At 36.6% G+C, this 142,346-nt stretch overlaps 13 protein-coding genes and 1 non-coding gene across 18 annotated transcripts; 4 read left to right on the top strand and 10 right to left on the bottom strand.

Annotated features, from left to right (window-relative positions):
• The first annotated feature begins 2,172 nt into the window (after positions 1 to 2,172).
• Positions 2,173 to 5,263, top strand: LOC117917807. Its single transcript, XM_034834215.1, has 2 exons — positions 2,173 to 2,662; positions 3,644 to 5,263. The coding sequence occupies exons 1-2, from the start codon at positions 2,585 to 2,587 to the stop codon at positions 4,745 to 4,747; spliced, it is 1,182 nt and encodes a 393-aa protein (XP_034690106.1). The 5' UTR covers positions 2,173 to 2,584; the 3' UTR covers positions 4,748 to 5,263.
• Positions 5,264 to 6,960: 1,697 nt separating this feature from the next.
• LOC117917814 lies at positions 6,961 to 8,189 on the top strand. The gene is made up of 2 exons (XM_034834226.1): positions 6,961 to 7,439; positions 7,575 to 8,189. Exons 1-2 carry the CDS (start codon positions 7,214 to 7,216, stop codon positions 7,955 to 7,957), a joined length of 609 nt encoding a protein of 202 aa, XP_034690117.1. The 5' UTR covers positions 6,961 to 7,213; the 3' UTR covers positions 7,958 to 8,189.
• Positions 8,190 to 8,495: 306 nt separating this feature from the next.
• Positions 8,496 to 9,840, bottom strand: LOC117915103. The gene is made up of 2 exons (XM_034830673.1): positions 9,463 to 9,840; positions 8,496 to 9,068 (listed from the first exon to the last, which is right to left on the bottom strand). Exons 1-2 carry the CDS (start codon positions 9,838 to 9,840, stop codon positions 8,496 to 8,498), a joined length of 951 nt encoding a protein of 316 aa, XP_034686564.1.
• Positions 9,841 to 21,313: 11,473 nt separating this feature from the next.
• Positions 21,314 to 30,383, bottom strand: LOC117915224. 2 transcript variants are annotated; one of them, XM_034830788.1, is made up of 15 exons: positions 30,045 to 30,383; positions 28,659 to 28,746; positions 28,428 to 28,539; positions 28,141 to 28,290; positions 24,868 to 24,972; positions 23,461 to 23,544; positions 23,274 to 23,389; positions 23,055 to 23,156; positions 22,863 to 22,976; positions 22,705 to 22,761; positions 22,526 to 22,592; positions 22,377 to 22,430; positions 22,209 to 22,283; positions 22,065 to 22,100; positions 21,314 to 21,757 (listed from the first exon to the last, which is right to left on the bottom strand). In XM_034830788.1, the coding sequence occupies exons 2-15, from the start codon at positions 28,676 to 28,678 to the stop codon at positions 21,644 to 21,646; spliced, it is 1,206 nt and encodes a 401-aa protein (XP_034686679.1). In that variant the 5' UTR covers positions 28,679 to 28,746; positions 30,045 to 30,383; the 3' UTR covers positions 21,314 to 21,643. The 2 variants fall into 2 exon arrangements, with proteins under 2 accessions (XP_034686679.1, XP_034686683.1); XM_034830792.1 differs by lacking the exon at positions 30,045 to 30,383 and adding an exon at positions 29,968 to 30,012.
• A 1,592-nt stretch (positions 30,384 to 31,975) lies between these two features.
• On the bottom strand, positions 31,976 to 41,004 carry LOC117917664 (chloroplast sensor kinase, chloroplastic). The gene is made up of 9 exons (XM_034834014.1): positions 40,515 to 41,004; positions 40,169 to 40,330; positions 39,776 to 40,072; positions 38,600 to 38,665; positions 38,449 to 38,517; positions 38,231 to 38,323; positions 36,045 to 36,268; positions 33,500 to 33,773; positions 31,976 to 32,546 (listed from the first exon to the last, which is right to left on the bottom strand). The coding sequence occupies exons 1-9, from the start codon at positions 40,968 to 40,970 to the stop codon at positions 32,304 to 32,306; spliced, it is 1,884 nt and encodes a 627-aa protein (XP_034689905.1). The 5' UTR covers positions 40,971 to 41,004; the 3' UTR covers positions 31,976 to 32,303.
• Positions 41,005 to 45,283: 4,279 nt separating this feature from the next.
• LOC117917918 (probable protein phosphatase 2C 14) lies at positions 45,284 to 53,096 on the top strand. Its single transcript, XM_034834390.1, is given in 6 exon segments — positions 45,284 to 45,590; positions 45,693 to 45,863; positions 48,186 to 48,356; positions 48,441 to 48,620; positions 49,176 to 49,647; positions 51,719 to 53,096. Coding segments are annotated over 6 exon segments (2,157 nt in total). The 5' UTR covers positions 45,284 to 45,320; the 3' UTR covers positions 52,612 to 53,096.
• A 366-nt stretch (positions 53,097 to 53,462) lies between these two features.
• On the bottom strand, positions 53,463 to 55,752 carry LOC117917907 (GDSL esterase/lipase At3g26430-like). The gene is made up of 5 exons (XM_034834380.1): positions 55,226 to 55,752; positions 54,656 to 54,865; positions 54,408 to 54,577; positions 54,047 to 54,317; positions 53,463 to 53,965 (listed from the first exon to the last, which is right to left on the bottom strand). The coding sequence occupies exons 1-5, from the start codon at positions 55,473 to 55,475 to the stop codon at positions 53,700 to 53,702; spliced, it is 1,167 nt and encodes a 388-aa protein (XP_034690271.1). The 5' UTR covers positions 55,476 to 55,752; the 3' UTR covers positions 53,463 to 53,699.
• Positions 55,753 to 57,082: 1,330 nt separating this feature from the next.
• Positions 57,083 to 60,247, bottom strand: LOC117904344 (GDSL esterase/lipase At3g26430-like). Its single transcript, XM_034816948.1, has 5 exons — positions 59,944 to 60,247; positions 59,273 to 59,482; positions 59,013 to 59,182; positions 58,650 to 58,920; positions 57,083 to 57,604 (listed from the first exon to the last, which is right to left on the bottom strand). Exons 1-5 carry the CDS (start codon positions 60,176 to 60,178, stop codon positions 57,339 to 57,341), a joined length of 1,152 nt encoding a protein of 383 aa, XP_034672839.1. The 5' UTR covers positions 60,179 to 60,247; the 3' UTR covers positions 57,083 to 57,338.
• Positions 60,248 to 61,337: 1,090 nt separating this feature from the next.
• On the bottom strand, positions 61,338 to 63,570 carry LOC117934204 (GDSL esterase/lipase At3g26430-like). Its single transcript, XM_034855888.1, has 5 exons — positions 63,279 to 63,570; positions 62,462 to 62,671; positions 62,184 to 62,350; positions 61,826 to 62,096; positions 61,338 to 61,751 (listed from the first exon to the last, which is right to left on the bottom strand). Exons 1-5 carry the CDS (start codon positions 63,514 to 63,516, stop codon positions 61,495 to 61,497), a joined length of 1,143 nt encoding a protein of 380 aa, XP_034711779.1. The 5' UTR covers positions 63,517 to 63,570; the 3' UTR covers positions 61,338 to 61,494.
• A 952-nt stretch (positions 63,571 to 64,522) lies between these two features.
• TRNAR-ACG lies at positions 64,523 to 64,595 on the top strand. Its single transcript has one exon. It is a non-coding gene; the product is annotated as a tRNA-Arg (tRNA).
• A 65-nt stretch (positions 64,596 to 64,660) lies between these two features.
• LOC117914292 (GDSL esterase/lipase At3g27950-like) lies at positions 64,661 to 89,112 on the bottom strand. The gene is made up of 7 exons (XM_034829563.1): positions 88,889 to 89,112; positions 88,422 to 88,669; positions 87,688 to 87,897; positions 87,539 to 87,590; positions 65,788 to 65,908; positions 65,330 to 65,600; positions 64,661 to 65,096 (listed from the first exon to the last, which is right to left on the bottom strand). Exons 1-7 carry the CDS (start codon positions 88,936 to 88,938, stop codon positions 64,834 to 64,836), a joined length of 1,215 nt encoding a protein of 404 aa, XP_034685454.1. The 5' UTR covers positions 88,939 to 89,112; the 3' UTR covers positions 64,661 to 64,833.
• Positions 89,113 to 89,332: 220 nt separating this feature from the next.
• On the bottom strand, positions 89,333 to 115,784 carry LOC117914285 (eukaryotic translation initiation factor 4B2-like). Its single transcript, XM_034829550.1, has 3 exons — positions 114,418 to 115,784; positions 96,567 to 96,986; positions 89,333 to 89,665 (listed from the first exon to the last, which is right to left on the bottom strand). Exons 1-3 carry the CDS (start codon positions 115,539 to 115,541, stop codon positions 89,641 to 89,643), a joined length of 1,569 nt encoding a protein of 522 aa, XP_034685441.1. The 5' UTR covers positions 115,542 to 115,784; the 3' UTR covers positions 89,333 to 89,640.
• Positions 92,182 to 96,028, bottom strand: LOC117914301. The gene is made up of 2 exons (XM_034829575.1): positions 94,417 to 96,028; positions 92,182 to 94,341 (listed from the first exon to the last, which is right to left on the bottom strand). Exon 1 carries the CDS (start codon positions 96,009 to 96,011, stop codon positions 95,016 to 95,018), a length of 996 nt encoding a protein of 331 aa, XP_034685466.1. The 5' UTR covers positions 96,012 to 96,028; the 3' UTR covers positions 92,182 to 94,341; positions 94,417 to 95,015.
• A 12,534-nt stretch (positions 115,785 to 128,318) lies between the features above and the next one.
• On the bottom strand, positions 128,319 to 132,048 carry LOC117904642 (sufE-like protein 2, chloroplastic). Of its 4 annotated transcripts, none has more exons than XR_004649619.1 (4): positions 131,208 to 132,008; positions 129,178 to 129,486; positions 128,770 to 128,991; positions 128,319 to 128,637 (listed from the first exon to the last, which is right to left on the bottom strand). XR_004649619.1 is itself a non-coding variant. In XM_034817384.1 (2 exons), exon 2 carries the CDS (start codon positions 131,914 to 131,916, stop codon positions 131,278 to 131,280), a length of 639 nt encoding a protein of 212 aa, XP_034673275.1. In that variant the 5' UTR covers positions 131,917 to 131,922; positions 132,033 to 132,048; the 3' UTR covers positions 130,974 to 131,277. The 4 variants fall into 4 exon arrangements, 1 of the variants encoding a protein (XP_034673275.1); XR_004649625.1 differs by having other exon boundaries at positions 128,325 to 128,637; positions 129,392 to 129,486; XR_004649627.1 differs by lacking the exon at positions 129,178 to 129,486 and having other exon boundaries at positions 128,357 to 128,637.
• Positions 132,049 to 142,346: the final 10,298 nt, after the last annotated feature.

The raw sequence follows: 142,346 nt of genomic DNA, 5'->3' as shown, positions 1-142,346 counted from the left end.
GACCAACTCCATTTCAAGCCCTTGGAACTTTTCAACAAATCATCTTCATATTGTGCTCTGACAAATTCAATAGTATAAAAGCATCCACTTTTTCCAAATCAATAACATTCGCCATGTGTGGGCGTCTCCAAAATCCAATTCTTATATTCAAAATTCGACCCCCGTGTCACAAATGGCTACATCGTCCCTCTGCTTAAACAAATGAATGGCATGTGATGTTTTTCCAAGTTCACTCCTCCGGAAGCGCCCTTGTCAAATAACACCTCGACTGGTGCAACTCTCACCATGTTTCACTAACTAAATGATTAGGAATTAAGATGGCTTCCATAACCATCTAAGAGTTGACCCTCTCCTCCCCTCCCCTCCCCTCCATCCCCCTCCCCCTCCCACCAACCAACCATGCAATTAATTAAACCCTTATTTTACTTCATTTTTTGAAGATGACTGAGGAATTATTTGACATTTGCAAATAAGGAAGCGATAGTTTAGATAATAAAAATTAAAAAAAATAAAAATAAAAACAAGAAAAGCATTCCTTAGGCAATCCACCCGGCATATGAGTTACATGATTAGGTATCACACTGCCCTTTATTATTATTATTATCAAAAGAATATGTTGATGGTTCCAAACAAGATGCCAACCATAGACTTGTCCAACTCCAAATTTGTTTAAGGTCTTGTCACTGATTAGATTCCCCTCCTAGCCAAACTTGAGAGTCACGTAATATGTTGTAGTATGTATTATTAAATAATGAAACGTTTTCAGAAAGGCTATTTAGTCTATTTCTCATAAATCAATTAGTTTTTCCCATTTATATTTTATTGTACATATATTATACTTTTTTCTTAACATATTTTATAACAAAATTTATCTAAAAAAATTTAATAAAATTTATTTATATTTTTTCAAATTGTTAATAACCTAAATTGTCATCATTATTTAATTCAACGTCAAAACACTTTCAAAATTTTAAAAGAATTTAATAAATTCAATTAGAAAAAAATTAAAATTTTCTATAAAAAAAAAATCAATAATTCTTTCAACAAAATTTATTTGAATTTTTTTTATTGAAGCATTATTAATAATCTAAGTTATCATGATAAATTCATGATTATTTAATTCAATATCAAAGTCTAAAATGATTAAACATCTAAAAATAAACACCATCATTAAAAATTTATTCAATAAAACTCAAACACAAATTAAAAAACTTTCAATATATTAAAAATTATTTTTAAAAAATAAAAAATCATGTAAACAATTAAAAATTAAAAAAATAATTTAATTTCTTGAAGGAATAAAAAATATAATAAGATAAAAACAAAAAAAATTAATGATAAATATGAATATTAAATAGATTTTAGAAAAATATTTTATTTAAAATTTATGAAATAACTTGTGTTTTGTGGGTGTGATTCCTAGACGGGATGGAATTTCTTATAAATTACATGTGATAAAAATGAGTATTAAATAGGGAGGAGCAAATATCAAATGAAAATGTAAATGGGAATTTTTCGAAATTGTAATGATTAAGCATGTGTGGGGAATCTTGGGTGAGGGTGCGCCCCAAACACTGATTCACTGGACGAAGCATGGCGGGACCCACGATTCCCCTTATTCCACTTGACAGGTGTCAGAAGGCATAGGGTTCCCTTGCCTCCCACGCTCTTCCCAACACGGCGCTCCCCACGCGCTTCTCTTTTACCACTGCTTCAAAATCAAGACGTTATTTCGTCATTGACAGCCAATCCTAAACCGCCATGACTTGGTAGAAGTCGGCCAACACGTCAAGCATGTCCGCCACGTGTCCGAACCCAACTAAATCTCACTAAACTTAAAAAAATTTAAAAAAAAATAGAGAGAAGAGGGAGGAGAGAGGTTGCCCTGGCGATAGCAATTCCTGGATGCAAAATAATTGTTGACAAATCAACCAGGACACCACACCAGTTGTCTTGAGCCAGTCAATAGACGCGTGGGGACCCAGCCAAACCGTATTGTTCTTCGAATTACCAAAACACCCTATCTCCAGGCTATAATAAGCAGATGTGAGGAGGGCCAAATCGTAAAAGCGCGTAATTAGAAGAGAGGATATTTTTTAAATAAAAGGGGAGGTGGGGTAGAAGACAAGAGAAACGGCTCCCCTGTGAGTAGTCTTTACAACTGCCACCCATTAACAGAGAGGCACAGCACAGCCTTTTTCTATACTTAGGGTTTTTTGTTTTGTATTTTAAACCCTTCCTTTTTTTTGAAAAAAAAAATAAGATTTTTTTTTGGGTTTTCAAAAATCAGGATTTGTGGTTACCGATTTGGAGATTTCTCAGGTGTCTTTCTCTATCCCCCCTCCATTTCTCTCTCTATCTCCCTGCTGATGGATATTGAACCAGGGATGTTTTGATTTGGGAAAAATTGTGGAGAGAGAAAGAGGGAGTTTTTGGAGAGAGGGAGGTGCAAACGGCTAGAATTCCACTGCCCATTTCTGTCGAAATTAGAAGCTGATCTGTGTTTTGTTTGGAGCTGGATTTGCAAAACATAAAAAGAGGAGAGGACGAGGAAGTGTCGACGGTAGAAAAATTCTGTGACAAAATGTTCATGTTGGGGAGTGAAGGAGATCACTATTGTTCCAAGAAGACGGATGATATCTGTGGAGATGTTTGTGGTCAGGTATTTTCTTTGCCCCCTTTTTTTTTTTACCTAAAAAGTTATTTTTATATACTTCGACATAATTGATCTGTTTGTTCAAACCCCATTGGCGATTTTCTTTTCCCTCTTCAGAGTAGCTCTCTTTTCCCTTTCTGGATTTGTTTGATTTCGGATTTTTTTGTTCTTTGAGCTCCTGTTTGGTTGCTGGGAAGATGTGGGAAAATAAATAAAATCGAAAATTTCAATATTTTTGGGTATTTTGTTGTTTGGGACCATAGAAAACGAAATCCTTTACTCAACCATGCTTAATGCAATTATTTGGCCTTGTTAGGATGAGATTTTCATTTTTGGTCTTTAATCCGTGTGAGATTCAATTTATTTTATTTTATTTTCCTTTGTCATCCCGGCTGCCCAGCACCCAAACTTCCAAACAAAGGGTTAACTTATTCAATGGTTCTCAGAAGTTCACCTCTATTGTCTTCTTCCTAGATTTGTTGTTGCATTGTTGTCCTTTTGATTTGTGGGAATTTCTTGACTTTTTTATTCTTGATTTGTGCTTTTTTTACCCTGAAAAGTGTTGAATTTTCTGTTTGAAGATTTGGGCATTAGTTCTCAAACGGATTACAATTTTTTTTTTGATGATTTGAACATTAGGCCTTATTTTCTAATTTTGAGAATAATTTGCTGCAAAATGTCATCAATGCAATACCAAAATTTGCTTGACGATTCCTTTCTGTTTAATTTACCAAAACCTTGAATTGAATTAATTAGAACAGATCATGGTATACTGACAATCAGGGCCTTCTGATTTAAGGCATTTTAAGTGGAATTTCAAAATTACATTTAGCGTCATGTTTGGGTGCTTTGTCTACCAATGCCTTTAACTCCGTTTGGTTTGGTTTTTCTTGAAATTGTGTGATAAGAGAAGCTAGTTCTAGAAATTTTAGTTTTGTATACCATTCTTTCCAAGTAATTCTAAGTTTTTGAAAATGTCTTCTGCAGGAATCTAGCAGAGCTTTAAGCATGTCGAGACTCCGCTGCATCCTACGAGGCTTGGATTTTAAAACCTACATCTTTCTATTTGTCCTTGTCCCCACATGCTTCTTTGGTATCTACGTGCATGGGCAGAAGATATCCTACTTCCTGCGGCCACTATGGGAATCACCACCAAAACCCTTCCATGATATCACACATTATTATCAGGAGAATGTGACAATGGAGAACCTCTGCAAACTTCATGGTTGGGGGATCCGGGAATACCCAAGGCGTGTTTTTGATGCGGTGCTGTTTAGTAATGAACTGGATATTCTTACCCTGCGATGGAAAGAATTATATCCTTACATCACTGAATTTGTTCTCCTGGAGTCAAATTCAACATTCACTGGACTCCCAAAACCTCTTGTGTTTGCCAGTAATCGAGATAAGTTCAAATTTGTTGAGCCCCGGTTAACCTATGGGACTATTGGGGGAAGATTTAGGAGAGGGGAAAACCCTTTTGTTGAGGAAGCATATCAACGAGTAGCATTGGATCAACTTCTGAAAATAGCCGGTATTACAGATGATGACTTGTTGATTATGTCAGATGTTGATGAGATACCAAGCAAACACACTATCAATCTCTTGAGGTGGTGTGATGACATTCCGCCAATCCTACATCTTCGGCTGAAGAACTACCTATATTCTTTTGAGTTTTTCGTGGACAACAACAGCTGGAGGGCATCAGTTCACAGGTATCAGACTGGTAAGACTAGGTATGCACATTACCGCCAGACAGATGACATATTGGCAGATGCAGGATGGCATTGTAGCTTTTGTTTTCGCCATATCAGTGAATTCATATTCAAGATGAAAGCTTATAGCCATTTTGATCGAGTGAGGTTCTCCCATTATTTGAATCCTGAAAGAGTTCAGAAAGTAATCTGCAAGGGGGCTGACCTATTTGACATGCTTCCTGAGGAGTATACTTTCAAGGAGATCATTGGGAAATTGGGACCAATTCCTCATTCATACTCAGCTGTTCATCTTCCATCATATCTTCTGGAGAATGCTAAGAAGTATAAATTTCTCTTGCCTGGGAACTGCTTTAGAGAAAGAGAAAGTGGCTAATTCTCTCGGACTAGTTTTGACGTCGGGTTTTGTGAAGGTTGGAGGTGCAGCTTGTGTGACTCCTCATGAAGGGTTCTACTGAACAATTGATGACTGCGGTGTGTCACTGAGACAACTGTGCCTTATGTCCAACAAAATTTATATCATTCTTTGGGAAATGTTTGGAGAATTGGATGAATTCTGAGATTTCCTGGGTGAAATTATGTAAATAACTTTTCTGGATTAGGTTTCATTCAAGGTGGAGTATATCCATTCGCAGAGCAGGGAGCTTCCTGTGATTAGAATAGCTAAGTTGTGGGTCTGTGGCAGGGTGCTTGTGTATTACTTAGCCATGGTGTGGCATGCTCCCCTAAAGTACATACCAAAAGAGATTGACATTTCCTGGGCTTTTTCCCTTGGGAAGTTTTGTTTTGAGACTAATTTATCCATATATGTTGCAATTCAACTCCTTGATTTGTACCATTTCATTGCTTTTGGACCTCTTATTGATTATAATGTTGAATCTATTGTTACTTGCGGAGTCTGTTGCATTTCCTTACCATTAAGGAGGCTTTAGTCTGGTAACTCCGACCATCATTTGATTCCCCACCTTAAAAGACTTCTTGCAATTTGCTAATGTTGGTGGATTCTTGGGCAAAATATAACTTGTGATATTAGCATTGTCTACTAGTCTCCACATTCTGTTTCGCAGGCTGGAATCCATTCTTAAGGTCATGTTCAATCTAGATCATTAGAGTAACAGGTTTGAACCCATTCAATCTAGATCATTGGATGGTTAACAAAGTGAAGAAATGGAAAAGTTGCTGAGAACATGTTCTTAAGCCCTTTTAGGCATGTTATAAAAATTTTCCTATTCAATTTGCCTACTATCTTCTTGTCTTTTTTTTCTTTTTCCCCTTCGAAGACGAACCCCGCTGGTTTTATTATATACTCAAGGTTGGAAACGCCTCTCATTTTGAATAAAGGAATCTTGGACATCTCATTTGGAACCCTGAATCCCTTTTCTTTTTCTTTTTTTTTTCTTTTTTGTGGTACTTCTTGTGTATTAAGGTTGGCACGTCCTACTACCCTTTTCCTAAATGGAATCAATACCTGACTGCCATAGTTTACAAGGCTGAAATATAATGAGACAGGAGTGTATCAAGCCAAGAGATTGTTTCAGTGCGATATTTTGGGATAAAAGAAACAAGACATACTCAAGCCATTTCAGCACAACCGAGAGTTCAGGACCATGTAACATGCCAGAAACTGTAGTTGATAAGTGAATCATGCATAAAAATTGAAGGGTTGTTTTACTTGATGAGATAGCTGACTGTGATTGGGGCCTCGTGAGAAGAGGTGTGGTGTAGAAAGTTCCAACCATGTATTGATTAATTCTTAGTGTTTCAGTTGGCGCCCCTTGTGTAGAGTCTGCAACAGCATGTATTGATTTGACCTATTCCAAAATAAGCAACAATCCTCTTCTTCCGAGTTATCGCGTGTTGAGTCTAAACGCCTCTACCTCTTCTACCCAAGCTGTTACCCCCATTGACTTTGCCTTCACATGGCATTTGGATGCTGCGTCAACTTTTTTCAGCCTAGGGTGGTTCCAATTTTCCACTGTACCTCAAATTTTGCAATCTTCAAAATTGCAACTCCGTGGGGCTGATTCCCACGTATTGTGTTCTCAAACCCAAACCCCCGTGAACCATGGTGGACGACTGACAGATGCGAATTACACCTTTAATTTCCTGGAAATAATTTGTGACAGCTGAAACTTCAGGACTTAATTCCACATGGTTGCTATAAGTTTGGGTTGCAAGTAACCGACCAATGCAAGCTGTTAGGAACCTAGTCCCAAAGATCCATGTGAACCATCTTTGATGTGGGTCATCCCTATCCTATGCCGCGACTCTAGTTGATCATCCAAGGAAAATGCCCCATGCTTTTGTGACAGCGAAGCAGGGAATGGGATTCTAATTTATCCTTCCCCTGAGCTGCAGGATCAGATCTGGAGCATCTGGTCGTACCTTGGCCCCACCATCTTCTACCGACCAACAGGTTCCATAGCTTATCATATTTCTATTTGACACATTCTAGTATTCTACTGTAGTCTTTTTTGGATCTTTGTGTTTTTTATTTATACCTTCTAAATTGATCTCTTAGAACAGGGTTGTTATTTTCTCCAGATATATGGGTTCTCAGCATTCCAAATATCTAAGCCTTAATTACAAATTGCCTCTGGTGAGATATATTTTCCAATCCCATTGGACCTCCCAAACTTTCAGGTCCTCCAATATGGGGAATATACTATCCAACTGACACCAGTCAAAAAGCATATCATTGAACAAGATCGATAAAGGGTATGAGATGCATTCTTATCTTACTAGAGTTAATCGTTAAAGCCTATAAATTGCCTTTGGAATCACACAGAAATGCATCCCCATTAACCATCAAAGATTAGTTGTTAGGTATCAGAAGAACCGAATGCAACAGGGTGTCCGCTTCCAACAGCAGCGCTGTATCGTACACAGGAGGGAATGGCACTCAGCAAATGACTCCAACAATCATGTTTCAGGCACGCAACTGCTGGTGAAGCCATGTATTGATTCTCCTCAGCTGTTGGACGACCCCCATATCATGTTTAAGGAAGGCCACACTCTGCACCAGAGGGAATGGAACTCAGCAAATGACTCCAACAGTCATGTTTCAGGTACGCAACTGCTGCTAAAGCCACGTATTGATTTTCCTCAGCTGTTGGACGACCCCCATATCATGTTTAAGGAAGGCCATACTCTGCACCCGAGGGAATGGCACTCAGAAAATGACTCCATCAATTATGTTTCAGGTCCGCGACTGCTGCTAAAGCCACGTATCGAATTTCCACAGCTGTTGGACGACCCCCCTATCATGTTTAAGGAAGGCCACACTCTGCAATCAGGGGGATGGCATGTCAATAGCAGTCACCAAAACGGCTGGCACCACAGTGAAAAGTTGCCTATCAACTCTAACAATGATTTTGTGGTCATGCACCGTTTCCATGAAGTACATGTTCCTGTGAGAACCAGGGTGGTGCAGGTGGTGAAATATGAGCATCACACCTCTGCTAACAATTGTCACCACCGGCAGGTTTGCAATACCGAGAATAGGGGCTACCAGAAAGGTCCATGGCTGATGAAGGGCCTTGAGGAAGAGACATCTGATGTTATCAAAGTCTTCATAAAAAACTGAAGTGTGCGGCCTAGCTTAATGGCTTGGCTAGTATCTTAAGTACATGAATATGTAATGTTTTAATTTCTGTATCATATTCCTGGACTGTCTAGTGTGCCTTCTAGCTACTTCTACAGAGTTTGCATGTAAACCACAATAATAATCTCATTGGACATATATATTCTCAGCCATCACACCATCCAATGATTTTGGTATGAAACAGATTGGTGGTTGTGATGTTTGTTTTTGTGCCTTTAGTGTTGTAAAGGGAACCATCATCTGGTAGAAACAGGTCCTCGCTAATTAATTAATGCCTGCCATACAAGGATTCATTTAGCCATCCAAATTCCAAAACAGACAATAAAATAAACAAACATCAGAATATGGGGTTAAACCCCAAATCATAGGCTCCGAGAATAACAAAAGCAAAGCAATTTGATACTAAGATTTAGCCAAATAAAGCCAAGAACTGAAAATAAACAACACTAGAAGTACATAAGTCAGGCTACTCAGCCCAAAAATGTGTTCAAAATAAATATATAAAGAAAAGAGCATAACACTAAACCAAACCTAAGAGCAGCATTGATACCCACTCTGCCTTTTCATCATCAGGAAGGCTGAAAAAGAGGTCAACTTTTGCAGGATCACAGACAATCATGTATGCCGCTCGAAGTCGCGCTTGTAAATTAAGAGATAATTTCATCAACTCTCCATTCAGCTTTGCTCTTTTTTCAGCTGCTGCTGCCTTAGCCTTAAGCAGTGTAGTGAATACAGCAAGTAGCCCCTTATTTTGCTCAAGGAATGTCCCTAACATCTTGGTCAACTCCTCTGCTTCTGATGACAAGCAATTGCCACAGCGTTTCCGTTTTTTAGAGGGGGTAGATTTTGAACTATCTTGCACTGGCACTTGAAGTGATTGAACATCATGTATGAGAACATCAGTGTCACTGGATCCACCTGATCCTATCCCATTCTCTTCATCATTATTTGCAACCTTATGACCCAAGGCTTTGGCACCACCAGTTGCCATTTCAACACCTTTTCCATTTGTTTCATTCTTGCCAAATATGATACAGAGGTCATCATAGTAAGGAAATGGCTTGTTTCTTAACCCCTTGGCATATGGGTGACTCTGTAACAACATGAATTTGAGAGAACAATAGTAAGTGCATTGTAATTAAAGAAAATCACTAAACAAAACATTTGAATTGTAATTTATAGAGGCTATGTTTGGTTCCATAAAGATTTAAGAAAAAGGCAAGAGAAAAAAAATAGAGAGAAGAAGTAGAATGAAAATAGAAAATAAATTTAAAATTAATAAATTATTTTCATATCCTACTTTAAACTCATTTAACTTATATAACACTTTTATGCAAAGATTAAATAATTTAAAAATATATAAATTTCTTACCAATTTTAATTATACTTATTTTATTTTTCGTATTTTTTATCGTAAAACCAAATATAAGAAAATCATTTTCCTTAACCATTTTTTTTCTTTTTGTGAGCTAAAATACTAAATATACCTCAACCCATTGCTGCCATACATCATCATTGTCACACAGCACCATGTGGTCCTCATTGTCCCAATGTATACCAGCTGCACCTTTCATATCAGCTATAGCACAACAGTGCTTCTTAAATACTTTCAGCCTTGAATCGATATGAGGGCTGGCCTTGAGATTGCTACCAGGAACCTTACTTTCCATTGCTTTCTCCAAAGCAGCTGCATATCCAGTTCTAAAGACACCATTGTCTGTTTTCCATCCAGCTCTGCATAATTCGTGAAGAGCTTCAATCAACGCCCCCTCTTCTTTCTCAGACCATTGCCGCCTTTTGCTCCCAGACGGTATCATGTTCCATTTTGCTTCTCCTCCTTGTTGTCCATCTAGTGCATCATCCATTCTAACAAAGATCAGATGAAAAAAAAAATGCAATTTTGTCAACTATGCAATTCTAGTGAATGTTTCAAGTAACAAAAGATGCCTGCCCGTGGATATTAAAAGACCAATCCCAGAATGAAACCATAGCTCTATGATGGCATTGACCAGATGTCACAAAAGATATGCTTTTATCGAAAATAGAATTGTACTTATTATGCAAGTTCTAATTCTTAAATCACACCATATCAGCACCTCAAATTTAAATACACGCTAACTTAAAAAAACTTAAATATACATGGAAAGAATACAAACCCATGTTGCATCAAAAATTCTAGAATAATGTTCTACAAACATAAATAAATTTTATTTTTATTTTTTTGTTTTTTTAAACCGATAACCTTTTATGCCGGAGCCCTTAAGACTCTCTACAGGGACAAACCTCGAGTGCTGACTCCTACAACAGCTAACACCGATAAATTGAGGGTATCATCAATGGTAGGATTCGAACTCAATTCTACGAACCTAAATAAATAAATAATTTTTACATATAATACCAACAATTTTTTCAACAAACATGTAGCGTAAAGATTTTTAGTTTTATTATATGCTTTTGATTAAAATAGAGAAACCCTCCTTCACTCAAAGGTGAAGTGTAAAAACTTCCACCATATTGTAATATGTGATTTTCTCAGAATTGGCTTTGTCAAACATTCCTACCACGTGAGGATGGTCGCATAAAGTGGAGATGGAGGAATGAGAGCAGACCTGGCGAGTGTGGGGAATTGAGACCAGCAGAACCGTCGTCGCTGAGAAAGGGGCGCAGGAAATGGTAGGGTTAGCGTAGAGTTAGGATTTTATAAGGTTGGGTTTTTGGGTCATACTTGAATCCCATCATGCTTGTAATTTCTATCCCATCGGTTCTCCATATTCTCCGACCAAATCTTTTTATACTCCCTAACCTTAATGGAATTGCATTTTGGTTTCTTCAAACATCTTTGCATTGGGATTGGGATTAAGAAATTTATTTAATCCAATTATTGAAAGACACGTAACGATGCATGTATTACTACTACTATCAACTCCAAGTATAGCAAGTGATGTCCATTTATTAAATATAAAAGTTTATGGAAATTTAATTAAATCCACAACTAAATAAAGTCGTTATTATATAAAAGTGACACTATGGGGTACATTTTAATAAGTAGCATATTTTTTATTTAAGCTTTTAGACAAATAAAATATTAATTATATCTCATTTCAACTCATATCTTGTTTATTTAAAAAAAATATATATTTCGTAATCATATAAATTTTTACTTTTTAACTGGTTATCAATTATCTTATCGATATCTCTCAAGTTCCAAAATTGATAAAAAAATAAGTTTATATCCTAAAAACAATATATATATATATATATATAGTAATTTAATTAATCATTTATTTTATTTTAGCTATTATCCTTTTTATCAATATAAAAATAAGTTAGTAGTTTTTTTGGGTTAAGAACAATATAATATCTTTTTATCATAAATAATCTAATGAATATATAAACAATTTTTGTATTCCGTTAAAAGTAATTTTTTGAGGTTTAAAACCACTTCTTAATAATTATAATTGATTTCTTTACAAAAGTTGAGTATATCACAAAATTCTAAAAATTTAGAATATTATTTGAAATGATTTTTTAACTAACACTTAGGTTAGGTTAGGTTCCTAGAAAATACTAACTAAAGAAAAAAATATGAAGAAAATAAAATATAATTAGGATTAGTTAAATATATATTTTAAAATTATTTAATCTTTATATTGATGAATTAAAATAAGTAAAATGAGTTTAATGTAGCAAATAAAAATAATTTATTGACTTTTAATCTGTTTTTTTTTTTTTTCTTCACTTTTTTTTTCTTAGGAGAATTGTGTTTTGGGCCCTTTAACATTTGGTCCATATATCATGTATATTTAAGCCCAAAATCCAAACAAAGTATAAAAATTAAGATGAATATTGTCTTTCATTAATTCCTAAAATACCCTTAACCCTTACATAGATACAAGTGAGTGTGAATTTTAATTTTTTTTGTATTTTTTTTCCCTTTTCTATTCCTTATTAAGTATTACTCATTTCTAACTTTTTTCTTTTTCTTTTTCTTCCAATCTATATTTCTATTTTATCTCAAATAAAAAGCAATAATGTTTTTTTTTTTTTTCATTTTTAAAGATATTGAATCTTTTTGCTCTTATTATAAGTAATGATAAAAATTTTGTGATTTTTCATCCAAATATTTTTTATCTTTTTGTATATATCTTTTAGTTTAATTTTCATTTTTTATTTTAAATTTATATTACCTTTTCATTTATACTTTTCTCTTATTTTTAATTATTTTTTATATTTTCTACATTAACCATATTTAAAAAAATTTAAAAATTGACTATCATTTCACTTTATTATATATATATATGTATGTATCCTTTTAGCTTTTTAATTTTTAATGTTTTTATTTTAAAATTTTTACAAAGATAAATTTATTGAAAAAATTAACTAAGATATGAAGATCTAATATTATATTAATAATTTTTCTTATCTAGATAGATTAATGCAAAGTATTTTGACACAATAAGAAAATTGTTAATACTATTTTTTAGTTAAACTTTAGAAATTAAATTTCAAATAAAATATATTATATAAAATTTTATCTAAAAACTATTGAAAGTGGTATTTAATTTTTTTTATTGACTTTCAAACTTATCTAATTTTTTACTTGAAATGTAATAGAAGATGCTTACAAAAAAAAAAAATTAGTTTTTCATTTTTTAAATAAATGAATATAAATATATTAAAAGAATTAAAGATAATCTTAGTAAAAAAATTGATAAATATGATTATAATTTTAAATATGATAAAAAAATTTAAAAAAAAAAAAAAAAACTAGAAAAATGTTTTAAAACCAAACTCAAATATAATCTATATAATTTTTAGTTACTTGTTTTCAACTAAAATAAGTAAATATACCTTTTAACCCTTTTATATAAGAAAAATTCAATCTCTACTATGTATTAATATAATCCACTTCTAAAATTAGGTCATATGAAAATATTTTAATTAAGTACTTAAAATAAAAACTCTCCATCTATCCTCTTCATTTCTTTTTCTTTTTCTTATTTTAATAAATTTTCAATTAATTCAAATCATTAAAAAAAAATCCTTAATAAACAAATTTGTAACATTTCATATAACTTATTACTAAAAGTCATGTTCAAAAAGTTATTAAAATAACAAAGGAAGAAGATTAAAAAAAATTAAACTTTTTATTTTATAATAGTAAAAAAAAAAAAAAAAACTTTAAAATACTTTTTAGTATAAAAAAAATTAAAATAGTAAATATATTTATTTTAAATGGTATTTTAATCATTAAATGGTATTTTTATTTATTTAAATTAATATTTTTTTAGAAAGTATTTTCCAAAATAGTTTTTGAATCATTAATATAATTTTTGTTTATTTATAATTTAAAAATAAAAAATAATGTTAAATTTTCAATTATTTATAAAAGAGTTTAAAAAAATAATGAAAAAAAAATGGTTAAATAAGAAAAAATGGTAGCAAGTAGGAGAATAAAGACAAAAATAAGTCAAGTGAGTATTTTTGTCAATTACTATCTCATATCCTTATCAACAATTATGAGTGATTAGAGGACCTTATCTTAATTATGATACCTATATGGGTTGAAAACACAATTGTCTCTTTTTTCTTTTACTTTTCTTTTGTATTTTCTTTCCGTATGTTCTTTCAAATTGACACGGAACCAAACATAACCTTACAACTCATTTTGGAATAATTTTGAAAATGAAAGAATAACGAGAAACACGTAATTCTTTGAAAAATCCACTTTTAGTTAGATAACATATTACTAAGAATAATGTCAAAACTTTTTTTTTTTTTTTTTTTTATTTTCAGACATCAAAGATTTTTCTTTCATAATGGACTTTTGATAGGGTCTTATTTTAAAAGTCACTTCTTACTTTCAAAATATTTCTTTAATGGCAAACATTAACTCATTCTTTATAAAATTGTTTTTGAAAGAACTGTTATCCATAGAAATGTTATTGACTAATAAATCTAAGTGTTATAATATGCTCAAAATGCATTTCCCTTAAACTTATATAGAGGAGTAAGAAGTTTTTAGCCTAAAGACATCCACATATTTCTACACAAAAGGGGAAGTGTTAGAAAGTTTTAAAAAAACCTGAGATTTTAACACATCTCTACACTAGTATGGAAGACAAGTGTGCAGAGAAATTTAAAAAGAATTTTAGAAATGTAAGGAGCCTTTGAGAGTTCAGAAGAATTCATAAATAGAGGATGGTCGTGCCTATAAATAGAGGATGATCTAAGTTCATGACATAAGGTAATGGTGGTTCACTTGTTTGAAAGAATATGTCATCAATGAATTTCTACCTCTTATTATAGTATGTTCTTCCGAAGGGGCACACATGTAAGAAAGAAGTTTGAGTTTGATGCAAATGATTGAAACATCTTCTACTTTATGATTATCAATAAAGTAAAACGTTATTTTATGTATCAATCATTACATCTCCTACTACCGGTGGGGTGACAAAATAAGTCTTGGTATGTTAGGAAATATCTTATTGTCGAATTCAATTCCTACATTGCATTTGCGGGAAAAAGGGTAATTGAACAATCATTGAAAAAGACAATACCTAAAGGTTCACAAGCACTGAAAATTTATTCTATAAGAGTTTATTCTATCATATTGTATCACTTAGTACTTTAAAAGGTGTTCTTATCGACTTATTTCAATTTTATGTTTTCTTATTCTTACACTAGATCCAAATGTTTTTCAAAGATAGTAATATATTTTAAAAATAATGAAATGTTTAATAGAATATATGGAATTCAATATTAATCATATAATATATAACCAATACTTTTGCTCTACAAAGCTTGTATATTTTAAAATAATCATAAATGCATATATTAAATTGACTTAAATAATTGAACAATATTGTAAATTAGTGACTATTTCATTATTACTTTTCTACCGTTTGAAAAAAATATTTATCTTTTAAGTTTGAAATTACTTATCCAAGAATGAAGATTATTAAATGTACTATTTCTCAAGAAATATTATTTTTATTCGGTTATTTTTCAAGCCGATAAGTCCTAAGCGTCACTTCCCAAAATATGGTATGCCTTAGCTTCCAAAGTATGAAATAGTCATTAAATCAAAAAATATATATTAGTTGATAGTTTAATAGTTAGACTAGTTTAATAGTTGGTCGAGTCATGATTAAATCCCTGATGTTATAAATATATAATTAAAATTAAAAATAATTATAAGAAATTAAAAATATATATAAATAATTAAAAATATTTCATCATGTAGCTTAAATTATGATAAGAATAACAAAAAGATTTATTAAATTATTAGTAATTTTAATTTTATTAAATATGAAATTTGTAATTATTAAGATAAAATAAGATTTTATTATTTAAATTTATTTGGATTTCAATAGCTATATATTTTACTATCTACAAAATTACTAGTTTTTTTATTTATATTATTTTAATATTATTATAGTTAATTCATAAATATTTATATTCATTTTAAATTTTACAATAATGTATAGATAAATTGAAATGCTTTTTTCTTTTTTTTTTAAATGGCGCCCGCATAGCTAGCTGGTCTATTAGTTTTCCTTGCATGCAAAATATCCAGGTTCAAATCCCTTTATCAAGGCATTTTGCTTTGGAAAAACACTACTTACTTTCCCACATCGAAACTGGAGGCAGGCATGTAATGTGTCACCCATGACCTGGACCTTATGTCGGATAGACATCCATGTAAGGGATAACTTAATGTTATGGAGAGAGGTGGAGAAAAAACAACCACAAAGAAGGTTTGAAGTAAATGCAATCAAACTTAAAATAGAATTTAGAACTCAAATTTGGCAACAACACATCCTAATTTTGAAAATATTTTTGAAGCACATTTTGTGATAATTTTAGGACACGTCACATATGGTTTTGAAACTCAAGAAGTCAGGAATCCAGTTGAATGATTATTTTGAAATTACCTTAATTTTGAAATCACATGTCACATATGATTTTGAATTTTAAGAAGTCAATAATTCAACATGTGAGACAATTGAATGACAATTTCAAAAATTTAACTTATGATTTTGAAATTACCCTAATTTCAAAATCACACACTACCACATGGAGATTTTATTTCATTGACCTTGGGAGTTGCATCTTTGGTATTTCATCAACCCTAAATAGGCCCGATAAGACTAGAAATCAAAATTTTTAGTTATTTTTACATAATTATTTGGAAAATAAGGACCAATAATTGTTAGTTTTTTAGTTTTCCTATAAAAACTCTAATTATAGGTTTCAAAGAGGTGGGGGAAAGATTTCTTCAAATTTTGAACGAAGAAGAAGACTTTGAATATTGTCATAGTTTGTTTTATTTTTCTTTTTTTTATTTAATAAAACATTGTTTTAAAAGTGATTTAGGAGATGTCGTATATTCATATTAAAGAATTTTGGTAATTTTTTATTACTTATCTAATATTTTGTCATTATTATATTATTTGTTCAAAGTCAAATCGAGATTTCACATCCATTCACCAATTAGGTAATTCAAAATGAAATAAAATATTAAAAGTTAGGATAAGAATCAATAGTATAGAACTCAAATTAATCTCATTACATCATGCATTCTAAATATAAAAAAATATATATTCTTAATTCCTATAAAACTCCATACCTGATGTTGAATTGTGGAACCCTTGAATTAAAAATCAATAATTATTTTGAAATTTAAATGGATTTATTTTAAGAAATATTTATTTGTATTTTATTTTGATTTATTTACATAAGGTTTTTTTAGATTTAATAAATAATTAATCCTTCTAATCTAAAAACAATTAACACACAACCTTAAAATACTACAAATTTGATAAAATTGTGGCAACCTTATCTTCAAGTTTCGTGACTAGAATTATCACGTATTTAGACTTTAGATTTTTCTATTATAACAAAGGTTTGTAGTCAAGAAAATGACATCGTTGTTCCTCAACCTTGTTTAACTATTTTTAATTTAAAAAATTAATTATTTGTTATTAGGTTAGATAGGTTTTTATTTTATTTATTCATTTATTTTCTTTTGTTGGATTTCACCTATTTTATGTTGAGATTTTTGTTGAAGTCGGTAACGTAAGCTGAAAATTTGAATGCTCTTAAGTATAATTCTCCATATATGCTAAACCAAACATTGACAAATGTGGTTTTAAATAATATTCTAATTCCAACATTGCCAATATTGATTCTTTGTTTTGTTCAACTTGGCATTAAAACCAGCAATGTTAACTACAATTTCACCTTATCCAAAACCGTTAGTTTGACAACTTGTTTAGCCTCAATTCAATCCCAACATATTTTTGTCTTAATAAAAAAGTTGCTTCTTCCAAAATGCATTCATCTAGTTGTATCAACACGCATCCCAACTTGAATTCATGCAACATCAATTCAAATTGGGCACTCCACATTTGTTGAACATTTCAAACCCAATGACTCCACCTAACTCTAGAAAGATTAGGTTCTTGTTCACCCACAACAGGACTTGAAATCTTAGATATTTTAATGAGAAGAATGCTTCCCCTTTGAGTTGCAAGGGTCATATCCGACATCAGGTTCGGTGATTCCAACTTTGGAATAAAGTTTCAAGGGCTTTAAAGATTCATCAAGCCCCAGTTACACCGGCATTTCTCCCCCCACCGCCCCTCTCTCTTCTCCCTATCACCATCTTTCCGCCTCAAAATTTGACCTGTAACTCTGATATCTATCAAATGGAGAAGGCATCGGATTCATACTTATCAATTTGGAATAAAAACAATAGCCTATATAATGTAGTCGAAAATGTAAGCAACTCCATATAGAAAAACAGAGCGTCTGCTTTCAAACCCCCCAACTAGTAGAAAATGTCCTCTGAAATGTCCCACCACCATGGCAACCACAAGCGTGGTTGGTATACAACTGACAACCATCAGGTTTACGATACCACGGGGCACACTAAGCCAAGTAACTACGCTTCTGAGCGAGTTCCAGAGGTTTGGACCAGGGGTCAAATGATTGCGATCGAGCCTGCTACTGAACGTGGTAGGAATAGGATTTACAAAGCCAATGAAGAAGACGTGGATGCAGAGGCTAATCAGTTCATCAAACTAGAGCACACGAAGTTTATATGGGAGAACTAGTTGAGTGAGTCCACAGGACCACATCTATAGGCGTTATATGGGTTTCCCATCAATAAATTTGCACAGCTCGTAGATGATTTCTGTGCTAAGTGCCTATCTTGAAAGTTAGGTCATGGATTATGACTTCTTTCTCTGTACCCACACCAATAAACTATGTAATGAATGGGTACTATAGTGTCTTCAAGTACTGGCTCTTGTTGTTATAGATGTTGTATAATAGTGAATGCTTTACTTCAATACAACCTGTTCTGTTGCTAAGATTAATTTCAATACAGCCTCAGTTTAGTGGTAAGGAAAAAATGGTACCTAAGATTAATTTCAGCGCAATCCAATGCTAAATTGATATCTTATAGCCTCTTCTTGGAAGGTATTCAACTTGTGCCCTTGCACCCCAAGAAGTTGGTAACAGCTTAGCTTACAAGCCCATGTTTAGGGGAAGATCAAACCAGCTAGGAAAATCGCAATTGCTTGTAATTATGAAACATAAGATAGCCATCAAAGTATAGTTTTATTTTTAGAGTTGAATCCATCAGAAGAAGATACTGTACAACTCAAAGTTCTTCGGGTAAAATGTAACTTCAACATCTTCCAGATCTTTTGGTCTAGAAGGCCAGCCAAGTGGCCAAGGCTGATCCAGTAGAACAAAGCCCTAGAATTCAGTCTGAGAGGTCTACACCAAATGCTTTGCAATTAATTTTACGGTTTCCAGGTACAATAATTTACTGATAGTGACCTTTCCTGCCCTCTTGAAGCTCCCATCCGTGGGCCAAGTTGCGGGTATTGGCTTGGGAGTCAGAAAAGTCCCCTCCACGGTAGAAGCAGCAAAATTATGTATGGTGCAAGCCAACACACATCCTCGTCTCCTATACCTAGTTTCGGCAGATTTGGCACTGATTAGAGATCGAGGACAACATTGGATGTGGCCCCAACCAAATCAGACCCACATACTGGGATATCATGACCTGATCTGATTTGTCCACTTATGATTTGCAGCTCCAGTAAGTAATGATAACCCTCTTTCCCTAAAGTTGATATCAGGAAATCACAACAGGAATGAGATGGGATGGGATGGGATGGGGTCTCTAGCAAACCAGAAGAGGGGTCGAATCCATTGCTGAGAAAACACACTAAAAGGAACATGGGAAAAATAATTCTTTGCAAGCAGAGATCAGAAACCATACATAAGAGATGTTAAGATGCTAGCTTCAACCCCTCATTAGTTCTTTATTTGAAATCTTTTGATACTTTCATACACATACATTAAGCGGTCGCACTACATTCCCTGAGCATTTTCAAAACTAACATGAAGAGGAAAAAAGTACAAGACAAAACAAAAGTATTCCTCCAAAAACCCTACATGCCCACTTACCTTATCATTTAGAGGATAGACCTACATAGAGGGCAGCTACTATGCTTGTTATCAAACCACTTTTCCCAGCAACCCTTGTGGAAGAAATGCTTGCAAGACAACTCACTAACCTCCTCCTCGGCTTCAAACCTACACAGACACACACAACAATCCATTGAAGAACACCATCCACTGCCAGTGCCAGTGCCAGTGCCAGTGCCACTACTGCCTGCACTGCAGGCATTCTCACTCCTGCCGACACTAGACCTGCTGTGACACAAAGACTTGAACTGGGTTACTGATACTCTTCTCTCCTTGGCATTCTCTGACATTGGTGAGTACTCTTCATTTGATGGGCCTTCCTCTAAATTGGGAGAGCTCCCATTAGCACCCATCACTTGAAGCACAGATCTCACCATGTTCTTCAACAGAGCCACTGACATAACCGTGTTCATTACTAGCACAGGAAGCACACCTTCAGCTGGGCTGTGGAAATTAGAGAGCCCCATCTTCAGGAAAACCTTCTGCCCAATTTCCAAAAGAAACAGTGAATTGAGAATAGTGAGAGAAAAAGAGTATGAGAGAAGGTAGAGCTACAAGAAGCAAATTCAGTTTTCCCAACACAGCTTTAGACTTCACCAACTTGGGGGGCAGCTGATAAATATGGGTGGCTGAAGCCAACCCAAATGGGAGTTAACCGTGGTTGAGGAAGAGGTAACCAGGGGTGTGGACGGAGAAGATACGTGGCGACACGTGTAAGGTATCTGGAAGACATATTGATAAATAAGAGTAACTGATTGTGGTGGGCTTTTCACAGAAAGAAAGGGGGGTAATTTTGCGGAAGGCACGTGTCCAAGGAACTTTGGGACTACCAATTGGGAGGCGCCTGGTGGGGATTTCAGTTGGGTGGAAGTTTCTTGATTCCCGGAAACGCGTAACATCATGATTTGTGGAGCTTACTTATCATTTACACTAAATTCCCGCGTTTGCTTTTGGCGTCACTCTCCCATCAATACCATTATCATCACTCTCCCTCTTTTTGCATCTTCCACGCCTACCACATGACGCCTGTTGGGTACTAGGTTTCCTTCCACTTTCCTTGTCCATTCTTTTATAATCCCATCTTCTTTCATCGGTTGCTAATTGGCTTTATATTTTTTTTTTGGAAACTAAACATCTTCTCAAATTAATGCTGTTTTTTCTTCTGTAACTTTGAGCCAAATAGAAAAATCAGGGAGGTCAAATTTTTAGGAAGGGCGCACATTGATGAGAAAGCGTCAAGGTAGGCTCAAGATTTGAGAATAAGAATGGGTAATTTGGATGGAATCTCAGCTTTGAAGCATTCGCCCTCAAACGTTGACTGTCTAGTACACGCACATGGAACGGAACCGCCGATCACACGTACCAACATTAACCAGGAATGTGAAACACGTTGGGAAGCTAAAGTAATCTACTGCACAGGAATATACATGAATAATTGATGGCCGCAGAGTGTTTTTAGGGCAGAAAATGGCACACGTAGGCCACCTGATGAGCCACCTATACCATTTATCAGTCAATGGAATTTAGAGCAGACTTTCGAAGCGCATGGTCTTCGGTTGTTTGGAATTGTTAGGTTGCTTTCCATTGTAGTTGAAGAATCAAAAAATTCTTCTCCGAAATCAATTGTTTTATAAAGAGGATAAAATTCACTTACCTCTCACCTCTCACCTCTCACATCCCTTGAAATTTGAGTATTCAAATTAATGACTCAGACATGACCTTACAACATTAAATATCTTAATTTGAGTTTTCATGTTTTGTTGATTTGAAGATATATGTATGATCCATTTGGATAGTGATAGGAGATGAATTTGCATATTCCCAGGATTGCTAGCATTAACTTTCATTCATATTTCATCTATAATGGCCCATGAAGGAGGAACTTTCATGCCCATTTAATGTCTACATATCAATGTGTGAAAGAGAGAACAAAAATGAAAGACGATGATAGAAACGAATAATTGACCTTTTTTCTCTCTCACCTGCCACCCGGGTACCCATTCTTTTCCAGCAGCATGGAAGATCAAAGCACTCTCATCAGTAACCTCTGGGATACTAAAAAATGATCGCTATTATTAAATAAAAAATAAAAATAAAAACCCTAAGAACAGTGGTAATTATGATTGTATACAGGTCAGCTTCTGTGAGGGTCATCCTCTAGTCAGCTGTGGAATTGGTAGGATTAATTCCCATCTCCTTGTAATATGCTTTTTCGGCATTGGTCATGCGAACTCGAAACATGGTCCACTCTTTTTTACACCTCTCCCTCACCTGGAACCAATAAAGACAGAAATATCCCGTAAACAATTATTGGAATCACCAATTAATGCAATACAATAACAACTATAAACCCAATAAAAAATAAATTTTAAAATAAAAAAAAATAAAGAAATCATGTCTAGCATTTTTGTGAGATGCAGTATAAGGTTCTTGCATTTGAAAATTTGATGGCACTAAAGAAAATTGAAGGTACATGAGCACATGAAAGGAAAGCAGGAGACAAGAGTCTATATGCATAATGTTAACTTTGCTATAAAATGGAAACCGGGTATGTTGCGAAGAAAAAGGTGTAACTAACCCCTTGCCATGGTGCCTTTCCATTCTCTGCTTGCCCCTATAAAAACATAACGGTTACTCCAGTATTCTATTTCATAGATCTTTTCATTACAAAACGTTTATATAAATAAAAATGTAGTAGAAAATTTTTCTGAAGATGATTTACCTGGTTCCCAAGCGAGGGAACAGTTTGATGAACGATCCATTGAGAATCTACAACTCCAATTTTCTCATGGGCAGGCTGTTTCAAAGACGAAGAAGTTCCAATATGATCATGCATGCTAACAAACAAATAATATAAGAGAATTAGAAGTAGGCAGACATACGTCAGTACCTCTACACATCTTCTGAGAGCAAAGTCAAGACCCCAACCATGTACCAGGTCATTCTGCAATTCCCACAGAAAGGCACTTAAACTTGATAGTAACAGGTCAACTGGAGCAACCGAGAACTTACTAATTCTAAATTTGAGGATATATATACCTGAAGCATATGCCACACACACCGCCATGCATCTCTAGAAAATACAGGAGCCATGATCTCAACAAACCTGCATTTGGAAAAGGAAAACTAATAATTTTGTTTCTAATCCATTGTCAGACCATGCAGGAGTGGGAATGAACAGAAAAAATAACAACAGTACTGCTCAAAGCTTTTCATACGCTGCACAGGGAGGCAAATGTGGGTTAGGGCACCAGCCTGGTTTCTCCTCTGTTTCTCTGGTAGAAAAATTGGGGAAAAACAAGGAGAATAGGTCATTCCATTAATCTATAATAAGTAACAAATGAAAGGGAACTTTGGTGTTAATGTCTATTCTTACTTGTGGACTTCTCGATCACCTCTTCTTTTTGTCATCTGCCATGTTAACCCTTTATTAGGTTCTAAACCAGGTTGTGAAATCTCCAAGCCATATTTCCTCACTAGTCTTATATATCTGGAATTGGAAAATGACATAAGTTGGGTAGACTGAAACACAAATGCCATAAAAAAGATATTTATGTCTAACACTCACTCTTCTGCATTAAAATGCTCAACTCCTAGATCTTCATCCCAGATAAATATATAGTCATATGGTGCCACAATGTCAGGATGCAGAAACCTTTTGGCATACCACCTAGGACAAAATTGCAAAGAATGAATTTAAAAGAATAAAACAGACCATAGCTTATTGAAACCTACCAGAAAAAGTGAAACTTCTATTCAAAAATAATCCTTTGCAGAAGCACCTTACCATTTTGTTTGTCTCCGAACGCTCACATGAATGGCCTTCTTTGACCACTCAAATTCATCCCATTCAGTTGTTCGACCATCATAATGAAATAGAAGGATGGTAAAGTCCTCAGAGAACTGCACAACAGACATTTAGTAGCAGAAGAGAGACAAATTTAGTAGCAGAGAGGAGAGGGGGAGAAATCAACCTTTTTAACTGCTGCATCGACATTTTTTTTCTGATCACAACCAACAGTAAATGTTACAAGATACTTTGGTTTGGTAGTCAGGTCCTGCCAATGTAAACTAGATCAATACCACAAAGTTAAAATCAGAGATCACAATATTCTAGTATGTCAACATCAGAGATATCCAAGCATCCATCAATTAGAATTGAAGAGCAAATATCAAGCAGCAGCATCCAGACTAAGGAGAGATACAAGGTAAAAGTATCCTTTTCTCTTTCTGTTCCTCTCTCTTACTATTACTTGTAAACGATACAGACTTACACACCTGACAAAGAATTCCTGATTGTCTAGATTCGACATACATTTAATGTAAGGATGGTGCTACATACATCACTGCTTTTACTACATTTTCTACTACCTGCATATACTGTGATGATTGAATATGGAAAAAGTGATCAGGATGCATTGAATACAAAAGTTGTGCATCCTTCAATCACCACCTGACACCCAACAAGGTGTAAAAGTGATGGTGAATGAGATATTTTCCTTAATGTAGTACATCTTTCCACATTACAGAGATTGCTTTCTTTATCTCTTGTATCCACTTTCATTCCAATTTGCATCTATCACTTGAAATGCTCAGGGTGCATAGTGGAGATAAGTTTCTACATGTGCCATCTTTCTTGTTTTATGCAATTATTTATATTTCATAGCCTATATTCTAGCTCCCCTGTGACCTATATTGCATGGGTTTGGGTGCAATGCATGTCCAGGTGTCCCAAATTTTAGGATACAAGAACTCGGTTGAAAGGACCTCAATACAAGATTTGGGTACTTGGATACAACATAATGAAGGGAAAAAATCAATTAGAAATCAATCAGAAGCAAACATATCCCTGATAAGGACCTCTATCTTTCTCTCTTATTCCTAAATATTCTAACAAACCAAATTCTTGTCTTGTTTCAATGTGATAATCCCAAAGAAAAAAAAACACTGGGTAAAAAACAATTGAAAAACACGCATTCTCATATGAAGCAAAATAGGTCTATCTGACAAAGATCCCATACACATACACATGTCATATCTCCATACAAACACACATTGAGATGCTTTGGGACACCCTTTGGGTGCCTCTTTCTTTTTATATTCAGGAATGACAGTTTGCAAGGTCTTAGGTGTCATTAATATCACTGTCACACATCAGACAGCTATTTATCATCGCTCCCTGGTTCCAATGACGAAAATTAGCATCTGCCTTATAACAAGCAAACAGAAAACTATTATTCTACCTATCACAGCAGACCTCATGATAGATTTTATGAAGTTTAAATTATAGGACACTCAAAACACCAATGCAATAGAAGTTCTAGAAGAAAATCTGAAGTTCAACGGTATAGCACACAGCATTGATCATGGAAGATACATACCTCACTAGGTTTACCCCACAATCTACGGAGGTAGAAGTCTGACTCAGCTGCAACAATGCCTGGGGGTAGTCTTTCTGCACCCCGAGGATTTGAAGGGGCCCAAATCTGCATCAGAATCATAAATTAGGATGCTATTATTTAAGCTATGTTAATATGCATCATCTAATACACACACAAGGAAAAAAAAAGTGCTTATATATACTAGGATCATGTTTACACCTACCTTTCCTCTCTCAATGTGCACCTCATTGAAAAAATAAACAGACAAAGGTGGGTGTATTTAACACACACACACGCACATATAATATATATATATGGAGACAGAGAGATAAGGTTGAGGCAGCAGCTTGCTGACAAAGAAATAAAGTAATCCAACTTTAGATACCAGTATGCATGTATACATAGAAGATGGCCAACTTTTACCACCACACCAATATTAATCACACGAAGAGATGCAAAAAAATATATTATGAAAGCCTTCCGGTTAACAGAGTCATAAGCTTTTTATCCCAAGTGGCCTCATGCTTTTCACCCAAAATCATGTTGATGCAAACTGGTGAGAAACCAATAGAGAAATATTTTCATAGAATCCCCACTCGCTACCCCAGTTTCATCAATGCACCTGGCCATCTTTTATATCTTTTCAGTACTTGGATAATGAAAGAACTGATAAGCGGTTGTGTTTATCAGCATTTACACTCCATGCCTGCAAAGCATTATAAGGCTTCCACCAACATTTTGTTTCATAAATTTCCATATACAATGCCTTATGGGATGTGCTTGGTCTTGGAAAAGGAACAAAAGCAATGGTGCTCATAAAACAACAGAGGAAGGCATCCCACTTCTTCCTCGATCAAGAAAATGTTATTCAGTGATTTGCCAAAGCAGGGGAGGGGAAAATCAACCACAACCCAAAACAACAATAATGATAATAAGAACAACAATAATGAGCATGTTGATGACATCAAATGTAGGGCTGGCAACAGAAAACTAGCATGAGGAGAAAAGATGGAAGCAGAACATTTCAGAAGAAAAGGAAAACAAAAGAGGAAAAAAATAATAATACAAACAAACAAAAAGAGGCAAGGTGTCTACTTTGTTTCAATATCATCCACAATTCAACCATCTTTGCATCTTAGAACTGGATGTTCACAGGTAGGGCACTCATGCCAAAACATTCATAAGTTCCTGAATCCATCAGTATGGCATGCTGGATTATACAACTGAGGAAATCTTTTTTTCATAATCACAACATCCACCAACTGTTCCAGGCATAAACATAACTGTGGAATCACAAGCAGGAACTTACAACAGTAGGTACACACAGGGTAAAGTTAAACTTTAATGGATAGAGTGAAGGTAGGACTAGGTAGAAGATGAACAAAATGACCATGACAAAACCATCATCACATGGTTCAATCTCATGGCCATGCATAAAATGCAGCAAACCCCCATCCACCAGCCAATCATAATAAAATCACCACAAATGCAACTAGTGTGCAGTGCATCCCCGTCCACTGGACAATAATTATAGAGTCATCATAAATGCTACTACACTAGCAATATGGCAAGCTGAATTGCACAAAACCTGATATGTATTATGCTTCTGCACCAAAATACTAAATTTTCTCTTTTGTTTTATTTTTTCCATTTTTTCAAGGCAACACATAAACAATAATCAATTGAAGCCATCTAACAAAATAGACAGTTCTTGACCAAGGCAAAGGCACTTTGTTAGTTTATTCAATTGATCTAGGAATTTTCTAATGTATATGTCTCTCATCAGCATATTGGAATATGAAGAAATTTAGGCTGTGTTTGGTTCCTAGAAAGTTTGAAGGAAAATGTGAGGAAAAGAAAATAGAAAGGAAAGGAAAAGTAAAGAAAAATAGAAAATAGATTTAAAGTCAATAAATTATTTTTATATACCACTTCAAACTTTTTTCACTCATTTAACTTTTCTATATAAAGATTAAATAATTTAAAAATATACCAATTTCTTAGTAATTTTAATTATATTTGACTTTCTTTCATATTTTCCATAGTAAAACCAAACATAAGAAAATCATTTTCCTTGGCATTTTTTTTTCTTTCCTTAGTACTTTCCAAGAACCAAACATAACCTTAGGAAGGTTGCATTATAACTTAGTTAACTAGACCAATTAATTAGATTATGATTTGATACTAGAATATTTCAGAATCATTTTATAAAATCCATTGCCTTGTGGGATAGTTTCTAAAAGTGTACCTAGGCCCAAGGCACAGTAACTCGGCTGTAGCACCTTGTTGGAGAGGCGCACACCTTATCTATTCTTTTTCTTTTTTCTTTTTTTGCTCCTTTTTACATGTCAATTCTGAAATTTATGACTGAATATTAAAATTTTTACACAAGTGCATTATTCTTTTGTTTGATACTTCTTTGTAATGCTTGGGATCTTGATTTATTTATTGCCTAAATTGGAATTTTAGACAATATTTGATCATGGATAAATATATTGCATTCCCAAATTTACAATCTTTTATAAAATTGACATGCACCCTAGGGTTTGCCTCACTTCGTTCAGGTGTGCAGCTCAGATATCGCCTTGCACCTAAAACCTAGAAGACCTTTGAGCATTGGGTATTTAGATGAAATTCAAAAGATTCTAGTTTTATTTCTCATTTTCTTACTCGGCATCAGCATTTACCCCATCTGCATTTTTGTCAGTTGTCAATCTAACTCCCTATGTGTAGGTTGATGGCTACATCTAAAGGGGTTAGTCTGACATAAACTCGTTGAAACCATTCCTGGACAGCTTAAGCTACAAGGGTATGTGGTTATTTAACCTTCTACAATTCTGTTGAGGCTACATAGCAACTAAAACAGTAAATAACTTATACCACACCTTCATTGAGTTACCACTAAATGATATTTTCTTAAGAACATAAAAGGCTAGTTTGCTTCATGTAAAAGGAAAACAACATCCTCTTCTTCCTGTCAGCAGTAAGATTAGAAATTTCACTTAACCAATGGTACAAGTGTCTTATAGTGTTCTTTATTCATAAAACATTGAACCAGCTTTTCTATCTGCAGTAAAGATTACAAAAATCCCAAATGGATTTACGTGATAAATGAGAACCGCATGGTTTCAGAGTCGTAGCTTTGGCCCAGGTTAGAGTTCAAAAGTGATTAAATTCAAACTTAGTCTTTAACAGCAACAAATTTTCCAGCCATATAAAACTTGAAAGTCAGGACTCTTTACTTGTGACAGGTATAAATGAGAGGAGCCATACCTTTGAGGTGCCATTTAAATTTTGAGCTTGTGTCCTGTTGTACTTTGCAGAAGACAAAGCATCCAACAGTGCTTGGGTTGAAAAGCCTGAACTTTTGTCCCGAATGTAAGCGATATCAACATTGGGAAGAAGGCTGGATGGGAGATTCAGCTGCCAAAATTTGACATAGTGAAACAAGTTTAATAACTCAAGCAATATTACAAGAAGATAAAATAATTAGCAAAACCATGAACATAACAGAGAGGAGACAAAACAGAAACAAAAAACTAAGAACAATGCAATTGTACCTTAGTTATCGACAAAGTTGGAAAAGATATTCCTATTAGAAAGCCAAAAACAACTCCAACAGAAATTGTTACAATAAACCTCATAGTCTCATTTGGTTTTCTAACAATTACACTGCAACCAAGAAGAGGAAACCGTCATATAAAATTGATTTGATATCACATATATCTAAGCAAAATCCTAGGGAAAAAATGAGCTCTTTCTACTAAAAGAAGAAACAGGAAGTTCTCAACCTGCGTCCAAAATTTCTCATTGTATTTACAATCTTCTGTCTCTATCTTCAAAACAGGAGAAGCTGCAATATAGATAGAAAGACCTGCTCTGCATTGTTTAATAAATTGAGTGTCAGTATGTCAGAAAATAAAGAGAAACCCTCATGACTGGAAGATGGACCTAACATGACCCAAAGTTTTTGGGTATGCAACTTTTGAATCTAAATGAAAGTTTATGAGATGATGAAACAAAAGAAGAGTTAAATTGCAACTTCAACAAGGAAACATGCTCATAATTCTACAGAAGGTGCCCAAAATTACAGCCAATTTGGTATTAGAAAGTGGGTCTTTATGAAGCACATATAAACTGCAGAATTTAATCAAATACTTAGATAAAAAAATTAAATAAAAAAAAAAAAAAAAAACCACTCAGAGACACTGCTAGGTGCTAAAAGCTGACCTTTTCATCCCTACCAGAAAATATTTGCTCTCAAAGGATTAGCACACGTTCATGTGAGACCCTCAAAATAATATCTCAATCCCTCCCCATACTGAATTTATACTACAAGCCTAATAAGAGAGGTGTAACTCAAGTCCCAAATAAAAATAATAACATAATGAGTATAATGTTATTATACTCTGTAGACATAAAAGGCTCCTAGATTGGAAGAAAATCACTCATCAACACTACACTCAGACCTAGCTAGAAGCAATTCTTCAAACTCCATATGAATGATTAAAGGAGCAAGTGACCATGTCCTTATTCCTCCATATCCTCCATGAGAAAGCCACCATGTGCCCCCTTTTGACAGTAACAACTTTAATTAGCAGACACAAACCCCAGCACCACACAGGCAAGTAACGGCATGCCCTCTTAGAATAGCAATTGCAACTCAGATATAACAACCCGAATCCCAGTATCCTATCAGTATAGTCGGGGGAAAGACAACCCGCATTTGCTTACATTCAAAGATATTGAATTAAAATTCCAATAACTCAAGCATCAAGTCAGCTTAAAAACTGATAGACATTCCTGATTATTCAAATCAGTTTTGTGAATTAATGTAAATCAACTTCGATCTTCGATCCACAATACAAAATGATACGTACATCAGAATCTACCAGTTTAGAAAGGGGTCATATCGACCGAATGTTAGTTAAAAAGATTATAACTGGAGTCGATAGGAATCAAATTTTCCACCTCCTATCGACGTCAGTAAAAATTGAATGATAAAATATGATTGAAACCGGTTCGGTTTTTGAGAAAGACCAAGACAAGAAAGGAAGAATAAATGATGCTTCATATTGCTCTGGTTCCCAGAAAACGAACAATTCAAAAGGATTCATGATCTCTATTCCTTCCCTTTTCCTGCATTTTCCCAGCAACCAAATGAACTCAAAACATACCCAGCAGGAAAATCACGTTGAACAAAGGGCGAAGAAGACGACCAAGATCCAGCGAACTGAAAGCATAAAAAGCTCCGAATCACGAGAGTCCTACAGCTTCAACTCTTTTTAAAAACTTCGTGACGGGCTTTTCGAAATCTCCCCAAGACACCAAAAGACAAAAGGGAAAGCTGAAGAAATTAAACAAAAAAGAAAAAGATAAAAAGAAAACGAGGAATTTTCTGGAGAAAAGGGAATGAATAATTTTCTCGTGAACTTTGGGAAATCAAAGATTCAAGATTAGTATTATATACGGAAAAGAAAAAAGAGGGAAAAGGGACAGGGTTTGATTAATTTGCTTAAGAAACATCTTTAAATATACTGTTATTACACACTAAACCGCCGAACCGCCTTCAAGATTAGACTAATTACAGTCCTAATAAGTGAACTTTTAGGACTAATAAGTAATAACAGAAATCATTTTTGACTTTTCTCTCCTTTTTTTTTTTTTTCTTTTTTGGGGGGAGTGGGGTATTGACCGCCTCAATCCTACCACACTCATGCCCCCATTTCATTTATGGAATTTGACACCTTCCCCATTTGCATGATTTGTTTTATTTGGATTTTATAATATTTTAATTTTTTATTACTTGGGAGTCTAGTGGGAAAGGAATGAGAATGATACCTTGTTGGAAAACGGTTCTCTTTTTATAAGGGCATTAATGTTATTTTTAGAGAAAGTGGATACGAAACGAGATTTCATGGTGTCATTTATTATAGGCAAACACACAACTGTTTAGGTTATAGAAACTGCAATACGGGCAAGGGCAGAATCAGAATGGTAATGGAGAGGAATCAGAGGATGAGGTTGGGTTAGTAGATATGGTCGGACCTCATCTTTCACTCCACTTGGAATATATTTGTTGGTTAAATTACCACTTCAAGGTTCACAGTAGTGGAATGTGACTTGCTTCCAACTACCATTCACTGTACCCACCACTGCTGGTTCGGCAAGTGAAAGGAGGTTTTTTTTTTTTTACCCTATTTAATAGATATAAAACGGTTTCAAAAAATGGAAGGAGCATTGGGCCATTGGCCAGCTAAGTGAGTTGGCCCATGAAATGTAGATGGAATCATGGAAAGACCTCATTCCAGAGCTTATGTTTTTTTCTACCACCCTTTTTACTGTACATTTAACATCATTTACAGTGGAAGCATCACCAATTTTATTGTCTGGGTGTTTCCTTGAAAATTAAGGAGTAGACTGTGGTCAGTGGATTCTAATAATGTCCTAGTGTTAATAGATTTTGAATGAGGTGGTCAAAGTTAGGTTGGATTGACTTGTATGTGCTTCTCTTGTTCTCCAAGCCTTCAAAAGAATTGTTGCTATGGTTGGCTTCTAACTTGGAAAAAATATAATGTGGACTTCTTCAAAGCAATGGAGATGGCTTCAACGCGTTCAAGTGTTTGGCCGGTGAACACCATGCATTGTGGGTTGGGGTTGGGTGCACCACCTTGGACCCCTTGACAGCGATGCATTCACATCCTCATTATTTATTCATTTATTTGATTTATGTTTTATTATATGACGAAGTAAACAATTGGGGGAGCGTGACACGCTTCTCCCTTGCTGGCCAGCGAAGTGGGCCATGGCCCACTACATGGTGGTCGCCTGGTCGGTTGGGTGGGAATTGCTGGTTTGCAGTGGACTGGAAGGGCTGAAACAGACAAGGCCCATACCAGTCGAATACAACCACACGCTGGAAAGGCTTGGCTTCTCAAAAGAGTATGCGAGCCACCAAACATACCTAACAAGCAAAACTTCATCCTGAGCTCAACTACATGATCCAGTCAATCAGAATTTTACCCCCAAGCCAGTTTCAGAATCAGTCTACACGATTCTCACAAACAGCAAAAAGCACGTACATTCTTTTTCTTTCCCAGTCAACTAATTCATTCTTCAACGTTGTGTTCTGCTTGTTATAACATCATAAACAGAGTTTATAGTATCATTAAACAGTATCTATCAACTACTGTAATTTCCAGTAAACTCTAAAAGCTTGTTATTTACAACAATCTCTTTTGGCTGCATATGCAGCAATAAGAATAAAGCAAACTATACAAAATCCCCACAAATAACAGATAAAGAGGATGCATTGAACCGGCAAAAACTCACTGCATCTGCCAACAACTCATTCTTTGTCATTTCTCAAACTGGATGAAGAAATTCGTTTTATGTTTAACGGAATGGCCTGTACAGCAGACAGTCCCAGTTTTGTTCTAGGAGCTATTTAAATCAGAAGCAGCATCAAGAGAAGGTAACAAGATTTTTACACGAGTTCCACCAGCTCCAAGGGCAGCATCTGTAGAACGTGGTGATATGACATGGACAACACAGCCATAACTCTCGAGTATCTCACAAGCAACAGTCAGGCCAGCAACAAAGTTCCATGTCATGTTGTCTTCAAGCATATTGTCTGAGAAGAGATCTGCTCCAAATGGTGTGAGAGAATGCATCTGTGTCTGCAAGCAAACATGCCCCATAAAATAATTCACATGCCTAGCAACATAGGTCAAAATCAGAGTAGAAGCAGACACTGAAAGGCTGATGTTTAGGGTGTGAATTCTAGTCATTCCACATTTTTCACTAGCAGTATCTAACTCACATGGAAAGAATAATCAAGTTTCATATGCCACATTAGTCAACTCATGCCAAATCATCATTCACAGGTGCTAGAAATGTCAAAGAAGTTGCTCAAGCGTGCAAGAGTAAACTGGAGCATACATGACTCTCAATTTCAAATATAAATGACAGCATATCAGCTGCCACCTTGGTTCTCTATTTACAAAGGAGTTTTGGTGCAGCAAGAGACAATTTTCTTCTCAACACACTCCAATAAAACGGCTGTGACATCATTTGACAAGCCCTAAACCAAAGCTGGGAAGAACAGTAGTGGGTCATTTCATAACCATCAACAATAATTTGACAGTCCCCAACACACACACACACACACAGAGACAGAAAAAGACAAAAAGGGTGATGCCTAAGATCAGAATCAGGATAAATTCTTAGCCAATAAAACCCTCAATCCCCTATTAAGTTGTGGAGAATGTCTTCCTCTCCTTTCTATCCTAGTGCAATTCTATCTCCTATAAGAAACTATTCCTCAAACCACAGATATTTTTACATAGCATTATTATTTTCCCTTTTTTTTTTTTTTTTGGAGGGGAAAAGGGTGAGGAATGTTGAAAAAGTAGAACTTCATTGTCAAAGCAAGAACTAATGTACTGTGGAGCAACAGCAAGCTCAGAGCCCACACAAGTCAACATCCCCAAACGGCTGTATGAACAAGAGACTAACCACACCCAACAAGTACAAAGGTCATTAATAACACTGACAGCTATATTTGAAAGAGGAAAGCAAGACAGCAAAGCATACATACTCACACACACTTGGGTAAGTTTGCCATAATTACCATGTAGTGCATATCAGGCCCATCATCATCAATCACAACAAAAGCACCACCAGCTGGTGTTCCAGTAGACAATATCTCAACCTTTCCCCCAACACGTGTACGCAATAATGCACCTTCAATTAAATTGCTCAAAGCTTGTCTCAGAGCAGGTTCTTCAACAGCAACTTGCAATGTTTGTGAGCGTCCAATTAGCTCCACCTCACGTTGTTGCTTATGAGCAAGAGGTTTAATAGCCCCAACCAAATCTGCCAGTATATCATAAACATTGCATGGTCTTCCTGACATAAACAAAGACATAAGCAAAAGGGAACTTCCAAATTAACAGCAGAAGAATATAACAGAAATTATCATGCATACCAGCCAAAATAGGAGATTGATTGGGGGTTAGGGGTAGGTCTAAGTTATAAATAGTTCATAGCAGATTGGTTTTTTGTACTTTTTACTCATGACCATGCAGAAATAAGCTATAAATGAATTAAATGTCAGAGTTAACCACACATGTTCCAGACATCTTACATTGAATTCTACTGCCAGGAAAGCAGGATGCTATTGTCCAGAAAAAGTTCCCAAAAAAGACCGAATAATTGAGAAGCTCAATGCGGAAAATGAATACTACTTGTAAAATGACTCTTCATTTTGTAATAAGAATATAATCTGAATTTTTTCTCAAGATATGACCACACAAACTAAGAAACAACAAGGCTATGTGGTCTAAAGGACACAATCTTTTACACCCTGCTAGCGACTTGAATGTCAATGTTTGACATCAAGTGGCACCATTACCAACAGGAATGGAATACTGGTGTTTGAGAGTGAATGTGAAGTGGTCAGTGACTATGATATTGGTGTTTGAGATGGTGTGGCATCATTATTGTTAGGACAATGAATCTTCATTGTATGTTGGCAATTTTATTCCAATTTATTTTCTGGTTTAGATAATCTTTTTAGATAGTGACTTACTCTCCATTAAAGATTCAAGGTTACCGCTCGCTTAACCAAAAGGTCACAAGTAAGTTTAAAAAGGTTCGACTTATGACAAGTTAGGTATTCAAAGGGTTAAGTGGATCGGTTTCCTTTTATTGAATTAAAAAACTTAAATTAATTTATTTTGAAAAAAGGTTGGACCGCTTGAGTGGTGGAACAGCACTCAAGTGTTGGGACCGCTCAAGCGCCCAAGGTGCTAGAGCAGTGTCTAAGTGTGCTCAAGCACTCGTACAAAATATGGCAAAATATTTTTGGATATTTCACGCAAAAATGAGTTTGGAAACTTTGCAACATTGATCCCCTAGGGCTTTTATGCCTATATCCACCCTGTTATAACCCTTCTAGGGTCAAACACTTTTCATGGGAGTAAGTTTACCTTGCCATACTATTCCCAATCTCTCGTTGAAGGATTCAAAGCGTTGAATCTAGGGTTGTTCAAAGACCTACATCCCTTCAATGGGATTGAAGCGTATTGACTAGAGTGATTGGAGATTGCTATGTCGTGGACGTAGATCTAGTTGTAGGTACTGGTCAGTAAGTTTTAAGGTAAGCAGCCAGGTAAATCTATGTAACTTGAGCTCGAATAATAGATTAAGATAATAGGTCTTAGACCCCATGGTTTTTTATCTCCACAGTTAGTGTGAGGGTTTTCCACGTAAAAATTATTGAGTCTCATGTATACTTATTTGTTTGTTTGAGTATTTTGATTATTTTGATTAGCCATGATATCTCACATGTTTAATTGGGTTAAAAACTCAACCACCTATTGGAATACACCCATTCACCCCCCTCTAGGTGTTACCCTATGGGACTTAGGTTTTACAATTACCAACAGGAATAGAAGTATGCATGAACTGACACACATAAGTGATAAGACAATCAACCAAGCATATGCCTCATCGATGACGGTGTAAACTGCCCCTTCCTTATATGGCATTGAGTCCATCACTCAATCAGCTCTATTCACCAATTTCAACAGAAATTTCCCGAAAATATTAAAAACCATAGAGAAAACATTTTATACACATCCATGAAATGCTTGAGAACTAACATGTTTGCTATCAAAATATTTTGTGAAGGCTTGACAAGGAGATTTCTCACATTTTCTCAACTTATACAATTCTATGTGAGACCTATCACAATTTCGTTTTCTCATATAGTGTCCTATCACAATTTAGTTTTCTCATATAATGTCCTATCACTTGCTACACATTCCAATACAGTTCTTGTGTTGAACTTCTTGTATTTCTTCCCATTAAATTCTACATAATTTCTAAGAGTGAAACCTCCTACATTTTACAGGACACATTTTCCCTTTTCCTTCCTGTCATCATGTCCATCAATGATGAACCAAATGAGTAACACAGGCACATTAATCGGTAGAACATTTTTAAGGAAGGATTTCAAAAATAAGTTTGTTTGAAACTGAAAAGACATTGAATGTTATATCATCAATCAGCAATTTTCCTCTTGAATCATGATATAAAAAACTAAAAGGCGTTTTACAATCATGACTTATAAAGTAATTAAAAAAAAAAAAAAGACTTTGGGCGAAACTAACCTGATGCCATGCTGTGATACACGTGCAAGAGCAAGAGGAGGTGTAGGCATGTCTAAATCATTGGCTGCAGAAGCTAAAGAAAGTGGTTCACCAGATTCTTCTGCCTTACTACTGGAAGTTTCCCTCCAAAAGTTATCTGATAATTGATTAACTGAATCAGCATGGGCATAAGTTGATTTGTACATTTTCTTCAATGTTTCCTCATTGTATCGCACTATATTAGCCTGGAATATTTTCACAACCTAAAAAGTTAGTTTATTAATTCCTTTAATAAAACAACAAATTGGAAGCAACAAATAATAACATGGAGAGGAGAAAATAAAAAGGGCTTAAGAAATTCAAGTTGATCAATAATCTTAAAATAAGCTAGTGAGTTATGATTTAAACTGCAATTGGGATGAAGACTTGCAAGATGACTTGAGAAAGTGCATTCTGTCAAACGACAGTTTGGAAAGAAGGAAGCTCATTCTCAACCTTGGATGGAAAAAAAAAAAACCCACCAACTAAACAAGAATAACACATTCAAAAATACATATAAATGTAATTATTACATGGAAAATATGATTTTTAAGAGAGGTAATGCAAATTCAGACAACCAGATGTATATAAGTTATGAAACAACTATTTTGCACATCAGCCAGCTGCAAATCCTATTCAGCAAGGTGATTTTGTGAAACAAATTGTCGAATGGTTATAATGAAGTGCCCATTTAAGTAATTAAAAGTTAAATACCTGTTTTAATTTTGAATTTAAAAACAATAAATATTAAATAATAAATAATAATAATAAAAGATAAATAAATGTTCAAAATCTGTGATCTGTGATTAGAATGCTAATTTCTCTTTATGCATGCAGCAGGACCACTTTGGCATGAGGCAAATTAGGTGAACAGGTGAGTTTGAAGTCATAATCAAATATTGTGTGAGCTTTTCTTATTTTCCTGGAGGGAGGCATTCTTTTGTGCAGACACAGAACCCTTATGGCATAAGGTAAAGGGGTGAGTTTGAAGGAATAAACAAATACGATGTTAAGCTTTTCTTAAGTTACTGGAAGAAGGGAGAGGGAGGGACAGACACACAGAGCTAGTGTTTTTCGTCCATGTGGCAGGAACCCTTTGCCATAAGGTGCAAAGGTGACTTTGAAGGCATAATCAAATAAGGTGTGGGCTCTTCTTAAGTTCCTGGATGAAAGATAAATAGATAATTTATATTAGAACATAAAAAATAAGATAAATGGGTGTTTAAAACTTACACTATGTGATGAGAATGTTATTTTCCATTTTTTTTATTTTTTTTCATGCATGTGGCAGGACCCTTTTGCATAAGGTGAAAAGCCAAGTTGGAAGGCATGGTTAGAATCCTCTCCAATGCATAAAATGATAGGAGATCTCCTCTCAAATTAACGACAAGTCGCATATTCCCAAACTTAAGGCTTGAAAAAAAGACTAATTAATTCTTTCTTTAAAAAATCTATATATGTTTTATTATTAACAATTCAATTAAAAAAATTTAAAAACTGAATTTTAGAATAGAAATAATTATTATTTTTACAATAAATTGAATAAGAATTAAAAGAAAAAACTATATTTCTATTAAGTTTGAATTTTATCATAAAAAAACAATTCAAGAAATTCAATTTTTATATTGATTAATTTAAAAAGAAATTAACAACTTATTTCTATATTTCACCTTTTTTTTATTAGGAAAAGCTTGACAAATCAATTGATCAATAAAAAATATTAAATCTTAAGACAAAGAATAAATATTTTGTTTCTTTTATTTTATTTTTTTTAAATATTCAAAACATTCAATTTCTGTATTTATTGAATTTTTAAAAAACACTTTGCTTTTTTTATTTCAGTATTTTTTATTAATAAGACAAATAAAAATAAAATAAAGTAAATTAAAAATAATATTTTATTAAGGTTTTATGTTTATTTGATTATTTTAATAGTAAATAATCAAAGATAATGTATTTTTTTACGAAAAAATTGATGAGGCATCTTCTCAAACTATAGATTTGGGAATCTGCCACAAGTCATTTTGAAGAAGAGTAGCACATCTCTTATGATCCTATGCATTGGATAGGATCCTCACCCTAAAGGCATGATCAAATCAGGTGTGAGCTTCTCTTAACATCTCTGTGTGTGTGTGGGCGCACGCGTGTTAGAGAGGGAGAGATTGTGCCTTTGTCAGGTGAACAGCATCCTGCAGTTGTTGAAGGGCATCTCTCATGCGATCACCTTGCACCACTATGTCTTCAACAATATCATTAGCAATCTGCAAAGACATTGATGCTGTTAGCTTTCACATATAAACGCAACATCCAAACAGGGAAAAAAAGGGAGGGTGGGGTTGGTGGTGTTTGGTGGTAAAGCTTAAGAAGTACATCAATGCACACAAACCTCACTTCTCTTCATGTGAAGAGATAACATTTTACTTAAAGTTCGAATACTGGAAAGAGGACCACGGATCTGTGAGAAATTAAAACAGAAATGAGAGCAAGATTCTCCAAATTAAACCAAACCAAAATAAAAGATCAGTAAGACAACTTACTTGCTCAACCAAATCACTCATCCTGACATTATTTTGCCAGGATGATTGTTGGAGTAACATTGCTTTCTGTAGAAGAAATAAGCAAGTTAGCCAGAATTTTTTAAATGATCAAAGTCCATGAAAAATGCAGGGAGGAGGAAAACCTCAGCCAGCAGTACATGTAAGCTAGTCATCCAAATGAGAAACAAGCTATACGCATTTAAAGCCAGTAATAACAAAAATACTCCACTAGAGATCAGGGAAACCAAAATGATAAAAAAAGAAATTAGATGGACTAGTCAAGGGAGTTGCTTCTAGTGACTGTTAACCTGGACTTTGTTAATTGTAATGCAGGAATAGAATGAAAGAATATTATACATCAGCTGGCGGTGTAAAAGAGTTTAGAAGCTCAATATGATGGCTCAAGACACCACAACTTAGGAATTGAAGGTGGTGCCCATGTGATTAAAGATGAGCAAGGGTGTTGTATCACTGCAAGAGCTCACATGTCCAGCAAGGTATCTGTCATTGCGAAAGAGTGCAGTTCTTTGTGAAGATTTGTGCACAGCATTAAACTAGGGCTTCAGGGGCCAGGAGGAGGAAAACAACTCAAAGTTATCATTGAAGTTCTAAAAGGAAAAATTTACAGTTGTCATCGAACATCAGCATCTTGATCAGTGATATTAAATCCTCGATTATGCAGTTTTAAAATATGTCTTGATCATGCTCTAGTCAAGCAAACAGACCAGCAGATAGTTCAGTAAATATGGAGCAAAGATTGGAGACGACTCATGTTTGACATTGGAGAATTCCTGGGACTGTGGGTAGAAAGTTAAGGAGGTTATGAGATTATGAGGATTGTATGTGATATCTCATATTCAATAGGAGAATAAGTTTTTGCACTATATATGTGGTGAACTCATATTTGCACTATATATGTGGTGAACTACTATTTACTATTAATTATGTAAACACATTTTAAAGCCATGTGGCCCCTTGGCCAAGAGGAAACAATATCTAAGAGAGATAGAGGGAGAGAGCCGTTGCAAATGAAATTAGAGTCATTCATGACCCCCCAATATCTAGCCCATGGAACATAACAATTGTCTGCATGGAGTGTGTGTGGTGTGCTCATCTTAATGGTATTCAAGCTGTGAAAATTTTCATACATTACAGAAGAAGATATTTGGAATCTACCTGATCCATAACATAAGCCATTGCTAGAGAGCGAGAAATGTTGATCGCATTTAATCTCTGCTCCTCGGTAAACTTGTAAGATTTCAGTCCTTCTTCTTCTAGAGCCTGAATTTCCCCTAACTTCATATCTGATTGCGGAGGCAAAGCATAAGATTCATCGGGAGAGGTGCAATGTGTTAACGGGTGCCTTTCCCTTTCATCTTCCACCATTGGAAGCTCAGCAACCAAAAACCCCACAACAAATGGGTGTTTGACCATAGGAAAAACCACAGCTCTACACTCTGGTATAACTTCTGCCTACAATTGAAATTAAGACGCACTCTAAATCAAGTGAATCTTCAACTTCTACAAACAACACTCACCGAAAAGTCAATTAATATTCAAGAATCATACTTGTTGATTAGAGAGGGCAGCTTCAGCCACTCGAAAGCCTGTCGGGATACTAAAATTACCAACTAATATCACAATGTCAGCTCCATTAACTCCTGGATAAAAAGTAACTCTACGCAACTCGAGACGATCCATAACATAACTACCAGCTGGCCTTACATAGACCTGCATGGACATATCTTACCAATTACTCTATCATATCTTACAACCATTTAAGTCAAAACAAACCAAGTTTCCGAATCTGAACATTAGCCCGTTTGATTGCTGAGAAGACCTAGGAAACCAAAAGAAACTCGGAATTCCAGTTTCCTCATCAAGCAAACGGAGAGTTAAAGTATACACAACTGACCGAAAGCAGGGCATTGGGATCAACGATTCTGTGAAACAGGTCCAATTGCTCGAGACAGAGTCTCTGAAAGTCCGGGCTGGGTAGTACCAGGCCGTTCTTTTGATTCTTCTCGATCCTCTGGATGAAATCGACAGGAGATGTGGAAGCTCTGCGTATGGCCGATGCCACCGCGGAGGCCGAAGCAACCATGGCTCCCTCAGTTTCATCAGAATCAGTGAGGCTGTCATGACGAAGCGTCTTAGAGTTGGAGTTAGGGTTTTGGAGTTGGGAGGTGTTGTTGGCGATTGAATTGGAAGAGTTGGTGAGAATGAGTGGCTTCTGAGTAAAACCGTTCGGCCTGCAAAAGCCGTTGACTTTGTGGTTATTAGGGCAGACGAGGAGATTACAGTTGCTGGAAGTGGTGTTGGAGCCGGAGTTACCGACGAGGGTCTGGGGCGTAACTGCAGAGAGGAGCATTGTTTTCGATCAGACCCCAAATGGAGTGAAAGCAGTCTGGGCGAAGGCTTCGGAAATAACCAAGAGCTACCGACTTAAACGACACCGTTTCATGAAAGTACAAAACCCTGAGCCATCTCCACCCCACAAAATAAACGTCGTTGAAACTTGAACCCCACCCAAAACGCACCGTTTTGTTATTTGTAATTGGATAGAGTAACCTTCACCACAAAACGGTTGAGTTTAATAATGGAAATTATTTTCCAATTTTTCAAAATTGAAAAAAAAAATTATCTTATAAGTATTTTTTTAATTACTCCTTTATTATTTTAAATAAATTTTATTATTGTAATTTGGTAATTTGACAAATAAGATAAAAAGAAATAAATTAATTAAATGCATTTTATTTAATATTTATCAAAATTTAATCTGTAGAAAAATCCTCCTAATCCTCAAGCAGTTCATAATTGTTTCACAATTAGCATTCTAACAATCTAATATTTCTTATAAAAAAATTCATTTTTTTTCTATTATAAAATTTAATATAAACTCCATTAATTGCCTTGATTAAATAAAAAAATAAGTAAAAATACTATTAAAACTAAAAAAAATTAAAAACTAAAAACAAAAAAATAAAATATTGATTTCCTATTATAAATTTATCACTTTCTAAATATTTATCTTTTTTTATTTTTTTATACATATTTTCCTACATCTAATTCTTTCATTAATTTTTTTTTTCTATCCATAATTTTTAATGCAAGTTATGTAGTTTAGAAAATAGCACCTTTTCATATCTTCAATTTGTTTAATAAATCTCTTATCTTAATTCTATTTCTCAAATTATTTTTACGACTTAATCTTTACTTATTTTTTATTTTTCATGAATTCATTATCTTAATCTTTTAAGGTTTAACACATTATTTTATTATTTATTTTTAAGTTTAATTTTTTTAATGTTATCACTTTGTTAATTTTTTTTTTCTTAAGGTATTTTATTTTAACATATTTTAAAATTTTTATTTATGAAATTATGGTATGAATTTTATAAATTTTTTAGTTCACATTTTAACTACAACTCTACTAAATTTTACTTTATTTTATAACCTTAACAAATATCTAAATATAGAAAATGTAGAAGAATAAAAAAAAATTATAAAACATACACGTGAGTGAATAGGGTAACGATAGCAATTTGAATTCATTTTTTTTTAAACGAGAAATTAAATATCTGTTTGGTAATATTTTTTGAAATTTATTTTTTAAAATTATTTTTTATTCCTTAACTTTAAAAACATGGTAAAGCTTCTAATATAACTTGTAATGGTTGATAATAATGAAATTTGAAACTTTGTTAAGGATTCATTGGGATTGTTTGAAGATAAAAGGATGATAAAAAAATTTGCATGTTAATGAATTCGTTGTATTCTATTTACATGCCAACAAACTTTTTTTTTTTCTCCTATTCATTGGGTATATTAGAAAGTCAAATAATTAGACAAAGAAGAATTCGATTGTTTTAACATTTATAACATATGTTTTTTTTTATATAATATGATACTCAATAGATGTTATTTGTATTATTCAAATTTTATACAAACGTTTAACACAAGTTAAAATTTTGACTTTCTTATTGTAAATTTCAAATAAATATTTTTCCTGTTAAATATGAATTTATCTTCCTTTCCATATCTTCAAAATTTTTGACAAATCCATTATCTTTGCACTTAATTTTCACATACTTTTTGTTTTTTATGAATTCGTTATGTTAAGTTATGTTAACTTAAAACATGTAGAAGAAGAAAAAAATGATAAAACATATGTGAATAGGGTAATGGTAGCAATTCGAAATCATTTTATTTTTTTAGAGCAAGAAATTAAATGTCTATTTGGTAATATTTTTTAAAACTTATTTTTAAAAATTATTTTTTATTGTTTAACTTATAAACAGTTTTTAAAAACAAGTTACTTATGTTTTCCTTTTATTTTTAAAATTTGGTGAAAATAATTCGTATTTGTTCTCAAAAAAATATTTTTTTATTTCACTTTGTTTTTAAAAAACAACCGTGAAACAATATTAGAAATTTAAAAAAATAATTTTTTGTTTTTAAAAACAAAAAAAAATGTTTTTAAATTACACGGTCAAATAGACTCTAATATTTTATTTTTTCCATTTTTTATATTTAATAATGTTTTTAGTTGTTTTTATATTTTACTTAGTTATTAAGTGTAATTAATAAATTTTTTATTAAATTTTGTAATGAAAAAAAAAAAAAAAAAGTGATGTGTTTTTATAATAAAGGCTAGATGATGAGAATGTTAGATGTGACAATATTATCTACCATTTGTCAAATAAGATTGTTAGGTATCAAAATATCTATGCCCAATTCCACCTAAAGTGGTCCGCACCCAAATTCATCTTAAGTGAAAAAACCATGGCTAATTTTCAAGTGACACATAATTGTTTGACACCTGTCATTTTCATAAAAACACATGGTATTCTTGTTAAAAACATGTTGTCTTCTTATATTTTTCCATAATAAAAGTATCAATATTAAAAGTCTATTTTTAAACCCCAGGTATTATTAACATATCATAGATATATTACTATCATCCACTTAATATATTGAAATTACTTAATGATTTATATATATAAATCATAAGTTTTACGGATTTAAATTGATATTTTATTTGGTTTTCTAAGGTTGGTTTGTAACATAAGTCACGTTCATAACTTTCAATTTTGTAAAAAAGTTACAAATTCTTGAATTGGGTCATGTCATAATGCATCATATTGTTAGTATAATTATGTCATAAGTATAATGCACTTATGTTTTAACTTAATTTTATAATGAAAGTATTAGTGTTAGAAACATCTTTTTATTAATTATGTCATAAATATAATGCACTAATGTTTTAACTTAATTTTATAATGAAAGTATTAGTGTTAGAAACATCTTTTTATACCCTTTGACATCGATGATATTAACACGTTATATAAATTTATATTCTTTTCATATCAAATAATTAATAATCTTATAATCTAAGACAATATGTATCGATTATAATGTAGAAATACTTTCTTGCAATCTTCATGAGAAGATGATTAAATATATGATAAAGCTTCTAGCATAACTTCTAGTGGTAGATAATTATGAAATTTGGGATATTGTCTATTAATGCATGGAAAGCGCACGAATTCAAGAAACTTTGTTAACGATTCATTGGGATTGTTTGAAGATAAAGGATGATAAAAAAATTTGCATGTTAATGAATTCGTTGTATTTTATTTACATGCCAATAGACTTTTATTTTTTATTTTTTATTCTCCTATTCATTGGTGTAATATATGTATTTTTTGGATATAATATGATACTCAATAGATGTTATTTGTCTTATTTAAAAATTCCGTACAAGTGTTTAACACGAATTGAAATTTTTTGACTTTCTTATTGCAAATTTCTAATTATTTTTCCTATTAAATATGAACTTATCTTCCTTTCCACATCTTCAAATTTTTTTGACAAATCCATTATCTTTGCACTTAATTTTCACATACTTTTTGTTTTTCATGAATTCGTTATCTTAATTTTATTTCTTTAAATGAATTTTAAAGTTTAAATAATTTTTTATTATTTATTTCAAGCTTATTATTTTTAATATCAACATTTTTTGTTAATTTCTTTAGGGTATTTTTATTTTAATGTATCTTCGAAGTTTCTTTTTATAAAATTCTAACATCAACTATTTGAATAAAAGAATATTCAATATTTGATAGAAGATAAGATATAACAAATGATGGGATAAAATATTTTTCTAACCAACCAAACATGATATAATGTTATTCATCGTATTTTATTCTTTCCAAATATGTATATGGAAACTTTTTTTTTGTTTTTGTTTTTAAATTATATTCAAAACCTAAGAAAATTGCTTATTCTATAAATTCAAAATAATTCATCTTCACATCTTTTATCCTCACTTTATTCATTCATTTTAAACGCACTCTAATCCCCAAGTATCACATTATAGTTGCTTTCTTTCCTTCAATTTCGTGCAAAACAAACAGCAAAGACCAAAAAATTAAAAAAAAAGTTTATAAATTATCTGGAGAAATGATCAATATTTTGTTTTTAGCTATTTATACAAAATTTGGGCACGACTTGGTACTTACGGCCAACCGCACCTTCAAACAATTGACCACAGCCCTAACGGCTCGCTACGACATTTTCTTTGAACGAAGCATAACTGCTTTTGACTCCCCCATTTCGTACTCCTTAAATATTTACTTCCCATGATTTATAGCCGTTAGAGCCTCTGCCTCTATCTCTCTCTCTCTCTCTCACCCTCTGCCTCCTGCCTCATACAGCAATGCCCATCGATTCTTCGGTTGTAGCAGACATGGACACACCTTCAGTTTCTTCTCTCACTGTTTCCTCTACTTTGAAGCGTAAAAGGCCCCCCAGCATCCAGATCCCTAAGGTCCTGCAAGAAATTCAAATATCCAGGCCGTCTACTCCTCGAAACGACGCCGTTTCTTTCTGCGGTACTGGGGTTGGTGTTTCCTCCATCAGAGGCAAGAAAAAGTTCATGGAAGATGCCCACAAGATCGTTTCTTGCTCATCCGGTAGCTCCAATAAGGTACTACCACTACTCTACAGATCACTTCGCCTCTGGCCTGGCCATTGTCAATTCGTAACAAAAAGTGGTGGATTATTGTGAATTCTTGCTGCCAATGCGTAGGGTTTCTTCGGGGTCTATGACGGGCACGGAGGTAAAATGGCAGCTGACTTTGTCGTTGAGAACCTGCATACCAACATTTTCGAAAAGTTGGAAAATTGTGCAGAAGATGCGACCAAGGAGGAGGCTGTTAAAGCAGGGTATCTGAAGACAGATGAGGAGTTCTTGAAACAGGTTGGTTGGTTGTATGCATCTTGGGTTTTAGCCCGCATTCAGTGCCTCTAAATTTGAACTATTTGATCAAAGCATGATTACTGGTAAAGGTCACCGTTGGAATCTGTTCAAAGCTTCCTACTGGTTTCAAGGAATTCTACATAATTCCAATTCTTAGGTCTATCTTGTTATTCGTCCACAAAAACTGCGGTTAGTTGTAGCTCAGGAGAAATATATATGAATCACGGGTGTTGTTTGGTGTCACCATGTTGGGCATATGGGGCCAAAACATCTATTGATATAGGTTGAGTCTTAGTGAGTCTTGATCCAATTGTGAATTGTAAACTTGCATCTAGTATATTGAGACTTCTATGAAGTAAAATGGGGAGTCAAATTTTCTAATAAATTTCAGAATTAAACATCCAAACTTTCTTAACATCTCTTTATACAAAATCCAATCTCTATCTATTTTTGCTCTTCTTAGGACTTTGAATATCTTATGACTCATTTTTTTCACTCTCTCACCAAGTCCTATGTAAAGCCATATGTATTTGTAGTCTTATCAACTCACCCCATATTGAATTTCTCAATCCTAATCAAACTCAAAAATGGTAATTTACCAAAATCTAAACTCTATAAATATTAATTTTACAAAAATAAAAATAAATAATTTGAGTCAAAATAAATACTTTCTCACCCTTTTTCAACCTAAATAACTACTTTTTCAAATATTATCTATTTATTAAGAATTTTGACTTATAAATTTTCTCTAGCTTTTCCCACTAATCAAAAAGAAGTTTCTTAAGAAAATTTCTCAATCAAAACACTATATTTTATTTCATAAGATAGACTTAAATGTATAGCATTTATCGCTTTTGCTTCTAATTCTTTCTCATTTTCATCTTTCATACTTTTAGTTTTTTGTCTTATTATACTTTGAAAAGTCTTTGTTTCAACAAAATATCTTTAACAATACTTAGTTATATACTGAAATTAATTTTTTTTCCATCAAAATGCACGTCATCTTAAAAAAATTTCCTTCTATGTTCATACCAAACTTTGCTACCACTTGTTAGAAAAATTGTAACACTCAAAACACAACAAAAAAATAAAGTAAAAGATTTACTTGAATCCATGGGAAAGTGGGAAAGGGAAATCAAATTCACTAATAAACTTTAGAATTACATACCTTAACTCTCTGAATCTCTATCTACCCAAAATCCAGTACTCCCTTTGCCTCTTTCTTCCCTATTGTTACAACTCCGAAGCTTCTAATGGTTCACTTTTTTCAATCTCTCGTCAAATCCTATATAAAACCATATATTTATAGTCATATGGGTTAACCCTAAACAATGAGTTTCTCAATTCTAATCGAACCCAAAAACAGTAATTTATCGAAACCTAAACTTCACAAATATTAACCTTCCCAAGAATAAAAATAAAATATTTGAAGCAAAATTACCCATACATTCATTGTATACATTCATTGTATCAACTATCACACCATATTTGATTGCATGATGACCAAAGACTACTCTAAACCTACTGCAATCCTAGGCTGCCATACGGTAAAGTGCATTTCTCAGGTTCTGTACTGTAAGCTGCTGGTGTTATAGCAAACCCCTTGGGTGGACATATTTAAGACTTCAAGTTGGACTGATTTATATATTCAGAGAACAAAAATATGAGTAGAATTAAGTCAATGCCATTATGAATGGCTTCCTTTGGCACAAATTTGGGTTACACGCAGATCCAGGTTGGTCAATAGAATGTCTCTTGTTGCTGTTGCTCTACATTCCATGTTTTTGAATTTTAATGGGGTTTTTATGGTAATTTATCCTCTTCTCATAAACTGATCTTAATTTTCTTGTTTCAGGTTGATATGCTTTTTATGGTAGTATATAGTATGTTCTCTTCAAAATCAGTTTGACATGTTAACCAGTGTCAAGTGTCAGCTGTCTGCTAATTTGTTATTATCCTGGTGATTCAAGTAGAATTCTCAAATCTCTTATCATTCTATTATTGAATGTTTCAAGTTCTAGATTTTTTGGAATATCATTTGTGAATCTGGTTAGAATTAGCTTAGGAGATGATTTTCTGCCATAACCAGTGTTAAGTTGAAGATGTGGAGCTCAAATAGATCCACTCTTATTTGCTTTCAGATCTATTTAATGTTGAACATACTGTTCCTGTGAGTCCTTTCTTAAAAGAGGAGTAAACCCAAAGAAAGAGAGCACGGATGGTGTATTAATGCCTTTTGTTCTGCTCACTATCTGTCTAGTTTTTGTCCCTTTCTTCTATATACTGAAAAATGCTGAGTTGACTATTGTGTAATAATTGCAGGGTTTAAGCAGTGGTGCCTGCTGTGTCACGGCCTTGATTGAAGGAAAGGAGATTGTTATTTCAAACTTGGGGGATTGCAGAGCAGTTCTTTGTAGAGGGGGAGTGGCTGAAGCCCTTACAAAAGATCACAGAGCAGAACAGGAGGATGAACGGAAAAGAATAGAGGAAAAGGTATTTATTGCAGTATAATGAGATTTAGCAGTGTGAAGCAGACTGGAAAGGATTTTCTCACTTGTCTTTTATATTATCATGTAGGGAGGATATGTAGAGATCCACCGAGGAGCTTGGAGAATCCATGGGGTACTTTCTGTTTCTAGAAGTATTGGAGATGCTCATCTGAAGGCTTGGGTGTCTGCTGAACCCGACACAAAAATCCTACATTTGACTCCAGACATGCAATTTCTCGTCTTAGCCTCTGATGGACTGTGGGAAAAGGTAAGAAAGAAAAGGACATATTCATACCCCCAAGGAAATTTTAGCTTGAAATCCATGCTTAGATTCCAAAATTTTTTGGTCCTTGTATCTGTTCCTCGTTTGCTTTTTGATAGTTGTCTGTGCTAAGATGGGGAGCAAATTTTGGAAAGGGAAAACTAAGGTCATGTTGCTGCAAACATCAGTTGTAAATTCATTACCCCAAAGAAGCAGTAAGATGGTTATTATGGTACTAATTGCTGATACTATAGGCAGAGGGCCAATATAATCGATTAAACAACAGAAAGAACAAAGCAGCAATAGCCTTGACTCACAAAAAAATCAGCGAAGAAGATAGGAGATTTTTTCAATCTTCCCTCAGAAAGCAGTGATTGGACAAGATGGGCTGCCTTTTTTTAACTCTTTGTTTTGTTGCTATCTTTGATTATGCTATTCCCGCGGCATTGAGGTCCCCTACGCGCATATGACCAAGAACATATCTGAGACAAAATTCTCTGTTCAGAATAATTAAGATTATTTTACTTGGTTGTTAACTTTGAATTTTATCGTCTTGCCTAGGTTGGCAACCAAGAAGCTGTTGATACGGTGATGCGATCAGGGTCAATTGAAAGAAAACTAGGACCCAGTGGCGGTGGACACTTTCAAAAGGAAAACGATGGTGGATATTTTAGCGTGAACACGAGTCCGGCATCAAAGTTACGCAGGATTTCACTACTCAAGCAACCAAAGACAATGAGTCAGTCTCCAAGCTACAGGATCACTGTTGATAGCTGTAAAGAAATTGAAGAAGACTTTGCCTGTGAAAATGAAAGCCCACCGTCCAAGGCACGCAGGATTTCCCTAGTCAAGCGGCTAAACATGAAGACCCAGTCTCCAAGACAAGAGAAGAGCTACAAGAAGTCGTTTGCTTCTAGTAGACTTGTGGCTGCTTGTAAGGAGCTCATGAACCTTGCCCTAACAAGGGGTGGTTTGGACGACATCACAGTGATGATAATTGACCTATTCCACTTCACATGTGACAGCTGACCTTGTGGGCTAACCTGCATTATTCCTCCTAATTACACCCTTTAAGTATGTCTCTCTTTGTCTTCACATTCTAAAAAGGGTGTTGCACACACCAAACTCTAATTCCTAAACGCTGAAAATCCATAAGAGATAACTAGCTAAACGTTAGATTTTTGAACTGTAAATTTACCAGAAATTTCTTGTCCTATTTGCTTTTTGGTTCAGCAATGGTGCTTGTGACCCCTCACCCATAATTTCAGATTCTTTTACTTCAATGCATCTAGAAATTTCCTTTTCATTTCTGGTTTACTTTTGCCTCTCAGCTGACAGTAGTGCTTGTGAGCTGTGACCTCTCACCTGTAACTCGACTCTTTATGTTTCACCAGACCAGTCTTCTCTTTCCTACTAGTGTAGGGCTCCATGCTCTTCTTTTTAGATGAACCAGTCGATTATGAATATTCTTTGTCGGAATTTGTGACTGAGAATTCTAATCGTAAATGAAATCTCAGATAAAGTAATTTTGGCAATTGAATTGAAAAGACATCTATCTTAGGTTAATGAATCAGAAGAGTGCAACCATTTTCTTTTCCATGGGGAGGAAAAAGGAAATATCTCACTTGGATTATTAAATTACAGGAATGATTGGATCATTGACTTACAGATAGAAACCAACCATGGAGATTCCAGGAAAATATATTGAATTAGATTTGTACTCATGCCAGTTTGCATGTTAATCACATTGAGTTTAAAAATAATGGTCAAACTTTCAGATTGTTCATGTATCATGAAGCTCATATGAAGAAAGATGCACCTTCAAGCTCGAGTTCCAAACCCTTGACATTTGCATTTTCCTTTGCTAGTTTAGTTATCATCCAATCAGACAACTTCTTGTACTGCCCCTCAATGGAAGTGGTGAGGTTTGATATGATTTGCTAATACAACCCGAATCCGACATGAGTTTTATAGGTTTAAGTTAAATGTAATAATATTTGAATCAAATTTGTATCATTTGATCCGAATTGACTAATTCAATAATCAAATGATAAATATACGAGGTTAAAAGGTTAATCATATTAATTCAGATGAAACCGTGTCTTAACTTAATTTTTAAATTGAACCCAATTCTTAAGTTAGTTGGTTATTTAATGGCTAGTTGCTATTGAAGTTTATATTTTTAATCAATTTTAACTTATTTAATTTAAATATTATAGTTTTAATACAATATAAACATGACCCACCAACGACCAAATTTCGCACCATCTCTTGGGCTATTTGTTTTTTTTATTCACGTTTTTTCTCATCCTTCAACTCCAAACATGAAAAACTTTTAACTGCGGAGAAGACCGAGGGTTGGACCAGATCTACTATGGCAACAGAGATTTTCTCTGCAACTGACACCTTTAGATTCCTTGCCTACGCACTTTCCTGCAGCTTCTCCACAGAAAAGCTAAATAGTTAAAAGCTGAGAGACAAAACTCCACATGAAAAATTACAAAGCTGAAATACAGAAAATAATTAAAATTTTAAAATACACACTGAAAATACAAATTTTTTTTCCATGTTTTCTATTGACATGACACTAGTGTCGTAAGTGGCCTACCCCACCCCACATGCTCACATGGGCGGAACTCTCTCTCTCTCTCAGAGCAGAAAGGGGCTTGTTTCCTTTTTACCATGCATGAGAAAAGCAAAGTTAATGGAGATGAAACGAGTTATTAAAGCTAAAGGCACACTGGATAAGGAAAAGTGGGTTTGTTAAAGACAGAAGGGAAAGGGGAAAACCGTTTCAGAAGCTCACATATAATTGAATATTGTATGTGTTGCTCTTCCTTATTCTTTAATCTGCCTTCAAACTGCCAGTTTGGAAATTGGGTGTTTTGCTGTTGATGATGAAATGCTGCCAAGAAAACCTCTGGCAGCATCTGTGAACAGATCTTCTGGATAAGATTTTAAGCTCTCTACATGACCTTGATCCAATTTATTCACCCTATGTTCTCCAGTGCTTTATCTTCTGTTTAGTTAGGTTGAATTTTCCCTCTGTTTTCTATATAAACCTACTAATTCTCTTGCCCTTTAGCAGCAAATCATGCATGAAGCAATTGGAATTCCAGCCTGCTTTTCATCCGGTGAGAGGGCGGTTGATGATCAAGCCGCGGTTACCAGGTCAAGCCAGAGTGTGTTTATGTCAGTGTATCGGACAAAGATTGCCGGTCAGTGCCGTCTGATCACCATTACTTGGTGCAAAGATTTGTTGCTGCATGGGCTATCAGTCTCTGTTCAAGGGCCGGATGGAGACAGCCATTACCAGAGCAAGGTTGAGCTGAAGCCATGGTACTTCTGGAGAAAACAAGGCTCAAAACACTTCACAGTTGATGGCAAGACAGTTGATGTGGTTTGGGACCTCAAGGCAGCAAAATTCAATGGCGAGACCGAGCCACGATCAGATTACTATGTTGCAATCGTCTGCGAAGAAGAGGTTGTCTTGCTTCTTGGTGATCTGAAGAAGGATGCCTACAGAAAGACGGGCTGCAGGCCGGCTCTCATCGAACCCACCTTGGTTTCAAGGAAAGAACACTTGTTTGGCAAGAAGAAGTTCTCAACAAAAGTGAAATTTCATGAGAAGGGGAATTTTCATGAGATATCCATAGAGTGCAACAACAGCCTGAACAAGAACAGCTCTTCTGGGGAGTTTGATCATGAAATGGAGATAAGAATAGATGGGCGTTTGGCCAATCATGTGAAGCACCTCCAGTGGAAGTTCAGAGGTAATGAATCCGTCTATGTGAACAAAACCAGAGTGGAAGTGTATTGGGATGTCCATGACTGGCTCTTTAGTTCTGGTCCACGGCAAGGTCTGTTCATATTTAAGCCAATCTCATCATCAACTCTGTTGTCGACTCAGATTGCAGATTCTACAGCAGGGGAGGAGTGTAGTGAAGGAAGGTCATCCAAGTTCTGCTCATTTCTCTATGCCTGGAAGGTAGAATGAGCGGTGCTCTGAGTGCTTTGAATATACTATCTCATCATCAAGGTTATCATAGAGATCATTATAAGCAATTTGCCAAGAAATTTGAAGACGGAGATGGGTCTTCATTTGCATAATTACAATGGGGTTGTGATGATTTGCATTGGCCATTGAGCTATCTTGGAAACGAGAGAAAGGGGGCTTGGTGAGCAGCACATGTCTGCAAATGGGCCTGGGAGAATTGGGAGTCTGTTACAGCTGGAACTGACTAAAATGGGTGTGATTGGGATACTACAGAATAGATCGCATATGTTATTGCCATGTCCACTACTTCTCCAATACCCGTTTTCGATCCACATGTTTGGTAAGCAAGAATTTTGTCTCAGATATTATTCCTGTACAATGTGATTTTTATATTAATCATATTTTCCTGGTGTGTTAAATACTTCGACACTGAATCAACCAAGAAAAAGAAAAGGAAAAAAAGGAAAGCGTTTTTTTTTTTTTTCTTTCTTTTAATCTTTTGTAATGGATTGATGTAGATGTGTGTTGAAAGGATGTCTGTGCAGCCCAAATGAAAAATGGTGTTCTTTTTAAACAGAGAAGTCATTTCATTTTCCAATGGCATACAACGAGTATATTCCATAATCCATATCATCATGGATAAGATCACTTTCTGGGATTCAGAATTTGACACCACCCATTCATTACTTATAATTATGCTTGGCGAATGCCAATGCCTCCCTCTTTAACCTCATTTCCAAAAGCTCATCTGGGCCACCCTCTGCTCCAATTCACCTCCAATCCTCCTAATCCCTCTACTGTATCTGCCTCAAATCTGAGAGACTACCTAAAGCCTATCTAATCAGAAGAAGAGATCAAACATTGGGCTGGCCCACTTCCTAAATTAATCAACAATAGTTTAGTTGGGTTGGACCTGTGGTGGACCAGGCCCTTAAAAGGCTGATGAGTTCCACCACATACAGGCCCAACTTCGCTCCGACCATACTATGCTAACTGAAACTGTGTTCCATAGTCCCACTTTAAAAAAGTTGGCTACAAGATTAAAAGGAAAAAAAAAAAAAAGACAGATAGAAAAGGATTCAAATAATTCAGTGGTCCACCCTGTGACAAGCCATTCTCAATGGAATTGGTGGGTCCGAAAACGAGCCATCCACAATTCGATCGAAAATCCACTTGTTGGCTGCCTCCGTGAAATGGACCCCATCCCAGCTAATCCGAACCCTCGGATTCTCGCACGATTTCGATATCACAACTTCTTTGCCACCCACTTTAATCTTGGCCCCGCATTTGAAAGCCTGGTTGTAGTTGTACTTCCCACCATGCCCACAACAGACCTTAAAAGGGTCCATGAAGCCTGCAAAGCCCATTTAATAATTTGTAAGCCCACCACAAACGTTATCCAATTATTATTTTATATGGCACTCCAACCCCTTACCCTGCTTCCTCGCTTGGCTGATTAGGCGGTACTTCACTGAATACACATCCACGTAGGTGATTGCAGCCTCTGGAAGGTCCTTTCTGAGTTGGGCCACCGCTCCTTTTAACCTACTGTTGAAATATTGGGCTACCTCATTGTACGGGCTGGCGCAGCCATGCTTATCCACCTGGGCCGCAGTAATCGGAAAACGATCCATAACGTAAGGATAGCAGCCCACTGGGCCAGTGTTGTGTATCCAAAATGACCTTGCTCCTCGTGCGTGTACGTACTGCTAATATTAAGCAGACCAGAGAGTAAGTTTCTGGCGTTGGATTGTCTATGAAAGTCAAAATCAAATGGGCCCAGCAGAGTTAATCACCTTGATGATGTTGGATAAGCTATCCAGTAGATCAGGCACATATGCCTTAACCTGCTCCGTTGTCATATTGAGCTTGTATCCAGCCGTGAGATCATTCTGGCCTATATCAAATGTGTACAAAGCAGCCGCAAAGTCCTCTTCTTTTGGCAACAATTCTTGAAATACCCCTCCTATTATACATTAAAGTTCAATTCTTATCCCACTACGCAAAAATAAAGACTTAAAAGACTTATGACTTAAAAAACTACCTCGGTTGCGAAATATTTGTGATCTGTTTCGAAAATCACTGAACTCTACAAACTGCACGTTTAATGATATTGGGCTATATCCACTTTGGGCCATGGTGGTGTTCTGGGGCCTGATGGTGGATCCGGCGGTAGCGAAATTGGCCCCATGGCTGAAGTTTGAGCCCAACGCATCCAGGTACGCACTCAGATATGGTAATCCCAAGCTTTCCGCTGAAACCAAATCATCATCACTTCACAAATTAATTTTTGGCTCTGTTAGTAGAAATAACAATTCAAGACTTGAAATTGGATCGTGGTCGGTCACGCGCACCAGATGGTCCAGATCCCATCACTCCATTATTATAGATTCTCTAGGCCCTATCATGCACCTATATCATTGGCTGGATGCAATTTCAAGATTTGGACATTTCCAGAAGTTCAAAATTTTCAAAATTTTTGTTACTTCACGTGAAGGGCATCGAAATCTCGATGCCTTCGTTTCGATTCCGACAAGGGCATTCTGACGGGGCGATTTAGAGAATAAAATAAAACAAAATACCAAGAAATTAATATATATACATATACATATACCTATGAAATCGATAATGAGACGTCCGTCCGAGAACCGTCCAGCCGGAGCGCCGAAATAGGTCTCTCCGTTGGGGGAAGGGGCTTGGCCGAATGCCGCCGACAGACCTCCGGTGTCAGAATTAGAGTCACCGAAGTTGAAAACAGCCGGAAAACTACAAGGGCTTAAGGGTGATACAGGATTTGGTAGAAACGTGAATGAAAATACGAGCGCGAAGCTAAAGCAAAGAAGCTTGGGGTAGCGAGGCTCCATATGAATGAGGGAGAATACAGTGAAAAAGGGACAATTAGAGATCCAACCGAACCTGCTCTGATGGGAACCAGTATGTAGCGGCCCCTTTGCTTCTATCAGAGGATCACTCGTCCTCTACATTAACAAATTAGCAATGTTATTTTCTTTACATGGGAAGGAATGGATTTGTGCTGAAAAACCAATCTCTTTCCCTATCGAACCATATGATTTTGGATAAGACCAACTAAAATTTCTCCTACTCCTGTCATCATACCTTGAATTTGACTTTACCAATTTGGATAGAAAAAACTAAAAGTTTTGATTGCATTAAACCCATTTCCATAATTAAAAGAAAAGAAAAAAAAAAACCTCCTTGGATAACAAGATAAATAATAAAGAATTAAAAAGATAAATACTAAATAATAAAGGGATTTAATGTGTTAAAATTTTCACTTAGTTGAAATAAGTTATTTGGTTCTAACAATTTGGGGGGGAAAGGGAGCGAGAAAAACAAAACTAAAAAAAAAAAAAAAAACCATATCCTAAAATTTCTTGTTACATCGAGGCTATATAATTTAAAGATGATAATTTTATTCAAATTATTATGGTTTATGACTTTTCTAAATTGTGTAAGGTCCAGGAAAAGTTAATAGAATTTATAAGGTTAGTCATAAACATTTTTTTTTTTCTAAAATTGAGCAAAAATAATTTTCAAATACCTTTTCAAATATATATAAGGGCCCTTGATTTGTTCTTGATAGAATTCCAATTTTGCATAGTTGGATTGATTTTACCATTATAACTAAATTAATTTTATCATTATAATTGGATTTATTTTGAAAATCCTAATTTGAGTCCATGTTCATGAGGTATTTGTATAATATAAATATATTATCTAAAAAGATTTTTGTTTTTTTATGTGAATATTGAAAAAATAACTAATGAAAAGACATTCTTTAGGTTCAAAAGGTACTAAAGTTAGATAACTGAAAACACTATCCCCTAGGAGTATCTATAGTGCCATGCTCCCGATCTAAAATTTAAGTGACTATGTTTGATTTGTACTAAAGAAAAAAAAATATCAACAAAAATAAATTATTAAAAAAATGATTTTCATATATTTAATTTCACTATAAAAATTAAAATATAATTATAATTGATTAAAAATTTGTACATTTTAAAATTATTTAATCTCTATATAATAAAGAAAAATAAATCAATCATATAAAAATAATTTATTAACTTTAAATATATATTTTTATTCTCTTTTACTCTTTTTTTTCTTATATTTTTTCCCTATTTTATTTCTTCTAAGGGTGATTTTTCATATGAAAAATCTGTCTTTCTTGTGTTGATTGTTTTCGAGCTTCCTTAAATTAAAAAAAAAATGTTAAATAATTAAAAATATTTAATTTTGAGCTTAAAAGAGATTTAAACACTTGTTCACCCTTTTAGATGTTACTTAAATTAGATGTAATAAATTTTAGAATTATTTATTTATTTAATTTTGAATTTTCCCACATTTTCACCACTATTTATTCATATTTTTCTCCTTACTTTTTATGATATTCAAATGTTAAAAAAATATATATATTTTTTATAATGAATTTCTTCCTTCACACTTTGCAAGAGCCAATCACAGTCCTTTTATAATAGTCTTAAAATTAATTTTTACATGGTAAATTTAAATGATCAACCACAAATTCAAATCTGAAATTCATTTGAAGTTAGTACATTGAAATTTTGGTTGAATTTAAAAAAAAAAAAAACAATAATTTACCAACACGATAACTGAAATACCACATGGAAAGCACCTCCTCAAACATTAATGGGAGAAGAGAAGGTTAACATTCCATTAATTTAGACAGTAGAAACCGAAGGAAGTCATTGGGCAGGGTGCCTTTGGCAGGTCATATTCAACGGGATTGGTGGGTCCGAAAATTCACCCCCCACGATCTTATCAAAGATCCATTTATTTGCTGCCTCAGTGAAGTGGACCCCATCCCAGTTAATCTTAACCGATGGATCTTTGCACGATCCCACCACAACCTCTTTCCCGTCCACCTTCACCTTCCCTCCACATCCCACATGGATGTTGTAGTTGTACTTCCCTCCGTGCCCGCAACACGCTCTCAACGGTTGTACAAATCCTGCAATTGTGTCCCATGTCCATATCCGTCAATATGCCAGAAATCATGTCAAGTTAGGAATGGCAAAGGGTGGGTATGGGACGGGTCATTCCCATCCCATTCCCGCACCCGATAATATAGTTATTTTCCATGCCCAACACAAGCACAAACCCAGGCAAGTTGATTAGTTACCATCCCCAAGGATTAATAACCCCATCCTCATTAACAAAAGGATTATGAGGAAAATGGGTCAATATCACTCGCGGATTTGAATCCATTTTCAGGTCAATCTTTGAATCAATACTTTATCAAAAGCTTTCATATTCCTCTAGAGTTGTGCTCTCAGACAAAGATATTAAGGTGATGCTCTAAATGATTAAGTTGCACATATTTAGGATAAGGAGATCGAGGTCTATGACTAATTTGATGTTGGGAAGGAGGAGTTTTCGGCTTTGAGGCATTTTAGAGTATTTTAGTTGATGTGAGTGAGGAAGAAAAAGTGGTATTAATTTAGAGATAGGGTTTCAGGCATACATTAGAGAAAGAAGAAGAAGAAGCATCAAAATTGGGGCAAATGGAAAGAATGAAAAACAATGTATTAAAGGAAGAAGAAGAAAAGGAAGTGGTCTCGAAATTAGGGCAAATGAAAATAATGAAGTATATATATACAAGGAGTTTTTTTTTACATTTTACTAGTAGTTAAAAGATAATTTTATAAATATATATTCGAGGTAAGGCAAGTTGGAACAAAATCTATACTCATCCCAAACCCAATTCAGGTTTTTAAAATATTCTTATACCCGATTTATACACGTTTTTTATATTTCATACTCATCTCAATAGGGCCGGTTACTCGATTAGCCCATAAAATTGTTATCCCTAATTCAATTACATATTTCTAACCCAAATACTATAAGTAATAATATAATCATTAATTAATATGATTATTAAATAAGTTGAATTAAATTCGATGATAAAGATAATATATTTTGAGTGATCCACGTAAATTTGACCTTTACATTCGAATTGTATATTAAATAATAAATAGTATCGAAACATGACTTACCAAATTTCTTTGCTTTGGTAATGAGGGTGTACTTCACGCTATATACATCAACGTAGGTGATTGCAGCCTCCGGAAGCTCTTGCCTCAGTTTCTGTACCATTTCCTTTAACTTAAGGTTGAAGTATTTAGCCACCTCATTGAAAGGATCCGCACAACCGTATTTGTCCACTTGTCCGGCTGTGATTGGGACCCGGTCCATAACATAAGGTAGGCACCCAACCGGACCTGTGTTGTGGATCCAGAATGATCTACCTCCTTGGTCGTAAATATCCTGGTCAATTAAAGAATTGTCACGCATGATTTATTTACGATTTAAGGATAAACATTTAAAACAATGGGGTCAACGGATCAGACGGTGAATACCTTAATGACAGTCTTGAACTGACCCAGGACATCAGGGACGTAGGCTCTGACTTGATCGGTGGACATGTTACTGAAGTAACCGTACGTGAGATCATTCTGACCAATGTCAAAGGTGTACAAAGCACGGGAAAAGGATTCTTCCTTGGGCATCAGCTGACTGAAAACTCCTCCTGCACCGATCATCACAAAAGTAAGTACTAATAATGCCAAGTAAAAATAATTAATAAGAGTGGGAGAGAAATTAATCAAGTAATGGTTACCTCGGTTACGAATGATTTGGGACCTACGGTGAAAATCGTGGAACTCGTACCACTGAACGTTCAAGGAAATGGGACTGAAGCCACTTCGAGAAAGAGTGGCGTTGGGGGGTCTAATGGTGGAACCTGCCGTAGCGAAGTTGGCCCCGTGGGTGAAGTTTGACCCCAGCGCATCAAGGAAGGCGCTTAAGTATGGCAGCCCCACACTCTCCGCTGTAAGACAATAAATATCACATTCAAGCCATCACTCTTTTGTTTCAATTTTTGTATTTGTATCAGTAGAATTACGAAATCGTTATTAAATTATTCACAAATGCAATGGCATTGGAAGACAATCGCTTCTGTTCATTTCTATCTCGACACTCCAACTAATTATTAATTAATATACTACCAAATATCCATACGCAAGCTTTTGAATTTTTTGTTCACTTCATAAGACTTAAACATAAAATAGTAACTCAAGTTCAAAAGCAGAACCGATCATACTCCACAAAACAACAACAACGCCGTCCCACAGATCAACAAATCGTCATTACTGGCATTTAAGTTCTCCCCACCTTTGTTCTCCACTTTGAAAATGAAATTTCAAATCTCTACGTTTTTAAGAAAAAAAAAAAAAAAAATGAAAAACCGTGATGCAAGTGAGCGAAAATGAAAAAAATGGAAGTAGGTACCTATAAAATCGACGATGAGACGGCCGTCGGAGTAGCGTCCGGCAGGAGCGTGGAAGTAGGTCTCACCGGCGGGAGGCCCGGCCTGGCCAAATGCGGCCGACAAACCGCCTGTATCAGAGTTTGAATCTCCGAAATTAAATACTGCCGGAAACTCACATGTTGCTGAGACCTTCCATGGCTCTACGCTGAAAGCCACGGCGATGAAAGAGAGAAGTATTCTCAAGCGCAGCTCCATTGGAGATGGAAAACAATGTGCGGAGGTAAAGATGGGAAAGGGTGAATAAAGTAGATACTAGATAGAGGAGTAAATAAATGGATTGGATCTGGCGATTTGTGAGGCGCATCAACAGCTACCTTCCACGTGCTAATTTTATCCTAAGTCCACAACTCCACTGTGGCTTTCGGTTTGGGTAAATCAAACATTATTTGGTAATAAATATTAAATTAGAAAACAAAACTTTTTAAAATATAATAATTTATTATTTTTTTTTTCCTTCACATTTTCTTTCTTTTACTTTTCTTTTTTAGCTTTTCCCAATCCAACGTTGGCTAAAAATTTTGTTATAAGTGATTTTAATATAAAATATTTTTCTTATTGCTTAAAATATCTTAGTAGTATATAAATTTTTTATAAAAAAAATGTTTCAAGTGTCAATATATTACCACAAATGAAATTATACTATTTATTATAAAAATATTTAATAATAATTAATGATTTCCCATATGTACTAGTTTAATAATGAAAGTGATTTCCAAATTGATTGCCTTTTTTTTTTTTTGTATCTTAACTGACATAGAAAGAAAAAGAGAAAGGCATGGAAAGCAACTAAGTGAGGCTATCCATTTCTCTTTTATGGTATAAATGGGAAAGAATAGAGAAAGTTTAAATTTTGATGATTGAAGGACATGGAATAAAAGTGTTTTAGGATGAGTAATTAGAAATTCTATTATAAAAATTGCTATAAATATGCGCAAGTCATATTTGTCATATTTGTTATTGTAGAATATATGACTTAAAAAGATGATATATTAATGGTTAAAAATAATGAATTTTTAAATCGAAAATAGTTATAATAAAAAAAAGTTATAAAAATAATAATATTTGTGTTTATCTTATTATCTAAATATTTATGATTAATTTTATATTTATAGGGAAATAAATAGAAACAAATAGAATAATATCTTACTTAGTTAAAAAAACGTAAATGTAAACGATCAAATTTTTTTTAAATGTTAGAAAGTTTAGTTTCGAAAATTATTGTGATTTATCTTTTAAACATATTTGTGGGTATTCTATTTTGTTGTCTCTTTTTATAAAATAAAAAGAGGTAGAAGGAGAAGAAATAGACGGATATTATTGTTTGGATAATCTACTACCATAAAATCAGGGTCAATGAAGGTAACAATATATAAATTTTTTATTTGATACCGCTCTTTTCGTAATAAGAAGCCCTTAATGTGTTACCGACACTATTATTCTTGAAGAGTGTTGTGATATTCAAATTTTTCATAACGAGGGAGTGAGACGGTGCACGACACTTGAGTTATTGCCTATTGCCTATGACAGGCCATTGCTAGTGGAACAGGTGGGTCCGAGAATGCCCCGCCCACAATCTGATCAAAGACCCACTTGTTGGCAGCCTCCGTGTAGTGGATCCCGTCCCAGTTAATTTTGACCGTTGGATCTTTGCATGATGTCCCCTCAACTTCTCTGCCGTCTACCACTCCCTTCCACCCACAACCCACCTTCACGTTGTAGTTGTATTTGCCACCAGGCCCACAACAAGCTTTCAGTGGTTCCACAAATCCTGCAATTTCCCAACGTCAATCCATCTGAAATTCTTGAATTGTAATCATAAGTTACAGTCTCACAGTGATTTACCAAGTTCCTTTGCTTTGCTGATGAGGGTGTATTTTACTGAGTACACGTCAACGTAGGTGATTGCAGCCAGTGGGAACTGCTTTCTGAGTTCCACCACGGTTTCATTTAATTTAGTGTTGAAGTATTTGGCCACGTCATTGACTGGACCCACGCAACCGATGTGGTCCACTTGTCCAGCTGTGATTGGTAGGCGGTCCAGGATATACGGTAGACAGGCAACGGGACCTGTATTGTGTATCCAGAATGATCGACCTCCTTGATCGTACACGTACTGCATGAAGACGAGCACCGTCGATCAAGAACAAAGTCGAACAGGAATGAAAATAGTAAGCAAAGGGTCAAAGCATCGGACGGTCACCTGAATGATAGTTTTGAACTGGTTCATTAGATCAGGAACGTAGGCTCTAACTTGATCACCAGACATGTTGAGGAAGTAACCAGCCGTGAGATCATTCTGGCCAATATCAAAGGTGTACAAAGCACGGGAGAAAAACTCCTCCTTTGGCAAGAGTTTCTCGAAAACTCCTGCGCCATAGGATTCACGTGGGCCCACCCCACCCAAATGGTTAGATCTAGCTACGGTATAAAACAGAATTGGTAGGAAAAAGCCTAAAGAGATACAAGGAAATTAAGTACCTTGGTTCCGGTAAGTCTGTGACCTACGATGAAAGTCGTTGAACTCGTAGAATTGAATATTTAAGGAAATAGGGCTGTAGCCAGTTTGCTGAAAGGTTGTATTCTGGGGCCTAATGGTGGAGCCTGCGGTAGCAAAGTTGGCCCCATGGGTGAAGTTGGAGCCCACCGCATCAAGGTAGGCGCTCAAGTACGGTAGTCCCAATCTCTCCGCTGACAGACAACGTTCTCCACATCCTTAGTTTTCCATAGAATTATATTCTGATTCGTTCGAAATAAAATAAAGTCTGAAAGATTTATGTTGTCACACGGAATTTTTACTTAAGTTGTTCGAGAGCATTCCCTAGCTTTTATCTTTCGTCATATTCAATCTTGTTACGGTATTCATATGAATACGACTTCCTGATTATGTTCTTATGAACACGGACTTTTGATCGTGTTAGACGGGCCATTAATTTATTTTGGTAGACAAAGCACGTAACAGTGTGATTGGTTAGAAGTATATATGTTACCAATCATCCCTTTTAAAATCATAAATAAACAATAATTGCCACTGGAAGTTCACGGGTTCCTGGACAGAACGTGGGCCAAATTTGGTTTCGTACCACAGGAATCAATCAACCCACGAAACAACAAGAATGCAATGACAGTCTACCACTCACGGTTTATTTTATTTTATTTTATTTTCCAAATTATTCAAATGTCAGAAATCCATTGGTTTTAGAATTTTAGGCATTTCCAGATGATAATCAATTAAAAGCCATGACACACAGCGAGACATAGAGACTTACAAAAAGAGTAGATGAAGGTAGTTACTTACCCATGAAATCGATCACGAGACGGCCGTCAGAGTATCGTCCGGCGGGCTTGTGGAAAAATGTCTCCCCATTGGGCGGAGGGGCCTGGCCGTAGACTGCTGACAAGCCACCCGTGTCGGAATTTGAGTCTCCGAAGTTGAATATGGCCGGAAAATCACAGCTTGTGGCTGTGGCCAACACCAACCATGGGACTGAACTCACAGAAATTGTGAGTGTCAGAAAGAAAAGAGTAGAGTCCATAGGAGAGAGGATATGGTAAAGGTTGAGAAGGGAGTGAGGGACAACACTGCCATTATGTGTATTTATATCACTCCACAATCCTTATCATGGAAGCCCACTGTTTTGACCTAAATTAACCTTCATACCCTAATTATCATCTATCCGTTATGAAACATTCTACTCCTTATTGACCATCATTTTATGGGGATAAGGTTATAATGGGACAACTTATTCTATCTTGTTTCCATTGTTTATTAGCTTATATAGATGTCTTAAACTAAAAAAAAAGAAAATATTAAAAAAATTATTTTTTTTATAGTTGATTCTAATAGAAATTAATTAGAAATTCATGTATTTTAAAATTATTTAATAAAAAATGAAATAAATTTAAAATAATATATAAAAATAATTCATTAATTTTAAATTTAATTTTTATTTTCCTTCATATTTTACATTTTCCCTAACAAAGTTTCAAGAATCAAACATAACCTTAATTAAACCACCATATTTTGACAATGCTCTATTTTATTTGTATTTTCTTCACTCTACTTTAATTTAAGATTTATATATCTAATGAGAGTACCATCTCACAATGCATGTAAAATTAGTCGATAATGTTGTCAGAACAACCTCAAAGGAAGCTGAATCCATCTCTAAACCACCCATCGTCATTTTTACTATGATTTTCTATTTTATGTTATTGTGCTCAAAAGTTATCAACCAAAAAGATAGAAATAAAAATCCCCAAAAATTAGGTATTTAATTTGCTATGCTAAGTTGGATAGATAGATGATGAATATGAGTGGTTTTTCCTTGGACTAAACCGATTAGGGATTAAAAGTTGGTTGGTAGCTTAAATTTTCCACAAAGGACTGAAAGGTGTGAAGTCTGAAATGCATTATTGTTTATGCCGCTACATTAGTGACACAGAGCCTGTAGGGTCGAGGTTTTATTTAACCTCGAGTTGGTCTTCTCTAATTTTTTAATAAGAAATTTAATAAATAATTTGTAACCCACAAAGCAACAAGACTCCATGGCCCAATGGATAAGGCGCTGGTCTACGGAACCAGAGATTCTGGGTTCGATCCCCAGTGGAGTCGCACTTCAACAACTCGGCATACAAGGGGGGGTAATTTTTTGTTTTTACAAAGGGTTTTCACAACACTGAATTGAAAACGTAATAGAGTTTATACTATTAACAACCATAAAATTGGTTATCTCTCCCATCTTATACATCAATTATATTCCATGCAACTGCTTTATATTAAGATAAAGCAAAGTCTGACCACCCCTAGTATGCATATCCAAGTAATTGCCTCCTAATGTGGATGATTCCATTCAATATTTCAGCTCCAAGTGAAGAGGCTTGTGACATGCTTCAGAGATGGGAAGTGGAGGATCAGACAGTGAACCATTGAGAATGCGTCCGGCCACCCACTGGTTTGCAGCATCAGTATAATGTATGCCATCCCAGCTAATGTATTCTGAAGGATTAGTACAAGAGGCACCATCAACTTCAGTCCCATTCACCACGGCCTTCTTCCCACATTCTCGAAACTTCCCATTTTGCCCACAACATTGCCCAAAAGGATCAACAAAACCTGCAAAATCCAAATAATAGAACTATCAGTACTGAGCCTGAGCCCAATGTGTTTTGTTGGCATTTGAACAGACGAACACCCTTTAGACCCATTGAGCCCTCACGGCTTTAAAAAGTCTCCACAAAGTTACAAAGTCAAGAATAGTCAACTACATGTATAGTATTAGACTATTAGTCCTCAATCTTTCATTTATTTCTAGAGATTCAGAAAGGCCAAGGCAAATGAAATTTTACCATGTGTCTTGGCTTCACTGATTAGGGAATATTTAGCTGAGTAGATGTCGACGTAAGTGAGTAGAGCATCTCCAAGTTTGCTTCTTAGTTGGGACACCATGTCCTTAAGCTGCCTGTTGAACTCCTGAGCCACCTCATTGTAGGACTTAATGCAGCCAGTTTGGTCAACATTATCAGACTTTGGAGGATAATTTATAACAAAGAAGGGCAAGCAGCCAATGGGACCTGTATTGTGTATCCAAAATATTTTTGCTCCTTGTTGGTAGAGTTGCTGAAACAGCAGCAAAAACCGCAATTAAAATGTTAAGTAAAACCCATATATATCAAGCAAGGCACTTCCTCAACTTTTCCTGACCAATTCCAACAAGTGGATGGTTGGTCTTAGAAAGAACAGAATATGTAAGGGAATCATTAATTGCTGCTGCTAATGTTCATACGTGGGAAGGAAGTCTTAGTACCTCTATGGCCTGAGAAAATTGATTGATTATGTTTGGAATGGATTTCTGCACTTGCTCTACCGTCATTGAGGTAAACCCATCATGAAGATCGTTTTGTCCAGTATCCATAGTGTAAAGAGCCTTTGTGTGGACCCCGCATTTCGTGCTCAATGCGTTTCCCACTCGATGGCGAGCTCGATTTTTATTTAAAAAAATTGATTTTTTATTGATTATTCAAAAATGACTTGGAGTCGCCACTTATTTTTGTTTTATTTTTAAAGGGTAAACAAAATAAGAAAGAAAAACCCTAAGTGTGACTCCTTATTTTGGAAAAGGCGGTCTGTGAAAAACCGGGTCGGGTTCGGGGGTCAGGTTACTTATCGGGAAGGTACGGTAAAGACCGTAGCACCCCTCTAAGTCCCTAAAGACGGGTCTCTACTAATAAAATGAAGCTTACATGGCAGTCAATGTGGAAATCAATGAATACTCGAATCAATCATGCACGTATGAAAGTCGAAAAAATGCATATGAATTAACCAGAGTGAGAGTGAGCGCGTACCTGGGCAACGAATCATCATGCGCTATCAAGGAAAAAGGTTAGTGCACAATAAATAGCATAACATAGCTCACATGTCACTAAATTGAGTGCAAAAATCATCAAAGGCACGCATGACACTTCACTCAAATTCACTTTTATTTTAAAGAAAATTCATTTGATGTTGGGCCCCCACCAAAGCCCGTTTTATTTTTGAGTGAATTAATTTCGTAAATTCTATAATTAAGAATTACGAAAATTAATTCACACTTATTTTAAAACATTTAAAAATCATGAAGAATTCGAAAGTGGCTCGCCGAAAAGAAAATGGCGGCCAAATTTTATTAAAAAACGGATTTTTGGGATTTGAAAACTCTAAAGATGAAAATTTTAAGAAATAAAATTATTTGAAGAATTTAGAAATTGGAAAAAACATTTTTAAAATTTGAACTTGGAGGATTCTTTTAAGATCGAAGATGGTGAAAAAAAAATGATAAAATAAAATAAATAAATAAATATATAAAATAACATGAAATAAAATAAATAAATAAAAATAATTTAGTAAAATAAATAAATAAATAAGTAAAAAAAAAAAAAAAAGAAAGAGAGGACGTGTGGCTTAAAGGTGGCCATGCACCATGCAGAGTGGAGTCCTGAGCTTGGGGCACCTTGAACACTAATTGCATGTCATCTTTGAAACCCCGATGAAGCTGAGATGATGAATTCTGTAGAATGATGAGTATATTGAAACTGGAGATCAAGTGAAAGTCAGTCAAAAGTACCCCAAGGTGGTCATGCATAAGCCTTTTCTTCTGAGCTCTGGGCATAGGGAGACTGCACTATAGGGATCAGTGGTACTGTTGAGCTGGTCACAAATGAACACTGTATTCCTTCGCCATAGCTAACTTGTCCAGGCCACTGTTCACTGGTCCACATATTCTAAAATCCAAATTCAAATATAGCAAGACTGGATCCCATTTTTCTTAGAGCTTAAACATACAGTTCAACTCATGAGAGGAGAAAACGTGGCTTGGATGGGAGGAGAAGACTCTGCTTTCTCAGTGGAAATACAGACTTGGAGTTGATTCTTCATTTAATTCCATCTCAGAGCATTATGCTCGAGAGTAGCGAAGCCGTCTGGGTACACTGCCACAACTGTCAATTTCCGCGCCAAATTGTCACGCGGGTGATTGAGAATTTTTGTATTGGACTTTTGTAAGGGAAAGATTCCAGTCAACAATGCTGAGATCCTTCTCTTTCTGCTGAAAACAAAGACATACCATACTCAATATCCCGTGCTGAAACCTCAACCATGCGTGTTATTTCATCCCCTATTCCCTTCACTTTGACCGGAGTAGCATGTTCAACTCAATAGGCGTTCACCATGAATTCCTCGTCCCTGATTATGAAAATATCTCCATCGCTTCGTGTATTGTCTCCGCTTTTGCCAAGGAAAGCAATAATTAAGCATAGCCTGGGTGCCATAAACCATCACCACTACGTCGAGGAAAACTGCACCTTGAATCCAGTAGGGCAACAATCCACAAACTGGATAATGCGTCTTGTCTTGAAAAGCTTCTGGTTCAGCGTCATTGGGTTGGCATGAAGTGCCCAGGACAGCAGCCAAAGCTAGACAGCACCACACCCAGCCTCCAATGCACACTCCTACACTGCAATGTGCTTCAGCACTCGGACTCTTGGCTGGTGCTGGATGATGGATACCGGAGCCTATATGTGACTTGCTCGGCTCCAAAGGGACTGGCCTTTTGTGAACCATTGAAGGCTTCTTCCGCATCTGAGCTTCTTGAAAACACGACCCGAGCACAGAAAGAATCATACAGTATCTCTGTTTCTGACTCATTCAGAGTCCCAAACTTCGAAAATATTTTAATGAGGTCATCTTTTGAGGGTAAGGAGATCCCAGGTCCAAATGACAAGAGAAGTGTAGCGGATTCAACCTTTTTGTCCTTGTCTTTGTGTTTTGTCTTCGTATCTGACTTTCCAGCAGCAGCTTGCTTGAGTTCTGGGCCATCTGGCTCTGCTGTTTCATTCTTTCTACTCCTGCGGGCTTGCTTAGATGAGTTGTGGTCATTCTGTTTTAGGTCTTCTCTTGATGACCCAGGTTCAGATTCTTGACGTTTTCTCTTTCTACCAGGTCCATGTTTGTTGAACATTTTGTAGTTGGAACCATCATGATAGATTGAACTTCTGAATGCAGACAGAAATCCACTGATCTGATCAACAGATTTGTTTTCCCTCAGATAGAAGGGATTAAGGGCTGCAGATCGGATTCCAGATAGAACTTCTTGCAATGATATGCGGATTTCCTTCAGGTCAATAACCTTGTTCCGATTTTGTTTTGGTGTCTGAAGTTCTTTACTGTCTTTGTTCTGATAGGTCGTCTCACTACTACACTTTAAAATTGTAGGGGACCCAACAGATTGACCTGCAGCCCTGGAGCTCCGCTCTCCCTTACCAGCAACATTCGAAACTTCAAGGAATTCTGTCTTTGAGTCACCCATTGAGCCAGAATTTCTATGCATCCGTATCACATTTGTATATGGTGGGCACAAATATTTGCTCTTCTTCCTTTCCCGTGAAACAGAGGTCTGCTCACTTTCTTCAGGAAGCCTGCCACCATCATTTTCAACACTGAGGCCTTTCTTCTTCTTTTCCCTTGACACAGGACTGTTCTCACTCTCTCTTTTACCTTCACTGCCATCACTTTCAACACTTACAGCCCTATCCTCCTGGTTTTCTCTCTGAGCTCTCCTCAAGCTCTAAGAAAACTTCTTCTCCTGTCCGGCTTGCTTGTCAAGCAAGGCCCTCAAAAATATCTCTCTCTAAGCTCTCCAAAAACTCACCTCTCTGTAACCAGTAACCTCCCCCAAAGAATGCTCTCCAACTTGCTTTTTTCCTTCCACAAGTTCTGTCGCAAGACCAACATTGACCAAGAAAAGATTTCAAGTTTGGTAGGCACCTAATGAGTATGGGCATGGTGGAATTATGAATAGGGACGTGAAAGATTTAATGGGCATAAATGGTGATGGGAAATGGGTTAGATATGAGTATAGAGAGATGATCAGTGGGTATGAAAAGAATGGGTATAAAGGACGGGTATGGTGGGGTATGGAATGAGGGATTTGATATGAGTATAGAGAGATGGTCACTGGGTATGAAAAGAATGGGTATGAAGGATAAAAGGATGAAGGATGCGTTTAATGGGTATTTTGAAACCAAAAGTGAAGGCATGTAGGCGGGTGTGATGGAGCCATGATATATATGAAGAGAATAGATTGAGGATGGTGGCCAAATATGAGAAGGAAAAGTCATAAAGGACGGGGATCAAATGGGAAGGGGGCAGTAGCAGGCCACAAAAGAGGTTTGGAGGCAAATTGGGAGGACGTGGGCTGTTCTCATACAAGGTGGCCAGTCAAACTGTCGCACAGGGTCAGGAATATACTCATCAACAGCATCCATTAACCTCGAAATAGCCTGTTTTCCTATTTCTTCATTAGTCATCTGTAAAGCGTACAAAGCTGAACCCCGAATGATGGGAATTTCATCCCCAGGGAACTTGTAGAAGCTAAAAAGCTCACGGAGTTCCATTTCTGGCGTGCAAGTAGAATGTGTTCCTTTGTCTGTGGCATGGGCCCATCAGGAGCAAGAACAACTAGAACACCTCCAATCACTTGGGCAGCCCCAATAATAATATTCTTCACATGATCCGCATGTCCTGGACAATCCACATTGGCATAGTGCCGCTTTGCAGTCTCATATTCGACATAGGCCATTGCAATTGTAATTCTTCTCTTCTTCTCTTCAGGAACCTTGTCAATTTTATCCAAGGCAACTGTTTTCGCTTTCCCTTCCTCTGCAAGCACCTTTGTAATAGCAGCAGTCAATGTAGTCTTCCCATGAAGACTCATAAGTTGTTCCGCATCGAAGAGTGAAGTTTCATGGTCATCATTATCCTCTGAAGCCACTCCCATGCAACTAACAATAATTTCTGAAGAAATTGCCCCATGATACATCGGTACTATTTGGACTAGTTTCCCAAGTTCTTTGTAGCTTGCTGTTACAATTGTCAATCTCTTGTTTCGGTGCCTACGGGATGCTAAAACCAGTGAAACCAGAATAAATACCCACAATGCACGGGGCACCATTGAATATAAAAGCTTTGTTCATAAAAGATGCATTCATGCACACTGCGTTTCCTTCCCGGTCGTGACCAGAAAGTAATTTGTTGTGGCAAGCCACAGAATACTCCAACTTTTAACAGATGTGCAGTATCTCTTGGTACTCAGTCACTTATCCATTTTCACCATTATTGAACGACAACTATACACCTTCAGATTGATGAGGTTCAAAAATCCTCTGAGGATGTTCTCACATTCCCCTCATTGGGCCTTCATTTCCACAACGAAATCTCCAAAATTCCCACTACCAAATCTCCAACAGAGATAGCCGCCTCAACAGTAAAATTATTAAATCTGAGATATCTCGTGCCAGATCCTGAAGCAGCATCCTCACGTCTCTTGGTTGGGTTTAGGTAGTCCCTCAAGCAGAGAACACGTTCCTTAGTCTCTTAGGCAGAGGTGAGGAAACTGACATGCCTCATAGACGAAGTACCAGGAACAGAGGAAAGCAACCAAACAAAACACCAATAATCGGAGCAAAACAAAACCATACAATGTCTCATTTCATATGATAATAAATGAGCTCATACTAGGGTGGATGAAATCAAACAAGTATCAAATAAAAGATAGAACACTGTTACAGAAATATCTCATGAAGAAAACAAAACAGGAGCAAACCAAACTACAGAAAGACCATTAGCAAAATATCAACATGCTCACTCCCAGTCAATAAACATCATCTAAGAATCAGCGGAAACAGAACAGAAAAACATACCAGTAGAAACTAATAGGGAATCCATGATGAAGGTACCTGAGAATGCTTCCTTTTCTTCCCTCTGTTTTCTTTTAATTTCTGGTTCTCCTCCGTGCTCTGCCGTCTTCCTTAGCAGCCTGCTCACTGCAAAATCAGAACCCTCTCTCCGGCAGCTTCTTCCTTCTCTCAGCTTTCTGTTCTCAATGCTCTCCTCATTCTCTCTAGACACCTCCCTCTGTAACCAACCTGAGCTCCCGGAATCCCCCCAAGCAAAGGATCCCCTCAAAGCTCTCTCAACCTCCGCAAAAATTTTCTCTTCTCTCCCCTCAAAAGCAGCCTCTGAAAAGCAACACTCCCCCCCCTGCAACTGCCAGCCACCCCTTGAAAAAGCACCTCTTCACCTGCAGAAGACGCTCCCCCTCTAACAAACTCTCAACGTCCTCTGCATCTCCTCTTCCCGGTGTCGCTTCCTGATAGCTCTTCAAAAAGCAATATCTGATTCCACAATGACCAACCAGGAGGCAGCATTTGGCTCATAGAGAACTCTCCACTTGTCATCTTAAGAGCTTTACACCTGTCAAAAAGAGTAACCTGCAGAAATACAAAAGAAAAAGTCCCAAATGGGGGTCTACAAATATGCCCCTCTTCGGTAGAGATCACGAGTGCAAGGAACATGAACGCTGGAGTGAAAAGCAAGTGCGAATAGTGAGTGGAATGAAGTGAACTCTACTGAAGAACCAAGGAGACCCCCATAGGGATACTAATGAAACGCAAAGTAACTCAGGCTAGCAGACAAACACAAAGGCTCTAATCCTAAAAGAAAAACATATCTCAGAGAGCCTCGGAAGCCACACTAAGGATCCAGACCCCCTCTAAGACGTCTCCAAAAGTGACCCGAAGATCGATGTCAAAAATGAGTAACGGTCGAACCACCCTGGAGTACGATCAAGAATGTGCCCAAGGGAAACTGCCCTATGCGGACTATGAGATGAATAGGTGATAAGCACAGGGTAACGAGGTGAGGAGAGTGAGAATAAGTGCAAATCCATGAAAGTGAAACGTGCAATGCCAATGAATATGAAGGCTAGGAGCTGTGACTCTGAATGACGAGACTGACTCTAAACACAAAACCGAGAAAATAATAGCTCTGGAAGCCAAACCAAAAAAACTAACTCTAAATACTAAACTAGAAGGCCCATAGGTGAAGACCTACGGTGGTGATACAATAAAAATGCCCATAGATGCCAATCTATGGTGGTGAAATAACTGAAAGGCCCATAGATAGCTGATCCATGGTGGTGAAATCTGAAACAAATGCTCATAGATGAAAATCTATGATGGTGAAAAACTGATCAAAGCCCATGGATGTTCGATCTATGGTGGTGAATCTGAAATAAATGCTCATAGATGAAAATCTATGATGGTGAAAAACTGATCAAAGCCCATAGATGTCCGATCTATGGTGGTGAATCTGAAGCAAATGCTCATAGATGAAAATCTATGATGGTGAAAAACTGATCAAAGCCCATAGATGTCCGATCTATGGTGGTGAATCTGAAATAAATGCTCATAGATGAAAATCTATGATGGTGAAAAATTGATCAAAGCCCATAGATGTCCGATCTATGGTGGTGAATCTGAAGCAAATGCTCATAGATGAAAATCTATGATGGTGAAAAACTGATCAAAGCCCATAGATGTCCGATCTATGGTGGTGAAAAACCGAAACAAAGGGGGATGCCCTAAGCAAACTGACGGTAGGGGGATGCCCTAAACAAACTGACGGTAGGGGGATGCCCTGAATAAACTGATGAAAGGGGAATGCCCTAGGTGATAACTCGTAAAGATCGACAAATGGGTCTGACAACCATGAAATCAACGCGAGACATGGTAAACCCAAAGAGAGGGGGTATGCCCCAGTAGAAAAGTGCTAAAGGGGGTATGCCCCAATATGATGACTCACAAAGATCAAGAAGTGGATCAAAGGATGAGAAAAATCACAAAAGGTCTGGTGGACTCAAGGGTAGGGGTATGCCCCGGTATGACAACTCACAAAGGTCAAGAAATAGACTGAGCAGTGAGAAAGTCCGCAAAATATCTAATGAACTGAAGGATGGGGGTATGCCCCAGTGTGAGATAGTAACCAACATAAGACATAGAATGTCGCCAAACAAGACACTCTGGGATATGCTCAATGACGATGCAATGAAAAACATGTACAAAGCCTCAATGAACAAAAGCTAAAACAAGATCAAACATCACCAAAACTATGCTGACAAAGCAAAACCAAAATAATGGATCAAACAAATGCTGACCGAGACTCAAAGTCTGAAATGTAAGCAAATCAAGACACGACATGTCAACTATCGATAATGAGAACATCATCACAAATATATCAAGAATCTAACAGGCCTCACCATCATGGGAGATGTTGAGCATAATGTCCAAAGGCATGTGAAAACTCAACCAGAAGGCTCGAGACTAGTCCACATCTTCCTCGGATCAAGAGAAAGGGATAAAGTCAGGTAAGATGATGAAATATGTAAGCCCAAAAGATGTAAGGCTCTGATAAGACGGGAGCAAGTATAACGGTGTCCAAGGGAGGATGCATGAGTCTGTAACAAAGGAAAGTGGGTACCCAAGTCGGACCAAGTATGCTGAGAAGACTGAGCCCAGGGTGTCAATGACTCTACGATCCATCGAAAGCAGCAATCATAAACAGGAGGTGGAGTCTCAATGTCAAAATCAGCAAGGTGGCTATGCCCCAGTGTGAATGCATCATCTCAGAATGGGTAAGCTCTCAGTGCAGAATGATCTCTGGAAAGTAAGTGTCTGACATAAACTGTCATCTCACAAAATCATCATCGATGAGTGGGCTATGCCCCAGTGTAAGCATCTCCAAATCAAACATCAATGAGAGGAGTACAACCAATCATACCTCATCTGATCAAAATGAATCTCCGCTCCTCGAAGTCATCATGGTAATGTGAAGAGAGTATCTGACCTCCTCTAAAGAAAGAGCACGTCTCAATGTGAACTGGTGTCTCTAAGATCAACCTCCAATGAAAGGGTTATGCCCCAGTATAGGGCAAACCCTGAAATGACTAAACTCCGCTGCATGCTCTCATAAGTGTCCGTGTCCTGATCCAATCATCTCAAAAATACGTCAACAATGATGAGAAGGCTATGCTCATGTGATCACATCAAAGAAAACATTCGGTCATATCTCGTACTCCAATGTGAAATGAATCTAATCGCCTCCAAGGAACAGCTATGCCTAAAAACCATCATCGACCGAAAGGGGTATGCCCCTGTGTAAAATACACCAGATGAAATGCGCTAATCACGTCTCATGCTCCAATGTGAAAAATGACATCTGATATCCTCCAAGGAATGGACATGGCTCAAAAATCCGTCATCGACTGAGAAGAGTATGCCTCGACATAATGGTCATCCAATAGAAAAACTCTCTGAGATGGCTATGCCCCAGTGTAAGGTCATACCATAACTCCTGGTCCATCACAATCGGAATGCTCTCGAATCAATCCCAAGTATCGCTCACATAAGAGCTGTCAAACACAATGTGTGATGTCATGGTCTCAGGGTGGTCTTAAGACTCAGGACGTAACGAAGGCTAGGGTGATAAGGTGATAGAAATGAAGGGAAACTAGGCCCAAATACCCAATGATCAAAACCCATGCCCTCATGTATAAAATGCAACATGTATAGAAAATATCGTGAGCCATGGACCTGAAGATGCCTACGTGAACATGGTAACAATGATGATGCAATGAAGAAAAACCGAACTGATGACAAGATGTATAATGATGGTGCGAAAAGGGTATCAAACCTGAAAATGAGGTCACTGAAAGAACGAAATAAGAGGTGAGATAAAAATGATGAATCAGAAGTGAAAATGAGGATGATAATAATGAAGCAAATAATACCAAAAGGAGTAATGATCGACTCAGATCAGACATGGAGTGAAGTCACATCAACTACGAACACGATGATGGAATGGACAATGACCCAGAGCTCCTAAGAGAAAGTCACTCATCCCGCTCGCAAGATATACGACAAAATGAATACAAAGCCAGAGGGATCCCGGGAAGCTCACATACGAACTCCCGTCAACAAACATACTCGATCAAGTGACCCTCGAATATCAATACATACACTCAGTGATGGATAACAATACACACCTGGCTTGCTTTTTTTTTTTTTTTTTTTTTTTTTTTTTTTTTTTTTTTTTTTTTTTTTTTTTTTTTTTTTTTTTACATATATATAAACTGTACATGCTCTGAACGCATACAAAGAAGACCCAAATATGGGATCAAAACGAATAAACATACTCTCAAATGTCAATGTACCATAAACTCTCTCTGATGAGGTGACCCTCTCAAGCTAAGGATCCCTGGATCAGTGTCCGTGGGATAAATAGTGGAAATGACATGACTACCCCTCATGTAATGAACTGAAGATGATCACCCCTTGGGATGAAAGAAGATGATGTGAAATGAACAGTGGATAGAATGAGGAGGATGAAATGAATAACACGAACAGTAAGATGAGATGAAATCCAATGATGCAGTGATGAGAACAGATAATGAGAAGAATGCGCCCCTAGGTCCAAGGCTCATGAAACCCCTAAACAATGCATGCATACACTGAAGGGTCCCTATCCCGGTATAGAAGGTAAGCAAGGCTATAAGAAAGAAAAGGCTATGATGTTCATGTGAGGCTCAAAGGGCTAGCAATGGCTATATATCAATGAAGGTAATAGGGTGTGAGCTAACCGAAATGAAGGCCACCCATCTTGTGACCACGGTCTCAAACATCATGCTCTCAAGCCCTCAGATGATCGATACCTATGATCGATGTCCATATGATATAACCACGTCAACCCTCTAGAATCATGCATCAAACCGTACTCCGAATGCTCCATAACAATCTCAAAGATGATCCTCTCAAAGCAAAGTGAACGACGATCTCATCAGGCACGACTGCCCATCACAAGCCAACCCTCATCATACAATATCAATCTCTATACTCACGGCAAAATAAGTGACAGTCTCATCAAGCAATCGACCAATCCTCATATCGTAAGCCACCCAAATATCATAAGCCAAACCTCGCCATGTGAGATCAAACCCTAGGCTCAAACTCCTCACACACTACCTGGTCGAATCAGAGAGGGGATGTGAAGGGTTAGAAAAACCGAGGATGGAAAGGTCATATAATGGTCTCAAAGGTGATGCTGTGCAAAGCTCATAATGGATGGATGTAGGTCAAAGCAAAGTCAAGGTGTGGGAAGTGAGCAAGGTACTGCTCTGATCATAAGAAGATGGACCACAATCTCGAACTCTCTAGGTCAAATCTCTGATCCTAGGCTAATAGGCTCAATATCCTCCATGATAGGTCAAGCCTCAAGATCACAATGTGCAAGTGAAAAGACGTCTCAAGTCAAAAGAACAATACATCATATCACAAAACACAAAGATACGTCCATAAAAGAAAATGCATCAAATGGGATAATCCGATGAGTACATCATGCAAAAGAAGGATAACAAAGACAATACTCAAGAATCGAGTTATAGTCTCTAAAAGTCAAAAGCAAAACAAGACTAAACAAACAAAAACAAAAACGGTGACTGGTCTTGTCATCACATCTCTGGCCATAGAAGGAACAAAATCTGAGCACCACTGTATCAAGATAAGCCAATCATGAGTCAATCGCCCAAGTCAATAAGATCAGGGACTGATGGTGAAGGAGCGTCTGCATGCATAGCTTGAGCTGAGGTAGGAATAGGAAACATGTCAGACTGAGGATGCCCAAACGTCCCAGAATCAACAATGTCCTGTATGGCATGTCGCAGGGCAGTGCAACGATCAGTGTGATGTCCTACTGACTGATGGTACATACAATATAAATCAAGCCGAAACTGCGAAGGCACAGGATCCGGAAGTGCCCTAGGAGCCAAAGGAGCCAAAAATCCCATGGCCTGGAACGTCTCAAAAGCTCTACTCAAGGGTATACTCAGATCTGAAAAGTGTCTCCGACATCGTCGATGAGGGTGAGGTCGCCCCTGAGGAACTGTAACGACCAGAGGGCCGCGAACCCGGGATGGAGGTCGTGTCGACGTAGCCAATGAAATGGATGAGGAATGCTGCTGGAGCATTGAATGTGGGCGAGGTCGTGGATGTGAGGCACCCAAAGCAACAGGTGCTGATGAAGTCGAGTGTGGCAATGAAGGCGTCGCTACTCCTGGAACTCCTCTCGATGACGATGGATACTCTGACAGAGTAAGCTCAATCCTCTCAACTCTCCGTGTCAAATCCACCATCATCCCGTAAAGAGTAGTAAGAGTAATGGGTGCGATCTCGTCCGACATGGTGAACCTCAACTGAAGAAGTCTAATCTCAATGTACTCTGAAAATATCATAACCATCATGCCATCAATCTCTGCTCGGGGACCAGTCACGACACTAAAACTGTCCAAGACTCTAAAACAAACACATGCAAGAGACAAAACAAAACAACACACAGTGCTACTCAAAATAACAACACAAAATGCATGATACGAAACAATGATAATAATAAAAAGAAGACAGAAACACATACCCAAGAAAACAACAATATCACTAAGTGAAATGAGAGTACATCATGCAAAATAATAAGACAATAAGGTCTACTCTCGAAACACAAGGTACGACTCGAATCACTAACTATAAAACAAGACTCAAATACAAAGTAAAGGAGAACAAAAACTCAAACGACCAACTAAACAATGTAGTCCCAAAATACACCAACAAGGTATCAAAGTGTCCTGTGAATATCAGTGCCTTGGGTGTCCAAAATGTGATGGTATAAGCCCGAAGGAGGAGGAACTGCATGTGTGGACTAGGCTGGAAAGGAATCAGCAGTCATATCTGGACCAAGATCAGTATCTGTGGTCGATACAGGAAAGCTAACTGTACCACTGTCAATAAGATCTTGTATGGCATGACGTAGAGAAGCACAATAATCAGTACGGTGGCCTGCCATCTGGTGAAATGCACAGAACTCGTGAGCGCGAAAACGCGGAGGCAAGGTACTCGGGAGTGGTCTAAGGGCCAATGGTACTAAAAAACCAGTAGATCTGAGTCGCTCAAAAGCTCTATCCAAAGGCATCCCCAAATCAGAATAAGTCCTCTGACGTCGCCGATGGGGACGAGACTGCTCATGTCGTGGGATACTAGTCTGTGGACGCTGAAACTGGAATGAAGGTCGCATCGTGGCAGTATGAGGATGCACAGAAGGGTACTGCCGAACTGAATGAGGATGACGATGCTGTAAGGGTGGGAAATCACTCCTATGTATCTGCAATGATCCCGCACAGGGATGATAACCAGGTCGTCGATGCTGAAAGTCCACAGAACATACGCCTCCATAGCTCTCAAATGATCCACCAACTCCCTTCCCCTCAGTATCTGGGGAAAGAGTAATATCTGACCATAATCCTCTAGATATGCCATCATCTACATCGAACAAAGCCTGAACCAATGATCTGAAATCCTGGAATGGGACTCCTGTCAGATGCCGAGCAAACCTAGGATGCAAACTCCTCAAAAACATGCTCATCTGATCTCTCTCGGTAGGTCGCTCAATCATCTCCGCGGCCTTCTCCCTCCATCGGGAGATAAAAGAAAAAATAGGCTCATCTGATCCCTGTCTAAGAAACTCAAGCTCTCTACGTGTAACGCTCGTATCACCACTGAATGAATACTGTCTCAGAAACTCCTGTGCTAAGTCCTCCCAAGTCCTCCGACGAGATGACTCTAATGAAGCGTACCATCTCTGTGTCTTGCCGCTCAATGACAATGGGAACAAAGTGAGCAACTGTGCCTCATCTAGACCAAGGGCCCTCATAACTGTGCTATAAAGTCTGAGATGAATACGAGGACATCCAACACCCGTATATCTCTCTATATCAGGCATCCTGAACCCGATCGGCAAAGTGGCCACTGGCACATCGTCGGTGTCATCCCACGAAATCATCTCATCAGGATCTCTCATCTGTCCAATCTTCCGCTCGAGTCTGTCCATACGAGAACGAGGATCCTCAATAAAGGTAACTGGTGTGACAATGGGTGGAATGATAGTAGCCTGATCATGTGAAGTCTGTGTAGCTGGCATCTGAACAGGTATAACAGGTGGTGTCACTATATCAGATGGTGTGTCCTCGAGCACTATGTGTCTACTCTGCTGAGTATCCATCCTCTAACTCAAACTGGTCAATGCCCCCTGAATCGAAACCACAGAAGCGATAAGCTAACCAATCGAAACTAACTGTGAATCCGTCTATAGTAGCTCAGAGATACGAATCAACCTCTATCCCACTCAACCCAGGGCACTGAACCAAGACTGGGACTATAAATAGACTCCTACAAAAGAACTCAAACAAAAACGACTCAAACACGACTCATGCAACGACACGGGATGTAACGAACAATGACCAACACATGATACAATACAACCCAATACATGACAGGGTGCAATACACAATCATATGGTGACAATCAAAATTTGGATAGACGATAGAATCTTTAGAGTCACATGAGTGTCCAACATGAGATGACTACAAATATGACTAAAGAATTTCTATCGATGATCCAGAAAATGATCGAGGTGTGAAGAAAGTGAATGGGGGTGTGAAGAACAATACTATCACGAGATCGATACTTAATATATAACAAAATATCCTTAACTCAACCTTCAACTCGAGCTCCATATGAGAAAGAATGATAAGGTGATCAAGGCGAATCTCTCGAAAAATGTGTGAATATGAAAATGTGCCTTTCACCTTTCTATAATGAAAATGTGAGCATCGAGTGGAAAATCGAACCATGGATCAAACAAAGAATGAAGCACTAAGCCCATGATAGGTGTACAGTGTAAACAGATGATCAATGAACATATCCCAAAGTATCGAGTGAGTGACAACAAAGTGAAGAGATGTGCCGAGCCAAGAAAGAAAAACGAAAACCCTAGGGAGAAAACATGCTAAACTCCTCGAGTGAAAAGCATAATCCAAGATGACACGAAAAAGGTGATCCGATCGATACTCAAACTCATGCCGATCTCCGAGCACTCTCAACTGGAGACTAAAAAGAGGGAGTGTCGAATCCAAAGTGTAACCACAGAGGCTCTGAAGGCCCTCAGATGCACCCACGTGTAGGGAGGGAGTCCTGATCGAAGGATCTACGGCTCAAACTACGAGGTGAAGGTGGCTCTAAATGGATATGGGTGGACTTAAAAAGATCCCTAGCAGAAGCGATCATACCCTCCGACGGTACGCAACCCTCTGCACGCCTCCGAAGAGACGGGGCGCTTCCATGCAAGGTGGTCATCACCTCCACACATGCACTACCTCGACATCCCAGGGGGTTTCCTATGGTGAAATCTCTCAAACTCTCAACGCTCAATAGTCAACTAGAGTGCACAGTGAGCGGTGTGGGTGCATCCGAAAACCCTATGAATCTAGAGCAGAAAAGGAAACACACTGGTCGCACAACTATCCATGAAACCTAGCTCGGGGCTATACAGGTCTTCAATGATCGGACTCCAATCAGCATCGATATGTCGGTCTCCTCCAGAACGCTCCCGTACATCGATATAGCCCGTCGCTAGACCCTACTCCTAAACTCTGGCTCGGTCAGAGAACAATCACACAGAAGGCCTCACACTTGCAAAAGTGAGAACCAAAATGAAGGAAATGACCGAGACCAAGAGAGTTGGAGGTAAGGGGATAGAAGTGCGGCCCACATGGACAAGCAACATGCAATCAAGCAGAAGAAGGGTAGGTCATGCGACATACAGTCAAGCAAAGTATAGGATATATCACTCATGTACACATACAAGTCGTGCCAATCAAGATGAATAGTGATAAGAACACCATGCTCAAAGACGGTCAAGAGAATATATAATCCAGAGAATCGACATGTCAAATCAAACGATGCATAACAATGAATCCATATGTGCAAGGCGATCAGAATAATCATGGCAAATATCATAATCACTATGCTAAGCGAAATAAGATAGGCAATCAATACAATCAGCATGTCAATATCTCGAACGAATATGGCAATGAAGCACAGAGAAAAAAAGCTATCTCGAGATCCTCAATCAAGACGAATCAATCATCATAATCAGAATGTCAAATATCTCAAACAAATATATCAATGAAGCATGAAAAAAACTGGCTATATCAGAATCCCCAATCAAGATAATCGACCTATACGACCAACATGTCAATGTCCCAAGTGAAAACTCGGGAACCCTCAATGTGCAATCAAGAAGTGAGTACTCACTGATAAACTCATCAAACATCACATTTGCTTCACTTTAAGTTCAAGCTTGACCCTCTAAACGATCCCCAGTGGAGTCGCCATTTTGTGGACCCCGCATTTCGTGCTCAATGCGTTTCCCACTCGATGGCGAGCTCGATTTTTATTTAAAAAAATTGATTTTTTATTGATTATTCAAAAATGACTTGGAGTCGCCACTTATTTTTGTTTTATTTTTAAAGGGTAAACAAAATAAGAAAGAAAAACCCTAAGTGTGACTCCTTATTTGGAAAAGGCGGTCTGTGAAAAACCGGGTCGGGTTCGGGGGTCAGGTTACTTATCGGGAAGGTACGGTAAAGACCGTAGCACCCCTCTAAGTCCCTAAAGACGGGTCTCTACTAATAAAATGAAGCTTACATGGCAGTCAATGTGGAAATCAATGAATACTCGAATCAATCATGCACGTATGAAAGTCGAAAAAATGCATATGAATTAACCAGAGTGAGAGTGAGCGCGTACCTGGGCAACGAATCATCATGCGCTATCAAGGAAAAAGGTTAGTGCACAATAAATAGCATAACATAGCTCACATGTCACTAAATTGAGTGCAAAAATCATCAAAGGCACGCATGACACTTCACTCAAAATTCACTTTTATTTTAAAGAAAATTCATTTGATGTTGGGCCCCCACCAAAGCCCGTTTTATTTTTGAGTGAATTAATTTCGTAAATTCTATAATTAAGAATTACGAAAATTAATTCACACTTATTTTAAAACATTTAAAAATCATGAAGAATTCGAAAGTGGCTCGCCGAAAAGAAAATGGCGGCCAAATTTTATTAAAAAACGGATTTTTGGGATTTGAAAACTCTAAAGATGAAAATTTTAAGAAATAAAATTATTTGAAGAATTTAGAAATTGGAAAAAACATTTTTAAAATTTGAACTTGGAGGATTCTTTTAAGATCGAAGATGGTGAAAAAAAATGATAAAATAAAATAAATAAATAAATATATAAAATAACATGAAATAAAATAAATAAATAAAATAATTTAGTAAAATAAATAAATAAATAAGTAAAAAAAAAAAAAAGAAAGAGAGGACGTGTGGCTTAAAGGTGGCCATGCACCATGCAGAGTGGAGTCCTGAGCTTGGGGCACCTTGAACACTAATTGCATGTCATCTTTGAAACCCCGATGAAGCTGAGATGATGAATTCTGTAGAATGATGAGTATATTGAAACTGGAGATCAAGTGAAAGTCAGTCAAAAGTACCCCAAGGTGGTCATGCATAAGCCTTTTCTTCTGAGCTCTGGGCATAGGGAGACTGCACTATAGGGATCAGTGGTACTGTTGAGCTGGTCACAAATGAACACTGTATTCCTTCGCCATAGCTAACTTGTCCAGGCCACTGTTCACTGGTCCACATATTCTAAAATCCAAATTCAAATATAGCAAGACTGGATCCCATTTTTCTTAGAGCTTAAACATACAGTTCAACTCATGAGAGGAGAAAACGTGGCTTGGATGGGAGGAGAAGACTCTGCTTTCTCAGTGGAAATACAGACTTGGAGTTGATTCTTCATTTAATTCCATCTCAGAGCATTATGCTCGAGAGTAGCGAAGCCGTCTGGGTACACTGCCACAACTGTCAATTTCCGCGCCAAATTGTCACGCGGGTGATTGAGAATTTTTGTATTGGACTTTTGTAAGGGAAAGATTCCAGTCAACAATGCTGAGATCCTTCTCTTTCTGCTGAAAACAAAGACATACCATACTCAATATCCCGTGCTGAAAACCTCAACCATGCGTGTTATTTCATCCCCTATTCCCTTCACTTTGACCGGAATAGCATGTTCAACTCAATATGCATTCATCATGAATTCCTCGTCCCTGATTATGAAAATATCTCCATCGCTTCGTGTATTGTCTCCGCTTTTGCCAAGGAAAGCAATAATTAAGCGTAGCATGGGTGCCATAAACCATCACCACTACGTCGAGGAAAACTGCACCTTGAATCCAGTAGGGCACCAATCCACAAACTGGATAATGCGCCTTGTCTTGAAAAGCTTCTGGTTCAGCGTCATTGGGTTGGCATGAAGTGCCCAGGACAGCAGCCAAAGCTAGACAGCACCACACCCAGCCTCCAATGCACACTCCTACACTGCAATGTGCTTCAGCACTCGGACTCTTGGCTGGTGCTGGATGATGGATACCGGAGCCTATATGTGACTTGCTCGGCTCCAAAGGGACTGGCCTTTTGTGAACCATTGAAGGCTTCTTCCGCATCTGAGCTTCTTGAAAACACGACCCGAGCACAGAAAGAATCATACAGTATCTCTGTTTCTGACTCATTCAGAGTCCCAAACTTCGAAAATATTTTAATGAGGTCATCTTTTGAGGGTAAGGAGATCCCAGGTCCAAATGACAAGAGAAGTGTAGCGGATTCAACCTTTTTGTCCTTGTCTTTGTGTTTTGTCTTCGTATCTGACTTTCCAGCAGCAGCTTGCTTGAGTTCTGGGCCATCTGGCTCTGCTGTTTCATTCTTTCTACTCCTGCGGGCTTGCTTAGATGAGTTGTGGTCATTCTGTTTTAGGTCTTCTCTTGATGACCCAGGTTCAGATTCTTGACGTTTTCTCTTTCTACCAGGTCCATGTTTGTTGAACATTTTGTAGTTGGAACCATCATGATAGATTGAACTTCTGAATGCAGACAGAAATCCACTGATCTGATCAACAGATTTGTTTTCCCTCAGATAGAAGGGATTAAGGGCTGCAGATCGGATTCCAGATAGAACTTCTTGCAATGATATGCGGATTTCCTTCAGGTCAATAACCTTGTTCCGATTTTGTTTTGGTGTCTGAAGTTCTTTACTGTCTTTGTTCTGATAGGTCGTCTCACTACTACACTTTAAAATTGTAGGGGACCCAACAGATTGACCTGCAGCCCTGGAGCTCCGCTCTCCCTTACCAGCAACATTCGAAACTTCAAGGAATTCTGTCTTTGAGTCACCCATTGAGCCAGAATTTCTATGCATCCGTATCACATTTGTATATGGTGGGCACAAATATTTGCTCTTCTTCCTTTCCCGTGAAACAGAGGTCTGCTCACTTTCTTCAGGAAGCCTGCCACCATCATTTTCAACACTGAGGCCTTTCTTCTTCTTTTCCCTTGACACAGGACTGTTCTCACTCTCTCTTTTACCTTCACTGCCATCACTTTCAACACTTACAGCCCTATCCTCCTGGTTTTCTCTCTGAGCTCTCCTCAAGCTCTAAGAAAACTTCTTCTCCTGTCCGGCTTGCTTGTCAAGCAAGGCCCTCAAAAATATCTCTCTCTAAGCTCTCCAAAAACTCACCTCTCTGTAACCAGTAACCTCCCCCAAAGAATGCTCTCCAGCTTGCTTTTTTCCTTCCACAAGTTCTGTCGCAAGACCAACATTGACCAAGAAAAGATTTCAAGTTTGGTAGGCACCTAATGAGTATGGGCATGGTGGAATTATGAATAGGGACGTGAAAGATTTAATGGGCATAAATGGTGATGGGAAATGGGTTAGATATGAGTATAGAGAGATGATCAGTGGGTATGAAAAGAATGGGTATAAAGGACGGGTATGGTGGGGTATGGAATGAGGGATTTGATATGAGTATAGAGAGATGGTCACTAGGTATGAAAAGAATGGGTATGAAGGATAAAAGGATGAAGGATGCGTTTAATGGGTATTTTGAAAACCAAAAGTGAAGGCATGTAGGCGGGTGTGATGGAGCCATGATATATATGAAGAGAATAGATTGAGGATGGTGGCCAAATATGAGAAGGAAAAGTCATAAAGGACGGGGATCAAATGGGAAGGGGGCAGTAGCAGGCCACAAAAGAGGTTTGGAGGCAAATTGGGAGGACGTGGGCTGTTCTCATACAAGGTGGCCAGTCAAACTGTCGCACAGGGTCAGGAATATACTCATCAACAGCATCCATTAACCTCGAAATAGCCTGTTTTCCTATTTCTTCATTAGTCATCTGTAAAGCGTACAAAGCTGAACCCCGAATGATGGGAATTTCATCCCCAGGGAACTTGTAGAAGCTAAAAAGCTCACGGAGTTCCATTTCTGGCGTGCAAGTAGAATGTGTTCCTTTGTCTGTGGCATGGGCCCATCAGGAGCAAGAACAACCAGAACACCTCCAATCACTTGGGCAGCCCCAATAATAATATTCTTCACATGATCCGCATGTCCTGGACAATCCACATTGGCATAGTGCCGCTTTGCAGTCTCATATTCGACATAGGCCATTGCAATTGTAATTCTTCTCTTCTTCTCTTCAGGAACCTTGTCAATTTTATCCAAGGCAACTGTTTTCGCTTTCCCTTCCTCTGCAAGCACCTTTGTAATAGCAGCAGTCAATGTAGTCTTCCCATGAAGACTCATAAGTTGTTCCGCATCGAAGAGTGAAGTTTCATGGTCATCATTATCCTCTGAAGCCACTCCCATGCAACTAACAATAATTTCTGAAGAAATTGCCCCATGATACATCGGTACTATTTGGACTAGTTTCCCAAGTTCTTTGTAGCTTGCTGTTACAATTGTCAATCTCTTGTTTCGGTGCCTACGGGATGCTAAAACCAGTGAAACCAGAATAAATACCCACAATGCACGGGGCACCATTGAATATAAAAGCTTTGTTCATAAAAGATGCATTCATGCACACTGCGTTTCCTTCCCGGTCGTGACCAGAAAGTAATTTGTTGTGGCAAGCCACAGAATACTCCAACTTTTAACAGATGTGCAGTATCTCTTGGTACTCAGTCACTTATCCATTTTCACCATTATTGAACGACAACTATACACCTTCAGATTGATGAGGTTCAAAATCCTCTGAGGATGTTCTCACATTCCCCTCATTGGGCCTTCATTTCCACAACGAAATCTCCAAAATTCCCACTACCAAATCTCCAACAGAGATAGCCGCCTCAACAGTAAAATTATTAAATCTGAGATATCTCGTGCCAGATCCTGAAGCAGCATCCTCACGTCTCTTGGTTGGGTTTAGGTAGTCCCTCAAGCAGAGAACACGTTCCTTAGTCTCTTAGGCAGAGGTGAGGAAACTGACATGCCTCATAGACGAAGTACCAGGAACAGAGGAAAGCAACCAAACAAAACACCAATAATCGGAGCAAAACAAAACCATACAATGTCTCATTTCATATGATAATAAATGAGCTCATACTAGGGTGGATGAAATCAAACAAGTATCAAATAAAAGATAGAACACTGTTACAGAAATATCTCATGAAGAAAACAAAACAGGAGCAAACCAAACTACAGAAAGACCATTAGCAAAATATCAACATGCTCACTCCCAGTCAATAAACATCATCTAAGAATCAGCGGAAACAGAACAGAAAAACATACCAGTAGAAACTAATAGGGAATCCATGATGAAGGTACCTGAGAATGCTTCCTTTTCTTCCCTCTGTTTTCTTTTAATTTCTGGTTCTCCTCCGTGCTCTGCCGTCTTCCTTAGCAGCCTGCTCACTGCAAAATCAGAACCCTCTCTCCGGCAGCTTCTTCCTTCTCTCAGCTTTCTGTTCTCAATGCTCTCCTCATTCTCTCTAGACACCTCCCTCTGTAACCAACCTGAGCTCCCGGAATCCCCCCAAGCAAAGGATCCCCTCAAAGCTCTCTCAACCTCCGCAAAAATTTTCTCTTCTCTCCCCTCAAAAGCAGCCTCTGAAAAGCAACACTCCCCCCCCTGCAACTGCCAGCCACCCCTTGAAAAGCACCTCTTCACCTGCAGAAGACGCTCCCCCTCTAACAAACTCTCAACGTCCTCTGCATCTCCTCTTCCCGGTGTCGCTTCCTGATAGCTCTTCAAAAGCAATATCTGATTCCACAATGACCAACCAGGAGGCAGCATTTGGCTCATAGAGAACTCTCCACTTGTCATCTTAAGAGCTTTACACCTGTCAAAAAGAGTAACCTGCAGAAATACAAAAGAAAAAGTCCCAAATGGGGGTCTACACTTTGAGAAGTCCTCCGGTCTTGGGAGAGTGTTTTTAATGTCCGAGTTTTGAACTGGAAAGTCAGAAACCATTGATGTCACAACCAAACATAGAGGATAATGTATTGAGTTGCCTTCAGCAGAAGTATGGGAGAAAATATACGTAAGTACCTTGAGGGTATAGCTGAGTAGTGCGAGCTTTGAATTGTGCAAATTGCAGTAGCTGAATGTTGAGAGAAAGGGGGTAACAAACTTCCTCAAACATTCTGAGATGAGGTGGCTGAATTGTGGACCCAGTGGCAGCAAAATTTGCTCCATGTCTGAAACTCGTTCCAATAGAATCTAGATATGCATTCAAGTAAGGTAATCCCAAGTTTTCAGCTGCATTTCACGGGAAACCAAGTAAATATGGGAAGGGCTATACCATTTCGAATTTCTTCTTTCAGAAGTTCTTTGAAAATATTCCCAAGCGTGTAATCATACTGTTTTTTTTTTCAATCAGCATTTGAGATTACTTTTCCAAGAGAGAATTCTGAGATTAAAAAATAAAAAATCAAAGTAATATTTGTCTTAAAAAAAGGGGGGAGAAGTATGACAAGTGACAAATAAATAAAGGAAGGCTTTGTTGTGGCAATCCGAGACTGCACATTCCATAGGATGAAGCTATTTGTCACTGAACCATTTTATTGGGAATAGCAAGAGCATCTCTGAATACTCAAAGGTTTCGTATCCAAGGCAAGTTTTCAAGAAACTGCTCGAGTTTTAGCAAAAGCTGTTCTATGGGGTCATATCAATTGGTTGAAAGGCCTAAAAGAGAACTTCGTACTGGTGGATGAACCCGGTTGGTACTGAATTTAAAGGATTAATGAGGGGTGCAACTATGAAACTACCAACCAACATATTACCTATAAAATCAATGATCAAGCGCCCATCAGAATACCGTCCAGATGGTTTGCCAAAGTTCTGCCCGTTTGGAAAAGGGACCCGACGGAGTACAGCCGAAACACTGCCCGTGTCAGAATTTGAATCACCAAAGTTGTAAATAGCCGGAAAGTGGCAACCACTAGATCGGTCAAGTCTCCAATTCACATAGAAAACTGAGAGTAGAGCAACCAAAACAACTCCAATTACCGCAGCTGCTGCCATACTAATCCTGAAAGTGTAATAGAAATTTATGTAAACAAGAGCTTTAACTTGTAACTTCTTGGCTATATTTTTGGGCTAATTAGACAAGTGATGGATAGTGGTAAATGGGATTACAGAGGTTCCCAAGTTTGACGAGATTGATATGGGAACAAGTTGAAGGCCTAACCACTCTCAAGACCATATACCATTAAAAGAAAAAAAGAGCAGAAAGTCAAGGCTAATAAACCTTAAAATAATGAGACTTGGGAGGCAAGGTTGAATCACAGAGGAATACATCAAGGGAGCAACAGCTTGTCTCTCTCATTCGTGGATGGGTTACATTTTTCAACCTGAGGATGAGGCAACTCCCGATGGCTGATGGCTGAATCGTGTGGAAGGATATAATGGGCAAATAATCACAAGACTGAAACAAGTGGGAAACTTTGAATGGATTCATAGTGAAACGCATTCATTCTTGTAATCAATTCAGTAAAATCCGGCTGATTTTACATCACACTACACACATTCCACAATCAATAATCAACCCACAATTTGACAACATTAAAGTGTTCCAAAAACCATATTAACATCTGATGTCCGATTCCCCATGTCTGATGTCAGCACAATATCCAGGTAAAACTCCACAAAACAAGGGATACAGTCAAATCCTTTTTCCAGACTCCCAAATGAGTGTCAGAAAAATAGAACTACCGAGGCCCATAATGTTCATTGAAAATTGGGTCTTAAGAACAATACAGGCTCCCTGCCTCAACACAGGAAAAAGAAAAAAGAAAAAAGAAAAAATTGCAATTTTACAAAGTTTCAAGATATAACAATAGATAAATGCAAGAGTCCCCTGTACCAGTTCCCAATAATTCTAGCCCCGTTTTCTCAGAGGAAAATCAAGACAACAATCAAAAAGTAAGGAGAGAAAATTATTCTTTGCTGGCTGTTAAAAGAGATGAAGAGGAAACCCAATGAATCCACATCAACATAAGTTCACCATCTTTCCCGCGATCTAGACCTGTCAAATAACAAAAGATCACACAACAATATGGGTCAGAGCCAGAGGAATTGCCCATACTAAAGTACCATATGGAGAGGAGAAATAATAAAAAAAACACAGAATAAATATGGGTCAGATCCACAAGTATTGCTCGTACAAAAGTACCCTATGGGAAGGGGAGAGGCTGTGTAACAGTGCAATAATGTAATGCAGAATAACTACAGAAATATCAAGGAAAATACACAAAAGAAAAAACAAAGAAAGAATACTCTTTAACTTCAAATGAATTCAACTCTCAAACTATGTCTGCTACAAAAACCACTCCCATGTATGAAGTACCCTAACCTAAGAATCTTCTGAACAATTACAACATAAGAACATTTTCTTCTGCTTCAAAACATACCAACACAAAATTCTAGTAACCAAAACTCTAAAGACAATCTCCTCCAATCAGAGTTTCAAATATAAATTATATATATATATATTTTTGATAAGCAAGTACATATATTAAAGAAGGCTTAGAAGCCGCAAAGCATACAAGGAGTATACGAGGCTACTATGGCCACTTAAACAAAAAACAAAACAACCCAACCCCTAATTGGAGGCTAACCACTCCAAGAATCCTATTAGGGAATTCGACTCGATATCAATGTACACTTTAGCCCAACCCCAAATATTGTAAACAAACGAAGTTTTTAACTTCTGAAATGCTAACACTCCTCCCTTAAAAGCTAGTCTATTCCTCTCCTTCCATATTGTCCAAAAAATGCATAGTGGGATGGATTTCCACTTTTTTCCTTTTTCTCCCCACAAAAGAGCCCTTCCAACTACCAAGAACCTCCTTTACAGATTCTGGAAAGATCCACTGTACACCACACAACACAAGAATGATATCCCACAACCCTTTTGCCACTGTACAATGAATTAAAATATGATTGATCGTTTCCTCTTCACACCCACACAAAAAACATCGGTTAGGGAGTTGCCATCCTCTTCTCTGCAGCCTATCCAAAGTGAGGACTTTCCCCCAAGTAGCTTCCCAAGCAAAAAAAACAATTTTGATTGGAACTTTGTCCACCCAAACATTGCTATGAGGGAAGCTAACACACTATACGCTTTCTTGACTTTAAACAGCCCGTCCTCTCCTTCCTTCCAAAACACCGAGTCTTCCTCCAAAGTTACTCTATAATCCCTCAACTCAACTAACAGATTGCCCACCATACCCAACTCCCAATCATTAAAGTCCCTTAACAACCTTAAATTCCACCCTCCTTGACCCAAATTCTGATCCCAATATTCCTCCACTGTGACATTCCTTTGGGCAGCCATGGAAAAGAGGTCCGGGAAGCCTTGGGACAGCACATTGTTCCCGCACCAAGGATCTGTCCAAAACCTTATTTTATTGCCTTTTCCCACCTTGAACACCATATTTTCCCAACACCAAACGGACTCCTTCAATATCTCCTTCCATACTCCAACTCCAAACACCCCATTTGCCTTCCTTGTCCTCCACCCAAACTCCTCTTGCCCATACTTTGCCTCAATCACTTTTTTCCAAAGCTCCTCCTTAGCACACGCAAATCTCCAAATCCATTTGCCTAGAAGAGCTTTGTTCAAACAAACGAGCTTCCTTAACCCCAACCCTCCCTTTTCTTTATCCGCGCACACCACCTCCCATTTGACTAGGTGAGCCTTGTTCCCCCCCCCCCCCCCCCCCCCCCCCCCAATTGGCTCCTCCCCACAAAAAGTCTCTTTGAAACTTTTCAAGCCTTCTTGCCACTGATTTAGGCATACGGAATAACGACATTTGATACAAGGGAATGCTGGCCAACGTACTCTTTATAAGAGTAATTCTCCCTCCTTTGGACAAATATTGGCATTTCCATAGGGCAAGCCTCCTCCTCACTTTCTCCTCCATCCTATCCCATGCGGAAGAGGCCCTATTAGACGCCCCATGGGGCAGCCCCAAATAAACAGCAGGCAACTGTCCCACCCTACACCCTATTTCAACAGCCATCTCATGCACCCCTTCCACCTCCACTACCGGAATGACCATACTTTTGTCCAGATTAATCTTTAACCCTGAGGCTGCTTCAAACCAAAAGAGGATCCAACTCAAATACAACAAAAACTCTTTCTTTGCCTCGCAAAATACAATTGTATCGTCCGCAAACAGTAAATGAGAAATATTGACGGCCTGCCCTCTTCCTCTCCATATCCTACAGCCATAGATGAACCCCCCTTCAACGGCCCTCGTGATTAGCGCACTTAGAACTTCCATTCCCATGACAAACAAGTAGGGGGAAAGAGGGTCCCCTTGCCTTAGCCCTTTTGAACTTGAAAAGAACCCAACTGGTACCCCATTCACCAACATTGAGAACTTGGCAGTGGAGATATAGCTCCTCATCCATCCTATCCATTTTGGCCCAAAACCCATCTTTTGCATGACCTTTAGCAAAAATTGCCAATTGATGCTATCATACGCCTTCTCAATGTCCAATTTACAGATTAGACCTTTCTCTCCCCTTTTTTGCCAAGAGTCTATTACCTCATTTGCGCTTAGGGAGCCGTCAAGAATCTATCTCCCCTTGATAAAAGCATTCTGATAAGGAGAAATCACCTTTCCTATGACTTTTTTAAGCCTATTGGCCAGCACCTTAGCCAATAATTTATACAATCCCCCAAGCAAACTGATTGGCCTGTAGTCACCCAAGTCCTCCACCCCCCCTTTCTTCGGTAACAAGACCAAAAAGGTATGATTTAGACTCTTAATGAAGGAGTTCTGTTCATGGAACTCCTTGAACATATCCAAGACGTCCTCCTTGGCAATCTCCCAACATCTTTGCCAAAAGGCCACTGTGAATCCGTCCGGACCCGGGGCTTTGTCCCCATTCATCCCCATTAATGCTGCATAGATTTCTACCTCAGAAAATGGAAGCTCAAGGGCTTCCGCTTCTGATTGGCTGATCTGCTTCAACAAAAGACCCCCTATATCCGCCTTCCAACCCGAGTTTTCCGAGAGGAGCTGCTGGTATGCGTTTGCAATTCCTTCCCTCACTTCTTGTTCCTCTGTAATCCTCACCCCATTTATCTTAATTTTATCCAGGGCATTGGCCATGCGGTGGAAAAACCCCGTGTTCCTATCCCCTTCCTTTAGTCATAATTCCCTTGATAGCTGTCTCCAAAGCACTTCTTCCATCGACACCCACTTTGCATAATTCTCATTAGCTTCCTTTTTGTGACCTAATTCCTCCTCTGTTAAATTTCTCTCTTCTTCCACTAAATCCCAACACTCCACCTGTTGAAGAGCTTTAGCTTTGTTTCTCTCCAATCTTGCAAAAACCTCCTTGTTCCAAATTTTTAAGTTTTGTTTCAATCCCTTCAGTTTAGCCGCTAACCTGTAGCTCGGCCTGCCTCTAACCACTATCCCTTGCCACCACCCCTCTATCAGTTCTTTGAACCCCTCCACTTTGAGCCACATATTTTCAAATTTGAAAGGGGATGGACCTCTCCTTAGCCCTCCTCCCTCAAGCAGAACCGGGAAATGATCTGATGTTGGGCGGGGCAATCTTCTTTGATGAACCCTACTGTATTGGTCTAGCCAACTGGGAGTCGCTAGGAACCTATCCAACCTGGCCCACGATTGATTATTGAGTCCCCCACTCTAGGTGAAGGATCCCCCTTGCAATGGGACATCAACTAGCCCTAAGTCATCTATGATCTGGGCAAACCTTCTCATAGCTAAGGTAATCCTCCCATTTCTACTTCTTTCAGCTTGGTACAGAGTTGTATTAAAATCGCCTCCTAAGCACCATGGCTTCTCCCACAATCCTCTAATTGCCCCAAACTCCTCCCACAAGCACTCCCTTTCTTCTCTAGAGAAAGGACCATAGACCCCCGTGAACACCCAGATTCCTCCATCTCCCACATTCCTAAATCTACAGGAGATCGAAAATTGGCCCTCTTCCACCCCCAATATCTCCAGCGATCTTTTGTCCCAACAAATCAAGACACCCCCTGCCATCCCCATAGCATTCAACACCTTCCATTCAAGAAATCTCCCCGGCCCTATACTCCTCACCACCTCTTCAGACATAACTTGCATCTTTGTCTCTTGAATACAGAACAGGTCCACCTTTTGATTTCTGATAACTGACTTGATTACTTTCCTCTTGGATCTATCATTCACTCCCCTCATGTTCCAACTCAAAATTCTTAAATTTATTGGACAACTGCACTCTGGTTCCCTCTACCCTGGGTAGGGCCTTTCTTCTTAGTATCCCCCTCATAGTTAACAGAGCACTCCAGTCTCTTAAGCTCCCTTTCAAACCTTGAGGTCTCCAACAGGCCTTTACCTACTGTCTTCTCCCTCCTTTTCCTGATTTTGCCCAAGAAGCTCGGGATTTCCTTCTCCAGTCCTTCCGTTGAGAAACCCAGAAAGTGACTGAATTTAACCAGACTACTCTCCTCCCAATTAAGCTGATCTTCCTTCCTACCCTCTTGGAAATCCGTCTAGTCTACAGTCCATCCCGAATTTCTTTCCAAAGGGTCGACACTGTTGACCTCAACCAAGTCCCAACAGCCATCCCCTCTCCTTATATGTTTATTCTGCACTTGGTCTTCGTGACCCACTTCCATTCAGAATTCCCTCCCTTCGCACCCCAGAATGGTCGTAACACTCCCTCTCCGGAGTCCTACCAAAACAAAAGAAATTAGAAAAGGAAGACCCTTGTGCCCTAAAACCCCCCATATTCACAGTTAAACCATACCTCGCAGCTTCTTCCTCTAGCATCCTTTCTGCCCTTGGATGGTTTAGATCCGGCTGCTGCCTTCTCCCCATTTCTTCTTCTCTGCATCTGACGAAATCTCTCTCCAGGTTGTCGTCTTTATTATGACTGTTGGAGACAGAGGGACAGGCTTTTAAGAGGAGCCCACTGTCCATGGGATGGGCCTGGGACGAGATGGCTTTCCCCTTATGAAGATGGCCCAGTCCAGAGCCTCTAGCCCGCACCGAGCTTTTGGGCTGCCGCGGCCCAAGCTGAATCCCCTTTGAGACTTCACTTCCTAATGGCAATGAGGGCCCATAAGCCCAATTCAACTCCCGGCCTGGAACCGTGGGCCCAGTCTTCGATCCGGGCCCCTGCAATAAGCCCACTTGCACCTGGGAGCCCATTGTAGCGGAGCCCACGTCCTGTGTCAGTCGTTCAGTCCCATCCTCTGACTGATGCTGCGCCTCGAACCCCGCACACGCCATCTCCTCCACTCGCGACCCGGCGGGTGCATCTTCGTCACCTCTGACCTCCCCTCTTGGACGACTCCGCAGGCCGAGCTTCCTCCCCTCTTCCTACCTTAATGACGGCACCGCCTCTCACCATAGGGTTAGGATATAGGTCATCCCTTCTATCTCCATCGAGCCAGGGATATTCTCGCTGTCCGATCTAACCAATATCCTAGCCCACTGCAGGTCCTCCATGCTCTCCATCTGTGGGTCAATGTCTAGAAACCCACCGCACGCATCTCCCACCTTTCTCAACACCGACGAGACCCATAGCGAAATTGGGAGCCCCAATATCCTCACCCACACTTCCTTTCTTGCCTCACCTTCTTCCAAACAACCCGATCTTGGATTCCAACGCTCCAGGTCCAGTTGAACTCCTCCCACCGCCTTATTACCAGAAAGGAGAACCCGCCTTGCTTCTTCCGCAAACTCTAATTCCAGTAATACTCGTCCTTTTCCCAGACTTGCCACCCCCATCTTGCCTTTCAATCCCCAGGCCTTTGCCATTTCCCAGCCCAAGTTTTCCAGATCTTCCCCTTTGGCATTGCTAAGGATCCAACTTCCAATCAGGCAATACTCCAGCCTGCTAAGGTTTCTACTTAACTCCTCCCGTTCCACCTCCACTCGAATGTTATTAGACCCCTTATTCCACCAACCCTTTACCGTGTCCGCAAACGACCTTCCCTTCACCATATCCGGACTCGACCTTCCCAATGCCCTCACTTCTTCTTGTTGTTCCTTTTTGTCAATATTGATGTCCATCTGACGAAGAGCCTCCACCATCGTCGTCCATCCCCTCTTGTCCCCTTTGCCCTTCAAGATACATATGTTGTATCTCTTCAACTCCAAATCGACGACCCCTAATCGCAAAAAGCAACCCGCCCTGTTAGCATCACGCACTAGGGAGAAGCTTCTCCCCTTCTCCTTCCAGCCCTTTTCCCATCTTCCTTCCTTCGCATCCTCGATGCACTGATGTAAGCCTTCCATGAACAGCCCGACGCTATTCAACCCCATTCGCACCCAAGACAACACCCCTTTCTTACTTTCCGTTATGATTATTAGGGTTTTTCCTCCCCTCTCCACCATTTCCAGCTCAAAGGTCTTGGACTCCACCCCAAAACTGCTCGTCTTCCTTTTCCTCCTATTCTCCGCGCGACGAACATTCTCACCGCTGGCAGCCTCTCCCGCTCTATCGCTCTCAGCCTCTCTCGCTCATCTCTCAATCCATAAAGTTCCTGTATATATATATATATATATATATATATATATATATATATATTAACCAATAGTAACATCTTTGTCACTGTACACCATGCAGAGAGGTGGCTCATATTTGTGACAAGGATACTGATTTTACAGTTCTGAGTGAAAAACATAACCAATAGTAACACCTTTGTCACTGTACACCTGATTCCTAAAACACAATTTTTACCAAATAACAAAATTACAATGATTAAATTTTCTGATTTTGGTTGATAAAATATTCATTATGAATGCAATTTTTGTCCCTTTCTTTTTGGAGAACCAGTTTCAATCTTTTACAGATTGCTATAACACTGTTAAGTAATATTACTAGTGGCTCTTAAGGCTCTGAAAATAGCAGAAGTCCTTAGTAGACTGCAAGTGAGGCTAAATCCATACCTGCCCATATCTCTGTTACCAAGAAATCCTCTATCTCTACCACCTTGGAAAGCTCTTCTGTCATCAACAGGTCTTGTCCACAAATCTCCTGTACCACGCGATCGAGGCCTCTCCATGAACTCTGTATTTCTGAACTCCTCAACTGATCCAGACTGAGAGGGTGGTCTCTCAGGAAAGACAGCTACTCTGCCTGCTGCAGACCCGGGCCTTTCAATGGCTTTCTGACCAAAACGAACTTTGTCATCCAAATCGCGGATCAGCTGTTCTAAGTCTTTTTCTTTGCTAGCAATTTCCTCACGTAAACTGGTCTGGGCCCCACCAGACGCTAGTGCAGCTTCACTGTTACCCAACTCATTCTGTAATTCTTTCTTTAGCAGCTCTATCTCTTCTTTTAAAAGCTTTTCTTCCTCTGTCTGAGGCCTGAAACAATTTCATTTGCTTGAAAGATTAAAAAGACACTGACAATCTAGTTTAATTCACGAAGTTCATCCACAATACAATGCTGATATATAGCAAATACACATGTATTTGAGACCTATACGCATGTATTTGCGTTAGGCCTCCTGTGAGATAAATATACACAGGATATGTAAAGCAAGCATGGAGGAAATACAAATTGTGCCAGGACATATCAATACCAAGCTTGGAGGAAATGCAATGCTGATATACCAAGAAATTGAACAAACCAGTGGAATTACCACTGAAAAGATGTCAAGAACTCAAAGAAAATCCCTGCTTACATAATGATGTCAACAGAACTAGGTTGGCTTAAATCCTAACACAAACAAAGCCAATACATTCTTTTGAAAAATAATGATACTAGAAGGGGAAAGGCATCAGCAACAAGGTAGAAGATGGAAGAACTGGTGGGTAATATCCTAAAAGGAAGCACATGGGAAGGACATAGATTAGTTATTTAAATTAACAGAATAAAGATTCTTTTGACAAGTAAAATACTATATTTCAAGGCAATGGAGAGGGGGCAAAAATTGCAACAAATAGAAGATGAGAACACATATCATGCTCTTCAAGGGTTTCAAAAATTAGAATGGTCATAGTAAATATAGTAAGAAAAACATAAAAGCTTCATCTTCAAGAAATTTTGATGGATCCCAATGCAGTCATCTGGAAAGAAAAAATGAAGGAAAATTACATTGACCTCCTGAGGCTTCATAAATTACAAGGACCGCCCCTTCACATTTAAAATGGGATGAAAACCTCCCTTCACATTTCTTCCAATTAGGGGTTTCAAACAACCTCATAAGTTCATCTTCAAAAATTTTGAGCAGACCCAAAGCTGTAACTTGACCAAAATGGGAAGAATACATTGACCTTCCTTAGGATTTCATAAAAATATATAGGAGCCTTACCCTCACAACTGGATTTTTATTTTTATTTTTTTGCTTTTTCTTTTCTATCACTACAGCAAAGTAACATTAGTGAAATACTGACATTAACCCAAAAAATTTTCTTAAATACCTATTTAGACCTTTGTGGGAAACAAATTTAAAAGACCAATTAAACCATAGGCCTAATCAATATGGTGTTCAAGAAAATAAACATAAATTTATATTTTTCCAAAATATATTTATCAAGAAATTCCATTCAAACAAAGTTTAAAAAGATAATTTAGCTTTCCTATAACTGAAATTTGAGGAAAAAATAGAGGGGAATTTTTTTTCATAAATGGATTAATAGCAGAAGTATATTATTTCAGAAAGGGAGTGGGGTGGAACTTTTCTTAATGGAATTTCAACTTTGAGGAAATGTAAAAAAATTGAGAATAAAATTCATATTATTTGCATTACATAGGCTTATCACTTGAATTTCATACTAATTAACTTCAGGGTTTAACCGGTCTTTTTCCATTATTTATTTCTTCCAGGGAGTAAATTAGGCATTTCATGAAAGTTTAGGCATAATGCTAGCAGATTTTATCAGTCTGCATATCAGCTGATAAGGGAATAGAGATTTCTCTTCCCTAAGGGGAGGTAGTCTTACAAACAAAGGTTCACACATCTGTTTTTAAATAAAATGACAATAAGATAATTTATCATACTCAATGTTTTAAAAGACAATCTTCAAGACATTTTGCACAAATGAGGCAAGGCATATGTCTCCACTTAAACAAGAGAGAGAGAGAGAGAGAGAAGAGAAATGGAAGAAAATCAAAAAAAATAATTTATTTATTTTTTATACGTAAAATGAGTGATTATATCAAAAGTGCTTGAAAAAGCACATCAAAGTACATATGGTGCATAAAAATAGCACCTTACAGCAAGCGAAAGGAAAGGGTAACAAGAACCTGCCCCCCAAACTAAACCTAAAGCCTAAAAGACCTAAAAAACCAAGGTGCCCCTAGACAACCCTCTCGCAGGCATACCAAAACTGGTTGCTGCAGTCCAAACATGGCCTAGATGAACTTCCTCATGACGCTGTCCGAAGCCCCTCCAACATTCCAAAAAAATGAAAAAAGCATCATCTACCCACTGCTGTGATTTACTGCTCATTTCCACATCCTGATCGTCCACTTTCTGATCCCTTATAATTCATAAAACTCTCCAACTTCTTCATTTCTCTTTCAAACTTTGAAGATCAAGAGTTCTTCCTCCTCTTCCCACCCTCCCAGCCCCTTACCTCTTTCCTAACTTCCATTTTTCTGAAAAGAGCCAAGGTCTTAGCCTCAAATCCCACTTTCAGCATGCCCAACCAGTTGTTGAAAGCTGCCAGGTTGCTTAAGGACCAATTCTGCAGAGGCACCTCTGCCCCTTGAAACCAAAACCAAGGCATGCCCAGTCTTCCTTATCCTTCGATCATCCTTACCCTAGCCTCTTCAAACTCTACCAAGGTGTCGTCCACCAAAATCATCCTTAGTATAACTCCTCTCCCTCCCAGTAAATCAACTGCAAATCTAACTCACATCCCTCTAGACCAAGACCATTCCCAAAAAAGAAAAGGAGAAGTTGCCCATGTCCCCAAGGAAGAAACAGAGACAGAGATAGTACCAAGGCGGTCCAACCACTTCCACCATAAGGGCCATGTCTGTGCTTGTGTGAAAAACCGCTAACAAGGAGAACTCAGAATTCCAGAAATTGTGCCCTTAAGAAGTGAAAGAAGCCCCAAAAAGAGAACTCCTCCATTGGGCTATTCTTAGAATTAGTTCCGCAATCCAGGTTAACAGAGCCCTCACCTCCACCTTGGGCCATAGAAAAAAACAAGAAGGCTATAGGCCTCCTTACAATGATGACCCACCCCACACACCTCCTCAGAAATTAGAACTTTTGACTCTTCCAATGGGCATTAGATAGATGGGCCACTTCACCTGAGAATCCTTTAAAGACTTGGGCCTCTTTCAAGCCCTCAAAGCCCACTTCTTTCAGCCCCCAAGCAACCCCACTTAGGGCTCCCTTAAAAGACACCACCCCCATGCAGCCCCCAATGCAAGCAACTTTCCTCCCATCACCATCACACTCCACAGCTTTCTACAGTCTACCATAGCCTTTTCAGAACCATCAGCCCTTACCAACCTTTCCCCTCTCTCCCCCATCACTGGGCGACACAACATCTACCACCAACTGCAGCAATGGAATCTACACCCTCACACTCTCGTCAGCTCATGCCCCTCCCATAACCTTACCCCTAATCCCTAAACCAAAAAACGCACTGCTTTGAAACCTCTTGAGAAAAATCCATGGTGGTACTTCCCACCACAATTGAATGATGAAGCAAGACAAGCCCACCACCACCTTCAAACCCAGGCATCCTTCTCCCGTCTGATCTCAACAAAACTCTTACCCATTGCAAGTGTTGAAGATGAGTTGACTCTTGATCCACTGCAATAAAACCACCACAACTATCCCCTAGCTTTTTAAACACTTCTTGACACCATAAGTGCAGATGAAGCCCCATCACTCTCACCCACACTTCCTTAGCATGCTCACCTTTTCAAAAACACCCTACCACCAGGGTCCACCTGTCCAAATGCAAAAACTTTTCCTTATACCTTCTTAAATCCCTTGACAACACCATCTCTACATCAAAGATATCCTTAAAATCGAACAAGAGAAGGGCACCCCCTAGCAAGGAAATCCTCAGTCTCCCTTTCAAAGTCCAACTATGACCTACCCATCTCCTCAATGCAACCAAATTTGGAGTTAGGTTTGGGTCTTCTCCCCATCTCCCAACTAGACAGCCATTCAAATGCTCCTTCCTATGTTGAACCTCCTTCTCCCTAATCTAAATCCAGACTGCTCCGCTCACCAAACCATGCTCTTTGTTACTTGAGTCTATAAAAGACCCTTTCAAGGTCTGCAGAAATTACACCTCTCCAAAAACGAATTTCAAAGAAAGAACTTTTCAAAGCTCAATCTGCTTACTCCTCATAATCAAAGATCTTTGATTCCTTTCTTTCAGTATAGTTCATTAACTGTAGCAACTTGCACTTAATGAACGTGAAACAAAGTGAAAGCAACTGCCATAGAACTTGTATCTTTACACTATGGGTTCTTTCTTGATTTTACAAAGAAAACAACCAGTGACCAAAGAACACCATCTTTTTTGAAACTGATCTAGGGTTAAAAACTTCCCTCAACTAGCCTCACAAGTGAAAAAACTTACTTAAAAAGGTACCCAGGAATTTCAAATTAGACTTGTTGGAAACGAAATCGATTCTCTCGATTCCAAGGCAACGTATAAAGACTTAATTGAGAACTTAGTGTTTCTTAAGTTTAACCACACTATCTTGTCTTCCCCTTCACTATCTGCTGCCATGCCCTAGAAACAGGATAAAATGCCTCATTATATTTATGAAGTAAGCTATCCATTTGCAACCTTGAAAAGAACTCCTCTATGATGTCCATTCCCCAATCGTTTAGAAGGCTAAAGAAACAAAGGTTCTAACAACCCCCCTGATGCAGTACAGAAAATAAAATGCAAGGAGAGTATAATTGAAAGAACCTTAGGAATCACTCCTAGAAACCTTAGGCTTCACACCCAAGTACTCTTTGCATGTCACAAAGAAAAAACTGGCTGCTGAAAATTCATTCATTGATTGATTCCCTCCAAAAGACTAATCAACGACTATATGAGACTTTTCTATGGACTTATAACTCCTTGGAACTAGACACAACAAAATGCAACTTGAAAATGACAAACTTGGACTGATTACTGACCACATTAAAGACTGTTGGAAAATGACAACAATAATGACTGAAAATGGTAACTTTAACCATTAACTAAGCCCAAAGGGGAACGTCTTCGGTTTCAAGGAAGGATAGAGAGTTGAAGAAGCTAGTTAGCTCAATTAATTATGATGGATTAGCTGGAAGAGAGGCAGAGGAAGGGGTGTTGGGAAGGCAAATGACTGTGGTCCCTTATGAAGCTTAGATTATTATCCTGGAATGTTAGAGGCTTGCATGACCCAGATAAAAGGATGGTCATTAAGTCGATGGTAAGAAAACATAAGCCAGATTTAGTTTGTTTTCAGGAGACTAAAATGAAGGAAATGTCTGAAAGGATTGTTAGAAGCCTGGGGATTGGTAGGAATTTGGGTTGGGTGTCTCTAGATGCAAAGGGATCGGCAGGAGGGGTGCTAGTAATGTGGGATAAGAAAGTCTTGGAAGGGTTGGAGTTTGAGGTGGGTTCTTTTTCTATTTCTTGCCGTTTTAGAAATTGTGAGGAGGGCCCTATTTGGGTTTTCTCTGGGTTATATGGCCCGTCCAAAGGAAGGGAGAGGAGGGAGATGTGGGAAGAACTAGCCGCTGTTAAAGGGCTGTGGAATGATCCTTGGTGTATAGCAAGGGATTTCAACGTGGTGCGTTTCCCAGTTGAAACGAGTAATGGCAGGCAAATGTCAAACACGATGAGAGAATTTTCAAGCTTTATTGATGAGTTTGAATTAGTAGACCCACCACTGGGAGGTGGAGCTTTTACGTGGAGTGGAGGGGAAGGAGGTTCTCTAAAGGCTCGGTTAGACCGTTTCTTGTTTTCAGGAGATTGGAAGGAACTTGTATTGGGGGCAATGCAAATGCTTCTCCCTAGACCTGTTTCTGACCATTGGCCGATTTTGTTAGACTGTGGTGGGATGAGAACAGGTAAAAGCCTATTTAGATTTGAAAATATGTGGCTGAGGGTGGAAGGTTTTATGGATAAGATGAAAGATTGGTGGCAGTCTTATAATTATAGGGGGAAACCTAGTCTTGTGCTTGCGAAAAAGCTACAGGCTTTGAAATACGATTTGAAAAAATGGAATAAAGAGACCATTGGCAACGTTTCTGTTAGGAAGGATGCAGCCTGGGAGGAGTTAAACCATTGGGATAGTTTAGAAAGGCTTGGCTCCCTTTCAGAGGAAGAGAAAACTAATCAACAGATAGCCAGAGACGAATTCAGCCACTGTGCTATCCTTGAAGAAATTTCTTGGAGGCAGAAGTTGAGGGCACTCTGGCTGAAGGAGGGAGACAACAATACCAAGTTTTTTCATCGCATGGCTAACGCTAGGAGAAGAGGAAATTTCATCAGTAGCTTGACAGTCAGGGGTGTTCAGCTGGTGAAAGAGGAGGAGCTCAAAGAAGGAATTGGTTCCTACTTTAAATCTTTGTTTGAAGAGCCTCAGGTGAGAAGACCTGATGTGGAGACAGGTTTTTTTAAAACTCTTGACTCCTTGGATAATGAGAGTTTGGAAGGGCACTTTTCGGAGGAGGAGGTTACCAAAGCTCTCTCAGATTTGGGGGGTGATAAGGCGCCAGGGTCGGATGGTTTTACATTGGCGTTCTGGAAGCTTTGTTGGCCTATTGTCGGGGGGGAAGTGATGCAGGTGTTTGAGGAGTTCCACTTGCAGAATGCTGTTTGCCGAAGCCTTAATGCAACATTCTTAGTACTTATCCCGAAGAAAGGAGGGGCTTGTGACGTGCAGGACTTTAGGCCTATCAGTCTTGTGGGGAGCCTTTACAAAATTATGGCCAAAGTCCTTGCAAATAGGTTGAAGAGAGTGATGGGAAAAGTGGTTTCGTACAGCCAGAATGCGTTTGTGGGAGGGAGGCAGATCTTGGATGCAATTTTGGTAGCTAATGAGGCGATAGACTCAAGGAAACGTAATGGTGGGGCAGGTTATGTGTGTAAATTGGATATTGAAAAGGCTTACGACCACGTAAATTGGAGGTTCCTCCTATCAGTTTTGGAAAACATGGGTTTCGGACCCAAGTGGTGAAATTGGATTTTTTATTGTATTTCAACTATGAGAATGGCAGTGTTAGTGAATGGCGCTCCAACAGATTTTTTCTCAACGTTTAGAGGCCTAAGGCAAGGAGACCCACTATCTCCTTATCTGTTTGTGCTTATAATGGAAGCTTTTAGTAGTTTAATTTCAAGAGCTGAGGAGAAAGGTTTTATTAGAGGATTCAAGGTAAAGGGGCAAAGTGGAGAAGGGGTTTCAATGTCCCATTTGTTGTTTGCAGATGACACTTTTCTTTTGCGAGGATAATAGGGATCAACTGATGTATTGGAAGTGGGCTGTTTATTGTTTTGAATTGGTATCAGGTCTAAAAATTAACATGCACAAAAGCGAAGTTATTCCGGTGGGGGACGTGGAAGATATGGACAGAGCAGCCGCAGTTTTTGGGTTGTAAAGTAGGGAAGTTCCCTACTACTTATCTAGGGTTACCTCTTGGAGCTCGTCACAATTTGGGTAGTGTCTGGGATGTTGTAGAGGAAAGATTCAAGAGAAATTTGGCTACGTGGAAAAAACAGTATCTTTCTAAGGGGGGTCGTCTCACTCTCATTAAGAGCACTCTCTCAAATCTCCCCATTTATTTTATGTCACTTTTTGTAATCCCAAGAAAAGTGAGACTCAGATTGGAGAAAATTCAAAGGGAGTTTTTATGGGGAGATATGGAGGAGAGAAGGAAGATCCACTTGGTAAGATGGGCGGATGTTTGCAAAGACAAGAGGTATGGAGGATTGGGGTTAAGGCATATGAAGGATTTCAATAAGGCTTTGCTCGGTAAATGGCTTTGGAGATTCCCTCTTGAGAGAGGGAGTTTTTGGAGGAAAGTCATTGTTGGTAAATTTGGAGAGAAGGAAGGGGGTTGGACCACTAGAGAGGTAAGAGAGTCTTATGGGATGGGCCTTTGGAAAGACATTAGAAAGGGTTGGGAGGATTTCTCTCTTAGAACTAGAATTCATATTGGCAATGGCAGAAGCACTAGATTTTGGTGGGACATTTGGGTAGGAGACTCTAAGCTGAAGGATATGTTCCCTCAGCTGTTCAGAATGGCAACAAACAATTCTGCTGCAGTGGCTGATCTTTGGGGGAGGCAAGCAGGGGGTGGTGGGGTTTGGGAGGTGCACTTTAGAAGATCCTTTCAAGATTGGGAATTGGAGGAGGTGAGTCGTTTTCTGGAACATATTTCTGCAGTAAAGGTTCAAGAAGGGGAGGATTTCTTGGTTTGGAAGATTGAGAGGAGGGGAAAGTTTAGTGTTAAATCTTATTATAGGTCTTTAAAGGGTGAGAATAGCCCTTTCTTTCCGGCCAAAGAGGTTTGGGGTTCACATGCCCCTTTGAGAACTCGTTTTTTTACTTGGGAAGCAGTTTGGGGTAAAATTTCTACTATTGATATGTTGATGAGAAGGGGTTGGTCTATGGTTAATAGATGCAATCTGTGCAAAGAGAATGAAGAATCGGCGGACCACATCCTTATTCATTGTGACAAGACTAGGAAACTATGGAATTCATTGTTGTCTTCTTTTGGGGTGATATGGGTATTCCCAGCTTCAGTGAGAAACTTGCTAGGCGAATGGAAAATTAAGGGCCTAGGGAAGAAAAGGAAAGCAGCGTGGAGATTAGCGCCTATTTGTCTCTTTTGGTGCATTTGGGGAGAACGAAACCGAAGAACGTTCCAAGAGGAAGAAATGTCAGATACGAGTCTAAGGAACCTCTTTTTTCGGTCTCTTCTAGAGTGGTCTAAACCTTTTCTGGACTTGGACTATCTCTCCTTTCTGATTTTTTTGGGTGATGGGGTTGAAGTTTAGCTGTTTCCTTTTTAGTATGTTGTTGTTTTTGTGGCCTTGGGTTTGGCTTTCTTTGTATACTGCCTGTGTACATGGGGAGCGCCCCCTTTTAGGCGTGTTTTAATCAGTTTTCTTCTCTCTGTCTATCAAAAAAAAAAAAAAAACTTAATTTTTTAAAGCACTTTCTAGGCTGAACTCATATTGACTTATATAAGATCCCAACCAAGCCCATTATCATCTAGAGAGTGCCAAATTAAAACTTGGGCCTTGGAGCCCACTCCTTTGCGCCTTTGATAAACTTTTAAAGGTGGTTGCCACTTGTCTCTATCACCCCCTCACTCGTCTGATCCCATAAATCCACCCATGGTTCATCCCCAAACCATATATCCTTCCAAAACTTTACCCTCCTCCCATTACCTACCACAAAGGATAGATTTCCACAGCCTAACCCCATTCCCATATTTCACTTTCTCAAGACTTGCCAACCTCCATCTTCCTCCTCATATTTCCCACTAACGACTTGTTTCCAAAATGCTCCTCTTTCAGTTACACATCTTTTTTTTTTTCTTTTTTGATAAGCAAGCAAGAGAAAAAATATCTTAATGAAAAGGGCTATAAACCAAGGTGCACGGATTGTATATGAGGGAAAACAAAAGGTTAGCCAAAACAAAGGGAAAATACAAAAAACCTCCCTCAAATAGACCCCAACCAATCTACAAACTCAAATAAAGACAAAAAAATTTCTACAATGTGCATCCTAACCCAAGACAACAAGTTAATAAAAAAACAGCTCTTCAAAGAATGAACTGATTGTTTTGTATTTTCAAAGGTTCTTTAGTTTCTCTCTTTCCACAAAGTTTATAAAATACAGAATAAGGTAGAGCTCTCAAAACCTTTTTTCACTTTCTTCCTACAAGGAACCAAGCCAACTTAACAAGGTCTCCTTAATCGACAAAGGAAGAACACAAGTAATACCAAATAAAGCAAAAGGCAAGTACTATAGCACCCTAACTTTAGGATAATGAAAAATGATATGATCAATAGATTTCATCATGCTTTTAAAGAGGTAACATCTATTTGCCAAGGACCAACCTCTATTCTAAAGTTGCTCTAAACAAAACCCATGGGCCATGAATTCCAAATAATACCTTCAAGGAAAAGAATTGAGCACCATGGCTCCAACATAGAAAACTAAGATTTAACCGAGAAAACACCATTCCTTGACCCATCCACACCACCTTATCTTTCTCTCCCCTCTTCACAAATTTCTCATGCAATCTTGAAAAAAAAGACTTCCCTCTTTGGGTTGCCTATCACCAACTCTACTTGCACAAAAGCACCTTATTAAGTGAAGAAATGCATCTAATGCCTAAAGCTCCTTTACTCTTCTCCATGCACACTGTCAACCACTTCACAAGATGCATCTTTTTCACAAGTGTCCCACCTCTTTGAGGAGATTCCTTTGAATTTTCTTTAGCCCCAATTTGACTTCCTTCAAATATTAAACAAAGACAAAATTAATAGTTTTGACTTTCCTCATCATGGTAAGAAAATTAATTATGTCTTTCTTAATAGTTTCTAATTTAATTCCCCTTTGTCTCTCCCACAAACCAATTTTCTCTCATGGCTTCATTAACTAGTCTTCAATGCCATACCATAAATATATATATATATATATATATATATATATATAGATATATATTTTTTGATAAATGAGCAATCATATATATTAGAAAAGGCTAAAAAGCCACATGTATACAGGGAGTATACTTACCAGCCCCAAACAAAGCTGGAAAAACAAGAAAAAAAGGTGGAAAAACCTCACCCACCCTCAAGTGGTCCCAAGCCACTCCAAAAAGCCTAACAGAGTGTAAGTTTCCTCACCAATGTACACCCTAGCCCAACTCCACAAATTACATACAAAAGAATTCTTAAATTTCTGAATATCTAAGGACCCTCCCCTGAATACTATCCTATTCCTCTCTTTCCAAACCGTCCAAAATATACACAACGGAATGGAATTCCATATCTTTTTTCTTTTTTTCCCTACAAAAGAACCCCTCCAACTACGTAACACCTCTATAACTGACTCTGGGAATACCCATTGAACTCCAAAAATGGCAAGGGATATCTCCCAAATAGCTTTAACCACTATACAATGTAAGAGAATATGATTTGCATTTTCCTCTTCGCATCCGCATAAGTAGCACCGATTAGGGAACTGCCATCCCCTTCTTTGAAGCTTGTCCAAGGTGAGGATCTTCCCCCATGATGCCTCCCAAGCAAAAAAAGACACCTTTGTTGGAACTTTATCCAACCAAATGCGTTTATTTGGAAAAGCACCAGCTGAGGGGCCACTCAAACTTTTGTAGGCCCCTTTGGCCCCAAACACACCATTGCCTTCTTTCTTCCAACTCATAGAGTCCTCTTCAGGAGCTATCCTGAAGTCCTTCAGAAGATACAACAAGCCACCTATCTGCTCCATCTCCCAATCATTGAGATCTCTAGCCAATCTGAGATTCCAACCTCCTTGACCCATACTAGAATCCCACACTTCACAAACTTTGGCATTCTTATGACCCGCCAAGGTAAATAACTGAGGATAGGTTTGAGAGAACGCCTCATTGCCACACCACTTGTCCGTCCAAAACAAAACTCTAGTCCCTTTCCCCACCTTAAAAGCCATGCTCTCCCAACACCAATCCGCCTCCTTCATGATCTCCTTCCATAACCCCACCCCATAAGGCCCACTAACTTCCTTAGTCCTCCACCCACATCCCTCTTGACCATATTTCACCCCTATCACCGTTTTCCAAAGATTATCCTTTTCATAGGCATATCTCCAAACCCATTTGCCCAAAAGTGCTTTGTTCCATACATCTATCTTTCGGATGCCTAAACCCCCCTCCTCCTTAGGGCTACATACCACCTTCCAATTAATCAAGTGAGCTTCCCCCTCTAATCTTCCTCCCCCCCACAAAAAGTCTCTTTGGATTTTTTCAATCCTTCTTGCCACAGCCTTAGGAATGCGAATAAGGGAAAGGAGGTAGATGGGTATGTTGGCCAAAGTGCTCTTAATGAGAGTAATTCTTCCCCCCTTCGAGATATATTGCCTTTTCCACTGGGCTAGTCTTCTTCTCATTCTCTCCTCCACCCCATCCCAGGAAAGGGAATTTTTATGACGGGCTCCAAGGGGCAGCCCTAGGTACACAGTGGGTAAAGCCCCCAAACTGCAACCTAGCTCAGCCGCCAACTCCTCCGCCTCATCCACTTCCCCCACCGGAAATAGAGCACTCTTAGCCAGGTTAATTCTAAGGCCTGAGGCAGCCTCAAACCAAGCCAAAATCCAACTCAGATTGGTCAATTGCTCTCTCTCAGCTTTGCAGAAAATGAGAGTGTCGTCAGCAAAGAGGAGGTGACTAACAGTCAGCTCATCCCCCCCTCTCCCCCGCATCCTATAGCCTGAAATAAAACCCCCCTCACCCGCCCGTTTAATCATGTTACTGAGCACTTCCATACCCAAGACGAAAAGGTATGGAGAGAGGGGGTCTCCTTGCCTCAGCCCCTTTGAATTTGAAAAGAACCCAGCTGGAACCCCGTTGATTAAAATAGAGAATTTGGCAGTAGAGATGCACCACCACATCCATTCCATCCACCGAGCCCCAAACCCCATCTTCCGAAGAACCTTCATAAGAAATTTCCAATTGATGCTATCATAGGCTTTTTCTATGTCCAACTTGCATAACAATCCTTTCTCTTTTCTTTTATGCCAATAATCAATCACCTCATTAGCTACTAGAGAAGCATCCAAAATCTGTCTCCCTCTCACAAAAGCATTTTGGTCGACTGAAACCACCTTATCCAGCACTTTTTTTAGCCTATTAGCTAGGACTTTGGCTAGAATTTTATACAGGCCCCCAAGCAAGCTGATTGGCCTAAAATCCCCCAAGTCTTCAGCTCCTCCTTTCTTAGGAATAAGGACCAAAAAGGTGGTATTGAGAGACTTGGCGAATGACCCATGCTCAAAGAATTCCTTAAACATTTCCACCACCTCCTCCTTCACAAAATCCTAGCAATCTTGCCAGAAGGCCACTGTAAAGCCATCCGGGCCTGGAGCTTTGTCTCCCCTCATCTCCATCAGAGCAAATTTGATTTCCTCCTCAGTGAAAGGCACCTCCAAGTCATCAGCTTCCCGGGAATTCAGTTGATTAAACTGCAACCCCTCAATATCCGCTCTCCACCCTGGCTCTTCTGAGAGTAATTTCTGGAATGCATTCACTATCCCATCCCTCACCTCTTGATCCTCAACCAGCAGCTCCCCATTGATTACAATCCTGTCCAGCGAATTATTCCTACGGTGGGCATTGGCCATACGGTGAAAAAACCCGGTATTCCTATCCCCTTCCTTGAGCCATAACTCCCTAGACTTCTGCCTCCAATGAACTTCTTCCATTAACACCCATTTATAGAAGGCATCCTTGGCTTCTTTTTTCTGCTCAGTTTCAGCTATAGTCAGGCTTCTCTCACTTTCCACTCCATCCCAGTATTCCAGCTGTTGAAGGGCAGAGTTTTTATTAACTTCCAGCCTTCCAAACACCTCCTTATTCCAAATTTTAATATTATGCTTCAGAACCTTCATCTTATAGGCCAATCTGAAACTAACCCTTCCTCTCACCTCAATCCCTTGCCACCACCCCCGGAGAAGACCCTTAAAGTCGTCCACTTTCAGCCACATATTCTCGAATCTGAACGGAGTGGGGCCCCTCCTTATCCCCCCACCCATCAGCAATATAGGAAAATGATCGGATGTGGGTCTTTGCAATCTGCATTGGGTTACCCCACTGAACATGTCTAGCCACTGCTGAGTCACCAAAAACCTGTCTAGCCTCGCCCAGGATTGGTTATTCCTTCCCCCACTCCAAGTGGCATTACCCCCTTGCATAGGCAAATCAGTGAGTTCTAAATCCTCTACAGTTTGGGCAAAACTTCTCATAGCCCCAGATAACCTTCCCTGACTACTCCTTTCTTGCTGCGACAAGATGACGTTGAAGTCTCCCCCTAAGCACCATGGATCTTCCCACAGGCCTCTAATCGCCCCTAGTTCTTCCCACAAACACACTCTGTCTTCTCTGGAGAAAGGTCCATACACCCCAGTAAAAATCCAGGTCATCCCGTTTTCCACATTCCTAATTCTACAGGAAACAGAAAATTTTCCCACCTCCGTCTCCATCACCTCCAGAGACCTTCTGTCCCAACACACCAAAATCCCTCCCGCAGTGCCTAATGCGTCTAAAGCCACCCAATTAGACCACCTACCCGAACCCAGACTTCTCACTAATCCCTCCGACAAAGCCTGAATTTTGGTCTCCTGGAGACAAAAAAGATCCACCCTCTGCCTTCTGATCATTGCCTTAATAACCCTTCTTTTGGCGCTGTCATTGGCCCCCCAAACATTCCAACTTAAGATTCGTAGCTTCATTTAAACTCCATAATTTGGCACCCCCTTATTTGTCCACCATCAGTTTGCTTCTTCCCCCCTTCATAGTTAATGGAACACTCCAATCTTTTTAATTCTCTCTCAAATTTGGATTTCTCCAGACTGTTCTTACTGTGAACTCTTTCCCTTCTCTTACAAATTTTGATCAGGAACTCCATAATGTCCTTCTCCAAACCTTCTGTCGAGAAACCCAAGAACTTACTAAACCTGGCGAAATCACTCTTCTCCCAATTAAGCTCCCCCCCTGCCTTATTTACTCGAGGCACTATCTGGTCAGAGCCCAAATCCTTTCCATTATCATCATTTCTGCTTTTGTTGATCTCCACCAAATCCCAGCATTCAACAGTCTTTGACGAAGGGGGTTCCAATCCCATGATCATTTGAAGAGGATAGTCGTCCTCGCCCCTCTTCTTTTCAGACCCAGAAAGGTCGCAATACTCCCCCACTGGAGTTCGACCAAAACAAAGAGGAGGACAAGGAGGCACCGTGACCAAGGAATCGGATTGTACATACCTCGTCGCTTCCTCAATAAGAGCATTATCAGTCTTCGATCGCCCTATGAGGAGGAGTTCTGCCTCTCTATGCTTGTGCAGCCCATCCTTCTCTCCAAATAAAGAGAATTCAGAGAATGGGCTTCCCGGGCTTACTCCGCACCTCTGGGCTTCAACAGGCTGGTCGCTTGGCTCCCTCACTGGGCTCTGAACATCCTCCATGGGCTTCCGGGCCTTGGTCCAACTCTCCCTTGGTCCAACAGCCACCTCAGCGGAAGAGGATGAGCTACTGCCCTCAGCCCCACTGGGCTTCACCATAAAGCCCAGCGCAGGAGGCCCATTTTGGTTAAGCCCCACTCCCTTGGGCCTTAGTTGCAGCTCCCCAGGCCCACAAGCCCCCTCTATGGGTCGCCCTGACCCAACGGTCAGCTGTCGCGTCCCATCCGCAGTCTGACGCTGCGCCTCGAGTATCGAGCCCTCTTCATGTATATATATATTGATAGGTAAGTGCAAATCTTATAAAGACACCAAAAGGGGAGCACCAAAGTACACAAGGTGTATACAACAGCCACCTAATAGCGACAAAAAGGATAGGGAAAACAAAAATACTCCCTCCCTCAATCCGACCCCAACTAATCGATAAATGCTACCATAAATATTATTACTAGGATCTTCCAAGGAATCATCATTAAATCTAATTTTTCAATCATCCTTCTCGTGAGTGTTGAATATAAAAAAAATCTAGTCATTGTTCTTATTTATCCATCAATTATGGTAGTTGTTTTTCTTCATCTATCAATAATAAGATAAATGATTATATACGAGTATATAACTCGGTTACTTGACAAATAAGTATAAATTAAACTTATTAATCATGTACTTAGAGAAAGCAATGAAACTAAGTGAATTATCCCCTCTCTCTTATTTCCTTTGTATTCTCTTTTTGGTATGATACTTGGACTCTCCAAAATCACTGAGCGTACTTGTGTGGGACAAACACAACATGAGTGTGAATGTGGGGTCCTTGTTGAATACTACTACTCTACTTAGAATATGATTGTTTAATTTTGTTATTTTTAACTTCCTTAGCAGATAATTATATTGGGAAAAAAAATTGCTCGCAAGTAAACTTTACAAAAATGTTTAGGGATGGAAAAATATAAGGATAACAAAGAAAAGAGGGGTTCTTACCAAAAAACACCTTTACTTATGATTGATTCCTAATTTTTTTTTTTTTGTTAGTTTATTTTATTATACCATATCCAAGTGTCTATGCCCATTATTAAGCTCTTCTTTAGCCAAATCCACGTATCCTATAATTTGTAGGTGTGAAGGATCAAACACCTAAATACATACTTGTACCCAACACTCACATCTGAACACACATTTTCTCTTCCTTCTTCCTCAAAAACATCAACATCAAAATCATCTCCATTCTTCCTTGATATTTTCACTCGCTTGATATTCAAAATCTCACTCAAAAAGCCACTCATCATTTGATGTTTCATCAAGAAGTAACCAAACTAATCCTTATCTTCCCCAAATGACTTTAGCTTCAAATGTCTATCTTTCAATTTATTGTTGTACATATTGCATACCAATGAATTAGGCTTGTTTGTGGTCAAGCAATCTTTCTTTCTTGGTATGCACCTAATGGTTCAACAGTTTAAGTAAGTGAGAGAACTAATAATTTTATTAATATCAAAGTTCTAATTGTTAAATTATGAATATCAAACGGAATGAATTCCAATTACACTTACATCCTACTACAAAACAAGTGAGGCACAAAATCTTCACAACAAACTTTGTAGTTCCCAAGACTAAAGACTCAAGACTTAGGTGCCAAAAACCCAAAACCCGTTAATGCATAGTAGATATTGAAGGCCTAGGCCTTGATGTTGCATGCCTCAACAAGGTGAGGCTTAGCCTCAATTCTTGTGTGTTGAGGCTATAGCATTGATGCCACCTCCCAACGCCTAGCCTTGGGGCAAAGCCTTAAAGTGTGTGCCTCAAACCCTTGCCAAAACATTATTTGTACCCCTATTATATCAAAATACCACACATGCATTCAAGGTCAAAATCCAATTTTAACATTTATTATTAAAATTTAAAAAAAAAGGACTTAAAAACCTAATTTCATATCTAAAAGAAGAAAATGATATAAAAAAACAAATGATTCCATTCAATAATTGGTGGTAGAGTACAACTTAAAAATGGTATTTGGTTGCAACTCTCCTCTTCCTCCCCCTGCAAAGGGACACAAAGACAAACGCGCAATCCAAATAAACCAACCCTCATTTCCTAGTTCATAGTGGAGGATGTATCATGAGTAGGAAACATGGTATTTAACTGCAACTCTCCTCACCTCCCTACAAAGGGTGATTTGCAGCTGCTTCTAACTGGCTGACAAATGGTAGTCCCACCTATCAATCTCTCTCCACAAGGCCCTGAACTTGAAAACCCATTCACACATGGATACACAAACTCTCATGCAATCTGCATACTCAAGCCATCCAAATGAGCCCCCTAAGGCTCTCTTAGCCTTTGTGATTCTAATTTAAATTCATGTGTAAGCACTCTTCAAAAATATATATTCTACATCCAAAAGGAAAAATTTATATCAATCAATCACCACTGGCAGCATTTAGAAGGCAAGAGGCAGCAATTATAGCTAATAAAATAAGCATTAAAATGCATCCCCAACTGTCAATATGTATAAAGCAAGAAAAATGGCATGCCAAAATGCCATAGCAATGATCTTTAACAAAATAATTCGCCACAACACAATTGTAATAAAATATTGATAAAGAAACAAAATCATAACTGATAATGAAATAGATTCAAATTGTGCAACACGGACCTGTCAACACCTCGATGCTCCAATTCCCTATCAATCTTCCGCCAATCCTTACCTCGCTCTTCAAGCAAAACCTCCCTAGGCTTGGCATCTCCAAAAGGGTTCACTTTTGGCCGAGGCTTTGCTGCTCCATCCAAACTCTGTATGATTGGACCCTCAGACCGGCTAGACTGTGCACTCGAAGGTCTACTGGAGTGCGAGCTAGTTGGCCTACTTGTCTTCTTAGCCTCAATTTCTGAATCCAACTTCTTCCAATCCAATCCTTTTTCAGCCAAAATTTCTTCCCTAGGTCGAGCTGCTCCAAAAGGATTGGGCCTATTCGACCTTGCTGGTTCGCTGCCCACCACTTCTCCCTTTGGTGGATCCAAAACCAATCGGGGGCGCTCACGATCACCCTCTCGCAATCCTCCCCTATTCCACCGATCTGGCTCTTGGCCAGAGTCGCGAAACCCCGGACCGATGTTGGAAGTTCTAGCAGGAAGTGACTTTTTCCCACTTGCCCAATTATCAACCTCGTCAGCCCTAGAGCCACCAACACCAAGCGAACTGTACCGACTAGGCCGTCCTGGATCAACCGAATGCGAAGGAAGAGGTTTCTTTGCCATTGCCCAGTTATCAACTTCATCGGCCCTAGAAGGTTGATCAAAATCCGAAGCCCTAGGGGGTGGAGCCCTCCGATCATCATCAAATCCACCGTAAGACCTCCGATTACCGCCCCAAGAACCATCCCCATCTCGATCTCTCGTCCGACTCGAAGGTGGGCCAGACCGGCCATACGATTGGAAGCCCCCGCCGAGTCGACCGTACTGCATTTCCTCAGCGGACCGCTCTTTAGGCCCGGTAGGAAGCCGAAGCATCTCGTCCGGCGTCAAACCCTTGTACTCCATCGGCGAATCCCGGCGCGCGTCGCCTCCCGAATCGGTGTAAACGCCCATCGTGAACTCCATGAGACTGATCTTTTTCTTCTTGGGCTTGGCGACCGCTTCTTTCAGGCTAGGGAAGCCCTGAGAGCCGGCCGCAGCGGCCGCCGCCGCTTGCTGACGCTCTTCGGCTTGCTCACGCTCTTCGGCTTCGGCCCTCTCAGCATCGGCCGCCCAGGCACCGGCCCCTCCCCAAGCTTTCGACATTTTTCGTCAACCAAAACCCTTAAGATCTGAACCCAAAAAAGGAAGAGAAGGCAATCAAATTGTTTTCAAAATGCTATCTTTTGTCTTTTTTGCGTTTGCTTTTCGGAGAAGGAGAAGGAACAAAACTTAGAGAGCTAGGGCTCCGAAAAATGGAGCCGGAGCTCCAAGAACATGCGCAGAAGAGACAGGAGCGTTATAGTTGTAATTGGAAGCAACTTAGCCAGAAGGGAGACACTCGACAGATTTCTCTCAGGGCACAGCTGTGCGTTTTTAAAGCTGGATGGGTTAAAGGGGGACGTGGACAGAGTTTGGCTCTACCTGCTTCCTCCGCGAGTGGCTAACACGCCTCCAATCTCAGCCATTCATTTTCTTGACATGGTACCAGATCTTGACGGTGCAAATGGTTTTGAAAACATTGCTTACGTTTTTTGTGTTTTCTACAAAGTAAGACCAGTTTGCCCTGGAGCCCCGTCACTCTTCCAAGTCAGCTCTCCACCCTTTGATACCCTTGCTCATCTATACTCTTTGCCACGTTTTTTATTTTGTAAATTTACATTTTATATATATATATATATATATATAATTTTCTTTTTAAAACTTATATGTAAATAATTAAAATATTAAAAAATTGATTCCTCCTCAAGTTCACACATAAAAGACGCTAGATTTATAAATTTAGCATTTTTTAATCAATTAAAATTCTAAATATATTTAGTCATTTTAGTATAAAATTTCATGACTTAACCTCTTTTTTAAATCATAGTAAAGAAAATATTTAGTTAAAATTTAAATTAATAATGATTAAATATATTTAATCCAAACCTAAAAAGTGGATGAAATTAATTGTTATCATTCATTTCCTGTTCATTTTTATATTACATTGAAAAGCTTACTTTTCTCTTCTACCGATTCCTATATAAAGAAAAGTTCTTAGGGTTTCATTTGTAAAACCATTCCACCTTTTGAATTAATTAATATCACATTTGTTATCTCTTTTCAATCTTATCTTTTGAAAGTTTTTTTTTTTCAAATTTAAATTTATCGATAATAGAATAATGAAATTAAAACTCTTAATAACACCTTTATATATCATGACTTTCAATATAAAGAGAGATAAAATGAATGTTAGTACTTGAGGCTCGCAAAATGGGAATGGTAGACGACAATTTCTACTGCAATTCCAATAAGGATATACTGATGATGCTACTCCTCATGCTACTTTGGATGGTGCTTTATGTGATTGCATAAGAAAATATACGGTTGTCACAAAGAAACCTATGTGTCCCTGGCTTGGATTGTTTTTAATAGAGGTTTCTTATCTCTTTCATGATAGAAAAATGACTAAACAAATGATTTTTTTTTCTATTTGATTTGGATTGTTTCTTTTGAGTCTTTTTCTTTTAAATTTGGTGTTTTTGAATGGATTGATTGTGTTTTGGTAAGTCCTTTTATATAAATTTAATTAAAAAAAAATAGTTTCATGTTGTTGTGTAGTATGAATTCAAATCCTCAATTCAAGGGATTAAGGATGAGGGATTGGGTAGGTTAGAGTATGTTAGAGCCTAACCTTTGAGCCTTTTTTGAATTCTACAGGGTGCATGTCTATGGGTCTTGTTATTGTAAATAGATTAAAACTACTCTAATCTTGATGGGTCTAGGTTGGATTCATTACTTCATAATTTGGATGACAGTTATCTAGTAGGGTGGTTATGTATCATGAGGTTGAATTCTACTAGGTCACATGTATGTGGATCTTGTTATTGTAAATAGATTAAGACTATTTTAATCATTATGGGTCTAGGTTAGATCCATTACTTCATAATTTGGATAACCATTATCTAGGAGGGTGGTTATGCATTATGAGGCAAAGGATAGTGTTTATATCATTTTATGTGTATTCATTTTTTTTATTTAATGTTCTCATAACTATTGTCTTTTTTTCTTTTTCTTTTGTGTGTGTATGTGCGTTTTACTTGACCGTTAAGAAGAGTAATAGTGGATTAGATCAACTTAAAGTTATCTAACTCAATTTAGATGTTTTTTTTTTGTTAGTTATAAAAGACAAGCTCTCTTTTAGGCTCCCAACTGGTTTCAAACCTTCCTAATGTCGGAAGGTCAGGGAAGTTGATGACCAACCTTTCCTCACAGTTCTACTTCGATATTTGTCACAGAAGAGTTTAGCCTTACAAGGTGGTTTTTATACGGGATTCCACATGCTCCATGCTACTCAGGTCCTCCTCTATGCCTTGCATTAATGATTCCTCTAGCATTACAACTTTTACCACAATAATGTTGTCCATAAAATGGAATTCAAAGACGCTCTTACCCATAGTTCAAGAGCTCATTCAAATTCATGCATGCTCAATCCTAGGTTTATGTCAAAGCCCGAAGACTTACCTTCAATGAATGAAGAAGATTTGGTTTGTTGTGAGAGTTTCTCAAAGCTTTATCTTATAAGTAAAGTCTTGGGAAAACCAATTTCTCTAAAGTCCATTTCTTCTTAAATGGAAGTAGAATGGAAAATTGCATGTGGGTCCTTATTCAAAGATTTAGGTAATGATTTTTTTTTCTCATTATTATTATTATTATTATTATTATTATTACTTTTGAGATTGTTTTAATGTATAGGAGAAAATACATTTTTTTATTCAAAAACAAGTAATTGTCCTTCAGAAATGCAATAGTTTGACCCATTTAGTGAGATAAGTCCTGACACATTATGGGCTTGGGTGTTTAGTCTTTCTATTGAATTATGGGACTATAGTTAACGAAATCAAGTCCCAAACTTGTCTACTTTTAAGGGTTGATCAAAGGAATGAAGAGATTTCCAAAGGCTTGTCATATATTTGGCTTAATGAAAAAAGTAACTCTTCATCTATTTTTTAAAAAGTAAGATGGAATTCTTATAAATAATCGATGGCTTTCTTTCCTTTAGGAAGGTTAGAATTGAAAATTTAGCCGTTATTAACTCTAATCGTGAGCACATTGTCTTTACACTTAGGCAAAAAGGACAAGGTTCATTAATGTGGTTGAAGGAGCATAGAGGACAGGATTTTTAAGCTCTAATGCTTTCCATCTAGTTCAGAAATTCAATAATTTAAGCAAAAATTAAAAACTTTGAAGAAACTTGAAGTAGGGGATTTAGAGGTTAATATAAAACAAATTTAAAAATCTATTAAAGTGATTTAAGGAAATGTAATGATAGATCCTCATAACTTATGCCTCCAAAAGAAGAACATTTTCTTTCTAAAAAACCTTAAGCAATTATTGAAATTGGAAGATACCAAGTGTGTTGGGAGACAGTTGAACACAATATCACAATTAAAATCAACCACACATGCACATGAATTTTTTTCGTGGAAAACCTCCTCAATGTGAGGAGTAAAAACCACATGATTGGAGTTCACTAGAAGAAAGGCTTCACTATTAATCAAAGTGAGAGTACACAATTTGTCCCAACATTAATTAGGGATCATCAACAACAACCATCATCAAGGAAAAAAAAAATATTGGTTTCACAAACATAAACAACAAATAATAAAATAGTAACAAAAGGAGATCAGAAATTTAGTGTTTTGTTCGGATATACTAATCTGTCCAAAAAAGTCCAATTGATGATCCAACAGTTCAGATTCAAAAACCACAAGTTTCGAACCTCTTAGTAAAATTTCACCTCAATCAAACCAAGGATGAAAAAGATATCACTCTTTGATGAAGACTGCACAGAATCAATATGTTCTCTTCTCCTTTTCCATCCTACTTTATTCAGATGATTATAGCTTATAACTAACTACTCCGATTGATGATCTAACTGAGTAGAATCAAGAGACATAAGAGAAGAAGCTACTATCCAAATTTCAGAACGATCCAACGGTGCAAAACAGATTTCAAGAAGATTTATCAAAACTGATCCAAAGCGACTCTATTTCCGACCAACTTTGTTTAGGCTGCTATAAAATGAAATAGACAACTCCGATCAATAATCCCATCGTCCAGAATGAAGAGCTACAAGTGATGAACCAACTGATCAAGTTTCAGCTTAAACGGACCATAGATCATGAAGATTTGTTACTTGGATGAAAACAACTCCTTCACACTCTTCAATTTCTTTTTTTTTCCTCTTCTTTTTTTCTCTCAAAATCATTGACTGCACCTTTCTCACTTTGTATTCCAAGAAGTGGATCCTTATTGGGTTCTCGAAAAAACCCTACACCAAAAGACAAAAATGCCCATATCATATGAGCTTTGTTGGGTTTGACATATATGGGTCATCCTCCACATAAGAAGGAAATCCAACCCGACAAAGTACGCTCAAAAGTAAGGCGCGATTGAACCTAATTGAAGGATAAGAATAATCATTAATTTCAAATGTTATCCCTCAAAAGGAGGGAAAAAAATACAACTTGGAAAATTACAAATTCAAAAAGAATATGATGAATTCTCTAAAAGTTTCACATCTAAAAAAGCAAGGATGAATCAAGAGTTATTTGATTCCTTTAGTCCTTATATCATAAGAGAAAAGGAAAATAGGAAGTTAATTCAAGAAATTACCCAAGAAGCAATTCTTATAACTCTTCCATAAATCGATAGTCTAAAAGCTCCTTAGCTCGATAACCTCCAAGCTAATTCTTTTCTAAAAATTTTGAAAATATTTGAGAAATTTGTATATAAAATGATCAAGGCCTTATCTATAATGTCCACATGTTTTACTTTATTATCCCGATTCCTAAATTGGATTACTTAAAATCTTTGCATCACAATGGACATATTAGTTTGTGCAATATTTATTATAAAATATTGGCTAATTGGGTAAAATCTCGCCTAAATAAAATTATATCACCTTTGCAAGAGGTCTTTCCCCAAGAAAACCCACCAATAATAATATTCTATATCCCATGAAATCATGCACCCTTTTAATAAAAAAAACAAAAAGACAAATCATGATACATGTCACTTAACTTAATATAGAGAAAGCTTATGAAATACTTAAACAAGTATTAATTAGGATAGTTTTATCCAAATTAAGTTTTCATCCCAAATGGATTGAATAGGTATGGAAAACATTTCCATAGTGTTTCAAACCGCTTGTTTTAATATCAATAAGATTTTGACTATATTTTGTATCATTTCAAGTCAACTTATAAATTTTATAAGTCCTCCATTCACATTTCTAATAATATACAGAGGAGATTAGGTGAATCCTTAAATATTCCTATTTCTAGTGGTACTGGTAAATATCTTGGTTGTCCTATTTGGAAGGGTAATTATAATCAAAACTAATTTAGCTAGCTTCTCACTTTATATAATGTTTTGTTTTAAACTTACAAAAATAAATAATGAAGGTTTACATAGGATGAACAAACATTTTTTACGGCCGCCAAATATGAAATTTAATGAATCTAAGGTTGTTTCTTTGGTAGGAAGATGCTTGTAAACCTAAATTTGAAAGAGGTTTAGATATTGGGATGAATAAAGATGCTAATCAAGCTTCAATTACTAAATTAGGATGAAGAATTTTTGTGAATAGTTATAACATCTAAGATAAGATCATGGGGGAAAAATATATAACAACTTTTTCAGAATCCGTAAGAAATTAATACGGGAATTTTATAACTTGAAAAGAAATAATTAATCATAAAGTCATACTAAAATATTGCATGGGAGATAGTACAAAAAGTTACCTTCTAGATAGATTTTTGGGTTTTTATGTCACTTATAGCTTTATTTATAGATAAAAGTCATTTAGATTGCATCAATTTGATTGATAAAGTTCATGATTTTATAGATTAGAATTCTAACAAGGGAATCTCAAATCCATGTCCTCAACCTCCCCCTAAATGTTCTCATATATATTAAAGGAATTTCAGCATTTCCTCTCCTACCTCCGATATCATTTTTAGTGGTCTCCTAAGACAATAATTTCTCTCAAAATCAACATCGTGTGTTATGTGTTCCTTAGAGTCAAAATATTATGTCAAAAGTAAAAATTTCTGTATGTTTAGATATCTAAGAAACTTTCTATATTTGTAAGTACTTAAATTACTAAAATTAATCAAATACTGAAACACCAACTAGGAAGAAACATCTCATCTGCTTTCTTATTATTAAGAAAGTTGTTCTTAACTTAAAAATCTACAAGATTGTTTATTGATTTTTTTATTCAAAATGAAGAATGTAGTGTCACTTAAGTAGTTGAAAAATGGGTTCTGTCAACCAATGAAAAATTTTAAAAGTGTTTCAAGAAGGGTAATCGAAGTCTCAAATAGAATTATAAAAATGATTATAAATAAACATTTAAGTAATGCATCAACAATTATTGAGGAATGTATAATTAAGATATGATATGTTAACCATTAGAAAACCGAAGGTGACTCTAAAGTAGGGATAACTCTTCATAATTAAAAATACAATATTCTCGATTCTATTAAAATATTATTGAACGATAATTTGAAGTTAATTTAAGAGTTAAATAATTACAAATATCTTCGTATTTATAGAAAAATAAATTATTTAATTAGAAAGGTATTTGTAAAGCACAATCCATGATTTGAAGGTCAAATTTTACAAGAAAAGTAATAGAGTTTGAATTTAAAGATTATTATGAATATTTTTAATAAAATTTTTAGAAAAAACCACGTCATCAATATTGTCCTAAAGAAGACATGGTGTAATTAAAGTTAAAATTTTGAAGTTGCATCATTTACACAAACCCATAGTAATGACCAATGAATGCTATTTATGACAATTGGAAGGGGAAAAAATTAAAAATTGTTATTGTCAATTATGAGTTTGGTGGCACACATCTTGAGAATTGGACACCATCCGCCTATATGGCCCTTGGGAGCATCATTAAGAATTGACTTTTACATTTAGATTGGGATTTATTGGTTGCTTTTTGGATATGGACACTCTACCAGAAATGGAAAAGGCCCAAATCAACATTACTTTGACTTAGGATGAAGCTTCTTTCTGTTTCAGGCTGAAGTTGAATTTAGCTTACCATAAGGACATCAAATTTCAAATTTAGCATTATTAGGATATAGAAAATTGTTGAGCTCTGTAGAAATTCAAAAATAAGAGCTCCATATTGATGAATGGAGGCTAAATAAATCAATATGAATCTTGAGACATCAATTGATGGGCTAAGGCTAGATTTGGAATGTCAAAGTTGCATATCCATAATTGAAGGCAGGTTTTAGACATCCATTCACCTTATGAGTATACAAGTCCATTATTTTTTTTTTTTTTATCCACTTCTAGAAAGTGTTTTAGCCTTAAAAAAAGATAAAGTATTTGATAAATTTTAGGAAATATTAATGGTGCCTCTGGTCGTGATTTTAGGAAGTGTTTATAATCTTTCTAATGCAAAAATAAAAATTTTCACATATTAAAAAAGTTAAAAAAGTTTCCTAAAATCACTATTAAACGGACTCATTAAAAATATGAAAAATCATTATAATGTTGAAAAGTCATCTAAAGCGTTTTCTAGAAAAACACTTGATAAATGATTCCTTTAAAAACACTTTCAGAAAAAACATTTCTATTAAAAATACTTTTGAGTAGAAATATTCTCAATCGCATTTTTTAAAGTCTTTTTTATAATGATTTTAAGTAGTGTTTCTAACATTTATAATATTTAAAAATTTTATATCTTTTAAATATTAGAAAGACTTAAAACACTTTTTAAAATTACTATCAAATACAAAATACATTTTTATTATTATTATTTTTCATATCTATCTTCTTTTTCCTTCTTTTCTCAAATTTTTTTTCTCACTAATAAATTGGAAGACAAAATCTTTTCTCTAGTTTTGTTTATTAAAAAAAATTATTTGAGATAAAGTTTAAAGCCAATTTCAATTTTTTTATACATTTTTAATCAACAAATTAATATTATTAGTGTAGTCCATGAATATATTTTAGGGTTTATGATTTATATAAATTTTTTGACAAAAATTTATTATAGAGATGGTTAATTAAAAGAGTCACAAATAATTTATAAATGTTTTGGAAGTAAAAAAATAGAAAATGTGGAAGAGAAATATGAAAAAAAAAGAAAAAATTATGCTAATTTTAAGGATATTTTGGTTATTCCATTGGGGGATATTTTTGTTGTAAAAAAATTAACAACACATGTTGGTATAATTACGAAAATATCCTTAAAAAATCTTAATTTAGGGGAAAGTGCAAAGATATTTAATAGCATGTTGGTATAATTACAAAAATATCCTTTAATAATTGACCAAAATACCCATTTTCCTACTTTAAAATTCTTCTCTTATTCAACTCCTTCTCATTTCATTCCATTCTTTTAAGAAAAAATGTGCAACATAAGTTCAATTTCTAAAACCTAACTAGGAAAGAAAAAAGTACTTTCCCTAATTTAAATATTATGAAAAAATTGTTAAGAGAAAAAAGAAAAATATTAAATTAATTTTTTTTAAAAGGAGAAAGTATATTTCCCATAATTTAATTTGCTTTTTCTTTTTTAATATATATATATCCATGACATAATCTTCATCTCAAATCTTTATTATGGTGCAAAGCCAAATGCATTTTAGAATATTGGTTGAATTATATATATATATATAGGAATATCCCTTTGTCGTTTCCCATCAAAAAAAAAGAAAAAAAGATTGGTCGAATTATCGAAAGGCAACATCCTTAACTACGTTAGACCTTGGCTAAAATTGCAAGGCCTCTAGCCTTCAATATTTAAATACAAAAAAAAAATTGTATCTTTTTAAATATCTTTCTACAATGTTTGGTTTTAGGAAATTAAGAGGAAAAAATGTTTAGGAAATATATATATATATATATATATATATATATATATATATATATATATATATATATATATTCATATTTGACTTTATTATAGAAAAAAATGCAATTCAATTAAAAATAGTAAAAAAAAAAAAATAGACATTTTCAAACTATCTAACCTTCATATAAAAAGATTAAAATAAGTTATATGAGTTTGAAGTAATATTATAATTTATTAATTTAATTTTTTTTATTTCATTTTATTTTCTTTCCTCATATTTTCTTTTCTAACAACCAAACATAACCTATGACATTTGTTTTGAACTTATTGACATTTATTTTGAACCACATTATTTTGTAGGTAATGCAAATAACAATCTTAATTAGTATTCTCATACTACACTAATATTTTCATAGTTGACATAATTTGAAAGTTGGGAGGAATTATCTCAATAGATCCCATGTAGACATTCACTTGGTATCTAGGTATAAAAAATGAGTGTTTATATTTGTATCCACCAAACATCTCTATACAATCATCTTAATAAAATAATAAAAAGATCCTTAAAGTTAGTATCCTTTGATGTTAAAGTTTCAGACATTTTTAAGGGCATTTAATACTAATTTTCATTTCTAACTTTTAGATATTCTTAAGGGTGTTCGAAACTATACTTATGGACATATTTTCGATGTCCAATCTTACAGATTCAAAAACCATTAATTTTTTTTTCTTTTTCATTTCTCTTCCATTTTTTTTTCAAAATTTTTCACTTTTAAAACACTCCTAAATTATTCTTTTATTAATTTTTTTTATAACTATTTTTACAACCAATGTTTGTCAAAATTTACATAAACCATAAGCTCTAAAAATATATGCATGTGCTACAAATATAATGTCAATTTGTTGATTAAAAAAATGTATAAAAAACACTTTCTTATCTCAAATGTTTTTTGTTAGCAAAAAAGTTTTGGAAAAAGATTCTATCTTAGGGCTTATTCTTGAAAAAAAAGAAAAATTGAAAGCAGAAAAAAGAAATTTTTAGGTGGATATGTTAGTATTGATATTTTAAAGGGGGTACTTTAATAAGGTGGATATTGATGTTTTAGAGCGGATACTTAAATAAGGTGGATGTGTAAGATGCAAATATAAACACTCATAAAAAAAATTTATTGTTTAATTCCATTATGGTATCCTATGGTTAAGTAAAAACAATCACTTTATCATATGGAGGTATAAAAAGACTAATGTTTGGTAATTAAATAATAATTACTAAAAAAATTTATCATCCAATTACAACTATTCAAAGTTATGAATGTTGAATTAATAAAAGTGAAAAATGTTTAATACTGTTTTAAATTCAAGCGTTGAATTTAATTTGAATGATTGATAATAGAAACAATTGTAGTGTGAAAATGATTTTTTTTTACGACTTTAATCTTCTACTTATGTAATATTTTATGAAAATTTAAATTAAATATTATATAGAGATAAAAATACATTTTTTGAGTGAATTAATTAAATCTTCATTTAATAATACAATTTCACATGCTATGATTAAAATTTTAAAAAATATCATCATCTTTTCATCGAAGACTATGTTTCAACAATAATTTATTTCAAGAATGGGTATAAATATATAATTTCTTTTAATAGATTCCTTCCATTCAATACTTTATCTTAACCTTTAAAATCTTAATTATAAAATTTAAGTTAATTAAATAAATTTTTTATTTAATAAAATGAAGGCTTTATTTTAAAAATGTTTCATTTTAATTTAAAAACAATTCAATATACTTCTTATAAATCAAGGACTGTTATCATTATGTTGTTCACCTTTATATATATATATAACATAAAATAAGATGGGAAAAAGTAATAGGATGAATTTAAAAATATTTTTGTTGATATTTTTTTTTTTTAAAAAGCATGAGGTAAGTAAATCTAAGGGAAGTGCCTGTATTTCTCAATATTTTAATTTTCTTTCTCCCATATTGTTCATGGACAACCAAAGAAGAGAATTTTTCTTTACTATTTTTTTTCATATATTTATTTTTCTATTTTATTTTCTTCACACTTTCTAGAAACTAAATGTAATATTAAATGGTACAATCTTAATAAGAAAATCAATGAAAACAAACTTTAGAGTAAAATATTACAAGAAGAAATGTGTTTTACTACCCTACTTTGAAAAAAAAAAAATCGAAACTCATTTAAAATAAAATTTATCTTCACAAGTTTTGATAAAAATTTCGGTTAATGATGCTAATAAATGTATTTATAGTAAATTTGGTGACCACATGTGTGTCATTGTCTACTTACATGTGGATGATTGTAATTTTTAAAATTGACTTAAAGGTCTTTAATGAGACTAGGAGATTCTTCGGGTCAAACTTTAAGTTTTCGCAAAGAATACTATGTTAGAGAAATTTTTAAGAAAATTTGAATACTATGAACATCTAGTGTTACTTAGTGCACTGTTTGGTACTTATGATGTTAACTCACAATTGAAGACAAATAGATGATAGTGTTACTTGTTGACCTAAGTATGGTTAAATCTTAGGTAGCCTATTGTAATTCACTAACTATACTAGACCTAACAATGCTTTTGCATTTGGTAGATGAGTCGGTATACTCATAGTCCTAATCAGTACCACTTAAATATTGTTTATAGAGTACTTAAATACTTGAGATGCATGTTGATTATAATTAGTACTATAATGGATTTCTTAATGTACTTAAAGGGTGCAATAATTTGGTTGATCATCCGACCAAAGCACTAAAGAAAAAAGCAGTGGAAGATATATCATGGGAAGAAGCTTATACCTAGTAAGAAAGTCAATAATGATGATAGACAACACATATAAGTGGAGATATTGGAAAGTCGGTTCATATGAGTAATAATAAGTTACTTATTGACCATGAAATGCATTATCAATTAATTATATCTAAGAGTCCATCCCTATCATGTGACTAATGTATATTTGATAGAAGTTGAAAATGAGTCCGTATTCTTAATGAATACCATATCCTTCGTGGGGATGTGCTTATTCATAGGACACACCGTAAAGATTCACTTAAATGAGTGGAAGTGAGGCAGCTTTCTATGAAAAGATGGACGTGTTCTCTAGAGCTATCTTGAATATGAAGGCAGGTTATATGAGGTGGTTGCACCAATATGTTTGCACAGCTAAGAGTAGAGAAAACAATGTGGGTGGAAGTTCCTTGATGGTTCATAGAAAATTTATTTTCACATAGTTCTATGGCTTATAACCTTTCATCCTACTGTTGGTTCATGGCTCAAAATGCACCAGCTTTGATGCATTGGCTTCTTGTATACCTCCAGCCATTCGACTCCCTTATTTTTATTTTTTTTTACCTCAAGTCGTGTAATTTATAGGGGAATTGTTGGAAGATTACTGTTGATTTTGGCCCAAACATTTCCAGGTTGCTCTAAAGGTAGGATAACAAAAGAGAGGCTGCTTATGGATTTACAGTAACATGACGAGGACTGAGTTCTCGCATCAGAAGGGAATTTGAGTCTAAGGTGACATATACTGCATCTCTCATTGTATGCTTGTGAAGAGGCAGTGGAAGCTCATGTGCACAAGGATCCAAGTATCCAATAGGATCTTGAGGGGCTCAATCTAGAAACCAGTTAACTAGGTGCGAGATGATTAGGAACTTGACTTTTGAAGGAAAATTGATCCATTCTTAAGGCACATATCATTCCAATAGACAGGAGGGCAGGTTCTAGGTTCTAGATAAAACAAATCAAAACCCAATACACATATGAAGAATCACAATTGGGCTGAAATGGGTTGGTATCTATATTCCTGGTTTTCATGTTTTAGTTAGAATTAAAATGCAAATAATGCTCAAGGATCAGCTATATATCTATCCTGGTAAATCACCTACAGTTAATATGGGACAAGACTGAAGAAAAGGCCCAGAAATCTTTTGGGGGAAATCTTGACAAATGAATTCATAATATTCTGAATATCAGAGAAAACTAAAAATCAAATAAAACCAATTCATATAAAGTCTGTCCTAACAAGAATAGAAAACAAGTATTAGATAAAACTTGAAAGGACTACATTTTCAAGTTATCATTCAAACAAAATGCTGCTCATTTCCCAAAGCAACTAAGAACCTATATTACAATAATGCAGCCAACATGACTTTGACCTTATGGAGTCTCTATTGTGTTCTGGATGTATCTCACCAAATTCAATACCTGTCATGATGATCATATCCTGAAAGGACTCTGCAATGTTTGCAGGCAAGGAACCACACCCATACTATGTTTTAGTTTGGTGCTTGACTGAATCCCTGACAAGAAACCCAACTTGTATTAGGACTTGACAAGAACATAACCGTGGCTTAGTGCACTAGTGCAACAATGTCTTAATCAAAGTAACACTAATGCCAAACAAGAAGAGTGACAGTGGTTATGATATCAACCTGTAGAACAATCTGCAGTCTGCACAGCACTCAAAGAAGTATATAATCCATTCTTGATACAACTTCTGAGCAATCCTTTTGTCTTTACTGTGGTGTTTCTGTAAATAATATGCAAGGAAGGAGCAGATATTGCAGTGCCTTGAAGAAGTTAATATATGCAGGATTGATCGCAGTAGCCTAAGAAAAACCAAAACATTTGTTTGACATTCTCTGTTCACCAGTCTGCACACAAGTTCACCGTCGTCAATATTCTGTAATAAGCCAAAAGTAGAAGAATTTCTACCTCCCGTAAAAGAAACTTGTGTGCATAAGAGGTAGTTTCATGCATGGTTGTACTCTTTACAGTGGCAAAAATAGTCTAAATAGATGGGCCAAAGCCAAAGGCATCAGCATCTTGCATATACCCACAATGTTTCTTAGCTTCATTTTTCTGCTTTAATGGGCGGATCTTCCAAGAAGATAAAATTGTATGCAACTTGAAGACTACAAGATCACCCAATTGTACTCTCACTTTGAGAGAACAATAGCAAGGGTAGGTATTCAGAACTAAATCAAATACTTCATGCATAGGCAAAGAGAAGCTCAGATTTCCACATTAATTGTTATGCCAAATGTTAAGGACCTCGTGGTGCTGGTCAAATATGAAGAACAGCGCTGTTGCAAATTCCTCCTTGTGATTCAATCTTCTTTCCAGAGATTTGGTGTCAGTGAAGTCTCCTTCAAATGCAAGGAAATGAGAACATTTATAACCATGCAACACTTTGAAGGCCATTAATTTATGTTTTCTTAAACTATCAATTATTATCAGAATAAAGAAAAAGGCTAAACTAGAATCTTATATTCATCACTATGGAAATGATTCAAGGCTTACTCAAGAAAAATCTGTTTCATAAATGTTGGATCTCATAAGTTGCTGATGATAATCAATGGTAGGCCATTAGAAAGAGCTATATCAGGATTTTTATTTTATTTTATTTTATTTTTAATTTTGGTAAACTTCTGTCCTCCAAGTTTGCTATCTGACCTCTTCCTCAGTCTCTTTGGCTTTAGGTGTTGTTTCCATCATGGTCATGGCCACTTTCAGATGGAAGGGATAGGTATCCCTTGCAAGTGATAAGGTTAGACAAAAGAACCCAATACCAAGTATAATGGAGCATTTTGGATGGGAAATAAAAAAAGAAAAAAAAGGGATTTTGACTTTGACTGATAGGAATAAATTCTGACTAAAGATATTGAGCAACCAATTTGGTACTTGAGGATTTGTAAAGTAAACAACTATCTATAGCAGATAAGGAAAAAAAAAAAGGCAAACTTTAATCGAATGATTTGATTTCAAAATTTTTCTGGATCCCATACCGAGTTTCAATCTCTAGAAGATTATCCCATGTCTAATTAAGAAATCAGTTCTCCTTACCCAAAAGAAAAAATAAAGAAAGGAGAAGGACAAACAAAAGAGTGGTGTTCTGAAGCTGACTAACAGGCCATGGGCATAACTTCTCCTATTAAAAAGAACCATAACAGAGGAATGCCCTCATGCCTTCCATTAGGGAAATCAGACACCCTTAAGACCCGATATTTGCAAGAAGGTGAGGAAGAATCAGATGAAGAAAGGAAAACTCAGTGGCAAGGATTAGTTCTTAACTATTGGCAGGAAAGTGGAAAGGATTGCAGGATAAAAATTCCATCTCCTGAAAATTACTGGTTTTAGGTTCAACTAATACATGAATTACACTGCATGGCCATGGGCATGCACTTTCTTGCTGGCTGTATCTAGTTTGAATCTGCTGTGGACAAAAAGAGCCGAAAGTTGATGCGTTTCTTCATAAAAGGATATCATGGTACTCAATTTGCAGATAGATTATTGTGTAAAGACATCAAGATAATTTTATTTTTAGGTCAGTTGGTAACACTGAAGGAAACCAAGTGCTTAAAAAATTGGAATTCCATTGGTTTTTTTAATTTCACTATATTTGCATAATGAAAACAAGTATTCAAATCCCTCCAAATTCTAAGGTAAGGAATTGAAAAAGAATTTGGGGATTTAAATACATGCTTAAATCCCATTCAGAGTGGTGGAATTGAGATGAAATCCATTTCAACACAAAATTTTCTGGATTCTCACCATACAATTTTTTATTTGTTTCGATAACATAAGTGCAAATACTTTAGCCTCTTCTAATGACAGTACCTACACAAATCTTCAATGGAATCCCAAGAAACCAAATCCAATTTCATTCATTCATTTCCATTAATAGAATTCCTTTACTGTGAAGCTAATCACAGTATACAGAGGTATAAACAAACTTGCTCCATTCACTGCTATTTTTCGGTTCGCGAGGCTTGAACCGAACGGAACTAAGCTTATCATTCTTCCAGAGCGTCATTCTAAGTACAATATTCAAGAAAAAAAAATTTATCATCAAACGGAGTTAGAAAACCTGAGTTTGGGCCTTGGGACTCATATCATCAGCAGAGACAACCAGAGAAAAAATCTCCATACTGGTCATATCAACCAGAGACAACCTGAGTTTGCGGCTCTGCCCTTCTCTCTCGCTCTGCAACAAGAGCTTCTGTCCGCTTCTGCATACTGGTCAATATGTTATGCCATGCGTTAACCCTGGAATGTGCCCTAACTCCCAATCCCACTCCCACGTTCATCTCCATCAAATCCTCCGCCTTCATCTTCAAAACCTCCTCCGGCGCAGCTCCGTCCAAAACCCGAATCAAACAAGAACAGAACCCCTTCGTGATCTCCGAATCGCTATCCACTGCGAACCTCGTCCCCCCGAACTCGTCTAACCTCACATCCAACCACACCTCGGCCGTACACCCCGTGACTCGGTTTGCCGGCACGCGAGCCGACTCGTCGAACGGCGGGAGAAGCTCCGCGTAATATAAAAGACGTTTCACGCGATCAATCGGCTCCGTGAGCCCCGTAAACTCTGAAGCCAGGCTTCGAAGCCTAACGGCGGCGATACTGGGATGGGAGATGAGAACGCATTTCAAAGATTTGAACAAGAGATTTCTTTTATTTTGTTGGTGTCGTACGAACTGAATAGATCTAGGGATTGAGCTAGGGTTCCTCCATTTAGAGAATCCAGCAATCAAGGTAGAAGAATATCCCGTTCCCAAAGTTGCAGAGTCCATGTTTGACTACAAGGAAGAAATAAAACAACTAAATTAGAAATGAGACAGAAAGTGCGAGACCGTTGTTGATACAAAAAAGAGGGGGGAAAGGCCGCGAAGTCGGTTACTTAACTTACAGCTGGTAAAGTGAAGGTCCTTAAAAAGGGCAGCTCACAGTGTCAGAATCTATTACTGGATTTACCCATCATGCCATCATATAAAAAAACACTGCAGCAGCCACTGCGCGACCCCCCAAATGATTGAATTTTTTATTTTTGTTACTTCCAATACAAATATATGATGCAGCTGAACACGTCACTGCTGATGTCAGAATCAAAGTAGGATAAACACACGGTAACAAGCTCTATAAACATCCTTAAATAAGGTAATTTCCTATAAAAAAATAAAATTGAGTCAAAGTCATATTAAAAGTTTTATAAAAAATAATACTTTTACAATTCATAAGCTCTATAAACAAAATAATCAAACAACATCATAAATTATCAAATATACTTAAATATGACTTTAATTAAAAATTAAAAATAAAATGATGTTTATTTGTTGATCGAATAAATATTAATTATTATAATTATATTTTGATAATAATTTTATAGATATTAATATGTTATTTTTAATTAAATATAAAAAATCATAAATTTTATTTAATCAAAAAGACAGATATCATCTAAGTTCGTGTAATAAAACTTTTATCACGTGGTATTCTCCTTGTTTACGGAAATTTTGCCTTATCTCAATCGACCGCATTTCCATTGAAAAGTCATGGTATTATGATGAAAATTGTAAAGGGATAAAAAATTATGAAAAAGAAATAAAACGACTCAGGGCCGTATTATTTTTCTTCGCACCATCCCGTCAACGAGTCACAATCGCTGCCCTGAACCTCGTTTGTTCCAACGTGTCGTTCTCTGGCCAATCCAATTATTCAAAGCTGGCGTGCGACCCAGAGCAAAGCAATCGACTTTCACCTGCTTTTGGACCGTGCACTCAACCCTGTTACCAACCTCCGAGGGCATATCTCAGCCTCTCGTTCACAAAAAATGTGGTGCACGGCACCTGATAGATGTCTATCTAACCAATTCATTTTTATAAGCTAAAAATTTAAAGTCTCAACAACGCCTAGTGGTCTGTTAGAAGGGTTCCCATTATGTTGGTGAGGGACGATATTCAATCTCTCTTTTTTTTTTTTTGGGTTCTAGGATGTTTGATGCAAGGCTGCTGCTTTTGTCTCGTAGTGGCAACACCGGGCCAAAGTCAGGCATTATTAATTAATAACAAGCTAAAATATTCATAAATAGATGGTGAAAAGTTGGAAAATCTACTGTAAAGTCCTAATTGGATTCCGTATCTTTGGCGATAGTGCCATCTTTTTACGTGGCCACCATGAGATGATCCAATGACAATTTTACTGGCCAATGCCCATGGGTGATGCATGCTGTTTAGTTTAGATTGGAGATGATATGCTTTTCTTTTTTTTTGTTCTACCCTGCTAAAACAAAATCAGAAATGAACTTAAGAAGAACACGGAAGATGTCACGGTATGTGGTCCAATTTGGCACATTCCCCCAAACAGAAGAAAACAAAATTTATTGGAGATAGCTTATAGAAGAAAACAATACTTATCGGAGACAAGGAGGAAAATGATGGGATATAGTTATTTCGTGGAGAAAAATCGGAGGGGAGATATTTAAGCAAATATCGTCAAAATATTGGCGATATATCGGATCGCCTCTGGTTAATATATCGCTGATTTTTTGACGATATTTCCTCTCCTTCATGCAATGTGATCTGACGGCCCAGATCACGTCCGTATTAATCTGACGGCCTAAATGTGATTACAATGGTAATATGGCGATCCAACGGGCAGATTGCTCTCAGTTTTTTATCCAATTGCCAAAATTGATTTTCAATGGTAAATTAATGTTCCAACGGCTATTTTGGCCCAAATTTCTTCTATAAATAGCCCAAATTTCATATATTTCATCCATTTTTGCTTTCATTCTTCATTTGCTCTCTCATTACTCCAATTTTTATTAAGGTTGCTCAATTATTTAATCATTTTAAGGTATATTTGTTTTAAATTGTAATTACTTTTGTTTGCAATTGTAATTAATTCATGTATTTTCAATTAATTAGTATGTTTGCAATATGGATGATTTAATGCTATTTTTACATTCAATTGTAATTAATTTTTATATTTTTATTGAATTAACTTAGGTTAATTTGATTATTTAATTATAAATTGATATGTTTATTTTAGATTATTATTTATGATTTATTTTCACATTTAGAATTAAATTAAACTAGTTAACTTAGCTAAATTGTTTTACTTAACATGAACTAGTATATTTTGAATATGAAATATATTATTTAATGAATTTAATGTGTACAAATTATTGATATTTAATGAAATGAAGTATTTTATGTGACTTTATAATGAGAACAATTACAAAATTAACATTTCTTATAGATCGACATGATATAATTATATCTAATATCGCAAATTATATCATATGTATATCAAATTTTTCAATAAAACAACTTTAAAATATTCATTATACTTCTAATTATATTATTATGATGTTTTCCTTACATTTCCATGAGTTTTTAACAATTTTAAGTCTATCGATAGTTTTTTTCCAAAATATCTGCCGATATATCTCCGATATATCCGATATATTCCCGATATATCCGATATATTCCCGATATATCCGATATATTCGTAAAATCGAAGTACCCGATATATCCGTGATTATCAATATTTTTATTCTTGATTGGAGATAGCTTTTGAGAGGGATACACCTATTTAAGATTGCAAGAAACAATAAGGGTAAAGAATAGAAAACCACTAAAAACACTTTGTTTTCTAATTTCTTTAATTTATGTATTATAATAATAATAACCCTAATTCCTATATAATAATCATAACCTTAATTTAATTTCTACAAAACAATTATAATCCTAATTCCTGAATTATACAAATAAAACTCTAATTTTGCATAAATCATATTTGTCAAAGATTTTTAGAACAATATGATTTTAACAGTCACATTATTAAAAAAAAAAGACATACCTTTGATTCTGAAGAGACCAAATAATAAGCATGATAGAAACCGTGTTTCTCTCTCTCAACCTCTTCACCCTAGGTTTTCTCTTATCCCTATCATTGATGGAATAAAACACTTATTTTATAGGGTGGAGTGATGATCGGTTTTCTTATAGGATTAGAAGTGCAATTTCCATCAAAGTGTCTTTAATTTAGGAACTTAACTTCCTACCAATAGGATTTTAGCTTTATTATTTATTAAACCATAATATTTAAATAAATATCATATAATGATATACACATGGACCACATAAAATTTTTAAAAACTGAAAACAGAAAATAGTTTTTAATTATGAAACGTATTTTCTATATATATATATATATATATTATATATATATATATATATATATATATATATATATATATATATATATATATTTTTTTTTTTGAATAAGATAAAACTCTTCTAAAAATAGTATTCAAATATACCCATAATCTTTATTTATTTATTTTTACCTTTCTAAATTTCTTATTATTTTTTAGAATAAATATTTGTTTCAAACGCTACATAAGCAAGAGGACCTTCACGACTGCATGTAAACAAATATCAACTTGGTCCTGTTTACAAGAAAATATCATACACTTATATATAATGTATATATAAAAGTTTTTAACGCATTTTTTTTATATATTCAATTATTATTTAAAACACTGCGAAAAAATAATTGAAAATATCTTAAATTTATTTTGGAAATATGCTTTTAAAATAATTTAAAAAATTATTTTTCATCAAAAGTTTTCTAATTTTAAAAATTAATTTTATTTTAATGAATAAAAAAACTATTTTCAATAATGGTTTTCAAATAAATCCTGAAAAGCATGATAAAAGGCACAAGTTCTTGAGATATATATATATACTCCACCACCACTTTACATCTCCTCTTTATCTTAGGGGTGATGTAGTTCCAATCTCTCAATATATACACACACGCACACACGTATGTATAGGTTTTTAAATAGTGGGTATGAAAATCTATTAGGATAACTAGATAGTTATCAAGAAGCAAGAGTGCATGAAGAAAAGCTTTGCATAAGATTTGATTATTTGCATAGGAATGGACATAGCATTTGGTTGAATTATCAAAGGGTAGTAAATATTTGAAAAATAAATTGGTGTTTTGGTTGAAGAATGAAGGCAATCCTGTGAAGAAAAAGTTGACATTGGTTGTAAAAGATTTTGAACAAAAGAAAGGTGTCGACTTTGATGAGACTTTTCTTCTCAAGATGTTATCTATTTAGATTATTCTAGGACTTACAACAAGCCCAAACCTAAAGTTGGAACAGTTGGATGTTAAAATTGCTTTGATTCACGGTGATTTGAAGGAGAAAATTTACAACAACCACTAAGAAGGAAAAAGTGAACTTATTTTGAAAGTTTGACAAAAGTTAATATGGGTTAAATCAAGCTCTTTGGTAAGGGTATACAAAGTTTGATTTTTTAATGGTGACGAGACCACAGTGAAGGAGGAAATTTACATGCAATAAACATGAGGATTTAAATTAAAAGAAAAAATGAACCTGTTTTGCAAACTCGACAAAAGTTAATATGAGTTAAAAACAAGTTGCTTGGTAAGGGTATACAAAGTTTGATTCTTTTATGGTGAACCACGAATATAAAAGGACACTTAAAGATCATTGTGTTTATGTTACCAACTTCATGGATGGTTTTTTCATTGCTCCTTTATGATATGTCAATGACATGCTAATTATTGGAAAAGATGTTGGCAAGCTAGATTGACAAATTAAAGAAAGATTGGAGCAAATATTTTGATGTGAAGGATTTGGAACCTATGAAACAAATTATAGATATGTAAATTAAATATGATAGGAAAGTAAGGAAGTTTCCATGTCCATGACATGCTAATTATTGGAAAAGATGTTGGCAAGATTGGCAAACTAAAGAAAGATTTGAGCAAATATTTTGATGTGAAGGATTTGGAACCTTTGAAACAAATTATAGACATGTAAATTGAATATGATAGGAAAGCAAGGAAGTTTCCATGTCCATGACATGCAACTTATTGGAAAAGATGTTGGCAAGTTTGACAAACTAAAGAAAAATTTGAGCAAAAGATTTGACCTAATCTCTTGATGTGAAGGTATCTAATGAGCTAAGGTCAAATTCTTTATGACATTTGCAATCACATCTTATAGGTTTGCCTAAAGAGCCATCATTTGAGTGATTTATCTTTAAGCTTAAGAATGACATTATTATACCCCAATAATTTCAAATCTTATACAAAAAGGGATAAGATCGCCGCTTTCTAAGACTAAGATAAGTTGAAGGCAAAATTACTAGTTTTTTCTTTCTAAATATTTGCAATATGTCTCAAATTCAAGCTTGTAAAAACCATCTTTTTAAAACAAGAAGCAAAAGTTATAAAAGTACAAGATACTTTAAACACCACAAACCTGAATGAAATAAAAACAATTAGGGTAACTTCAGCTAAATTGAGTGAAAATGACGAGGTTTAGGTTAACCTCATATTTAACTACTCAAACTATAATATTGAAGTGTAATTTTTCGCTATCCATAAAAAATATATCACCAATTAGGTAATACCATATATGCAACTCACGTCTCATTACTTTGTACCTAAGTGTTATTTGTTTGTGTACCATATATGATACTAATCTTATTTATTTATGCTCAAATATCAAATAATGGGAGGTTTTGTTTGTTATGTTTGTTTGAAACACGATAAGGAGGATGTGGAGCATAGTTTTATTAACATGATTGACCCATCAATTCCATGTCTAAAGCTTGGAGGGGGCCACAAAGATATCCCCCGACGTGAGACAATTATGGAATTTACTTAGCATTCTCAATCCTTGTGAAATATAACATTATTATTGTGGCTTTTTCCCCTTATTTTGTTCCTTTTCTATGCATTTTTATGGTATATTGGGAGAATCTATAATAATAATAATAATAATAATAAATTTATCATTTCTATTTTAATTTCAAGAAATTATTAAAGAAAAAAAATAATACAAAAAGCGATTTTTTTTTCATATTTGATTTTATTATAAAAAGAAAAAAGAAAAAAGAAAAAAATACAATAAAAATTAATTACATAAAAAAGTTTAAATAAATAAAATGAATTTGAAAAAATATATTAAAATAATTTTAAATTTTAAATTTATTTTTTCCCTTTATTTGTTTCCTTTTACATTATGTCTTTATTTTTTTTTCTTATATTTTCCCTCTTCTTCTAGGACAAAACACCTCAAAAATTTTAATTCTATAAATTTATATTCATATTTTTGTTATTTTTCTTTTAATTTCTCCAATTTGAATTATATAATTGTTCATACACACATGTCCCGATTTTATATCATCACACTTGATAAAAGAAGTTTTAATTCAATTTTTTTATTTTAAAAAAAAACCAAAATCACAATTGATATAATATTTTAAACTAATTTTTAAAATAAAATATAAAACCGATGTTAGTACCTAGAATAACACTTGGAAAGATTAGGGTTGGCAATTTGTGTTCGTGGGTCATCTTCGTGTTGTGTGAAATTTTAAGTATTGTACTACTTATCTTAACCCAAAGCCAACACGAATAATAATCGTGTCAAAAAACATAAAGTCAAATACTACTTAACTATTAAAAAGATAACACATCATGTAACTCATTTAATAATTAGGTCATCTTATTTAATAATTAGATTGAGTTAGGTCTTTGATACGTCTATATAACTAATGTCATAACCACTATATTTATGACTCAATTGATTTATTTGTTTAAAAACAAGTTTAAAATGAGTTAAATATAAGTCAAATAGTTTAAAGATATAATTAAATTAATAACGAAATTATTATATGGGTCAATTCGGGTTAAATTCGTGATATGTATGTTTACTAAAAAAAATTACCTATTTATTAAATGAGTTATGTAGGTTGATTCGAATTTGATCTAAACACATTTATACTTTAACCAAAACTTACAAAAAAAATATTGGGTTCATATCGTATTGACGAATCGTATCAAACTTTGTCACTCCTGGGGCCAAGCGGACTCTCCATAATAATCATCACCCATCCCTTTAGTTAATTTGGCTTTTAATTTTCATTCTCAATCAATGTGAAAAAAATATATATATTTGATGTTTGATGTAAGGCTGCTGCTTTTGTCTCATAGTGGCAACACCAGACCGAAGTGAGGCATAATAATGAATTAATAACAAGCTAAAATATCCATAAATAGATGGTGAAAAGTTGGAAAATCTACTGTAAAGTCCTAACTGGATTCCGTATCTTTGGCAACAATGCCATCTTTTTACGTGGCCACCATGAGATAATCCAATGACAATTTTACTGGCCAATGCCCATCAATCTATTATTGGGTGATGCCTGCTGTTTAGTTTAGATTGGAGATGACATGCTTTTCTTTTTTATGTTCTACCCTGCTAAACCAAAATCAGAAATGAACTTAAAAAGAACACGGAAGATGTCACGGTATGTGGTCCGGTTTGGCACATTCCCCCAAAAACAGAAGAAAACAAAATTTATTGGAGATAGCTTATAGAAGAAAACAATACTCTTCGGATATAGCTTTTGAGAGAGATACACCTATTTAAAATGCAATCATTATTTCTTAAAATAACTCTAAGAAAACAGTTCGAGTCCCCTCAGGGCCACTGGAGGTTTATCCGGTCGTTAATTTCAGGGCTCCGTGGGATTAGTCGAGGTGCGCGTAAGCTGACCCGAACATCCACGGTTATCAATAAAATAACTCTAAGAAAACAGTAACATAATTTTTTTTTTTTTACCTTTCTAAATTTCTTATTATTTTTTAGAATAAATATTTGTTTCAAATGCTACATAAGCAAGAGGACCTGACTGGATGTAAGAAAATATCATACACTTATATATAATGTATATATAAAAGTTTTTAATGCATTTTTTATATATTCGGTTATTGTTTAAAACACTCTGAAAAAATAATTAAAAATATCTTAAATTTATTTTGGAAATATGTTTTTAAAATAATTAAAAAATTTATTTTTCATCAAAAGTTTTCTAATTTTAAAAATTATTTTTATTTTAATGAATAAAAAAAATTATTTTCAACAATCGTTTTCAAATAAGTCTTGAAAAGCATGATAAAAGGCGCAAGTTGGATATTTAAAAAATATATATATTTACTCCACCACCATTTTACATCTCTTTGTCTCAGGGCGATGGAGGTCCAATCTCTCTCTCTATATATATAGGTTTTTAAATAGTGGGTATGAAAATGTATAAGGATGGGACAAGCATAAAACCTACTCTACTAGTCGGTATATAATAATGCTTATTGATAGAAGAGAACTAGATAGTTATCAAGAAGCAAGAGTGCATAAAGAAAAGCTTTGCATAAGAATGGACATAGCATTTGGTTGAATTATCAAAGGGTAGTAAAGATTTGAAAAATAAATTGGTGTCTTGGTTGAAGAATGAAGGCAATCCTGTGAAGCAAAAGTCGGACATTGGTTGTAAAAGATTTTGAATAAAAGAAAGGTGTTGACTTTGATGAGACTTTTCTTCTCAAATGTTATCTATTTAGATTATTCTAGGACTTACAACAATCCCAAACCTAAAGTTGGAACAATTGGATGTTTAAATTGTTTTGCTTTATGGTGATTTCAAGGAGGAAATTTACAACAATAACCATAAGGGAAAAAGTGAACTTATTTTGAAAGTTCGACAAAAGTTAATATGGATTAAATCAAGCTCTTTGACAAGGGTATACAAAGTTTGATTCTTTTATGGTGAACCACGAATATAAAAAGACGTCTAAAGATCACTGTGTTTATGTTACCAACTTCATGGATGGTTTTTTCATTGTTCCTTTATGATATGTTAATTACATGCTAATTATTGGAAAATATGTTGGCAAGATTGACAAATTAAAGAAAGATTGGAGCAAATAATTTGATGTGAAGGATTTGGTGAAACAAATTATAGATATGGAAATTAAATATGATAGGAAAACAAGGAAGTTTCCATGTCCATGACATGCTAATTATCGGAAAAGATGTTGGCAAGATTGACAAACTAAAGAAAGATTTGAGCAAATATTTTGATGTGAAGGATTTGGAACCTATGAAACAAATTATAGACATGTAACTTAAATGTGATAGGAAAGCAAGGAAGTTTCCATGTCCATGACATGCAATTTGTTGGAAAAGATGTTGGCAAGTTTGACAAACTAAAGAAAAATTTGAGCAAAAGATTTGAGCTAATCTTTTGATGTCAAGGTATCTAATGAGCTTAGGTCAAATTCTTTATGACATTTGCAATCACATTTTATAGGTTTGCCTGAAGAGTCATCATTTGAGTGACTTATATTTAAGTTTAAGAATGACATTATTGCACTCCAACAATTTCAAATCTTATACAAAAAGGGAGAAGATCGCTGCTTTCTAAGAATAAGATAAGTTGAGAACAAAATTACTAGTTTTTTCTTTCAAAATATTTGCAATATGTCTCAAATTCAAGCTCGTAAAAACCATATTTTTAAAACAGGAAGCAAAAGTTATAAAAGTACAAGATACTTTAAACACCACCAACCTTAATGAAATAGAAATAATTAGGGTAACTTTAGGTAAATTGAGTGAAAATGACGAGGTTTAGGTTAACCTCATATTTAACCACTAAAACTATAATATTGAAGTGTAATTTTTCGCTATCCATATAAAATATATCACCAATTAGGTAATACCATATATGCAACTCACGTCTCATTACTTTGTACCTAAGTCTTATTTGTTTATACCATATATGATACTAATCTTATTTATTTATGCTCTAATATCATATATTTATAGTCTTATTTTATAAACTAGATTTTAAAATGTGTTATAAATAGTTTATATTAAAGTTAAATTGTTATCGATTCAGTATCTTAACATTTTTCTATTTAATTTTAATTGTTAAGCTAATTGCAAATAATGAGAGGTTTTGTTTGTTATGTTTGCGTGAAACACATTTTTATAAATAGTTTATATTAAAGTTAAATTGTTATCGATTTGGTATCTTAATATTTTTCTATTTAATTTTAATTGTTAAGCTAGTTGCAAATAATGGGAGGTTTTGTTTGTTATGTTTGTGTGAAACACGTTGAGGAGGATGTGGAGCAAAGTTTTATGAACATGATTGACCCATCAATTCCATGTCTAAAGTTTAAGGGGCCACAAAGATATCCCCAACGTGAGACAATTATGACAAGTATGGAATTTACTTAGCATTCTCAATCCTTGTGAAATATAACATTGTTTATTGTGGCTTTCCCCCCTTATTTTGTTCCTTTTCTATCCATTTTTATGGTATAT

The sequence above is a fragment of the Vitis riparia genome, chromosome 1, assembly GCF_004353265.1.
Source record: "Vitis riparia cultivar Riparia Gloire de Montpellier isolate 1030 chromosome 1, EGFV_Vit.rip_1.0, whole genome shotgun sequence".
Lineage (NCBI taxonomy): Eukaryota > Viridiplantae > Streptophyta > Magnoliopsida > Vitales > Vitaceae > Vitis > Vitis riparia.
The sequence above is the reverse complement of the archived record's forward strand: the minus strand, read 5'-3'. Positions and strand labels throughout refer to the sequence as shown.

What these genes read in the sequence shown, in the direction of transcription:
- LOC117917807 (XM_034834215.1), top strand. Translation starts at nt 2,585, where the DNA reads ATGTTCATGTTGGGGAGTGAAGGAGATCACTATTGTTCCAAGAAGACG. An exon ending in GTGGAGATGTTTGTGGTCAG is followed by an intron (nt 2,663 to 3,643) that starts GTATTTTCTTTG and finishes TGTCTTCTGCAG; the next exon opens with GAATCTAGCAGAGCTTTAAG.
- LOC117915224 (XM_034830788.1), bottom strand. Translation starts at nt 28,678, where the DNA reads ATGAGAAATTTTGGACGCAG. An exon ending in GGTGATCGAGAAGTCCACAA is followed by an intron (nt 22,762 to 22,862) that starts GTAAGAATAGAC and finishes TTTTTCTACCAG; the next exon opens with AGAAACAGAGGAGAAACCAG. An exon ending in GTGTGTGGCATATGCTTCAG is followed by an intron (nt 22,431 to 22,525) that starts GTATATATATCC and finishes TGGGAATTGCAG; the next exon opens with AATGACCTGGTACATGGTTG.
- LOC117934204 (XM_034855888.1), bottom strand. Translation starts at nt 63,516, where the DNA reads ATGGACTCTACTCTTTTCTTTCTGACACTCACAATTTCTGTGAGTTCA. An exon ending in TCTCGTGATCGATTTCATGG is followed by an intron (nt 62,672 to 63,278) that starts GTAAGTAACTAC and finishes GTTGTCTGTCAG; the next exon opens with CGGAGAGATTGGGACTACCG. An exon ending in ACAGACTTACCGGAACCAAG is followed by an intron (nt 62,351 to 62,461) that starts GTACTTAATTTC and finishes CCTATGGCGCAG; the next exon opens with GAGTTTTCGAGAAACTCTTG.
- LOC117914292 (XM_034829563.1), bottom strand. Translation starts at nt 88,938, where the DNA reads ATGTATTCCTCTGTGATTCAACCTTGCCTCCCAAGTCTCATTATTTTA. An exon ending in AGACCGGAGGACTTCTCAAA is followed by an intron (nt 65,909 to 87,538) that starts GTGTAGACCCCC and finishes GGTCCACACAAA; the next exon opens with GGCTCTTTACACTATGGATA. An exon ending in CAGTGAAGCCAAGACACATG is followed by an intron (nt 65,097 to 65,329) that starts GTAAAATTTCAT and finishes TGGATTTTGCAG; the next exon opens with GTTTTGTTGATCCTTTTGGG.
- LOC117917814 (XM_034834226.1), top strand. Translation starts at nt 7,214, where the DNA reads ATGCAACAGGGTGTCCGCTTCCAACAGCAGCGCTGTATCGTACACAGG. An exon ending in CTCCAACAGTCATGTTTCAG is followed by an intron (nt 7,440 to 7,574) that starts GTACGCAACTGC and finishes ATTATGTTTCAG; the next exon opens with GTCCGCGACTGCTGCTAAAG.
- LOC117917664 (XM_034834014.1), bottom strand. Translation starts at nt 40,970, where the DNA reads ATGCTCCTCTCTGCAGTTACGCCCCAGACCCTCGTCGGTAACTCCGGC. An exon ending in CTGCCCTCTCTAATCAACAA is followed by an intron (nt 40,073 to 40,168) that starts GTATGATTCTTG and finishes TTTCAATTGTAG; the next exon opens with GCAGAAGTTATACCAGAGTG. An exon ending in ATGCTGTTCACCTGACAAAG is followed by an intron (nt 36,269 to 38,230) that starts GCACAATCTCTC and finishes AAAATATTCCAG; the next exon opens with GCTAATATAGTGCGATACAA.
- LOC117915103 (XM_034830673.1), bottom strand. Translation starts at nt 9,840, where the DNA reads ATGGATGATGCACTAGATGGACAACAAGGAGGAGAAGCAAAATGGAAC. An exon ending in TATGGCAGCAATGGGTTGAG is followed by an intron (nt 9,069 to 9,462) that starts GTATATTTAGTA and finishes ATGTTGTTACAG; the next exon opens with AGTCACCCATATGCCAAGGG.
- LOC117917907 (XM_034834380.1), bottom strand. Translation starts at nt 55,475, where the DNA reads ATGGAGCCTCGCTACCCCAAGCTTCTTTGCTTTAGCTTCGCGCTCGTA. An exon ending in GCTTATCCAACATCATCAAG is followed by an intron (nt 54,318 to 54,407) that starts GTGATTAACTCT and finishes TAATATTAGCAG; the next exon opens with TACGTACACGCACGAGGAGC. An exon ending in CAGCCAAGCGAGGAAGCAGG is followed by an intron (nt 53,966 to 54,046) that starts GTAAGGGGTTGG and finishes TGGGCTTTGCAG; the next exon opens with GCTTCATGGACCCTTTTAAG.
- LOC117914285 (XM_034829550.1), bottom strand. Translation starts at nt 115,541, where the DNA reads ATGTCGAAAGCTTGGGGAGGGGCCGGTGCCTGGGCGGCCGATGCTGAG. An exon ending in GAGCATCGAGGTGTTGACAG is followed by an intron (nt 96,987 to 114,417) that starts GTCCGTGTTGCA and finishes AAATTGTTTCAG; the next exon opens with GCCTCAGACAGAGGAAGAAA. An exon ending in GGTAACAGAGATATGGGCAG is followed by an intron (nt 89,666 to 96,566) that starts GTATGGATTTAG and finishes GTTATTTGACAG; the next exon opens with GTCTAGATCGCGGGAAAGAT.
- LOC117914301 (XM_034829575.1), bottom strand. Translation starts at nt 96,011, where the DNA reads ATGGTGGAGAGGGGAGGAAAAACCCTAATAATCATAACGGAAAGTAAG.
- LOC117904642 (XM_034817384.1), bottom strand. Translation starts at nt 131,916, where the DNA reads ATGGACTCTGCAACTTTGGGAACGGGATATTCTTCTACCTTGATTGCT.
- LOC117904344 (XM_034816948.1), bottom strand. Translation starts at nt 60,178, where the DNA reads ATGGAGCTGCGCTTGAGAATACTTCTCTCTTTCATCGCCGTGGCTTTC. An exon ending in CCAAATCATTCGTAACCGAG is followed by an intron (nt 59,183 to 59,272) that starts GTAACCATTACT and finishes TGATCGGTGCAG; the next exon opens with GAGGAGTTTTCAGTCAGCTG. An exon ending in AGTTCAAGACTGTCATTAAG is followed by an intron (nt 58,921 to 59,012) that starts GTATTCACCGTC and finishes TTAATTGACCAG; the next exon opens with GATATTTACGACCAAGGAGG.